We start from the raw sequence: 144,179 nt of genomic DNA on the forward strand, positions 1-144,179 counted from the left end.
TCACAGAAGCTCTCCTGCGAACCTTGCAGAACTAGCACTCCTGGAAGAAAGGATATTGCGGAGACATGGCTTAGCCACAGCCTGGGGGATGTTTCCAGAATGAGATTCTTACTCTGCAGCGGAGTGTGCACTGATATGAAACTTCCTGGCAGATTAAAACTGTGTGCCGGACAGAGACTCGAACTCGGGATCTTTGCCTTTTGCGGGCAAGTGCTCCACCATCTGAGCTACCCAAGCATGACTCACGACCCATCCTCACAGTTTTACTTCCGCCAGTACCTCGTCTCCTACAACAGGTTAAGGACCTGTCAATCAAAAGGAAGGACCTGTCAATCAAAGGAGAATAATAGGTTATTGACCTGTCAATCAAAGGAGAACAGTAGGTTTGCCCCTGAGTGCATACCTGCCCCTGATGTAGTCAACCCACCCTAACGAAATGCGCTCTCTCTTTGTTCCACTACTCACACCTCTACATGCAATACAGAGCTACTGCAAGAGTAGGGTAAGATCTGGAGTTTTATCATAGCATTGTTCGTTTTTCCAAAACACGCTATTCAGGAGTGGACTTTCCATGATACTGTATTCCATCTAGGACAGAGTGTATGACCATGGTAGTACACATATGCATAGTGTAGTTATTTTTTAGAAGTAAATCCAGTAACTAAGCACTCAACTGACTATAGGACGTTGAGAGCCAATTAACCAACAAGAACAAGCCAGACCAAATCAGTATCAGTATTTGCTCCAGCAACAGCAATGATCTTAATGCCTCCTACACTTCAGTCGGAATTTTAGTGCCATAGCGTCCAGGTGACAATCCAAGGGGAACTGCAGCCGGGTGGATTACACCCACCTAAAAATCCATGTAAATGAATTTGAGCTTGACATACTCTACTTTAGCTCACCAATCTGTCAGTCCGCAGTGTTTGGGTGCTTCCCTTAAGAATCCAGCAAATGAATTTGACCCTGACATATGCATTGTTCTTCAGCTCACAACGGATGCTTACTGCTAGGCATTTAACTGTGGTTAACACTTCTGATGACAGTGTATGGGATTTCTAGCCCAATTAACGTGCAGGTCGACTACCAATTCCACCACAAGTTTTCCTGCCTGCTTATAGACAACTCCATCACCTACAAACATCCCACATCTAAAACAAATACAACGCATGCAGCTGTAGATTGAATGGTGGAGGGTACATCGCACCAGTATTATCAGTTACCCTTCTGTCCCAATCTCATACACTGATCAAGGAAAAAATTGCCTATGTACTTCAATACGTACCCTAATCCACCCCTACGTTTCTGGGAGAAATTTGACATCTCTCCCAAAGATCCTTTTTCCGTCACATAGTCGAATGGAGGTCGTCGCCAACCTGCACGATCCTAGCAGCACCCAGACGATACTTTTGCCTCGCGGATCATTCACACAACACGAACACATGAGGGCTCACAGGACTGGTAGACAGCGACTATGTTGTGTCGAGCTATTGATTCCATATTACTGTTCACCAGAATGTGGAGCAGACGTGTTGCACTTTGTTTATTGTAAAAATCTGTGGTGATGGTGAAATGTCCCCTTAGAAAAATTTATGAATTGATGACTCTTACATTATTTGATTTTCAAACAGCTGAGCAAAACTGAACATACTCAGACATTCCTCTCTTTACTTATTCTGATCATCACTAAACTGACACACAATATTTCTTTTAGCTCAACGCAATCTGACTTTCCATAATCCCTACATAAGAATGGCCTTGTCTAACAATAACCTATACCTTTCATGAATCACTTACCTCACAAAAATCGTCGTTACTCGAACTACTGCAATACAGCAAGCGCCAATACTGCCAGCTAAATAAAAGATTCTAACTACTGATAGGCATAGTTAGCAAATGAAAGATTTTGGTAAAGAACAAACAATGTATTTACCTTAATAGTGTTCAAAAGTCATTATATATACACTCCTGGAAATTGAAATAAGAACACCGTGAATTCATTGTCCCAGGAAGGGGAAACTTTATTGACACATTCCTGGGGTCAGATACATCACATGATCACACTGACAGAACCACAGGCACATAGACACAGGCAACAGAGCATGCACAATGTCGGCACTAGTACAGCGTATATCCACCTTTCGCAACAATGCAGGCTGCTATTCTCCCATGGAGACGATCGTAGAGATGCTGGATGTAGTCCTGTGGAACGGCTTGCCATGCCATTTCCACGTGGCGCCTCAGTTGGACCAGCGTTCGTGCTGGACGTGCAGACCGCGTGAGACGACGCTTCATCCAGTCCCAAACATGCTCAATGGGGGACAGATCCGGAGATCTTGCTGGCCAGGGTAGTTGACTTACACCTTCTAGAGGACGTTGGGTGGCACGAGATACATGGGGACCTGCATTGTCCTGTTGGAACAGCAAGTTCCCTTGCCGGTCTAGGAATGGTAGAACGATGGGTTCGATGACGGTTTGGATGTACCATGCACTATTCAGTGTCCCCTCGACGATCACCAGTGGTGTACGGCCAGTGTAGGAGATCGCTCCCCACACCATGATGCCGGGTGTTGGCCCTGTGTGCCTCGGTCGTATGCAGTCCTGATTGTGGCGCTCACCTGCACGGCGCCAAACACGCATACGACCATCATTGGCACCAAGGCAGAAGCGACTCTCATCGCTGAAGACGACACGTCTCCATTCGTCCCTCCATTCACGCCTGTCGCGACACCACTGGAGGCGGGCTGCGCGATGTTGGGGCGTGAGCGGAAGACAGCCTAACGGTGTGCGGGACCGTAGCCTAGCTTCATGGAGACGGTTGCGAATGGTCCTCGCCGATATCCCAGGAGCAACAGTGTCCCTAATTTGCTGGGAAGCGGCGGTGCGGTCCCCTACGGCACTGCGTAGGATCCTACGGTCTTGGCGTGCATCCGTGCGTCGCTGCGGTCCGGTCCCAGGTCGACGGGCACGTGCACCTTCCGCCGACCACTGGCGACAACATCGATGTACTGTGGAGACCTCACGCCCCACGTGTTGAGCAATTCGGCGGTACGTCCACCCGGCCTCCCGCATGCCCACTATACGCCCTCGCTCAAAGTCCGTCAACTGCACATACGGTTCACGTCCACGCTGTCGCGGCATGCTACCAGTGTTAAAGACTGCGATGGAGCTCCGTATGCCACGGCCAACTGGCTGACACTGACGGCGGCGGTGCACAAATGCTGCGCAGCTAGCGCCATTCGATGGCCAACACCGCGTTTCCTGGTGTGTCCGCTGTGCCGTGCGTGTGATTATTGCTTGTACAGCCCTCTCGCAGTGTCCGGAGCAAGTATGGTGGGTCTGACACACCGGTGTCAATGTGTTCTTATTTCCATTTCCAGGAGTGTATATATATATATATATATATATATATATATATATATATATATATATATATATCAGTTCATGACATCCAGTCTTACAAATTTACTGTCTCTGAGGGACACACGTCCAGGTCATCTGCCCTCAAAACTCCGCCATCTCTCTTCCCACATCCACCACTGCTGGCGGCTCATCTGCAACTGCGCAACGCTACGCGCTGTTCACATCCAACTGCCCAACTCTACAATAGCGAATATTACAACAATGCTAACCAGCCACAGACTGCACAGTGATTTTCATACAGAGCACTACGTGGCGTTACCAATATAAAAACCTAAACAGCCTACTTACATAGCCCCATGCTCACCACAAAAAAATTTACAAATTGTTTTGGGCAGTGGCCAATACAATTTGAAGAAATTTTTCATAATTACAATAACAAAGATATTCAATGCACACACTTATTGATACACTGTTGGTCAAAAGCAAAGATTTTCTCACAGTCCATAAAGACAGTCCTGATCACAGTATTAATTACAATTTTATGCACAAAGTCTGAGCAGTAAAAGAAAATGCACACAGAAGTAGTGGATTTCCATGCAGTCTTGAAGAAGTAGTGTTGTCCTTCCAATGGAATGACAGTGCTGACTCTTGATATGCAGACAGGTAATGGGCCGCAACAGAGCAAACCCACAGCAGAGTCAGTCGAAGTTTTGAAGAACATTGGTAGGTAGGTCATCACAGAGCAGACCTACTGTAGTCCTGGTAGAGAGTATGGTATTGGTGGGCCACCAGAGGTGCAGACCCACTGCAGTCCTTGTAGACATAATGGTATTGGTGGGTCATCAAAGGTGACCCACTGTAGTCCTTGTAGAGATGGCCAGCAGCCATCTGTTGCGACTGTGCAGGTGCACAATCACCATCGAAGTCTTGTGGACTTTTTGGAATTGTCCTTAGAACCAGCAATGCTGTTAACCAGTCCCTTGCTGAATTATTAACACACGTGCAAGCATTAACAGTCCCAACTTCTCACATACTGTGCATATATTATGACCAACAGAAACGTGTGCACTGAAATGAAACTTAATTTGAAGAACTGGTGTCTATACAATTATAAATTTACAACATAAGAATACAATTACAAAGGTACATAATACATCATTAAAGAACATATCAGTACAGATAACATTTTTAGTAACACAGGCTTTACAAAAGAATAGAAATAGATATATACATCAGTGTTACAGGAATTATGACATAAGTAAATATATGAAAGATCAGAATAGCTTTCGAAAATAATGTCTAAACATCTTTTCAATTACTTTGGAGCCTAGTGTTACGTCTTTCACACGCCATAATTATCACGTATTCCACACGATAGCAAGAAAAGCACAATTTTAAGAGCAAAAATAAGAAAATACATTAACATAGCACTGAAAATAATATCTAGTTAATTGCAAGCGCAGCAGCGAAATACTTGGTGCAAATCTACATGCATGCACAACTGTTTTACTGTACAACAATGAAAAACGACAACTACAAAGGAAATGCTCTCTATAATTACGAGCCAGCAATTAACAATAGCTACACTAATTACACAAACTACAAGAAAAAATCAGAAGATTCCTTGTGGTGATGGCTTCAAACGGAAAAAGGTGGTCGTTTCAATGGAAGAAAAACTTAAGACTTTAAAAAGAATAGACAATGGTGAAACTTTATTAAAAGTGGCGCAAGATTATAACGTCGGGAAAACAACAGTTGGAGGCTGGAAAAGGAACCGCAATGAAATTGAGAAGTGGTGTTCTCAGCGAGCAACCTCGGCTGTTTTGGAAGATCGGAAAATCATTAAAAAATGTGATTATGAAAAAGTAAGTGAAGCTTTGTTCCTATCGTTTACTCAACATAAGAGATAAAGGTGTACCCATGTCGGGACCTATTTTGCTGGAAAAAGCCTTAAAGTTTCGTAACGAACTAAACGAAGGTGAACCTGATTTCACAGATAGTGTAGGCTGGCTCGATAGATGGAAGAAAAGATACGGAATTCGGCAGCTTAATGTCTGTGGTGAAAAGCTTTCAGCAAATTTTGAAGCTGTTCAATTATAGGGCAAGGAAAACTTAACAGGCGATGAAATTTTTAAATGCGACAAGACTGGTCTCAATTACAAAATGTTACCGGAAAAAAGATTTGCTTCAAAGACCGAAAAGGCAGCGCCAGGCTACAAAGGTAGCAGAGAAAGAGTGACAATTCTTGCATGCAGTAATGCCACAGAAAAATTGAAAATGAAACTGTCTATGATAGGTAAGCCAAAAAAACCGAGAGGATTTGAAAATGTGTCTAAAAATGCTTTACCAGTGAAATATTACAACCAAAAAATGCTTGGATGAGCTCAGACATTTTTAAAGAATGGGTTTTTAACGAGTTCGTGCCACAAACTGAAAAGATTTTGGGAGCCAACAACTTGCCCCGCAAAGCACTGTTGCTTCTAGACAATGCCACTTGTCATCCTAATGAACATGAACTTCAAGGTCAAGATATAAAGGCCATGTTTTTGCCTCCAAATGTCACATCCTTATGTCAGCCTATGGACCAAGGGACCTTAGAGACACTGAAGAGAAACTACCGCTTAAGTCAGGGGAGTGCATTAAGTGGTATAGCACTTAGCCGCCCAATCAGTCAAACAAATCAGCTGTCAGGAGGAGCACGTTCCATTCTCTCCCTATTTAGGTGAATGATCTTGTATTTTAAGTTACTTTTGTATCACTTACATTTACTATAATTATATAGGAGTTAATTACGAGTTTTAAAGTGTAGCATGATGAGTATACCCCAAGATTTTCAAAACTCGGCGCCTATGACCCTGATACTTCGCAAAAAACTTCTTTGTCTTTCCCTTTGGCTTGGGCAAAGTTGATAGTATCACCCACTGGACAACTTTACACTGCGGCATTCTTGCCGTACGGCCCTCTTGATTCTTCCTGTTTCGCCAGTGCTCGTGTATTTGCCCTCCGTTCTCTACTCCAGATTTCCCTCATTACTCTGGCAAATTCTTCAGCAGTCTCCAGTCTTCCCTTTCAGTATATCGATGACGGCATTTTACGACCATATACTACTTCGTATGGCGATAATCCTCTATTCGTATGCTGCTCTGAGCTGCAGGCAGAGACGAAGTACTTCAAATAGACATCCCAGTTGGTGTGATATAAGTCAATGTAGTATCAAGGCATCTTCCAGATTGTCTTATGCATTCTTTCAGTTCTTCCATTGGCTTGTTGATGGAGAGGACTCGTCCTTAACTTTTTCACATTTAATAGCTTTCACAGTGGGCGTTCAAAAAGTTTTAGACAGTCATCTCTAATTTTTTTTATTTTTTGCAGGAGGAGAATGAAATTTTTTGTGGACATACTTGGAACATTTAGCTATAAGTAGGTATTTAAAAGTATTTTCTTTTATTTACAGGTGAGCCATAATGGACCGTGGCGACTATGGTTGGTGATGGAGTTCCTCTTCAAGACCAGCGATGCCTCTGCCACATTGATGCACAGGAAGTTGCTCCCTGTTTATGGGGAGGACACAGTGGATCACAGCAGTATCCAGTGGTGGCTGCAGATGTTTAAAGATGATTTCTCCCTACTCGACAATCCACAATGCGGTAGACCATCAACAGCAGTGAGTGATGTGAATAAGGAGACTATTGAGCAAATCATCCAAAATAACAGATGTATGACGACACGACAGCTTCCTGAAGTGACTCTTTTCTCATTGGGTAGTGTGGTATCACTGGTACAGTCATTAGGATACAGAACATTTGTGCACTTTGGGTGCCTATTATTATTATTATTATTGACAAGAGAAATGAAAACGATGAGGAAGAACGTGTGAGGGTCTCATGAAGACATTTACTGAATATTGGAAACAGTGTTTTGGCGGCGTTATTACCCAGAATGGAACATGGTTGTTTCTGTCTGAACCTGAGAGCAAAGCCCAATCCCAGGAGTGGTGTCATTCGGATTCCCCTCAGAAGAAACGGCAGGCTGAAAGGTGATGGCCTCTTTCTTCTGGGATCGGTGTGGCGTCATTTTCATTGACTTTCTGGAACCTGGCTCCACAATTAACTGAGACTGTTAGTGTTTGTCAATGGACATGCCGTGACATGCCATCAAGACCCACAGATCACAGCTTCAGAGTCAGCTCATCAGACTGCACCATGACAATGCTAAACCTCATACAGCCCTTACGATGCAGGAGAGAATCAGGAAAATGTGTTGGAAAATTGTTCCTCATCCTCCCTACAGTCCGGACTTGGCTCTGTCTGATATTTACCGCTTTGGTCGTCTGAAGGCCCACCAGCACGGTAAAACATTTGATAGTGAGAAAGACCTTATTCCCCGCATGAAGCGATGGTGTAAAAGTCAATCCCCAGAATTTTACAAAAGTGCATTTACATCACAGAAAGAACGTTGGGCCAAATAAGTCACAGCTGATGGAGGCTACACTGAGTACACCCAATGTATAGCTAAATGTTCCAAGTATGTTCACAAAAAATTTCGTTCTCCTCCTGCAAAAAATAAAAAAATTAGAGAAGACTGTGCAAAACTTTTTGAACACGCTTTGTACAATTCCGTGAATAGATCTGACATGAAGCCCCGTTCCCTGTTCTCCAAACTTCAATACCCAATCAATCACAAGTGCTTGTTCCACTGTTGCTGCCTGTTGTTTTGGATTTGCTACAGTTTCTATGTATCATGAAAAATGACCTATGATTGTATGTACTTATTCCCTGAAGGTGTTTTATTGAATGCACCTAAAACATAAGTCCCCAAAAATTCTAATGGTGCTAATGCTTCAGGTAATCTCTGCAATGGTACTCTTGTTCAACACAAATCCATTCTCTGTACACACTGTATGCAATTCCACACAAACTGGTTCACATCTGTCTGCCTTTTCCTCCACCAATACCTTTCCGCCACTCTTCTGTTGGCAGATCTGCAACCTCCATGACCGACTAATATGTGATCATGAGCTACTTGTAGCACTCTATTCCTTAGCTCCAATTGTACCACTACCAACAGTCCCCACTTGATTTCTCTGCATAGCGACCCATTCTGCTTACAAAACTGTGATTGCATAAAGTACTGCTTACATTCCAGATCAGCTCTTTGTGCAGCTTGCCATTCCTTACACTCATTACTCCAATATGTAATACTACTATTTTCCTACTTCAGCCATCCGTATTTCCGTGCTTCTTCCCAGGTTTATGCATAACTTCTAAATCAAATTCACTTAGGCTTACTGGCCATGTTGTCAACCTACAGGAAGGATTCCTTAACCACAACAAACATTTTAATACCACATTATCTATTATTACTCTACACTTTTTATCATACTGATAGTATTTATAGTATGTGATTCCATAATAAGGCCTCACATAATCTCTTTCTCCAATTTAGTTGCCTTGATGTGTAAGCTACTGGATGTTCTATGCCTTCTACCTGTTCTGACAAAACACAGCCAAGTGCATCGTTTGATGAATCATGTATACCAATACCAAACTTTATGTTAAAGTTCCTCTTAACTCCTCAAAATCATGCTGGATTTCTGCTGAACACACAAATTTAGTAATGTTTTTTAACAGCTATGTCAGCAGTCTGACGTCTGCAAATCCTCTTACAAACCAGCAGGATGGATAATTGCAACTCCTTTACAGATTATTGTACAAGAAATTCATGTGCATTCAAATTAATCTTGTGTCTTTCTCAACCCTCTCTTTACTTATATGACCTAGGTATGCTACGTCTTGCATCACAAAATTACACTTTTCCATACTCATTGTTAACTTCACTGCTTTTACCCTTATGAACAGTTTCCTTAATCACTGTATATGCTGTTCCATGTCACTCCCATAGATGATTATATCATGGAGATATACTAAGCATTGCCATTATTTCAAACATCTGAGTACTCTGTCCAACAATATTTGCAATGCTGCAGATGCATTTTTAATACAAATTGCATGCTTCTGAATTGATAGTGTCCAAATGGTACCAAAAATGCTGTTTTGTGTCAGTCCTGCAGTGAAACTTCTGTCTGGTGATAACCACTCTTCAAATCCATTGTTGAAAAATATTTGCAATGTGATCCAAGGTCTCTGTGATGTTTGGCACAGCGTAGGTGGGCGATTTTACCTCAAATCATACAGGTCAAGAGTGAATGTCACACATCATTATTTCAAAGCATGCTGAAAAAAAATTATCTTGAAGTTCCACATGAAACCCCTCCAAAACTACAAGATTTTTACTTTCTGATGATTTGTTAAACACTACAGACCTCTCTAGACGAGAGTATTTGGGAAAATGTCATAGCAAAAAGGGAAAATTGAAAAATTGTAATAAAGAAACCAAAAGTGATAGAGATCTGCATTTATTTTCTATAAATACTTTGTTCCCAATACTATGAACTACATCTGAGCACTTAAAAAAATAAACTATGAAAATTTGTAAACTTTTCATAAATTTCAAAATTATGTTTTGAAAATAAGAATAGTCATAGGATGTTAACTGTCTTGGAAAATGATAAAGTGGAAGGACTGCTGAATGTCAGCTATGACATCAATGTATGAAATTCTTAAATTGTCAAAATATTTGTACACAAAGATGAAAAAATCTGAAATTGTTTGGTTAGTTAGAACCTAAATCTTCTAAAAATTTTATGGTACATTAATTGGTCATTGTACTTTGGGAACGTACAATAAGAGTGGGCAGTACTTGTCTGTACAAAATGCGAGGAATTTTTAGGTACACCTAGCTCTACTCTCAAGTTCAAAAAACCATGGACAGTTAAATATTTAAATTGAGCACCAATTTTACGTAAATGTCATGCAAAACTGGCATTTATGAATCAAAATAACTACTTGACAGTAGTATAAGTGAGTGGGAAAACAATTCATAGTTTTGTTTGGAAGCATTTTATAGCAAAACTGAAATACATGATATCTATCCCCAGTTTTCTTTTAATGGTATTATTCACAAATTGTTATTGTCTTCTGTCATGATTTTACTTCTTCATGAATTTCCATGAATTAAAATTGCCTGCAATGTGACTGTTGAAAAGACCTCATTTTCATTTCTTTTTCTTCTGCTCCTCATTGAAATTGTATAGCCTTGCTGAATCTCCACATGGACAAGGATGATCTAACAAGAGAACTACTTGGGAAATTAGAATTGCAGTGATCTTTTGATGATGGGTCATTTGAAAGCATTAGCAGGACCATGAGGTATCATAAAGGAGTTGGTTATATCTGGCATCTCATGAGAGACACTTATTATCTGTCCCAACCACCACTGATTGTCATACACACAAGAAATGAACTGACTTACTACAAAGTCTTCTAACATACAATGTGGTCTCTCCATTTCACACTCAGTAACAGGCTGCATTTCATCAAGAACCGTTCTTGCAATGTAGTGAATTGATTGAATTCCTACCGCAGGCTTCATAGCAGATCACTCTTCTCTCTTTTTTAAATGGAATTCTCTTAATGTACTTTCATTTAGAATGAAGAGTTTTTTGTTTGTTACTAATGTTGATATGGTGTGTACAAATCCAGTAGCATCTCTCATAGCACCAACAGCTTCATACTGGAGATTAATCTTGTTGCAAGATGTTCACAGAGACCTCATACCCTATCACATGCACTTTTTCCATGACCTTCTGCTGAAAATATCCATTTTTTGTCTTAATTCCTGTACTACAGCATTGACCAAGCTCATAAAGCTGAAAGCGTTTTTTGAAATGAGGAGCTGCACCATCAGTCACAAACACATGTTTAGGAAACGCATGGCCTCTAGATGCTATGTCATCAATTACCATGCTGACAGCATAGCATGCATGTGCACTGTCATGAATAAAACCATCACTGACAATAGCAGAACAGTGTCCTGTTCCAAGGAAGTGAGCAACACATATATATTGATACCTGTGATGTGTGCCCGTGGTAACTTTGAATTTCGTTCTGCAAAGCAAGAGACCAGTTCTCATCAAAGTCAAAATGAAGAACTAATGTGTCAGTATTCTAGGACGTGGCTGATTTTACTTCTGCTATAGCCTGTTTCCGAATCTTTTGGATATGATGCCTAACCTCTGTAACAAACTTCTTCACCAACTCTCCTTCCTTCCATAACGCATAGGTTATGTCACTGTCAGTAACGCTTCAATGGTCATCACTTCAGCACCAGGACACATTGCACACTCCTGCAACCGACACTTATCTTGTGGCTCTTGACATATATACAAAAGCAGCTCATCCATCTCTATGTACTTCTTTCCTGTGACATGTTTCAAATTAATGCAGTAAATACAGGTGCGCCCTTCCTTCATTGGCTGGGATTTTACCCATTTTGGTCGTAAGAAGTAGAATTTAGTGAGGGCAAGTTTTAAATTCGGGTTCTTCTTTTTCAATAGGAGATATGCTTCTCTTATTGATCTTGTCATATATCTTTTTACCTTTTTAATCATTTTGACTGACAAGAGATACCATCGGCCTACTTACGACTTCGTAATGACAAAGACTGCAGCAGGCTCAGTTAATATTCCAGAGCAACAGATGTCCATAGTAAGAATCTGAGCATGCCCAAGTACCTTTCCCATTCTTTATTGTATGACCTTTCGAAATCAAATATTGTGAGGAAGTGGATATGTATTCTGTATTGCTGCTTAGAGTAGCTAACAGGTATCAGTGTCTGTAACTGTATCTTCCCAGTAAAAGTGGTTGTGAGATAGCAGTATTTAGATTTTGAAACCACACGTCACAATTTGAGCACATATCACCATCTTCACATTCAGCACAAAGTGCATTTATATTATACAATTCACAAAATTTTGAAGATCTTGCTTGTGTAAAACTTTTTCAATTTCTTCCACTTTTCTTTTTACAAAGTCTTTTCTTTAGTGCTTCTTGCCTTCCCTGGACAGTTAAGGGGGGATATAGTACAGCAAAAAAGCTAACATTCAACACATCAACAACTTCACACTCAGGAATATAAACATCTGCAACTGTCTTCTTCAGTTTCACATTTGGGTGATGGTGATCATTCAGGTGGATTGTCTCTAAGATTCTTCTTGTAGTGGGTGCAGCAGATGCTAATACACTTACTCAAGGACCAAAATATTTCTGCAATACCTCTTGACAAATTTCCAAAAACTGTGAATTGTTTTTCACTTTTCATAAACACCACCTTTTTGTGTCTTTTTCATAGTCCATACATCTCATCCTTTCACTACTGTATCTAACGAAACGTTAAAACCAAACACAAAACTCGATGCACAATGATTTATATGCAAGTTCTCAATCGTTTATTACAAACAGACGAGCACTGGAAATAGTGTTGCCAAAATGCATATTTTACACTAGAAATTCAGCGATGTGAAATATGCAGAACTTTCAAAAATTTTTAACACTTTGCACAAAAAAATATTGCCCACTGTGTTTGCACCGACTACTAATATATTAACCAAACAATATTTTGTGTAATGCCCAGAAGTTTTCAGCTGGGTGTTTTGGAGTAAATGATTTGCAAAAACTTCTAAAAATGGAATTTTTTACATTTTTAGTAATAAATATTCAAGTAATACAGATAGCTGGAGCAGGTAAGATACTGTTTATAATTTCATCAGTAATCCGGTAATATGACAGAAAAGATAACATTCTACGACTTTCCAAATTAGAAAGAAAAATTTCATTACATAGAAAAATTAACTTAACTTTCGTATTAAATTTGAAAGTTAAAGGAAGCTTATAAGAGTGGCAGGTCTCCAGTACTTTTGGTTCCCTCCCTTCCCCCCTTTACTGTCATAAGAGTTATTTACAAAATATATATTTGTCAAAAGGTCATACCATTTACAAAAATTACAATAAAAAGAAAATACATTATTTCTTTACACTTATGATATAGCAGTCTAATATATACTTTTCCCAGACAAATTCATGAACACAAGTTGACACGATCTGTATGATTTGAGATGAAATCACCCAGTCGTCCGTAATGGCTTCCACATTTAGGTACCTGTAGTCACAACAAAATCTTCATTTTCTATCCACTGAATTTTTTGGATCAATGACAATTCCTGTCTCCCCCCCCCCCCCCCCCCAAATCAATGGACTATTATTTTCTTCAGTTATTCCATTTTTCAGCTGTTTATCCATAAATTCCTCCAAAATTTGCTCCAAAGACATAGGTATTTTGTATGGTTTACAGTAGACTGGTTTCCTGTTGATATGTGGTGCTGTGTAATAGCCTAGCTGGTAATGGTCCTTTTGGAAAATATAAATCCTTAAATTACAAAACTAATTTTTCCATCTGTCCCCTATTGCTTGCCTTTAGATGATTCACTTTTTCTCATAATGCAGTTTCAATGGCATCCAGTAATTGTTTGTGGCCGACAACCCTCGTGTTCCATTCTTCTTCCTCCAGGGCATCCTTATCAGCAAGGAACAATCAGTTTGTTAATCCTATGTCCACTGCACTAAAAATATCTATAGAAACAGGTACCTTCTTTTCACCCTTTATTTCTTGTATGTGTATAATACCTCCTAACTAAGCAAACCACCTGATCTAATTCTTCATTCTCTTCAAATGGTTCCACACACACAAAATTCCTAGTGGCAAGCTAGACTCAACACTGACCCAAAATGACTTCCCAGTACCCTTAGGAACACACTTGAGCAAATCAAGTCTTAGAGTGGTCATTCACGGTTTAATCGTTTCGTATGTCATGACAGACTCCCCTCATGACACCATTACACTGGCAATGGCTTCACCTAACAGACTTTTTTTCCATCGTATGTCGCCGAAAATAGATTATGGCACGATCCTGACATAAGAAATCTAATCCCACAATCATGCAATAGCCCTCACTCACATGTGGCACAATCTCTATACATTTTTTAAATTGAACCGCGTCCAGGAGAAAGTCTATGTCCACCGGGCCTAAAGGTGTGACATCTTTATCCCCCACTCCATGCAATATGTACCCTAGTGCATCCCATTGCTTACATTTCACAATATCACTAACGGCAACCAACACATGCGCCCCTGTGTCCAATATTATCTTGCAGGCCTTTTTTCCTAGTACTGCTCTTATCACATAATCCACCCCTGCATCTGATTTTGCAGCATCCTATTTTCCTAGGAATGACCATAAGTGAACCTGGGATTCACGTTCGTGTTTGACACCTTATTCTTCCCCGTTCCTCTACTGTAACAATTACTTCCTTTTACTTCACTCACATCACCCTGAAGTTGGTGACACCGCTTCCTTAAGTGCCTCGTTCATCCACACCTGAAACATTTTATATGAGCTGCAAACACTGTCCGTTTACGCTGTATTCTAGTCGACAAATCAATCTCCTCGCACTGTATACTTAATCGCACTGTTCTGTGCAAATTTGTCGGCCCCTGTCCACAAGTCTTGACATTTCTGCATCCAACCCTCTTAAAAGGCATCAAGCGCCCTCTGTTCAGATTTTTGCAAAATAGTTTCATTAACTGCAGTATCTCATCCTAATTCATAGATAAAACCATTATTTTCTTTATCTTATCATCATATCATTCCACAGTTTCCACATTTTTCTTAGTTGTTACCCCTAACTGTTCCCTATCATGTCTAGCACTATTTAGTTTTGCATGTCTCTAAATTAACCCTTCTTTAAATTCTTCAAATGTTGTGGCTCCCTTAAGAGCTTCTGCATACCCTACATAAGTTTTCACTTCCCCTGTTAGTCTTCCAGCTGAGCCAGATTTCCAAGGTCTCTCATAAAGGTCTCCACATCCTCAGTTGCCGTAACAGAAAAAGAAGCAATTAAACTCAAAACTGACAAATGTACACCCTGTTGCGACAATCCTGATTCTACCAACCCACACTATTCTGTATTATTCACTGGTAATTGTTTTTTAACAGTATGTGTACTGGTTCTGGTTCTGACACACTTTGCGTCTCTGGTTCTGTCAAAGCTATGTTCTCGAAAGCACTCATTTTGAGATCTAACATTCACAAGACAAGAAAATAAAATACATTAACTTCATTTTTACATCTAATCACAAGTCATCTCAACTCACAGCATTGCCTAGCCATATGCCCCAATGATTACACGTATAACATTTCATTGGAACTGCTTTCGTACATGGTGCTGAGACCACCCTCAAGGTGACACTGTGCACACCTAACACTAACCAATCACGACTTCCTTTACATGTAAAACTAGAAAAATCTGTTGATTCCCTACTTGCAACAAAATGTATTTTACAAAATGTCAATGTTCTGACACCAGTGTTAAATGACACTTGGATTGTCACCCATGGAGAGCAAAATGAGACATCAGGACAAAAGAAGATTTGTTCAATTAATTTCCTTACTGAGGCCCTCGGCCGTAGTTCATCAGGAACAGCTTGCTGGAGGTGTCCAGTTGCCTCTCATGACAAGCAATAGACATTTAACATTGCTGACAGCACAAAGAGCAGACCCGAATGTGGCAACACACGCATGCCACTGTCAGCAACATCTCCAGCTTAGACAGCGTGCAGCTGGTGACGGCTATAAGCTTACTCCAGTGAGTGGGTGGCTCCCATATGACTCAGAGCAGGCGGCCCTGCCATGTCATCAAACAGCAGACCCCGAGCTGCATTCTAGAATGTTGCTCCGGGTGTCACAGGCTCGTGGTGTAAGCTGTGATGCTGACATGAGAATCATTTACAACATGAATGGTTGAGTAATTATACATTCCACACTATGTTTGTTTAGTGTTTAAGGAACGTACTCTAAAACACTTCCACAATGGAAAGTGAGGAAGAGCTTCCACCCTTCCACTAACATGCAGTGTCAGTTTTTGCTATACCGCTTCCAGCTGGCACCACTTCACAATGCCAGTCGGCTATGTTTTTCTTTGCAAATGCATAAAGTTCTCACCCACATGTGGTTGGCTCTGCAGCGACTCACTTCCACTTTGACATTTTCTTTTCACTGAATATGGTCAATACATTACATCTATGAAAATGCTATCTTTTCTTAAGTGGAAATACACAGCATTTTTACATTTAACATTTGAAAACAAAGAGACGTGGAAGTCAGAATCAAACTGTAATTTGACGAATGTTCAGATCAACTTTTCAATGAAGTGTAGCATTGGTTTTGTAGATCATTCAGCATGCCGCCTGACTTTTGACCATTCTTTCTAGCACCAAACTCAAGCATCACTTCTGTTATAGTCCAACTCTGAGGTGAAAGTGGAGTTTTTCTGATTGCTTTGAAAATTGCAACTTTTCTTTCAGTTACTGAATCAGCAGCCCACGATCTAAGCATTCAGAACATGCCCTGCTTACAGGAAGAGCTTGAAAATCTGTTGCATCAAAGCCTCCAGTAGCGATGTTATGTGCAGTTGTTACTTGAGTTTCACTTTTCTTTTTGCATAACCTACTCAAATTTCAGAGGAGAGTTCCCAATAGCAGTTACACTTGGGTTGAGTTATTTCGATTGATGTACTACTTCTACTTCATCTTCTGACTGATGAAGCGGATTTCTATTGCAATGCCTTTTTTCCTCTTGCAAACTATTTTCGACATGTGGAACACATTTCATGACCAGGTTAAATATTCCTCTTTGCCTTAACTTTCAATTGACCAGCTGTTTCCAAAGCAGCAATTCGTAAGTCATTTTTCATGAATGGGCACTTAAACTGAAAGGATTGCAACAAAACGTCTACAGAAGTTTGTATTGTGACGAAGACATATTTGGGCCTTTTCAGCAAGATTTAATTCACATCTTGGATTCAGTAATTGTTGCTGTCATGCTGAAAATTATTTTATTCTTTGAAACCCTTTTGAGATGCAAAACTCAAGTGATAAGCAGTGTTATCTGCAAAAACCAATGGTACACTGCTTTGCTTTGAACTGTTAAATGCAAATAGAAACAACCTAAAAGAAAAGATAAACATTTTTAAAATCAAAGTCTGAGCAAACTAATTTTTATTTTAAGAAAAACAAATGCAGTACTAACAGTTTCCACAGATATTTACATAATTTCCAAATGTATATATTCAAAAAAATCCACACAGTCTTCGCTCTTCATAGCAGTCAAAGCATATTTTTGTACTTCTTAATTACCTCTGAAATGGTTTGTTTAAAATATGAAACAGACTTAACCAGCCTAAACAAAATGAGCTCTTTTCAATGGTCCAAAGAGAAATCAAATCCGAGATGACCCTTTTAGCCTTTTTAAACCTGACAAACTTAATGAATAAATTTTTTGCATCAATTTTAATCTTAGGCAACTCAACAATTACTTGAGTAATCAAGATGCTACTTATACAGCCTTGACATGCTGGCTGGCTGTAAGTGAGGAAAAAATAAGCATCACGATACAAGCTGCCAAAAAATGAACCAAAATTGTTGTGACAATCTTTATGAGCTACTTTGACACCAAACTGTGATAACTCGCCTGTACACTGACCATATGTGCAGCAACTAGGCTGTAGTACCTACAAGTTGAGCAGAATCACCAAGCTTCTGCATGGGATGCCCCCTTAGATCATGAGTAAATGTGGTGATTTAGTCTGTCATTAATTGGAATGTCAAGCATTTTTTCTTCCCTTGCAAGTACACACAGTAGGCATATGTATGGCTGGTGTAGACACCATTTGATGCCCTCTGTATTTAGCATGACATGGAAACATGTATTTAGGCCCTGATGCAAAAATGTAGCGGGTGTTCCGTGTCTGGAAGCCTCGTGGAGTAGAGCTGGGCTTCATGGTCTCTGAATTGATGGACAAGGTAGAGTTGATCTTGATCCAGCAGTGGTAGGGTGTGTGTCCACAAATTCACCTGGTAGATGCAACAGCTTGTGGTACACTGTTTCAGCCAATGAAGTATCTGAGTCGAGATAATACATGTTCCAGAGGCCCAGTAACAATATAGGAAGGGCCTTCGTCTGCTCAATGTCAAGGCACATCAGTACTGCTTTAAGTGAATGGTGCCATCTGTACAGGTTGTAGCACATTGTTTTGTGGTGGACTGTGCCACAAAATTTAGTTAGTAGAGCAAACAGATAGGACTCAAACTGCCGCCCACCATCCATTGTGATGGGCAGCGGAGAGCCAAACTGCGATAGCCAGAGTGACACAAAAGCAAAGGCTAACGTTTCCGCTGAAATGCTGTCTACCACTGCAGCTTCTGGCCAGTGTGTGAAACGATGCATCATCACGAGTAGATAGCATTGGCCATTAGATGGTGATAATGACCCACTGACGTCAACGTGAACATTGGCGGTCTTGTTTGGAAAGTTCCCTACAGGTACATGAACTTGTCAAGTTAATCTTGCTGCGCTGACATTTAACACAACTCCTCACATATTCACAACCGTTTTTTTACATCCCCTATCACGTAACAATGTGTCCCCAGACGGGTCATTAATCATATGCCATGGGGACTCAGTTCATGCAAAGTCACAAATACATCTCTTCTGGACGTGTCATAGGAAAGGATGCAGCTTTGAGGTGGGCATGTCACAATATAGTTTTTCAGTTATAGGATTTACAATTAGCTGCAGGTCTAATGCTGCTGATACAGCTATTAGTAGTTCATCTATTTGTTCTGTTTCGGCAAGCTTAGTGTAAGCAATCGCACTGGAGGTGTTGCAAACCCAAGAGAGAATCAGACACCACAGTGTTAATACCAGAGATGTGCTGAACACTGGTGCTAAACTGTGAGAAGAATACTAGTGGTCACCGCACATCATCACACCACTGCTGTAGCACTTTACCAATTGCCGATTGATTAGCATCAACCAGCAGTGTCAAAGGCGCATTAGGTTTATGGTGCACGAGCAATGCAGTGTCTGCAGTGCCCTTTTTAGCAGCTCGAAATGCCGAGTTCATCCTATCAGTCCACATAACGAGCGAGTTGATCTCACTCTTCAGTCCAGAGAGGGCTGCTGTTAACAGCTCTTGTAGCTCAGCCAAATGTAGCAGGTGGCAGCAGTAGAAATTCAACATGTCCAGAAATCTGTCCAATTCCTTGGCAGCACTCAGCCACATGATGTGTGAGATAGTCCCACCTTTTCCAGTAGTCCTCCTTGATGCAATAATTTACCAACAGCCATATGTATTGTAGAAATTTATTTTATTTTATGAACTTCTATGCGCTACCAGTTTCGGCATTATATTGATGCCGTCTTCAGGGCCCCACTCACCATATTCGTAAAATCGCTATACACGGAAGGAGCCATATAACTGGATCCGTGAATCAATTCGTCCTGCAACAGCTCTGAGCTGTGGTTTGTGTGGCACACTTCCAAACAGTCCAAAAGGAGTAATTGTGGTCATAGTAGTCTGCGATATTCAGTGCCCACACAGTATCTGCATATATGCTTCTGCATAGTCTAGTACACTGAAGATATTGGCACCACTCAATGAATAACTGTAATCATATAACAATGTCACAGGGTACCCAACTGCCTGCCCGCCCGCCCTCCCCCCCCCCCCCCCTCCTCCTACACACACACACACACACACAAAACACACACACAAAACACACACACACACACACACACACACACACACACACACACACACACTCTCTCTCTCTCTCTCTCTCTTTCATTTTCATCTTACTTTATTCTCATAAAGGAACCTCTTCATTGCAGCCCCCTCAGATTTAGTGGTAAGAGAGCCCAGTGGACAACCTGTCAAAAACTGAACACAGATCAAGCATGAAAACAAGGTGGTGTACTGAACAGTGGAACCTCTTCATTGCAGCCCCCTCAGATTTAGTGGTAAGAGAGCCCAGTGGACAACCTGTCAAAAACTGAACACAGATCAAGCATGAAAACAAGGTGGTGTACTGAACAGTGGGGGAAAAAACCACCAGTAAATGGTCCAAGCTTAAGAAGTACAACATCAAGGAAAGTGGAAGAGCCATGGCATTGTGGTTAAGTAGTGATGGACTACAATGCAGCCAAGCTTTGATGAAAGCTCCCTCAAGCCATATGTATGTATAGTTTTCTTCACAAAATTATGACCTAACTTGTACACCTGGAAGAGATACCTCCTTGCCCAAGTTAGGTGCTTGTATGGATGAGAATGTGATCACTCCCAAAGAAATGATGAAAATTTAATAGTTTGACATATAAGATGAAACAATTAAATGCAAAAATTTCACAATCTCACAACTTTCCATGTGCTCTATTAAAACATGTTTTTAATGCTGTGTTCCGTTTTGGAAGTTGTGGCTAAAATTTCTTTGTTGTAAGATAGTTCTCAATTGTTCATTTGTTCTTTTCATTTTTGTAACATATCTATGTGGCCTGCTCTCACTATCACATTTTCTCATGACAGTAATGTATTCTTGCCATATAATTAATATTCTATAACCAATGTATAGTACAGGGTGAGAAAGGATGAACAGTTTTCAAATGCTCAATGAATCGTTAGGAGTGCTTCAAAAAATTTTTAATTACAGAACAACACTCAAATAATGCTGCCATTCAACAAAATTAATGCTTGGAAACAACATCTCCCAGATGACTGCCGTTTTCAGCTATGCACTTCTCAAGGCGCTCTCTAAAGTTGGCTTCAACTCTCTGCAACATGCCTCTGTCTATTTGGGCAATTTCCACAAAAACAGCTTCATACAGTTCTTGTGTACATGGTTTATGCATGTACACACGTGAATTGCGGTAACCCCACAAAAAGTAGTCACACATGGATAGGTCAGGGGAATGAGGCGGCCAATCAATGTCCCCGAGCTGGGAAATAACTCTACCACAAAAAAACAGTCTTAATTGTTCCATAGTCAATCTTGCCGTGTGAGCTGTAGCTCCATCCTGCTGAAACTACATTTCTTCTTACTTCAGGTAGGAAAAATTCAGTGATCATCTCTCTATACCGTTCAGAGCTTACAGTTACAGTGTTCCCGTTCTCGTCTTGGAAAAACTATGGACCAATAACATCTGTACCTGTCACAGCACATCAAACAGTCACCTTGGGACTATACAATTGTTTCTCATGCAGTAGTTTTGGGTTTTCACTGGCCCAATAACAACAGTTCTGCAGATTTACCATTCCATTCAAATGGACATGAGCTTAATCACTCATAAGCAAAATAATTTTGTCATTTTGTTCAAATATGGCCTCCATTTCTTGGGCAAAATGTAGCCACTGTTCATAATCTCTTGCGTTTAATTTCTGCACAATGGCCATTTTGTAGGGATGAAATTCTAGGTTAGTATCCAAAATATGCCTTGACAAAATGGAAATGAAGTCCCATGCTTCTTTACAGAGCGTAGGGGAACGATGCGGGAGACCCGCACCGCCTTACTAGGCAAGGTCGTAATGGAGGTGGTTTGCCGTTGCCTTCCTCCGACCGTAATGGGGATGAATGATGATGATGATGATGATGAAGACGACACAACAACACCCAGTCATCTTGAGGTAGGAAAAATCCCTGACCCCGCAGGGAATCGAACCCGGGACCCCGCGCTCGGGAAGTGAGAACGCTACCGCGAGACCACGAGGGGCGGACAAAATATGCCTTACTGAGCGATTACTGAGGCGCAGCTCAGTCCAGTGTCTTCTAGCAGATCAACCAGGACTACCGAGTATGGCATGCCGAACTCTTTCCACATTCTCTTGTGTCCGAACTGAGTGAGGAGCTCCTGGTGGTTTTTTGTTCATAACTGTTCCTCGTGTTCGAAATGATTCTACCCAACGTAAAATGGCGTTACGAGTGGGGACACTATCATGTGTGTTTTACCCCCCAAGACACTGACTGGCAAGCATACTGAGTACTGTCCAAGTTCTACCCTTCACTGCCGGTAACCCTGTGTCGCCCTCATTTGGATCTTTCTCCCACGAGCGACAATTAATTCCACACCTCGTTTCAGAAAAATCAGTTGTGTGCCAGTGAATACCCTGGGACAAGGTAGCAACTTTGTTCGGTGTCCACTCTTCTTGCTGGGTCACTCTTTCGCCAAGTACCATCGTACCTGTAAGTGACTTTCTCTTGTAACTTAATTTTGCCTATAGTAGTTTAAGTCACTTTAATAACTGTGTTTTCTTAACCACAAGTGGACATTGATCTTTGTGTGTTACCAATCATGTCTTATTTTGCAATTATTTCATATGTTAGGTAGGGAAACTTACAGTATGACGAAGCCTGCATGCTGCCTGATGCTTAGAGCACTGAGAGCATTATTTCAACTAATCTTGATAGCCCCTATGGTTGTTAATACTGAAAAACTGTGCACTTCTGGCAAAGAATAACTAACAGGAAATATTAAGAATTCCCATTAAAATTACAAAAAGTTTCAGTCATTGTCAACAGAAATCACAGTTGTCTGGACAGTCTCCTGTCCCATTCGACACGCATTACATCTCTTCCATACAAGTTGCTTTTCCCTTGTCAAATGGTTCCTGTTTTGCACAATGTGGGTTTTCTTCCAAGTCAATCATGTGTCTAAATTTTCATTTATGGTAAATTTTCCTCTATTATTTTTATTCTACATTCACACAATACCATTTTACTACAGAACCACTTCCTGTACACAATGAGAATTAAAAGGTAGCAACTTATATGAAAGAATAGTTTATGCTAGTAGACATTCTTCCTTTCACACAAATAATATGACAGCATCTAGACTTGCCTATCACATGCAGACATATTTGCATTCTATTTCACAAATGGTGGTTGTTTCAAGATTTTCTGGCATAGATTTGGCATTTTCACTGTTATAAATTCTGTCAAAATTTAACTAATGTCTCACCTGCCCTTACATTTACTGTGTAGTGTATCAGGATGTTTTAGCAAGGATCATGGTCCACTACGAAGAATCATCCCAGCAAAAGTTGATCACAATAGAGGAAATAGTAAGGCAAAATTAAAGAGACTGATATGCTTTATTCTGGCATAGACACCATAGGACGGACTAGATATGATGGCAGTGAATGCACGGCATCTACTGACTGGGCACACGTGTTTACACTGTGATGCCTCTAGTTGATAAGTGTCAATGTCATCAAGACGAATTATCTTTTAATATACCACTAACTGCCTGTGCAACCTTTTGTTTTAACAACTGATGTCATGTCATTGATTAGCCTAGCTGAGAAGCTGTAATATATGTTAATCAGAAGTAATGAACTTTAAAGTATAGTAGAAGTTGCACTCTCTTATTTAGCATTCCTTGCAAGATAGAAGAAAGTCCAAAACAGTTGGCTGTTTGGTTTGAGCACAACGGTGGCAGGGAGGAATCGGACCACCAGAATGAAGTGGCAAGAGAATAATTCATCAAGGAGTGATATTTGAGGTAACTGACGGCATTGTGCAGACAATACATCTCAATGTCATACTTTTGTTTCCATGTATATAGTTTAAATGACAATATCACCCCAAATACAGGGTGTACATCAAGTCTGAGAACACTTTCAATTATTTATTGCACAAGACCCAAACATTCTACAGATATAATACAAGTGTCATTTTGAAGAGAAACCCTGAAAGTTTTTTTCATGTATACTGCCACAGCATCGATGGATTGGCCTTGCTACAGAAAGGAACAGCTGTTTCATGAAATGGCCTCCCCAATCATCAGATCTCATTCCGTGTGACTTTCTTCTGCGGGGACACATTAAAGATCTTGTGTATGTACCGCCTCTACCACGTGATGTGGCAGAGCTCCAGGAGAAAATATGGAAAGAGACTGCCACAGCTGACAATGCCATGCTGGCAAGAATTCGATTACCATAATGATGTCTGCCGGGTCACTCGTGGTTCGCATACTGAATGCTTGTAAAAGACTTTCCGAGTTTCTCTTCAAAATATGTATGACATCTGTACAATTTTTAGTTCTTGTGCAATAAATAATTGAAAGTGTTTTTGGACTTTATACACACCCTGTAGTTAATCTAATAGCCCTCTTTCTGGAAAATATAATGAGCACAAGATACCTGCGTACCTCTCTCTACTCACACTGAAACTATTTATCAATTCTAAGATCAGAAGATCTTTCTTCCAGAAGTCTCAGTTTCGAAATAAGTGGTTCATGTAATGTTAAAACAACAGCTGATTCCTCAAACTGGGGGGCTATCAAGTACGGGGTCCCACAGGGTTCGGTCTTAGGTCCTTTACTGTTCTTGATGTACATTAATGACTTACCATTCCGCATTGATGAAGATGCAAAGTTAGTTCTTTTTGCTGATGATACAAGTATAGTAATAACATCCAAAAACGAAGAACTAAGTGATGTAATTGTAAATGATGTTTTTCACAAAATTATTAATAGGTTCTCAGCAAACGGACTCTCTTTAAATTTTGATAAAACACAGTATATACAGTTCCGTACAGTAAATGGCACAACTCCAGTAATAAATATAAACTTTGAACAGAAGTCTGTAGCTAAGGTAGAATTTTCAAAATTTTTAGGTGTCTCCATTGATGAGAGGTTAAACTGGAAGCAACACACTGATGGTCTGCTGAAACGTCTGAGTTCAGCTACGTATGCTATTAGGGTTATTGCAAATTTTGGCGATAACAATCTCAGTAAATTAGCTTACTATGCCTACTTTCATTCACTGCTTTCGTATGGCATCATATTCTGGGGTAATTCATCGTTGAGTAGAAAAGTATTCATTGCTCAAAAACATGTAATCAAAATAACTGCTGGAACCCACCCACAGTCATCCTGCGGACATCTATTTAAGGATCTAGGGATCCTCACAGTAACCTCACAGTATATATATTCACTTATGAAATTTGTTGTTAATAATCCAACCCAGTTCAAAAGTAATAGCAGTGTGCATAGCTATAACACCAGGAGAAAGGATGATCTTCACTATGCAGGGTTAAATCTGGCTTTGGCACAGAAAGGGGTAAATTATGCTGCCACAAAAGTCTTTGGTCACCTACCAAACAGCACCAAAAGCCTGACAGATAGTCAACCAACATTTAAAAATAAATTAAAAGAATTTCTAGATGACAACTCCTTCTACTCATTGGCTGAATTTTTAAAACCAACTAACTTAAACATTAGTGTCATGCAATATTTTGTGTAATGTAATATCTTGTACAGACATCTTTTATTAACCTGACACGTTCCACATCATTACGAAGTGTCATGACCTATGGAACAAGTATTAATCTAATCTAATCATTAAGCATATACAGGGTGTTACAAAAAGGTACGGCCAAACTTTCAGGAAACATTCCTCACACACAAATAAAGAAAAGATGTTATGTGTACATGTGTCCGAAAACGCTTAATTTCCATGTTAAGAGCTCATTTTAGTTTCGTCAGTATGTACTGTAGTTCCTCGATTCACTGCCAGTTGGCCCAATTGAAGGAAGGTAATGTTGACTTCGGTGCTTGTGTTGACATGCGACTCATTGCTCTACAGTACTAGCATCAAGCACATCAGTACGTAGCATCAACAGGTTAGTGTTCATCACGAACATGATTTTGCAGTCAGTCCAATGTTTACAAATGCGGAGTTGGCAGATGCCCATTTGATGTATGGATTAGCACAGGGCAATAGCCGTGGCACGGTACGTTTGTATCGAGACAGATTTCCAGAACGAAGATGTCCTGACAGGAAGATGTTCGAAGCAATTGATCGACGTCTTAGGAAGCATGGAACATTCCAGCCTATGACTCGCGACTGGAGAAGACCTAGAACGACGAGGACACCTGCAATGGACGAGGCAATTCTTCGCGCAGTTGACGATAACCCTAATGTCAGCGTCAGAAGTTGCTCCTGTACAAGGTAACATTGACCACGTCACTGTATCGAGAGTGCTACGGGAGAACCAGTTGTTTCCGTACTATGTACAGAGTGTGCAGGCACTATCAGCAGCTGATTGGCCTCCACGGGTACACTTGTGCGAATGGTTCATCCAACAATGTGTCAATCCTCATTTCAGTGCAAATGTTCTCTTTACGGATGAGGCTTCATCCCAACGTGATCAAATTGTAAATTTTCACAATCAACATGTGTGGGCTGACGAGAATCTGCACACAATTGTGCAATCACGTCATCAACACAGATTTTCTGTGAACGTTTGGGCAGGCATTGTTGGTGATGTCTTGATCAGGCCCCATGTACTTCCACCTACCCTCAATGGAGCACGTTATGATTTCATACGGGATACTCTACCTGTGCCGCTATAACACGTGACTTTACAAGTACGACACAACATATGGTTCATGCAAGATGGAGCTCCTGCACATTTCAGTCAAAGTGTTCGTATGCTTCTCAACAGATTCGGTGACCGATGGATTGGTAGAGGCGGACCAATTCCATGGCCTCCAAGCTCTCCTGACCTCAACCCTCTTGACTCATTTATGGGGGCATTTGAAAGCTCTTGTCTATGCAACCCCGGTACCAAATGTAGAGACTTTTCGTGCTCATATTGTGGATGGCTGTGATACAAGACGCCACGCTCCAGGGCTGCATCAGCGCATCAGGGATTCCATGCAGCGGAGGGTGGATGCATGTATCCTCGCTAATGGAGAATATTTTGAACATTTCCTGTGACAAAGTGTTTGAAGTCATGCTGGTACGTTCTGTTGCTGTGTGTTTCCATTCCATGATAAATGTGATCTGAAGTAATAAAATGAGCTCTAACATGGAAAGTAAGCGTTTCCAGACACATGTCCACATAACATTTTCTGTTTTTGTGTGTGAGGAATGTTTCCTGAAAGTTTGGCCGTACCTTTTTGTAACACCCTGTATAATGAAATTCTCAAAAAGTAAAGTATTTTTTGCATTAAATAGGAAACATTATGTCCTATAAATATTTGCTTATATTTTCTGCAGTCCTGGATCATCCATCAACTGTAGAGCCATTGGTGTATGCCCCGCTGAGCCTGGAAATGTGTCAAAGGCATCAAGGAACAGGTGGCGAAAAATCATAGGGTCTTTAGAGCCTTTTGGGCCTAAGAACAGGTTGTGGCAGATCTGAGGAGGGGGTACACACCATGGGGTGCGTGCGATTGCTCCCCGACGAGGAGACAGCGGGGAAAGATGGAGACAATGTATGTGAACTGTGATCACAACTCCAGACCTTTGCCTCTGTTTTGGGGGGTAGACCTGCCTACCAGAAGAATACATGATAGTATTGCATAACAGAACAGCAGTTATTGGTGTCCGATTTGTAAGGGAGGGACGCCAATCTCTGCAAACAGGCTGGTTACAGTGCTGGTCCGAAAGGCACCTGTTTCATACTGGACCCTACAATGGTATAACGGGTCCAACATCTGCAATGATGAAGGCTATGCTGAGCAATACACCAGGCTGCCATAATCAAGATGAGACAGGATCAGAGCTTTGCAGAGCAGCAATGTAGAGCTTTTGTGTAGGGATGGTCAAGGGAACCTACACGACATCCTCGTCCATCCCTGCAAAATGCCTACTCCCTGTGTGTGTGTGTGTGTGTGTGTGTGTGTGTGTGTGTGTGTGTTTTTCTAAGGCCTTATTGGCTGAAAGCTCACTTTCTGACAGACTTTTTGTTGTGCCTAACTGCAACTCAGCATCTCTGCTATATGGTGAGTAGCAACTATCCTTCCATAACATCATTACATTTCATCCTGCATCTTCCATCGTTTGAGAGGAAAAAATTATTTTATTGCCAATTTCGGCACTGCTACTCATCAGTTTCAGTTTAATTTTTTGACCAAATTTTTTGTTTTCGATGTACGGTACATTCCTTCTTTTTGCCTTATTACATTGTTTTTCAATTTTGTGTTGAAAATTAAAATGTACTTCTCAATTACATCATAATTATTGACATCAAAGATCACATACATTATTAAAAGAGAAATAATCTATACAAAATTTAATCAATTAAAAATGAATAACAGCCACCTACTGCTGCAAGTTTTTCAGAACACACTGTCATAATTTTAATGTTCTCTTCTGAAACAGTATGATGCTGCTACATCGACAGTTCACTTTAGCATGAAAACAGCACAAGACACTGAACAATCTAAATGTTGCTGTTCTACTAAATAACGATGGAATGCGCATCTCTCTAGAATATCTACATGGCTGAAACCAGCCATTCCAGGTGCTCTTGATGGTCTCTTTACCATGTTGGCATTACCAAGAGTTCATCATTACTGTAGCATGCGAGTAAAGGTAAGTGCTCATTGCCATAATTGCGTTGCTCATTGCTGTAATTGCATTGCTTCCATAAGCATCTGACAGTCTTTCGCCATCCAATCTGTCTTAGGACACTAGTACAAACCCTCAATCAATGATTAACGGTATTACTGTAACCCAAGACACTTCGGCAACATTGTGGCATGTGGTATATGTAAAAACTGGAGTGTCTGTTAAATGACCATGTCCAGGAATTGGCCATCCAGCTTCGAACTGGCTTCAAGTCAGCATCTGCTGCACTGTCGTCCTGACAGGACCACTAGCATGGGATTCCAACCACAGCACTGATAGACTGAGGACCAACTGAGGTTTTCTCGGACACCAATATTATTATTGTTGTGGTCTTCAGTCCTGAGACTAGTTTGATGCAGCTCTGCATGCTACTCTATCCTGTGCAAGCTGCTTCATCTCCCAGTACCTACTGCAGCCTACATTCTTCTGAATCTGCTTAGTGTATTCATCTCTTGGCCTCCCTTTATGATTTTTACCCTCCACCCTGCCCTCCAATACTAAATTGGTGATCCCTCCATGTCTCAGAACATGTCCTACCAACCGATCCCTTCTTCTAGTCAAGTTGTGCAACAAGCTCCTCTTCTCCCCAATTCTATTCAACACCTCATTAGTTATGTGATCTACCCATCTAATCTTCAGCATTCTTCTGTAGCACCACATTTCGAAAGCTTCTCTTCTCTTCTTGTCCAAACTATTTATCGTCCATGTTTCACTTCCATACATGGCTACACTCCATACAAATACTTTCAGAAACGACTTCCTGATATCTAAATCTATACTCTATGTTAAAAAATTTTTCTTCTTCAGAAACGCTTTCCTCGCCATTGCCAGCTTACATTTTATATCCTCTCTACTTCGACCATCATCAGTTATTTTGCTCCCGAAATAGCAAAACTCCTTTACTACTTTAAGTGTGTCATTTCCTAATCTAATTCCTTCAGCATCACCCAACTTAATTCAACTACATTCCATTATCCTCGTTTTGCTTTTGTTGATGTTCATCTTATATCATCCTTTCAAGACACTGTCCGTTCCGTTCAACTGCTCTTCCAAGTCCTTGGCTGTCTGACAGAATGACAATGTCATCGGCGAACCCTTAAAGTTTTAATTTCTTCTCCATGGATTTTAATACCTTTTCTTTTGTTTCCTTTACTGCTTGCTCAATATACAGATTGAATAACATCGGAGACCAATACACTACTGGGAAAAAAAAGGATTCAACTGCCTTCGAACTGCCCAGTACCTGCACTGCTACCAGCCGAACATTAGCAATGTGAGAAACTTGCATGGGATCTATGGCCATAGGTAGGGTAAATCTGACTGGTTGGGTAAACCCGACGACCCCCCATTTGTGAGAAACGGCAAAGCGGAGTGATTTCGCATTAGTGTTGCATTAATGTTTTACAGAGCATTCGGTATAACGAAAATGTCACCTTGACAGCTTTGCCACATTTAGATACTCAAAACACAAGCGTGTTTTCAATTGTTTCAATTTAATTTCTGTGCAAATTGCATCACTTGATTTGCCTTATTAAATAAAACTATCACAAAACAAATAGTACGCAATTTGTGTAGTGCATTTAGTAATCTATTCAGTGTATGTAGGTTTCTGTTAGAAATTTGGAGCAAATTGTTTCTGTGTGTGTTAAATGAAAAATGACATGGTGGGGTAAATCCAACCACTAAATGGTGGGGGTCTGACCGCATATTTACCATTTATTTGTATGGAATTATTTATTTATTTATGTAAACAAAGTGAATTTTTGTTTATTTTTGGGAAAATGGTACGAAATTACAAACAAAAAATAACAACATGCAACCAAAACGATATTTGCCGAGCAGTTGCTGCAATGTAAATGGGAATGGGAATGTCTTTACGAGCTGTCGCTCGTGATTTTAACATTCCGAGATCGAAATTGCTGAAGTCAATTTGCATGATATTGCTGTTGCTTCTGCAGGCCGTAGCACAGTAAGATTGAAAAAAAAAATTCGACTTTAGTCTTATTGGTAAAACCAAGCAAATTTTTTACCTTTTTTATTGCATTCTTCTTTACTTTTTGAACTTCTTTTTACATAGGTGCTCACCACAGAACAAGAAAATGCTTAAGAAGACTATTTGAAGCATGCTTCTGATGTTTTCCTTGGTTTGACTAACCACCAGTCAAGATATTAGCAGTCAAATTCATCACACAAGTAAAAGCCAATGTCCGCGATTCATAGAAAAGAGAATCTAAAGCGGGACAAGATTGGTTCCGCAGATTTATACAATGGCATCCAACACTTTCACTGCGAAAGCCAGAAGCAACCAGTTTGGTAAGAGAAAGTGCGTTCAATCGACATACTGTCGTCAAATTTTTTGAAAGCTACATACATGTAATGAACACACAATTTGGTCCACACAATATTTGGAATGTCGATGAAACAGGCGTCACAAAAGCCCATCGATCTGTCTGAGTGATTGCTCATTGTAGCAACTGACATGTTGGACAAATTACTTCAGCCGAGAAAGTGAAACGTGACAGTGCTTTTACCTGTCTCAGCTATCGGAATGAGGATGCCACCAATTTCGTGTTTCCCAGAACCCGCTTCCAACTGCACTTTTTAAATGGCGGCCCAACAAGTTGCATTGGTGGGGCACATCCATCAGGACATATAACGAACGAACTATTTCTGGACTTCTTAAGGCGTTTCCATGCCTTCACGCATTGCTCTCCAGACCAGCCAGTGTTGCTATTCATGGGTAACTGTGAAAGCCACCAGTCATTAGCAGCGTTGCAATACTGCCAAACAAATGGGATTCATTCGGTGTTTTTTCTGCCCCACTGCTTGTGTTGATTGCAACCACTTGATGTTGCAGTATTTGGTCCATTCAAAACAGCGATGCACCCCGGCCCGCCGATCCAAATTTTTTATTTACCTGCAATGGTGAACCGAGTGCTGGAAATCGGTGCCACGGAAACCAATATTAAAGCTGGATTCCGTGCAAGTGGCATTTGGCTGATTGACCCACAAATTTTCCAGGACATTGTTATGCCTAGCGAAACAACTGATCGTGTGCTGGAAAAAGGCGCTATGGATGTCGATGATGGCGATGGTAATCAAGATGAGGAGGACATTCCATTGAATCCACCACTCGCCGCTTCAACAACAACAACATTGACATCCAGTTTAAATGAGACGTTGCAATCAATTCGTCCGTTCCTGCGCGTGCTGCCTGGTCAAGGAACAAAACATGGCCGTAAGCCTGGCCAAACATCCATCCTTACCTCAGATGAAACCATTTCTGAAGTGGCAGAAGCTGAGCGAAACAAAGAAAGCCAGATATAAAGCCAAGAAAGCCAGATATAAAGCCAAGAAAGCCAGATATAAAGCCAAGAAAGCCAGATATAAAGCCAAGAAAGCCAGATATAAAGCCAAGAAAGCCAGATATAAAGCCAAGAAAGCCAGATATAAAGCCAAGAAAGCCAGATATAAAGCCAAGAAAGCCAGATATAAAGCCAAGAAAGCCAGATATAAAGCCAAGAAAGCCAGATATAAAGCCAAGAAAGCCAGATATAAAGCCAAGAAAGCCAGATATAAAGCCAAGAAAGCCAGATATAAAGCCAAGAAAGCCAGATATAAAGCCAAGAAAGCAAAAAAGGTTACAAAAAAAAATCCAACAATCTAACAAATGCTGAACAACCATCAACATTGCAGCCAATCAGACATTCAAACTGAATCAAATGCTAGCAAATCAAGCTACTTTGATAGCCAATCAGACTCAGATTGATTAATTAATTAATTAATTCTTCTCTTTCAATGTAATAATCTTTTTCCAATTAAAATTTATATTAACTTTGAGCACATTTAGTACTCCACACTTATTTTTTAATAAATTTTCTTCATTTATGTAAGACACATACTTGCTTATAATTATTTCCCAAAAAACCTTTCATTCAGAACTATTTCTGTGCAAAATCAGCCAAACGAATAGGGGGTTGGATTTTCCCCACGATTTTTGCAAATGGCAAAAATGAAAGTTTCTTAAAATACGGATATCTGAAAAACTATTGATGGCATAAAAAAAATATTTTGCAAAAAGTTGCTCCTGTATATTACCCGTAATTTAACATATATTGTTAAGATCCGACCTCTGTTAAGAGTTTTACAGCCACAAGAAATTACTAAGTCAGATTTACCCCACCTTACCCTATTGTTAGCCCACTTTGAATATGCAATCCACTGTGTGTTTCCTTTACCAACGCCTGCTGTATCTGTCCCTTCATGTTTTCCAGAATCATTCCGATTGCATCGCCAGAAATTCCTTTTCCCATAATGTTGTTGTTGTTGTTGTTGTCTTCAGTGCTGAGACTGGTTTGATGCAGCTCTCCATGCTACTCTATCCTGTGCAAGCTTCTTCATCTCCCAATACCTACTGCAACCTACATCCTTCTGAATCTGCTTAGTGTATTCATCTCTTGGTCTCCCCCAACGATTTTTACCCTCCACGCTGCCCTCCAATACTAAATTGGTGATCCCTTGATGCCTCAGAACCTGTCCTACCAACCGATCCCTTCTTCTAGTCAAGTTGTGCCACAAACTCCCCTTCTCCCCAATTCTGTTCAATACCTCCTCATTAGTTATGTGATCTATCCACCTAATCTTCAGCATTCTTCTGTAGCACCACATTTCGAAAGCTTCTATTCTCTTCTTATCCAAACTATTTATCGTCCATGTTTCACTTCCATGCTCGATGTTAAAATTTCTCTTCTTCAGAAACACTTTCCTTGCCATTCCCAGTTTACATTTTATATCCTCTCTACTTCAACCATCATCAGTTATTTTGCTCCCCAAATAGCAAAACTCATTTACTACTATAAGTGTCTCATTTCCTAATCTAATTCCTCAGCATGACCCAACTTAATTCAACTACATTCCATTATCCTCGTTTTGCTTTTGTTGATGTTCATCTTATATCCTCCCTTCAAGACACCATCCATTCCGTTCAACTGCTCTTCCAAGTCCTTTGCTGTCTCTGACAGAATTACAATGTCATTCTGACAGAATTACAATTCCCATAATGAAGGAATCTTAATTTGGACTAGTTTCATTCAGCAACAACGCATTTCCAATAGTTGTGCACAACAAATCTTACCAAAAACAACACAGTTTGTAGAAATTAATCTAATGCATTAACTAAACTGCAAATTTTCATAGCACCCAAGTACAAATACTAAAAAATGTGGCACTTTAGTTACACAAAAATGTAAATCAACATGGCACCTACTCAACTTGCTTTTATCAGCAAATCACAGCATAGAATGTGTCATAAAAACATTTCTGGTCGTAAACCATCACAGAGAATGTTTATTTCAATATTCGACGTCATTTCATGAGAAGCTATCAGTTGTACTATTTCTGCAACATGATTTAAATTCTTCCGTCTGACATATGCATGACTATGTATCCTGTGTTTGGATGATGGAAGGAAACTGAATAGACATACAAAATTTCAGGTATGAATATCAAGAAGTAGGAAAAGGACAGATTGCTACTTACCATAAAGCAGACATATTAAGTTGCACACAGGCACAATTAAAACACACTTACATAAAGCTTCTGGTCAGTCTTCATCAATGTGAGAGAGAGAGAGAGAGAGAGAGAGAGAGAGAGAGAGAGAGAGAGAGAGAGAGAGAGAGAGAGAGAGAGAGAGAGAGAATACACACACACAGCCAACCAAGCATACTTCATGCGCACGACGGCCAACTCCAGCAGCTCGGGCCCCGAGATGTTTGAACTGGTGCCATGTGTGCATGAGGTGTACTTGCTTGTGCATGTGGATTGGCTGAGCAGTTCTAGGCACTACAGTCTGGAACTGCGCGACCCCTAGAGGCGCAGGTTCGAATCCTGCCTCGGGCATGGATGTGTGTTATGTCCTTAGGTTAGTTACGTTTAAGTAGTTCTAAGTTCTAGGGGACTGATGACCTCAGAAGTTAAGTCCCATAGTGCTCAGAGCCATTTGAACCGTTTTGTGTGTGTTTTACTGATGAAATCTGTGGCTGAAAGCTTTATGTAAGTGTCCTAATTGTATCTGTCTGCAACTTAAAATGTCTTCTTTACGGTAAGTAGCAATCTGTCTCTTCTCTACATTGCTGAATAGACAATGTTGATTTACACGCTTACAAAACGTCTGACAGTTTTCTTACTTGTACTTAAGAACTACGAAAGTATGAAGTATAATTCATGCACCGTACTAAAGTTATCAACAAAATGTGCCATTTTCTTAACAACCTGGTGTGCAAAAGCCTCAAGAAATGTGACACTCTTGGTTAAAATTGTTACTGGAGTGGTGTCAGCCTGGAGTAGAGTGACTGAGGATCACGTTTGCCCATATTCGCTTCCAAATATATAATTATGTAGCGGGTGTTAGAAAGCTTAGTTTTACAAACCATGAAAAGGGTAAAAAAAGTGAAAAGAAGAAAGGGAGCAGAATATCATCCATACCGCAAATATTAAGACAGCCACATAAACATCACATGTCACTAATAAAAGAGCTTACGGACAGCACAAACTTCACTGAAACATGCGAGCCATGCTGACACCAGCTTATGCGTTGCTTTAAAACTTGACTGTTACTCTGCGTTTGGTTTCCTGCGGTTATTGCAGTTATGCCGTGGTTCTTCCTCTTTCTATGTGTGGCAGCAACGATGTGTATCGATTTTGCACCGTATACCATCTTTGGTCTGGTGTTTATAGTTCCGGCTTGGTGGTGTGCAGCCAGTCAGTCGGTTGGAGCAAATCAGCAAGCAAGTCTCCGCTCAGCACTGTCGGCCAGGGCTGCTGGCGGTATCTACACTGTGTCAAGAGCGTGTGGGGGCTGTTCCGAGTGCTACGAGGTTTGTGGCTCACCGACCCAGGACACGAAAGTTGAGTGGTGATTTTATTACCTAAGCCCCATCTGTTCATGTGGTCCCATTGGTAGGTGGTTCGCAGTCGGCGGTATTCCTGGGAGCAACAGCGAGTGTTCGAGTTGGTTAAGATTTAGCCACCGTGTGGTGGAATTAACTGTATTTGTCAGTTTGAAATGCAAGTGCACCAGCGGAATTTTCTGCCTTGTGGCCATTAGTGTTCCGGTCACCTGCCCTGGTCGCTAATAAATTCAAGCAGTGTCCTTTCCTCACCTGTTGTTGCTGTCCAACATAGTGGGTAGTTTTTGACAGCTTAATGTATTTTTGGTTGTGGGCGGCTATGTCTAACGTTTTGGCTTTGGAATTCTCACATACTGGTCGGTGGTTAGCAAGTCGTCTTGTTGGTGGGTCCCTGACTGTCTCTTGGTTGTGTTGCCTGCAGATCGAGTATAGTTGGGCCAACTTCTTGTCTCACCTAAACGGACGTTATGATTTCAAGGGCAGACTGAGCCCACTGAAACCTTCTGAGCACCGTTGCCTATACTGCCTTCTTATTAGCGTTTAATTGTGTATTTTTAATTGCTCATAGCCGATGGTTGGAGTTTGTATGCTTGTAATTGTGTTTTTAAAAACAATAGCCTTCAGCCATTTTGAAAGTAAGTCTTTCTAAATTGGACACGTCTTACGTCTGAAGATAAAGCTTGAGCCTTCTGCCTATTGAAAATTTATTGTAGTTGTACTGATCTAAAAATGATGGGCCTTCGGCCGCTTTAAAATTTTGGATTCTTACTTATTAACTTGGGCTTAAATATTATTTAAGTTTAAAAGATTTGGGCCTTCTGCCTTGGAAAATTGGTTTCTTAATGGTCATGAAGCTTGGGACTTCTGTCTATTGAAAGGTTATTGAAGTTACATTGTTTTAAATTTATCGGCTTTCAGCAGCTTTTAAAAACTTTATCTGACTAGTCAAGTCTTACATGGCTTGGCCTTATTGTCGACAGTCAAGTTTAGAAGTTGCTGTACTGTTGTCATTTTTGGAGTGTAACTGACAGCCGCCCATTCTGGCCCCCTTCCACAATTCCTACTACTTGTCCTGTACTGCGCGTTAAGCATGGCATCTCAACATGTTTGGGTGTTAATAAGAAAAATATGTTTGCTGAAGACACGACTATACTCTTGTGACTGTAGAGCACTTTTTTGTTTGACATCAGAGACTGACATTTTAATGCTGTCATCAGATTTATAACATTTTTGTACCGAAAATGCCTACTTCTGTGACATTTCGAAAAATACCCGATTTCGTGTTATTTCACTTAAAACTGCTGACTTCCCATTACTGTTATCACAAAAATTTCCTGTCCTTTTTTGTAGCATTTTCAGACTTGGAGAAAGCCTTCAACAATGTTTACTGGAGTACATTCACCGAAATTCCGAAAGAAGCATGGACAAAGGCCATCTACACTATATATAGAAACTAGACTGCAGTTAACAGTGTAAGGAAATGAAAGGGAAGCAATAAAGGGCAGAGAGGTCTATTTCTCTTGTTATTCAGTCTATACAGTGAGCACAGTGAAGGAAAACAAAGGAGAAATTTGGAAAGTAATTTAAATGCAGAGAGGAGAACTAAAGCAATTTTGTCAGTGACACTAATTCCGTCAGACATCAAAGGACTTGGAAGAGCAGTTTAATGGGATGGATAGCGTCTTGAAAAAAGACTAAGGTGAGCAGGAATTACAGTAAAACATAATGGAATGTGGTCAAACTAAATACGGCACTAGCGAGGGAAATAGACTACGTAATAATGTACTAATAGAAGACGAGCTTTTGATTTGAACAGTAAAATAATTAACGATGGCCAGAAGAGAGATGGGATAGAAGGTGGACTGGCAATAATAAAAGAGAAATTTGTAAACAGAGAATCCATATTTAAGAGACTGGAAGTCTTATGTCAACTTATGGGGACAACAAGAAACATATGCATAAGGATAATTGAATAAAAAATTTAATACCTTTAGAAAAATATATAAATAGTCTAGAGAAAAAGTTGTTATGAAAAAGTAACTAATAAATACAAGTAATAACGTCGTCATGTGTTCAGTTCTCTGTTGTGTTTGTCATTGAAAATCAGGTTCCGTATCTCAAAATATACACATATGCACACATACCTAAATAACTTTACAGTGGTATTATACATCAGTTCCAAAAACATCATAAAAGCTTCTTGGCTATGTACACACTTCTCTAAATTTATAACCAAACATAGTTTAGTTTTCCCAAATCATCATTTGGGGGATGCAGCAAGGAAATGTACCTCGGGCAAAACTGTGGTAAATATCTTCCTTGGTTTCACAGTCTTATCACTTGAAAGATGGTGCATCTGGATGCCTTTCCACAATCATGGCGACACCCTGCGAACAGTGCGCAATATTTGTCATGTATTGCATGGAAATACAACAAATGGAAAGAAAAGAAAACTATATATAAATGGTTAAAAATTCAAAGGCTGCTCCTGGACATAAATTCCATTAAGAGCAGACAAAAATCTGTGTAAAATAAAATTAGAATGTCAGAGACTTATACTACCAAACAGCCAATCCTTATAGGCTGCTGGCCCTGTTGTCTCTATTTAATCTGGCACACTGCCTGGAGCCATTCCATGACAGGGTTGGTTAAGGTAGGATCTTGGGCCGAGGGATGAGGGGTGCGCGACGCGGATGCATCCCTTGAACTGATGAGATGCACAGAATGACTACACGCCGTCCTTCCAGACATCTGGGTAACCAGTTACAGACAGTGTGCGTATATTTATAACACTAATATTTATAACACTAATATTTATAACACTAATATTTATAACACTAATATTTATAACACTAATATTTATAACACTAATATTTATAACACTAATATTTATAACACTATTATTTATAACACTATTATTTATAACACTAATATTTATAATAATTTAAATAATAAAAATAACATTCATAGGTAAATTTTTAAATGCACATAGGCACTATTAAAGGTCTGACAATAGGAGTAGCTTTTAAGCAACAAGTCTCTTTTCAGCATTAGGTTATTTACACTTTCACACAAACAATTATAGCAAAACACAAAATGTTTATCTTCTTTCCCATGAAGCACACTTCAAGGAACAATAATAATTACCTGACCACCAGCTGCACAGGCTGTTATCAAGGCAAACTGACCATCTTCACGAATTAAGCGGTTTGCAGCATGAGAAGTCAACCGCACACCTAGAGCAAAATTGACAATTTTCAAGTATATAAGGACTTTGCAGAACTGTACATGTCACTAGACTGTTCCATCAGAGGTTTTACCTGTTGCTGCAAATGGATGCCCAATGCTTAAGGAACCACCCCACAAATTGAAACGATCCATTGGAGGAGCACCAACTTTGCTTGAACGGCCCATGTAAGTTTGAGCAAACCAATCTGAATCCATTGCCTTCAAGTTGGCAAGAATCTGTCCCTGTTACACAATATGTTCGATTAGATTTCAATTATATTGTCCGATGCACAGAGAGAGAGAGAGAGAGAGAGAGAGAGAGAGAGAGAGAGAGAGAGAGAGAGAAATGCATGTGATTACATCTCACATGATATGGTAATATAAGGAAATTGGAATGTCCAAATGAAAAGGTACGAAACGTCATAACAACCAAACTAGTTGAAATCTGCATATTCTGCTATGGAATAACATAGGGAGACATCTAGGGACTCCAGTGCATTTAAAATTAGTTGTGACTTTTGACATTTGGCTTACCAGAGGGGACGTGACCCCGTTGCCTTTTTAACACCAGTGGCAAGCGAGCTTTCCCTACCATACCTCCAACAGTTCGGTTGGTAAAGTGTCCCTGTTGCCATGCCATGGATAAACAGTACCACACCGGTGCTGTGAATAAGATGTTTCTGTCTTCATCAGCTCTTTGTGAGGTGTTATATTTTTTTGTCATTTAAGTGAGCTGCAGCAGGCAGGTGATCTGAATTAAAGTTTTTGTGTTAGCATTGTGTTATAACAACAGTGCACCAGATCTGAACATTATATTCACAATAAAAAGAGATCGTCTAAGAACAGATTCACCGGCTGCAAAGATATCGTGCATTGGAAGCTGAATTCCAGTCTGTGGCCAAGGTCGCGAATGAATGTGCTCTACGTGCAGTGATTTTGAACTCTAGTGCAGTGACAGCAGTCCAATTTTAGATGTTACAATAGTAGTGGATAGAACATCGAGAGATGGCAATCGTCGTCGAAAAATGTGTGTGCATTTGGAAGTACATGATCTATGAAGCATATGTTACAAGTTTGAAGACGCCAAATTGTATAGTATTCGTTGGGCAACCATCAATAGTGAATGTTGTGAGTGAACTTGAGAAAATGGAGAAAATTGGTCATTGTTATCTGATACAATTTTTTTTAAAGGCTTCAGCGCAACCAATATTAAAGCTGAGCTAGATTCTACTTTGGGAGAGTCTGCTCCTTCATTGACAACAGTAAAATATTGAGTAGCCGAGTTTAAATGAGGCCATACATGCTGCAAAGACGAGCATCGCAGTTGTCGAGCAAGTGAGGTGACGACTCCAGAAATGGTGAAGAAAATCCACAAAGCGGTACTGGATGATCATCGACTGAATGTGTGCGAGATAGCAGATATACACAAGGCATTTAAAAAGTGCAGTACATCGCATATTATCTGAAAATTTGGACATGAGAAAACTGTGTGCAAGGTCTGTGCCGTGTTGGCTCACACTCTAGCAAAAACAGTGTCGTGAAGATGTTTCAATTGAGTGTGTAGCGAAGTTTCGCAGCACCAAAGCTGATTTTTTGTGCCACTTCACTCCCACGACAAAACATCAATCAGAACAATGGACACAACTGGACAAGCAAATCCAAAGAAGGCGAAGACTGTTTCATTTGCAGGCAAAGTCATTGTGTCAGTTTTTGGGGTGTGCATGGGATAATTTTCATCGACTACAATGAAAGAGGTAAAACTATCAACGGCGAGTATTATGCAAACTTATTGCAACATTCGGGCAAAGAAATCAAGCAAAAATGGCCACATTTGGCCAAAAAGAAAATTTTGTTTCTTCAGGACATGAAACCAACTCACAAGTCCGTTATTGCAATGGCCAAAATTAATGAATTAAAGTTTCAATTGCTATCTCATGCACCCTATTTACCAGATTTAGCCTCCTTGGATTATTTTCTGTTCCCAAATTTGAAAAAAATGGCTCGGTGGTTGAATATTTTCAACAAATGAAGACATAATGTCAGTAGTTAGTGGCTATCTTGAGGAAATCTCATAAAAAAGGTATCAAATTTATTAAACATTGCTGAGAAAAGTGTATAGAGCTGAAAGGAGATTATGTTGCAAAATAAGTAAATTTTTACCAAAATCTGTGTTTTCTTTGTTGGGTCAGGTACTTATGGAACCACCCTCTCATACCCTTACCAGTGCAAGGTATACCCTACTTCAAATAAGCTGCTTTTCAGCCTCAAAGAAGCAGAACTGTTCAATGGCATTAGATCATCACTTTGAAATTGTCTATACAAGCTTGGCTTCTGGCAAAGTTTTCGTCTCTGACATTTAGCATAGAGATAAATGACAAGAGGCCTGGAGAAGCCAGTAGCTGCAAACAGTGGAAGACATTGTGCGATTGGGCGAGACGTGGGTTAATGGATTTCGCACATTGACAAAGGTGTAGACTGATTGCACAGCACAAGACACTACAGAAACACCGATGGAAAGGGTGGCAGGGTAAGTGTCATCCACATTGGCTCTGCTCATGGCTTCATTCCATTACTTTTTCATTTCAGCAAGCATGGCAACTACCATAAGGATATGAACGCCAAAGTTCTCACAGGCCACTAACTGTCGCAACCTAAGGTAGGCGCATCATTACTGTCACCTGCTGATGTGCTCAATGCACGCTGGTAACTATGCTCCAGACTACTCGCCCTGTACAGAACTGTCTAAAGTCTCAGTTTAAGCACACTATAGGGGCATGTGTCGTCACCCCTCCCTAAATAAATTCCAAGCTGTATCCTCAGCAGGCAAGGTGATGCTTGCCATTTTTTTTCCCCCAAGTCGAAGGTCCAATACTCGTCGAATTCCTTGAGCGAGGAAAACCCATTAACAGTGACGTCTACTATGAGATACACTGTAGCTTACTGCATGTCCATCAAAAGCAAACAGCCTTGGCTGCTTACACAGGGAGTGATTTTTCACTCCACAATAACACACATCCACACATCTCCAATGCCACACGAAGTGTAATGGCCAAGTTGAAATGGGAGCAGCCCAGACATATCGTCCTGCAATTTTCACATGTTCAGTACACTAAAAAAACATCTCAAAGGAAAGCACATCAACTCTAATGAACTGAAGAATGCAATGGAGGACTGGCTTCTATCACAACTACATGAATTCTGGGGAACAGGACTCCTTCAAGCTCATGAAACATTAGGTTAGTTATGCTCAAGCCTGTGAAGATTACTTTTGAATAGAGACTTCAATTATACCCTGAGTGCTGCTTTGTACCTTTTCTTTTGAACACCCATCACAGCAAGAAACACAGTCAGAAATATTTTTGGTACCACATCCCAGTCTTTTCCCTGGTAAAAACTGCTTAATGGTACTTACTGCAAAAGCCTCATGAACTTCCCAAACATCAATATCACTAGCCTGAAGTCCTGCTCGCTCCAAAACCTTTGGAACTGCGTATGAGGGACTGGAAAAACAAATTAATAAAATGTGACACATGCACTTTACTAATACAAAACACAACAAAAAGTTATTACTATTCTCCTGTTTTATTAATCATTGAGAATGAAGTATGCTGCTTAAATGAGGCAGTTCTCTTTCCCACAGTTATAAATTAACTTTTTGTCATTTTAGTTAAGTCTAATAAGACACCTTGGTAGTTTATTCTTCAGGGGAGGACAGTGGGTGCACAATCAGGCAACAGTTCCCTTCAGTCCAGGAACTTATTTGACCAGCTCTCCACATTGGTATATCCTGCTGAAGTCTCTTCATATCTGTATAATTACAACTTACAACCACTTTAACCTGCTTAGAGTAGACCACACATGGACAACCAGAAGTGCTCCTAGTGCACACAGTCCAAATTGCAGCATCCATGACGACGATGGCTTAATGAACCGGTATGAACCCCGTAACACCACACCAATTAACTGTACTTCAAAACACACGTTCTTGAGAGTACATTAATTTTATATTGACTGAGAATTTCTTACGCAGTTTATTAGATTACAATTTGTTACACTTTTTTACTTTTTTCGATGTTTTTGATGTGAAACTGCAGTCTGGTTTCTATACAAGTGTTAGTCAGTCCTTTCCTTCTTCTATTTTATCCCAGGTACCTAAATAATTCAAGAGTATTCCAGTTAATGTCTTAAAAAGTTTTTCTGAAGCCCAATATGAGGTCTGGTCAAAAAATTCTGGAACTTTGTCCACTAAATTTTTCTACCTTACCTTTTATTTATTGGGCATGTTTCCTTCAATATAATCTTCCCCACAATTGATGTACTGCTCCCAATACCATTCCCACTTCCGGAAGCAGTCTGTGAATTTTCTTTTATGCTCTCTATCATTGAAAATCTTCATCCCTTCAAAGAGGTTTTCAACTTTCGAAATATAAAAAAAGTACGCAGTCTGGAGATTACAGAAAATAGAGGCATCAAAGTTATTTCATTTTTTGTGCAATAGTTGCGCACCAACAGGAATGACGGTGCTGGTGAGTTATAGTGACAAGAGAGTTATGAATTGTATTTCCATATTTCAGGCTGTTTCCTTCTCACATTTTCCCGCAGATGTCGCAACACATCCATATAGTACCATCTATTAACAATATGTTCTTGTGGCACGTGAATTCATGATTAACAAATCCTTCAAAGTCAAAGAAAACAATCAGCATGGGTTTGGCATTTGACCTGATCTGACAAGCTTGCTTTGTCTTTGAGAACCTTCCTTGACCCACTATGAAGACTGAACCTTGGTTCAACATCGTAACTGCAGACCCACATCTCACCACCAGTTATGCTTCTCTTAAGGAACATCTCATTCTCATCCAAAAGCTCTTCACACATAGCGAAGCAAAGGTCTTTCTGGTCCTGACTCCTGGGCCATGGGACAAACTTGGCAGCAACACGATGCATTCCAAGATGCTGTGTCAGAATTTCACGGCGTGATCCAACTGAAAGGTTACATTCTTCTGCAATCTCTTTGACAGTCAGTCTTCGATTGCCATGCACAATTTCATCGATGTTCCTGTCCTGAGCGTCACTGGTGGATGTCAAAGGGTGCCCTGAATGAGTGTCATGTGTCATCTTTAACTTCTGTCGAGCCATTTTTTATCCATGCGAACCTTTCGTAATGCTAAGTACAGCTTAAGTACTCATCACCATAGGCTTTCTGCATCATTTGATGTGCGCCTGTAAAGGTTTCTAGAGTTTCACGTAATATTTAATGCAGACACATTGCTTCTCTAACCCTGCCATCCCAAAATTCATAAATAGTGCAACCCAATGTCATACTCAATACACAACTGAACAATAACAGACATACAACAATGAAAATTCTGGCAGCTACATATTAAACACAGGCATGTGCAGGAACACCAACTGCCGTTCACTCCAACACACCTGGCCCAAAATTACGAATGTTCTGGAATTTTTTGAACAGACCTCGTATGATATAAATTTTGGTTTGGTTGTCTTGAAGCTATATGCAGAGATAAGTATTAAGGTCAACACAACTTCAAGTGTTTCTCCAGAAAATAAAAGTCTTCCCCAGATAGGCTTCTACAAATCCATTACCTCTCCTCCCCTCCCTCCCACCAATTAATTCACATTTTCTGTGTTAGTTAAATTAAGGCTTGGGAAAAAAAACATACTTACAAAGCAGAACAATGAAAGATAGGCAAATCCTGGGAAGCCCATCTGTAAAAAAGTTAAGGACACAGATAAAAGGAGAGAAATGGGGAGAATAGGAGCCAGACTGGGCCACCGAGCAAGGACTGCCGGGGGTCCCTGGGCCAGAGCAGGCAAGGTAGATTAAAACTGTGTGCCAGACTGTGACCCAAACTTGAGACCTTTGCCTTTCATGGGTAAATGCTCCACGAAGTGATCTATCCAAACACAACTCATGATCAGTCCTTACAGCTTTAAACTAACAAGTTTCTCCTGAAAGTTTCGCAGGAGAGCTTCTGTGAAGTTTGGGAGGTAAGAGACGAGGTATTGGCGGAATTAGAGCTGTGAGTACAAGTCATGAGTAGCTCAGCCCAAAGAGCATTTGCCCACGAAAGGCAAAGGTCGGAAGTTGGAGTCTTGGCCCCGCACCTGGTTTTAATTTGTCAGAAAGTTTCATATCACTGCACACTCGGCTGTAGAGTGAAAATTTCGGCAGCAAGGAACGCTCTTCGAATCCCCAGGCAGTCAATGAAGCCAAATTGTGCCACCTAAAAGACAAGCAGAAACCACTTTCACCAGTGAAATGTTAAAACAAGATTGTGGTGTCATTCACTAGCATCAGAGGTAACATGTCAGAAATTTTAATATTTTGCCATAAAACAGCTGTATTTGGGCAGTCTAGTAGAATTTGGGCCACTGTCAGGGAGGCACCACATCAACAGTACAGTGGCCATGGGTCAACCAAGTGTGGCCAATGCACAACCGTCAAAGGACAGCTGATTCCCTGCAAGAAGGGAAGACTCTCACATGGTCATAGTCTCCATTATTGCCTTAGGGAGTCCAGGGCAGACCAGTCAGAGTTGCAGGCCTCCAACAACTGACGGCAGGCATAGAGTCCAACAAGATACAGTTCTGGGAACCCAATTTCCAAAATTTGCATCCTAGTAGCCAACTTTGCCAACCAGCCAGCATTTTCATTCCCTAAGATCTCAACATGTCCACACAGATGAATAGCCATCCAGCTTGATGGTGGCCAGAAAGATGATTCTGGATAGTATTGACTAATGTATGAAGAGAGTAGCACAAGCCTATAGCCTGAAGGCTGCACAAGGATTCGATGCAGATTAGAGGCATCTTGCTGGAGCAAGAACAAGCACAATTAAGAGCTCATTTGATGGCTAACTGTTCAGCAGTGAAGACACTGTATCCTACATCCCAACCTGGGAATGCATCAAGGAACACGTGACAAAAAACCATAAAGTCACAGAGTCTTTTGGTTGAAAGGATGAATTGAGACAGGAGGAGGAGAAGGATGCAAGACTTGTCCCATACACCACCACCACCACCACCACCACCACCACCTACCCCAGTCCAGTCACAATCATCTATCCCATCAAAGGCAGGCTGGAACCACTGTGCTGCATTCTACATGAGCATGACAACCAACAAGCTGTTTATCCATATGAATGGCCCCCGACAAACCACCCTGCTGCTGAGCATGCCACCTAACAGGAAATTCTTCATTTCAGTGACTGCATAACAGTGAATGCCATCCGGACTCTTTCCACCACCGAAAGCTTTTCTAAATTGTGCAGATGAGAACTCTCCCTGCAATATATCCTACATTTCCGTAATCATCCTGGCCTCAACCTTTGTTAGTCGTCCTTCACCATCTAGCCACTTCTCTGTTCCCATTTCAGCAATCCACAGCCCTCTGTTCCACCAACACACACAGTCTTTTTACTTTATTTCTGCTCCCCCTTCCCACCTTCCATCTAACCTCCCAACTGTACCTAGCTGCTCTCCTTCCTCCCTCTCTCCACCTTATCCATGCACACTTCCACATTTTACCATCCCCCTCCTCACCCCAGTTTCCTCCTTACCCCCACCCAGTTAACTATCCTATCATGAACTTCACAGTCTGGTTTCAGCTGCCAGAGACTGTAGTTGTGTGTGTGTGTGTGTGTGTGTGTGTGTGTGTGTGTGTGTGTGGCGTCTATTTTTGACAAAGGCCTTGCTGGCCAAGAGCTTGTTTGACAAGTATTTTTGTTGTGCCTATCTGTTACTCAGCACCTATGCTATATGATGAGCAGCAGCTAATTTTTTGTAATAATTATTCATTAAACTGACAGTTTGGTAACACCCCATCAACAATGGCACACTTTCAAGTTATGTGCAATTTATTTACATGGATTTGAATCCTTTTCAGTAGAAAACAATATATCAAGTTTTCAAAACTACCTGATAACCTGCTTACACTTGTTCCATGGATGTCAGTCACTTTGAAGATGGGTTGATTAAGCATTTAATTAAATTTTATGTGCTTGCAATACTCATTTTAATGTTCCCCGAATAGTGATCTCAAAACATGAACACTAAGTATATACCAGTATACAGTTTTATTGCAGCACTATGCAGGGTGACAGCTGTTGTATCTAAAGATTTACAAGTTTTTCCAAATTGAAATTCCAGATTTCCCTGATGCAACATGAGAGCACTTGGTATTTTTTGTTCAACAAATGCAGCACCTGTGTTATTCTAAATTACAATGTAATGGTCCTGTCTACATACATGCATGCATGCACACATGCAGACACATGGTTGACAACATATGGAAGTTTGGGTCAGGCTAAACCTCTTTGGAGTTATCTAACAATTCTTTTCACATCCCAAAAGAACAATCTCATAAGCTTTCCTTTTTTGCAGTTGCAGAACCAGCTGCTGTCCATCGACTGAATTGTTGCTTTGATTCTGCTGTGTAGAACACTGTTCACAATTTGTGAGAAGTTCATTTCTGATCTGCCATGAGCCGGTGCAGAACCCATAAGGTGCCAAGCTTTCTCTTATGTAATTCTTCACGCAAAAGGTAGAGCACATGTTCTTTTGAAACCATTACAACAGTTTGACAATTTCACAACCTCTCAATATTGATCTTTCCAGATCCTATCATTCTACTATTTCAGGTGTGTTTGCATTTTTCATACAGTCTCCACTTCTATAGCTTCATTTAAAGCTGACAGCAATTTCTTCGGAGTGGAAATTTAAGGAGAGCTACCATGCACATTTATGAACCTTAAATTAATTTGAGCTAGTCTCTAGCCATGTTAAAAATCATGTACCTGCCTTGTTCAGACAACTGACTACACCAAATTACTGGATACAATGATTCAATTTTACATAGAGACTTAAAAGTTTGGGGGAGGAGGCGGACGGGGGGGTGGGGGAGATGCACACGTACTGCCGCTACCTATCAGTGAGGCTAACTACTCCTCTGACCACCCTTTTAGTAAAAATTAACTGAAGCCTAAATATTTCTTGCTAACCTGCAAGTCCAAATATGCATCAGTTTTTGTATCTTTCACAATAAAATAAACCACCTTATCTTGTGCAAATGAAATTCACTGCTATGTTACAGATTCTTACATTCACTATGTTATTTTTAACAGAATTACTAAGCACATTTCTTTCCATCAAAAAACACTTGTCAATTCAATTTCAATCATCAGTTTCCCTGATAAGTCATAACCATGATTACAGTGATGTTCTCTCTACAATGTGTCACATTTTGTTTAATTTGCTGTGCCAGTGTAAGGAAATGTGACACAAGTGACTATATTGGAATCAGACTAGTGTTGAAAATAGTGTACTTTCATGTAATATCACATCTAAGTCATCAGTTGTTTGTGGGGGTCTGAATGGCCATTTTAAGATTATATGTGAACCTGAGCCTTGAGGAATAAAGGGCAAGATCCAGTTTCGACAATAAACAAACACAGTAGCTAATATTAGTAAACTGCTAGCCTCAACTTTACAAATTTTGAAGAGGCATGGCAAAATTGCTAACTTTCATGGTGTTCGCCAAAAGCAAGGATTTTGTATGACATTGCTCGATTCTAATTCCCATCATTTACACGAAATTTTCACATGCCTAGTGACGATAACCTGGCACAAAGAAATATCCAAAAACGAAAATACAATTAAAATAAGTTTTTTTAAACAAAGGCAAAAAATCTGTAGCTTTCAGAACATTGTTTTTGTTTTATTTATGAAACAATTTATTACAGTTATGTTAGTGATGTGCTGCACCGTGGAACAGATATTCATGTTCTATGTGTATTTACTGACTATGAAGTTAACTTTTAGATTAGATTAGTTTTTCGTTCCATAGATCCGTGCTGAGGAGATCCTCGTGGATGTGGAACATGTCAATTTATTTTTTTTTAAGCTGAAATAACAATACTAATAGTATGAATAAATACATCATTTGTTTCTATTAAAAAATTCGCCAATGGAGTAGAAGGAGTTGGCCACTAGTAAGTCTTTCAGGCTCCTTTTAAACTGATCTTTATTTGTAACTAAATTTTTTATGTTTACTGGCAAATTATTGAAGATGTGTGTTCCTGAGTAGTGGACCCCTTTTTGAACTAAAGTAAGTGCTTTTAAGTCCTTGTGTAGATCATTTTTGTTCCTGGTATTGTATGTATGAACTGAGCTGTTTGTTGGAAAGAGAGATATTATTTAGGACAAATTTCATTAATGAGTAAATACACAGAGGCAGTAGTTAGTATACCCAGTTCTTTGAAGAGGTTTCTGCAGGACGTCCCTCAATTTACTCCACAAATAATACGTATTACATGCTTTTGGACTGTGAAAACTTTTGTTTGACTTGAAGAGTTACCCCAAAATATTATACCATATGACATTATGGAATGAAAGTAGGCAAAGTATGCAAGCTTTTTCATTTTTATGTCGCCTATGTCTGCTAACACTCGAATTGCAAATACAGATTTGTTAAGGCATTTCTGCAGTTCTGTGGTGTGCTCTTCCCAACTGAATTTATTATCAAGTTGTAATCCCAGGAATTTAAGACTGTCAACCTCTTCTATCTGTTCTTCTTCATATTTTATGCATATGCTGGGTGGAAACCTCTTACAGGTTCTGAATTGCATATAGTGAGTCTTTTCAAAGTTTAATGTCAGTGAGTTGGCTTTAAACCATTTACTAATATCCATGAAAATATCATTAGCAGATCTTTCTAGAACTACACTTGACATACTATTTATTGCAACACTTGTGTCACCTGCAAACAAAACGAACTCTGCTTCTGGCAGTGTAACTGATGAGAGATCATTAATGTACGCAAGAAAAAGCAATAGCCCTAAGATGGATCCTTGTGGGACACCACATGTAATTTCTTCCCATTCTGATGATGACTGATGACTTAATTCACTAGTCCCTTGCACCGACACACTTTGTTTCCTGTTAGTGAGGTACGACTTCAACCATTTTGCAGCACTGCCTGTGACACCATAGAATTCTAATTTACTTCAAAGGATGTTGTGGTTCACACAATCAAATGCCTTTGACAAATCACAGAAAATACCTGCTGCTTGTGATTTGTTATTTAATGAATTAAGTAGTTTGATGGTATCTCTTTATCCCCTTTCTTGAATAGAGGCTTAACATCTGCACTTTAAACAGCTTCAATAGAAATCCGTAACAGTCCTTACGGTGATCCTGGTTACACAGGCTGCATATCAGATGCTATGAGACCAGACCTCCTCTTAACTTTTTAACACTTTTCACTGACTGAATTTAAGCATTTTTACCTTCACTTTTCTGAAAAATTTGAACACACACTTGATACTTCATAAGATGAACAGAGAGTTGGTAAATACTTACAAGACTTTCAACAGTGGAACAATTTCAATGATAAAACAATTGTGACATCTAATTTACACCTCCATTACATATGACCAGGAAACTTCTCCAAAGTAAATTATGCCTCTGAATTGGATGATCAATTACAACAGAAGAATTTCAGTTGTTAAAAGATTAGTGCAGCACTGTGAATGTAACGGCATCACAAACTGAATTATACACAATATGTAATGTTAAATTCATATACCTTAAAAGCAGCTGATCTACAGGGTCCTGAGACACATAAACAAAGTCTCGTAAGTAAGCCTTTGGTTTTAATCCAAGCAATTTTGCCTTTTCTTCAGGCATTATCAGGCATGCTGAGGCACCATCAGTCTGTTGGGAAGAAAAGGGGATGTAGAAATGTCAATGTTTTTACTACACTTACAATAAAAATTCAACATTGAATTCACACATATTAAAGGCGTATTTTGTTAATTTTTAAACCATATCGCATACCCAGACCCATCCCTTCCCTGACACCACAGCTTAACTGCCAGACAGAATGTGTGCATATATCTGGTGTGGCAAAGGGAAGTAGGGGAGGAGGCGACGAGGGGGGGGGGGAGACTGGCTGGGGGAGGTGACGGGGGGGGGGGGGGGGGGGGGGGACTGGCTGGGGGAGATAGGTTGCTTGCATAAGCAGCAGTTTCCTCTACTTGCAGAAGTGGCTTCTGCAAGTTATTGGAATCAGTTTCTTGGATCTTGCTGCAAGGGAGTAAAAAAAAAGCAAGACACAAAAAACAAAGCTGTACTGTTCAGCAGAAAGTATGTTTCTCATGGATTTTGAGCACCATTCTGCACACAAAATTATCCTTTGAAGCAGTTCTTGAAAGATTATGCTATTTTAGACAGAATCAAATGGTTGAACTTGTCATGCACTAACAAATAATGACACAATAAAGCAAACTTCCACACAAACGTGGTAGACTTATGGAACAAACTGCCAAAGTACAACAGCAGGATTTTAATGAGGGCTTTTAATGCAAAAATAGAAAAAAGGTGTTTTTAAACCTACTATTGGAAACGAAAGTTTACATGAGAAAAGTAATGACAATGCCATTCGACTGAAATTTTGCTGCATAATGGACATGATTATTAGCAGCACAACATTCTCTCAAACTTTTACATAAAGAAACCTGGAATTCAAGCGATGAAACAGCAAATGAAGTTGACCGTACTGCCATAGTTAACAGACACAGAAAGGCAATTTAGTGATTTATGATCCTTCCGAGGATCAGACCACAATCTAATAATAACAATCAGAATCAGGTTGAAGGCAGCACACACAACAAGTATCTGATCTAGAAACATGGCCAAATTTGATCTGGAAAATGTAATCGTGACAGAGGAGATGCTAAAATACAAAGCTGAGATTTCCTATTGATATGTGGTTTCAAGTAGTATCAGAGTAAGTTATGAAATGACGAGTAATGAGTGCTGGAATTGAATAAAAAGAGTCATTCACACAGCTGCAAGTAATAATATACAGAGAGGAAAGAAATGCAGGAAGTAGTAGTCTGATGAATCTGAGAAGCTGAAGAAAAGGTTATAAAATGACAAGAAATGGCTACAAGCAAAGAAGAATCCTGAAATATCTTATCAGCAGGAACAAAGGCACATAATAAAACAAATAGGAAAAAAAAACCTAAAACAGACACAATATTCAGAACTATCACCCACATAATATTCAGAAAATTTACAGGCAGACACACACAAAATTAAAAGATGTTTTAATTACAAATCTAGGCTGATGAAGGGTACATATGGCAAATGATTACTGAACCATACAAAATCTGGACAGTCCAATCATGGAATATTTTGACATCTACTGAAATGTTGTGATCCAGAACAACAACTTACGAATTCCATCAGCAGCCCTAATAATGACCAAATACCGTAACTGACATATGAACATAAGCTGGGAAGTATCAAACACCTAAAAAAAAATTGCAAGGCAACAGAGTGACAGAATTATAGCTGAGATGCTAAAACATGTAAAAGCACTGCAGAAATGTTTCTTTCAGCTGATAAGGGTAATTTGGAAAACAGGCTATACCAAAAGAACAGAATTAATAATAGTCCAGATACATAAAAATTGAGATGAAGATTTCAGGAACTACTGGGGGAACTTCACTAGTTAACAAAAAATATAGGATTTTGAATTTTTATTACTAAACCAATTGAAATCATAACAGTAAATACAATATGGGATTATCAAAACGGCTTTCACAGGAATAGATCCACTACTGTCAGTGTAATTGTAATCAGAACATAAAGTGTGGGAATGTAAACAAAAAATACATAACTTGTTCACCAAGTCTATGAAAACTTATGACTCCATTCACTGTCAAAGGCTATGGCATTAAATGACTGACTTGGGACTTCTAATTAAACTTTTAAATCTCTGTAAAATATGCATAGGTGATTATATAAGTACAGTTTTGCTATAAGGAATAAAATCTGACCTTCTAAAAATAAAACTATACCAAGACAGGGAGATACTCTATCCCTCCTCCTTTCATGTAACTTGGAGAGAGCTGTGGGGAAACAAATTAGTACCTGCTGGTATCCTCCAAACAAAGTTAATGTTTGAATTTATGCAGATGATATAGCACACATTAGAGAAAGTGAAAGAAATAAGGCAGTTGTTTGTGAAGCTCTTAGAAGAACCACCCAAATTTGGCCTAAAAGTAGAAGATCAGTAAACAATAAACGATAGTTCAAATGTGTCATGACGAAAGAGACAACCACTCACATCCAATAATAGGCACACGAAGTCAGCACATCAAACAGTTCAAATTTCTGGGTGCAACACTGGCCAAACAAATTGAGGCAAAAGTAGAAACAAAAATGACTAAAATGCTAACAGACTACTACCCACTACGAAACCTTCTATGGTCTTAACTCTGACAAGGAAAACTAAACAAACTATATCACACTCTCATCAGACCAGTCCTAACATGAAGTTTAACTAAAAAGATAGAATATTAAATACAGATATTTGAAAACAAAGTTCACAGAAAAAATCTCTTGTCCGTATTATCTACATTTACATACATCTCCACAAGCCACTGTATGGTGCATAGCAGAAGGTGCCGTGTACCACTGCTACCAATTTTCCACTCGCAAATAGGGCAAAGGAAAAACTGCTATCCATATGAACCATAATCTCTCTAATCTTATCTTCATGATCCTTGGCAGCAGTAGAATCTCTCAGCAGTTAGCCTCAAATGTCACTTCTCTGAATTTTCTCAATAGTGTTTCTCAAAAATAATGTCTCCTTTCCTCCAGTGATTGCCATTTGAGTTCCCAACGCTTCTCGATAGTACTTGCGTGTTGTTCGAACCTACTGGTAACAACTCTAGCAGCATGCCTCTGAGCTGCTTTGATGTCTTCCTTTAATCCAGCCTGGTGCAGACCCTTAGCACTAACTGCACTCAACAATAGGTTCGGCTAATGCCCTATATGCAGTCCCCTTTACAAATGAACTATCCTTTCCTAAAATTCTCCCAATAAACTGAAAACTACCATTCACCTTCCCTACGACACACCTTACATCATAAGTACCAACTATAGCATGCAGAAAAAATCCGGAAGACTTACGGGCGGGCCATCTGACGGGAATGAACAAGGATCAGGTGATTTCAAGAACGTACATGATGAGGTAAGGAAGAGATCCAGGAGTACATGAGCAAATAAAATTAAAATAATATGTAACATAACAGGCATAAATAATCAGCAGGAAATAGCATAAGACAGAAGCATTTAGGAGGAATTGTGTGCTCGGCATGGGAGCTTAGAGTCCCTTAGAAGTCAAGAAGAAGAAGAAGAAGAATTCTATACTGTTGATTTGTGACTAGCTCATTAGCTTAGTTACCATCTGAGTAAGAAATGAATACTCATTTCTTCTGTGTTGAAAAGATCCATATTTTTGTGGCCTAAGCCACTGCTATACATGTCATCGACCTCAAAGCCAATAGGAAGTCCCGCTGTGCACTAACACACCAAATCCACAACTTTTCAAACAGATTAAATGTCATTCCCAGTTAGAGAAACACTGAGCATTTACACACCATAAAATAATTTGGTAAACCAGTAACCTACAAGCATTACTTAGATGATGCAACACTATCCACATTTACTGGAAAATACTATAGTCAACATGGCAAGCCACTGCCATATGCTCATAGATAAAAATTATACTGAATAAGGAGTAACACTATTAAATATAAACAACAAGCAAAATAACATTAACAATAAACAGTTACTTCTGCACAAAGTATTATCTATCCATATAATACATAGTAAATTAACATATTAACACTAAATGGAATCAGTTGTCTAAAATCTCACCAAGAAAGATGCATTTGCTGCAGTTACAGTCCCATGTGGCTTTACAAAAGCAGGCTTCAGTTTAGCCAGTTGTTCAGGGGTTGAAACACGGATACCATTGTCTTTTTCCACAAACCCATCAACTCCAGGCACTAAAAATCAAGAACATACTGTAGTTAAAAGTAATTTCAGTGCCATACCAAGTTAAACAACTGACAAATGAGTTAACTTCTCAAGCACTCTAATAGGCAGCCGGCCCACTTTCAAGTTCCTTTTCCTATAGTACACTGATCGGTTAAATGATTTACGAGAAAACACCTTTCGGCATGCCACACAATTTCTTTTTCCCTTCAGTTCAAAATGTGTTTCACTTTTTCTGACAAGTGCATGTCCCAAAGTATTTCAGATTGTTCATTTTCACACATTGGTTTTTTAAGACTTAAACAGTTCATAGCAATACTTTATCATAAAATTTGTTTTGTCATACAATGTATTTCCATTAACTGTTTTAAACCAAAAATCAATACATGACAAAAAAAATTGTGTAATACTCCAGGACATCCACAGTAAGTGCGTTGTTAAAAAGCATTGTATACGTAAAATGTCCCCATGAACCATGGACCTTGCCGTTGGTGGGGAGGCTTGCGTGCCTCAATCAGTAGTTGCAGGGGCAACAGTCTGGATGATTGACTGATCTAGGCCTGTAACACGAACCAAAACGGCCTTGCTGTTGTGGTACTGCGAACGGCTGAAAGCAAGGGGAAACTACACCTGTAATTTTTCCCGAGGGCACGCAGCTATACTGTATGATGAAATATGATCGAGTCCTCTTGGGTAAAATATTCCGGAGGTAAAATAGTCCCCCCATTCGGATCTCCGGGCGGGGACTACTCACGAGGACGTCGTCATCAGGAGAAAGAAAACTGGCATTCTACGGATCGGAGCGTGGAATGTCAGATCCCTTAATCGAGTAGGTAGGTTAGAAAATTTAGAAAGGGAAATGGATAGGTTAAAGTTAGATATAGTGGGAATTACTGAAGTTTGGTGGCAGGAGGAACAAGACTTTTGGTCAGGTGAATACAGGGTTATAAATACAAAATCAAATAGGGGTAATGCAGGAGTAGGTTTAAAAATGAATAAAAAAATAGGAGTGCGGGTAAGCTACTATAAACAGCACAGTGAACGCATTATTGTGGCCAAGATATACACGAAGCCCACGCCTACTACAGTAGTACAAGTTTATATGCCAACTAGCTCTGCAGATGAAGAAATTGAAGAAATGTATGACGAGATAAAAGAAATTATTCAGGTAGTGAAGGAAGACAAAAATACAATAGTCATGGGTGACTGGAATTCGAGAGTAGGAAAAGGAAGATAAGGAAACTTAGTAGGTGAATATGGATTGGGGCTAAGAAATGAAAGAGGAAGCTGCCTGGTAAAATTTTGCACAGAACATAACTTAATCATAGCTAACACTTGGTTTAAGAATCATGAAAAGGTTGTGTACATGGAAGAACCCTAGATATACTAAAAGGTATCAGTTAGATTATATAATGGTAAGACAAGAGATTCAGGAACCAGGTTTTAAGTTGTAAGACATTTCCAGGGGCAGATGTGGACTCAGGTTATGAACTGCAGATTAAAAATAAAGAAACTGCAAAAAGGTGGGAATTTAAGGAGATGGGACCTGGATAAACTGAAAGAAACAGAAGTTTTACAGAGATTCAGAGAGAGCGTAAGGGAACCATTGACAGGAATGGGGGAAAGAAATACAGGACAAGAAGAATGGGTAGCTTTCAGGAATGAAACAGTGAAGGCAGCAGAGGATCAAGTAGGTAAAAAGACGAGGGCTAGTAGAAATCCGTGGGTAACAGACGAGATACTGAATTTAATTGATGAAAGGAGAAAATAAAAAAAATGCAGTAAGTGAAGCAGGCAGAAAGGAATACAAACGTCTCAAAAAATGAGATCGACAGGAAGTGCAAAATGGGTAAGCAGGGATGGCTAGAGGACAAATGTAAGGATGTAGAGGCTTATCTCATGAGTGGTAAGATAGATACTGCCTACAGGAAAACTGAAGAGACCTTTGGAGAAAAGAGAACAACTTGTATGAATATCAAGAGCTCAGATGGAAACCCAGTTCTAAGCAAAGAAGGGAAAGCAGAAAGGTGGAAGAAATATATAGTGTGTCTATACAATGGCGATGTACTCGAGGACAATATTATGGAAATGGAAGAAGAGGTAGATGAAGATGAAATGGGAGATGTGATACTGCATGAAGAGTTTGACAGAGCACTGAAAGACCCAAGTCGAAACCAGGTCCCGGGAGTAGACAACATTCCATTAGAACTATTGACAGCCTTGGGAGAGCCAGGCCTAACAAAACTCTACCATCTAGGGAGCAAGATATATGAGACCTGCAAAATTCCCTCAGACTTCAAGAAGAATATAATAATTCCAATCCCAAATAAAGCAGGTGTTGACAGATGTGAAAATTACTGAACTATCAGTTTCATAAGTCATGGCTGCAAAATACTAATGTGAATTCTTTACAGACGAATGGAAGAACTGGTAGAAGCCGACCTCGGGGAAGATCAGTTTGGATTCCGTAAAAATATTGGAACACGTGAGGCAATACTGACCCTATGACTTATCTTAGAAGCAAGATTAAGGAAAGGCAAACCTACGTTTCTAGAATTTGTAGACTTAGAGAAAGCTTTTGACAATGTTGACTGGAATACTCTCTTTCAAATTCTGAAGGTGGCAGGGGTAAAATACAGGGAGCAAAAGGCTATTCACAATTTGTACAGAAAGCAGATGGCAGTTATCAGAGTCGAGGGCCATGAAAGGGAAGCAGTGGTTGGGAAAGGAGTGAGACAGGGTTGCAGCCTATCCCCAATGTTATTCAATCTGTATATTGAGCAAGCCGTAAAAGAAACAAAAGAAAAGTTCGGAGTCGGTATTAAAATCCATGGAGAAGAAATAAAAACTTTGAGGTTCGCCGATGACATTCTAATTCTGTCAGAGACAGCAAAGGACTTGGAAGAGCAATTGAACTGAATGGACAGTGTCTTGAAAGGAGGGTATAAGATGAACATCAACAAAAGCAAAACAAGGATAATGGAATGTAGTCGAATTAAGTCAGGTGATGCTGAGGGAATTAGATTAGGGAATGAAACACTTATAGTAGTAAATGAGTTTTGCTATTTGGGGAGCAAAATAACTGATGATGGTTGAAGTAGAGAGGATATAAAATGTAAACTGGGAATGGCAAGGAAAGTGTTTCTGAAGAAGAGAAATTTTAACATCGAGCATGGAAGTGAAACATGGACGATAAATAGTTTGGATAAGAAGAGAATAGAAGCTTTCGAAATGTGGTGCTACAGAAGAATGCTGAAGATTAGGTGGATAGATCACATAACTAATGAGGAGGTATTGAACAGAATTGGGGAGAAGGGGAGTTTGTGGCATAACTTGACTAGAAGAAGGGATCGGTTGGTAGGACAGGTTCTGAGGCATCAAGGAATTACCAATTTAGTACTGGAGGGCAGCGTGGAGGGTAAAAATCGTAGAGGGAGACCAAGAGATGAATACACTAAGCAGATTCAGAAGGATATAGGTTGCAGTAAATACTGGGAGATGAAGAAGCTTGCACAGGATGGAGTAGCATGTAGAGCTGCAGCAAACCAGTGTCAGGACTGAAGACCACAACAACAACATGTAAAATGAATTCATGTGCAGCATGCAAACATGCATTTTCTGGTTAACTACTGCAGAAAGTGTTGAGGAGTACACCACACAGTTGCATGAAGTGACTAGCTTGGAGATAAATGCTTAACAAATTTAATTCTGCAGTAGCAAATAATAGTACATTTACATGATCCTTCTCTGTAAGTTAACTTTTGCCTTTGAAATGGAATCTTAAATTTAGTGACTAAATTAAGTTTCGATGAATTTTTCATACACTGGGAATTAAACTGAAGCACATTACACCTAACTGCCTGCAACCTTTACACTGCTTCAAAGAACTTTCTGGAGGGCTACATTAAGGAAAGCAACTTTAAAATATTATTAAGGGGAATGTGGGTAACAGACTGGACATCTTACTATGACATACTGAATCAAATCTGACAGGCAAAAATGTATGGCACAATTTGAGTAAAAGAAATATTACACTGTTAGTACACATTCTGTCACTATGGCACAGTTGACCCCTTGACTGCTACATATGTGCTCTGTGAATTCCGTGCTGAAGTGGCTTTTATTATAGCTGTACTGCTTCTCAAATGCTGGAGCCTGTGCTGAGAGATGGTATCCTGCACAATATCAAATGCTGTCATCCAATGTTTCATGAATTATCAGGTACAAAAATTTTGGTTTTAGCACATTCTGCAGTGTTATGTCTTCTCTCAAAGAATATCAAAATTTCATTTACAACTATGAGCATAATGATATACCTTTGAGTTACTGGGTTATCGGGGTTTCTATCTGAAGGAATATCCGGAATGACAATCCCATTTCTGTCCGAGTGGACTTGCTGACTGCTATGAAACACAAACATCCGTTTTTAAGAAAACTACTAGGGTAGAAACTAGTTTTATGCATTTTACTGTCTGGTATCTTCACTCGAAGGGCTAAATTTCTTTTCATTACATGCCACAGTTACTATATCGCATCAAATTAAATAAAACATTGTGCAAAAGTTTGAAGATTTTGGAAAGGTAAAAAGCGTCACATTAACTTTGCATACCGTTTTTTTAGCTCATGTATTGCAGTGAATGAGATATAGATAAGATATTGAAATTTTATTTAAAATTGAGAGCAGAAGGATATCATTTCATTCTTGAATTATTGAGTTTTTGTCCGAAGCACGACCGCTTAACACACCCACTCATGTTCTTGCACACTGCAAAATGTGTCATCATAACCACTATGTCTCTATAATAGATCTGAGATATTGAAAAAAGGTTTTTGCAAATGTTGGCATGCAGAGAGAGGCATATGCCAAACGATAAATACTCTGAACTTTACTCAGAGGCATACAGAAGTAGCTCGTCCACAGCAGGGAGATGTTGGCGCCTCAGGACGCTTTCAGACATGTAAAAAACCCAAGAGGCGCGCGTATACGTGTCCACTGCACCTGGGGAACAGTGTAGCAGGTGGTGTATACATGTCCACAGTAGTGAAAGGGTTAATTTGGTAATGGAGGGAAGTGTGGGGGCTCAAAACTGCAAAGGCAGCCCAAGACTTGACTACAGTAAGCATGTTCAAATGAGTCTGGATTGCATCAAGCCCCTTGTCACTCAAGAACATTGCAAGTATGCTTGTAAATTGATGAGAGCAGGAAATATAGACACATATGGACACAAAGCCCCACAATCTCTGAAGTCGTTGAATGTCGGCTGCCGCAATGTGAGTACAAGCATTTGGGAATTCATGAAGTTCAGCTCTTTAGTATTGTGATCAAAACTGAATGTGTATAGACAAACTATTTCTGAATGGAAACTGATAGCAGTGCTGGTAAAACAGCTTATCCAGAATAAAAGTTTTGTAATATTATGTGCATGTTTCATAGGAATTCATGTCAGTAGCTGACATCCAACAAACTGCAACTGGATTTAATTCTGAAGGCCTTATTTCTACAACCTATTATGTAACAGGTACAGCTCCATACTAACTATTACAGTATGCGTGCCAGCAGCACAGCCAGCCATTAAGACAATAAGATTGCTTTCAAGAGCCTCACTTTAAGCTAAAGCATTGATACTGGAGTAAAGGTTTGAAACTTACATTGAGTCTTCTGTCACTTATTTGTTGAACAACTTCACAATTATAAATGAAAAGCACAATAATGTATACACTTACACTCACAGTATTAATTTATCTCATCAATTGAACTTGGACTTACATATTTTTGCTAGTGTTGTCTAAAGTAGTAGTCGAATATTGCACCCCGACAACTATAGTCTAAGTCTAATCAAGGCAACTTAAGCCAAAAACCGATTGACAAAATGATAAAAAAGAAGGACATACGTAATATTCTGCTCCTCATTTGTATCTTTGAAACTTCTGAAACTTAATTGGTTGGTAGATACTCTTTCTACAAACAGAAATAATGCCTCTAACCAGAAGTAGTTAAGAACAAAGGGAAAATAATAAAAAAGAAGAATCAATATAATTCCTAAAAATATAGAAATTGCTTGTAGGCTGCTCAAGGGGTCAGTACACAGAAGAAATAACTCGTCACGACATGAGCGGACATGTTGAAGGGCACGAGATATGGCTGCCAGCTCTGCAGTGAAAACACCGCAGCCATCTGGCAAGTAGTGTTGCTCAGTATGTCCTCCATCAACATATGAAAAGCCTACATGACCCACCAGTCATCCAGCTGTCGGTGTAAATCACCTCATGGCCCCAGTAGACGTCAAGAAACCAGAGAAAGTGATAGCGGAGAGCAGCAGGGTTAACGGAGTCCTTACAGCCATGCGAAAGGTCCAGAAGAATCTGCAGACAAGGTGCACACTAAGAAGGTGTATGTGAATGGACCTCAAGGAGAGGGACTCCAGCCTCCACCAGTACACAGGTTACCCGACTTGTTCTAAAAGCTCCAGTCGCTACACGAACATCACAGTGGTGCACTAAGTTCAGTAAATGCAAGGCTGAGGGCGCCACCGAACCATAAACCAGACTCCCATAGTCAAGGTAAGATAAAACAAGGGCTATGTACAGCTGCTGCAGTGTACAGCGATCTGCACCCTTTGGTGTAGCTCAGGCAGTGGAAGGCATTGAGGTGCTGCCAGCATTTCCCCTTAAGCTGACGAAGGTGAGGAAGCCAAGTCAATCGTGTATGGAAAACCAGTCTTAAGAATCGATATGCCCGCACTACAGTGAATGGATCATCATTAAGGTAATGTTCTGTTCTGGATGAATGGCGTGATGCCAACAGAAATGCAGGACACAAGACTTCGTGGCTGAAAATAAAGCCATGGGATAGAGCCCATGACAGCCTCGTGAATGACTCTCTGTAGGCAGTGTGAAATGCTGAAGTCTTGGACATGGAAAGTACGGGGCAACAGGAAATCTTGGATAAAAATTGGGAGCGGGCCCCACAGACCCCACTCATACAATGTGGCAATGATATGATGTCACCAGGTCGTGTCACATGCTTTAAGTAAGTCAAAAAAGAAGGCAACCAAATTTTGTCACCTGGAAAAAAACTGCTCAGACGGCAGACTCGATGGACACAAGATTATCAGTGGTAGAGCAACCTTGGCGGAAGCCACCCTGACTTGGAAACAGTAGGCCACGTGACACCAGGACACAACCCAACTGCCGACACACCATACGTTCCAGCAGCAAAGAAACTTGGTGAGGCTGATGTGCCAGTAGCTACACACATGAAGTGGTTTCTGACCAGGTTTGAGTACCGGAATGATAGTGTCCTATCGCCACTGCGATGGGGGGTGTGCCATTGCACCAGATCCAGTTGAAGATGACAAGGAGATGTCACTTGTAGTCAGATAAGAGATGGTTAATCATATTCAATGTTACACACTGAAATGTGTGAGGGCATCTGCATTTACGAGGCAGAGGTTGAGGTTCAGTTGTGACAGTAAATTTTCAACCTCCCTAACTCAGCCAAACTCCGAAAGTATGAAATGTTTAGGGTGTTTAATCTGTGGAGCCAATACGTTCAGGAGTACTGCACCTTCTGGAGGAAGACATACATTGCAGACAGTTATTTCCTGCGTCACCCTTATCCTGACAGCCACAGCTTCAAGAGGGGTTTGAAGGGGCACAGGTTCACTACATACTGAGTTCAGGACAGACACAAACTCCTCCTGACACTATTATAGTCACTACGGTTCCCGTAATATTCCTTATAGCTGGGCAGGGCAGGGCAGGGGCCCGCATTGCCGGGAACCAGGTTTCCTGGAAGGCAATACTGAAAGCAAGTGTATAGCTTAACAGTTGCCATAGCACAGCCAAGTGGTGGAAAAACTGCCACAATTCCACTGGAGGATTACGTGATTGTGAGACTGGGAAGGCATGAAACATTCAATGAGGCTGTCTACGCCTCAGGGTCACCTTCTGTCGCCAGATGAGTACCTGTGCGATCGACATCCATTGTGTCTGAGGGCCCAGCAAGATCTAGTTCTTCAATGGATGCTAGAATCTCCACCTCATCCTCAGACACAGAGCTTGTAGGTAGTGGTGTGGGTGTCACCGCAGTGCCTTGGTTCTTGGGGGTATTTTCTTTTTCAGTTTCTCTCGCTGCTCGTTAGGTAGATCTGGCTGGGAGGGCATCACTGATTCAGTCTTAGCAACTGAGGAAGACTGTGAAGCTCTACAACCAGCTACTTGTGGTTGCTTCAGCCACTGATGAGTCAGCTTTGGCACTGGTAGGAACCTGGGAAGGGAGTGACCCCATGGGATCCCTTCCTGGCGAAAGGAGCCGAAGAAGACTTACGCTTCTCTGGATCAGAAGTGGGGACTGACATTCCCGATGGTTGGGGGTTGGGGGTGGGGTGGGAGGTGGGGGGAGGGGGGTGTTCCTCCTGAAGAAAGTTGTGCAGGAGCAACAAGGAGGGAAGTGCCCTCCCATCATCAAGAGGGCAGGTGGAGTCTGACAGCTCTGAGAGCCAACTGTATGAGGCGGAACAAAAGTAGTCGTCATAGCGGCGGCATAGGTTGACATCATATGTCCAGGATGTAGCCTCATTTTCTCTCAGTCTCAATGCAGGTCGGTCGGTCCATGGTCTTGTAGTATCTTGCAGTTTGGTGAGCAAGGTGAATGGCACTCTCCGCAAGTGGAAAAAAGTGGGAGGCGGGGCACAGGGAGTATTGGGATGTGAAGAATGTCCTCAATACAGATACGTGATGCTGGAAGTACAGAGGGAAGACACATGGCCGAACTTCCAGCACTTAAAGCACCACATCGGGGGTGGAATACATGGCTTTACGTCACCTCGAGTAATGTGTCACTCTCAAAGGCCAAGATGAAGGCACTGGTGGCAACCTGATCATCCTTCGGACTCCAGTGGACGTGCCAGATGAGTTGGATATCTCACAGCTCTAAATTGGCATGCGGTTCATTGTCAGACTGCAAAAGAAGGTCCCTGTGAAATATGATACCCTGGACCATATTTAAGCTCATATGAGGGTGTGATAGATACAGAAACATCCCCCAGCTTGTCACAAGCGAGTAATGCCCCTGACTGGGCAAAGGATGCTGTTTTGATCAAGACCAGACCAGATCTCATTTTGGACAAGCCCTCCACCTCCCCAAAACTCGTCATCTAAATGCTCCACAAAAAACTGAGGTCTCATTGACAAGAAAGATTCCCCGTCAACTCTTGCATATGAAGTACAGGGGTGAATAAGCTTCACTGTCATCCTTAGCCTGGCGTTCCTCCCGTGGTATTGCCGGAGGGGGGAGGGGGACGGGGTGGGGGACGATTTTGTGTCATATTTCCTAACATTAAGGTTAAGACCCTGATCGCTTACAGACTGCTGGTGTTTGACCACCACCAGGAAGAGATCACGTACTATGCTTCAATACATGTCATCTGCCCCGACACCACCCACTCTGACCAGGGGCCCTCCCCACGGGCGCCACCTAGCCGCAGCAGAGGCCACCTGGGAGGATGGCCATTGCCGGAAGTCCCAATGCCACAGGGTGATGGGCATCTACTCCTTGGTATACGTGGGGAGTCAATGGCGCAGGCATCAGCAGAGCAATCCCTGTGTGGTCAGGGGGCTACAACCAACAGGGTACACGGCCGCCCCACCACAACAGACTGGCTACCGTGCTGGATATCTGGTGGAAACAGGCTAAGAAGTTCATTATCGTCAACAGTGCAGAACATGATACTGCACAAAGGATGGAGGAAAATGCACCCAGGAGGGTGACCTCACCCAACAGCTGGAGAGTGAGTGGCAGTGCAGATCCACGTCAATGAAGGATGCAAGAGGTCTCCCCAATTGGCTTGCAGTTGGGGAAAATTTTGAAAAATGGAGATGAAACCCAACAGGGGACCATCACAAAGGCCGAAACATGCGAGACTCTTTTTTAGTTGCCTCTTACAACAGGCAGGAATACCTTGGGCCTATTCTAACCCCCGGACCTGCAAGGGGAGAATGATTTTAAACGCTGACTTTGTGCCAGGCCTCACCGACCGACATTGGGAAGAATGGGCTGCCATTCCCAAGAAACCTTATAGCACCTGATTGAACGTATGCCTGAAAGAGTGGAAGCTGTCATAAAGGCTACCATTACCAATGGAGAGAGCTATGAACTTTTAAATCTTTTTCAGCCAGGTGTCCACATACTTTTGATCACATAGTGTATTGCACTTCTTGAGACAATGAAGACAAGATTAGATTAACTACCATGGACAAAGAGGCATCCTAGGATTCATTCTTCCTGTCCTGAGAATTAAACATGAAGATATCCCAACGAATGCTACAATGGGAATTACCTTCTACAGTACACACACTTTATAGTTGTATGTAGGGCAGTAGTCATGTGACAGAGCACACAATGTGAATAAACTTATGGAACTCTAAGCAACATCAATCCATATCTGGACAACCTAAGTGGGCAACAACAAAACAAAGAAAATCACTGGGTGACAAATCACCTACAGGACTACTTGAGGGTTAACATCTGTTTGCTGTAGAATTCTCGAACACATTGCGAGTTCGAATGTAATAAATTTCCTCTAAAAGCTTCTGTCCACAAACCAGCACAGATTTAGAAAGCATCGCTTACACAAAACTCAGCTTGCCCTTTTCTCACATGATATCCTACAAACCATGGATAGAAGGCAACAAGCAGATTCCATGCTCCTGGATTTCCAGAAAGCATTTGATGCAGCATCCCACTACAAACTACTGACAAAGGTCCACACACATGAAGAGGGCTCCCAGATATGTTAGTGGCTCAAAAACTAAGTAATAGAATGCAGCACAATGTCCTCGACAGTGAGAGTTGACCAGGGACAAGGGTATTGTCAACAAAGCCCCATGGAAATGCGACACAACCTCTTTATCTATATACATAAATGATCCAGGAGACATTGAGAGATGTGTCTATGTACTTTGGCAGATTTATATTGGAGTTCTGAACTTCAAATACCACAAAAATAAAACCATAAAAATATCTGATGCTGTGTGGTTTCCTAATGAGTTGACTAAGAGGCTTGAACCAGAAACTTCAATGTTCTGTGACGAATTTTGCTGTCTTTTCTAGGTGCATCACAGGCCTGTTGACTGTAGGGTCCCCCCTAAATGGGTTAAGGATGCACTACAGATCAGAGGCGGTTATCCAGGCAGCTGACTGTACAGGGTGCATGCACTTTTCCCCCCCTTGGATTAGGCAACTGTTCAATCAGCTGTACGAATATTAACCTAGGACCCAGAGAAGGTCGCTCCTCCAAAACACACACAAAACTACTAAAATCCTAGTGATCAATTGGTAATAGAAAATTAAGGTGATGCATCTGTCTCGGTAGAAAGAAGCTCAAATGCACTAAGAGGGGAAAATGAAGCTGCAAGGAAGATCACTAAGATGGGCATAAACTTATAATTGGGTCCTTCTATTGACCACCACAATCATTCCCAGATGTAACTTTTAGAGAAAACCTCAACTTACTGACATGTGTATTCCCAATCATAACATCATTGAGGTTGTTTGATTATTAGACTATCTATTCTGATGTGCACAGTTTTTTTAAGTGACGCGAGTGGCAAGACATCTTGCAAAACAATACTAAACACTTTCTTTGAAAACTACTTAGAACAGATATACATTTTAAGAAACAATTTGTAATCAAGTTAGCACGTTACATCATTACTAAAAGACCGTATTCGCTGCTATGGTAGTTTTAGGAGCTGTCTATCTCCCTATATATTTACACGGAGCATGCTTTAATTTTATCCTCAAGTAACATATTGAGGTTTTTGTGTTTGTAATGTTTTTTCTATTGTTGTTCTGCTGTAGGCCTCAAAGGCCCATTAATGCGATAAATGATGACGATAAGTAACATAATTTACCTTCTCTATTTGCAAAAGAACAAGTCAAACCACAGAAGTAAATATTTCCCACAGGTTATTTTCACTGACTTCACGTTTGCATTCATTCCATTTTGTAGACTTCAGGTATATTCATAAAAATAAAAATTATTAAGGGTGTCAATACACAAGAAATATTTTCATCTTTTTTATGTTCATTACAAAGGAAGAAATTATTTAGCAAAGGTATTTAAACAGCAAAATTTGTTACAGTTACACAGAAGAAGAAAAAAATCAGAACTAGAGCAAGAAGGTGTTTCAAGCTAAGTAAAACAATAACTTGCATAATTATTTACAGTAGGTTTTCAGAGGAAGCCAGTTCCCCCCCAAAACAAGAACAATGCTAAAATTGTTTTGCTACACAAAAAGGAGGTAGGCAAGATATACAGCACTATAAACTACAGAGTCTGCTGACCATAGCGTAAACATATTCACAAGAATCATAACTAGCCATTCAGATGGAGGGAAAAGGGGGGGGGGGGGGGGGCGGCGCACATACATTGGATTTTACTTAAGTAAAGTAACAGATGCCTTTACGCATGGAATCAGTGTAAAAGACTACTCGCAAGCCACGAATCAAATTATGGAACATGACAATGGGTATGTATTACCAATTTGTTTGGGATTCATACATTTTTTATAGAGTGTCTCAGTATCACCCTTCACGAACAGGGCATTGTTTCAATTAATGTTAGTACAGTGAAGAATACATCATATATCAATGCTGCAGATTTCATTAGGTTTCATCAGGACTGAAAGAAATTCATATCTGAAAGACGTGTCAATTAAGGAAATCCAATCTCATCAAAACTATTCTTAGCCGTCTAAGAACAAGTTTTCAGATTATTAAGCTGGAAAACAGCAATTTAGTGCTGTTTGCAGATGGCGCTCTCATGAATAGCAAACTGTCATCCTTGAGCACATGGAGGGGAACACGAGATGACAGACAAAATTTCTAGTTGGTGTGGTGAATGGCAGCTTGATCTAAATGTAGATAAATGTAAATTAATGCAGATGAGTAGGAAAAACCATCTTATAATGTTTGAATACAGCATTAGTAATGTGCATTGTGACTCACATCAATTAAATATCTAGGCGTAGCAAAGCGATACAAAATAGGATAAGCACATCAGGTAAAATGCAAATTCTTGACTCCGTTTTGCAGGGAGAATTTGTGTAAGCATGTTGTTGTTGTTGTTGTTGTTGTTGTGGTCTTCAGTCCCGAGACTGGTTTGATGCAGCTCTCCATGCTACTCTATCCTGTGCAAGCTGCTTCATCTCCCAGTACCTACTGCAACCTACACCATCCTGAATCTGCTTAGTGTATTCGTCTCTTGGTCTCCCTCTACGATTTTTACCCTTCACACTGCCCTCCAATACTAAACTGGTGATCCCTTGATGCCTCAGAACATGTCCTACCAACCGATCCCTTACTCTAGTCAAGTTGTGCCACAAACACCTCTTCTCCCGAATTCTGTTCAATACCTCTTGATTAGTTATGTGATCTACCCATCTAATCTTCAGCATTCTTCCGTAGCACCACATTTCGAAAGATTCTATTCTCTTCTTGTCCAAAATATCAAAATATTTATCGTTCATGTTTCACTTCCATACATGGCTACACTCCATACAAATACTCTCAGAAACAACTTCCTGTCACTTAAATCTATACTCAATGTTAAATTTCTCTTCTTCAGAAATGCTTTCCTTGCTATTGCCAGTCTACATTTTATATCCTCTCTACTTCGACCATCATCAGTTATTTTGCTCTCCAAATAGCAAAACTCATTTACTACTTTAAGCATCTCATTTCCTAATCTAATACTCTCATCACCACCCGATTTAATTCGACTGCATTCCATTATCCTCATTTTGGTTTTGTTGATGTTCATCTTATACCCTCCTTTCAAGACACTGTCCATTCAGTTCAATTGCTCTTCCAAGTCCTTTGCTGTCTCTGACAGAATTACAATGTCATCGGCGAACCTCAAAGTTTTTATTTCTTCTCCATGGATTTTAATACCGACTCCGAACTTTTCTTTTGTTTCCTTTACTGCTTGCTCAATATACAGATTGAACAACATTGGGGAGAGGCTACAACCCTGTCTCACTCCCTTCCCAACCACTGCTTCCCTTTCATGGCCCTCGACTCTGATAACTGCCATCTGCTTTCTGTACAAATTGTAAATAGCCTTTCGCTCCCTGTATTTTACCCCTGCCACCTTCAGAATTTGAAAGAGTATTCCAGTCAACATTGTCAAAAGCTTTCTCTAAGTCTACAAATGCTAGAAACGTAGGTTTGCCTTTCCTTAATCTAGCTTCTAAGATAAGTCGTAGGGTCAGTATTGCCTCACGTGTTCCAATATTTTTACGGAATCCGGACTGATCTTTCCCGAGGTCGGCTTCTACTAGTTTTTCCATTCGTCTGTAAAGAATTCACATTAGTATTTTGCAGCCATGACTTATTAAACTGATAGTTCAGTAATTTTCACATCTGTCAACACCTGCTTTCTTTGGGATTGAAATTATTAAATTCTTCTTGAAGTCTGAGGGTATTTCCCCTGTCTCATACATCTTGCTCACCAGATGGTAGAGTTTTGTCAGGACTGGCTCTCCCAAGGCTGTCAATAGTTCTAATGGAATGTTGTCTACTCCCGGGGCCTTGTTTCGACTTGGGTCTTTCAGTGCTCTGTCGAACTCTTCACGCAGTATCATATCGCGTATTTCATCTTCATCTACATCCTCTTCCATTCCCATAATCCATAATATTGTCCTCGAGTACATCGCCATTGTATAGACACACTATATATTTCTTCCACCTTTCTGCTTTCCCTTCTTTGCTTAGAACTGGGTTTCCATCTGAGCTCTTGATATTCATACAAGTGGTTCTCTTTTATCCAAAGGTCTCTCTAATTTTCCTGTAGGCAGTATCTATCTCACCCCTAGTGAGATAAGCGTCTACATCCTTACATTTGTCCTCTAGCCATCCCTTCTTAGCCATTTTGCACTTCCTGTTTTTCTCATTTTTTTGAGACGTTTGTATTCCTTTTTGCCTGCTTCATTTACTGCATTTTTATATTTTCTCCTTTCATCTCCATCTCCTGTAAGCATAGCTCCTCTATGAAGCAGACAGGGGTATAGCAAGCTAGTGCAAGCCATTCTTGAGTACTGCACCTGCGTTTGGGATACCAGCAAATGTGATTAGAGGAGGACATCATAGCAATCCAGACGCATGCTGATAGATTTGTTACTGCTAGATTCGGTCAGCTCGCAAATATTGTGGAAATGCTATGTGAACACAAATGGGAATACCTGGAGGTATTATTGCAGAATTTCAGAGAACCGATATTTGAGGCTTACTGCAGATCAATTCTACTCCCAACAATTATGCCGGAAATTAGGGCTCATACAGAAGCTTATAGCCAGTCTTTCTTCTCCTCTCTATTTGCAAGTGGAATGGGAAAGGAAGCGACTAGTAGTGGTATGTGGTACACACAGCCATGTACTATGCGGTGTGCGGTGGCTTGCGGAATAAGTATGTAGCTGTAGATGGGGGGCAGAATGATGGAAAAGGCAGCTGCAAGTAGTATTGGCAACCTCCACATATGAAGCAGTAATTAATTCGGCATGTGAATGGACCAAAGAAACCATTTGGTTACAATATCTACTACAGAAATTAGTTAATATGCCAGTACTCCTTACAGTCAAAATGCTGGAGCAGCAGAAAGAGGCCTAAAACTAAGTTTATGAAGGATTTATGAATGATGTAACTTAAAAGCTATACTGATCTTTTGACAAAATCACAGGAACAAGTTTGATTGAAGTTGATGAACTGCAGATACTGGTATGTTTGAAGTCAAGTAGTAAATTTTAATTTATATAATGGAAGGAAACATTCCACGTGGGAAAAATTATATATAAATACAAAGATGAGGTGACTTACCGAACAAAAACGCTGGCAGGTCGATAGACACACAAACAAACACAAACATACACACAAAATTCAAGCTTTCGCAACAAATTGTTGCCTCATCAGGAAAGAGGGAAGGAGAGGGGAAAACGAAAGGAAGTGGGTTTTAAAGGAGAGGGTAAGGAGTCATTCCAATCCCGGGAGCGGAAAGACTTACCTTAGGTGGAAAAAAGGACAGGTATACACTCGCACACACGCACATATCCATCCACACATACAGACACAAGCAGACTCTTTCCGCTCCCGGGATTGGAATGACTCCTTACCCTCTCCTTTAAAACCCACTTCCTTTCGTTTTCCCCTCTCCTTCCCTCTTTCCTGATGAGGCAACAATTTGTTGCGAAAGCTTGAATTTTGTGTGTATGTTTGTGTTTGTTTGTGTGTCTATCGACCTGCCAGCGTTTTTGTTCGGTAAGTCACCTCATCTTTGTATTTATATAAAATTTTAATTTATTATTTTTATGAATTTTACCTTCTCGAAAGTAGTGTATTAAATTGAAAAAATTGAGAATTCACCATATTAGTCCAAATGATAGTTTTATCTCCTGAAATATCATTGCTCTTACAAAAATTGAAAGTTTCTGTTACTGAATTTATTGTGTCCCACAAATAAATCAATATAAAATAAAAAATATGTTAGGAAAATTCAGTACCTTTTATACAAACATTCTGTGTAAGCAGTAGTTTTTCTGTACAACAAATTGGGGACAACTTAACATATTTGAAAGTTCCATATCTGCAATGGGGATGAGGCCAAAAAGCTTCATTAACTTTAACAGAGCCCATAATTTACCTTTAACTGGCACTACATCTGTAAAGTAACCCTTCTGCTGAGCTTCATGAGCAAGTTTGTGTGACCGGAGAGCGTAATCATCCTGTTCTTTCCTCGTAACTCCAAATGCAGCTGCCAGCCTGTCACCAGAATGACCCATAGTTTCACCTGATGAGAATTCGGATACAGCTGGCAACTAAGGGAAATTGAATTAAAATCATTTTTCATCATCAGTATTCACACTATACTAACATATATTGAACATAGTAGAATGCATAGAGGAAACAAGATACTCTATTTAGTAAAACAACTGTTTGTGTAACCTGATTAAGACACCCTGAAAAAATGTACCTTTCTGAATTAACAGATTTGAACCCTGAACTATATACATTACTGCATAACAATCAGGAATCACTTTATAACAATACACCATCCACCACACAATGTAAAAATATTTAACTAATTTCAGTAAGTATTAAGATAGTTTTCATTACAGTGTAGGTAAAGTATAAGTTCAGAGTCGTGCTGCTAACAGTTTTAATGAAACTATATGCCTACACTTAAATAACCTATTTAAGACTTACCTCAGGCACAAAGTGACCTGGTCTGATGGATGCCAGAAGCTGTAATTTCTGCGCTAAAGTTTTGGCTTTGTTGGCCCTCAGCATCAGGCTACGCATTTTGCGTGAATGCCTAATGGGTACATCAGACATTGTTTCTACACCACCAGCAACTATTATTTCAAAGGCTCCAGATGCAATTAAACCAATCCCTAAGAGAAAATTCATGCATTTTATTCTGGATGTCCGTTACATTAAGCCTTCAAGTGACAATGCATTTTCCAGCATAACAAATTTATGTCAGCATGCACACTTACAGAATCTTAATGAGTAGAACTACTCAATGTATTATTTATTTCTAAGGCCATCATAAAAAATGGATCATTAATAAATATTTAAACCAGTGAAACAAAATCAAAAAAGTTATACATGTTCGATACATAAAAAGTTACGGGCGTGTGTGGGCGAGCGCGCGCTCGCGCACCACTTGTAGGGGTATAACTGAACAGTATACATTAAATTTATACTTTGACAAAAAACTAACTTCAGTACACAGAAGAAAATATTTGGTTAATTATTAAGTCTAATTAATTTAATTACCCTAAAAGGTTAAAAATAAGTAGGGTTATCAATTGTTAAATTCAGATTAACCTACAAGAGAAAACCAAATACACAAAGCAGGACAGATGTTGCTCATAATTTGGATAAAACAAAATTCTATTCTAATTATGTGTAATAATTTATCTTTCAGAGGGTTTAATACAAATACTATAGGCTAGGTACAGTAAGCTAATCTCCCCCCCCCCCCCCCCCCATGGAACACAATAATATAAATCAGCTTACAAATGTCCACTAAACATTCTCTTTTTGGTATCCATCAACATGAATAAGAATCCCAGAGTGTTCTACACAGAGTGCACCAAGACTATCTGCTTGCTGAACCTTCCCATGTAATCACTGACCCCTGATATAATATCACCAACTTCTTAACCACCAACCTCTCATGATACAAATCTACGTACCATCCATTAATGTGAGCACCTTTCAGAAGCCTGAATAACCACCTTTTGCCACGTAGACTATTACGGGACATGCAGGAAGAGTGTCAGTAAGTTTGTGGAAGGTACACAGGGATGTAGACCTGTGCCAATTCTAGTGCTGTGGCCAGCTGCGCAAGGTTTCTCGGTTTGTGTGAATAGCCAGATCAAGGTGGCCCCAGATTCTAAATTTGGTTTAAATCTGGGGAGTTTGGTGGCCAGGAGCACAGGGTAAACTCATTCTGGTGCTCTTTGAACCACGCATGTATGCTGCGAGCAGTGCAACATGTTGCATTGTCCTGCTGGTAGGTGCCATCGTACTGAGGAAAAAACTGCACGGTCCCCAAGGACATACACATACTTTTGTTGATCCACTGTGCCTTCCAGTATGATGAGGTCACCCAAGACATGCCTCCTAGCCTCGACTCCTCCAATGATTGTTGCTGGGTGTTTGCTGTCAGACATTTCACACTGTAAACATCAAAGACCATCTGTCAGATGGACCATAAAAAGTGATTAACCTGAAAAGGATATTTACCCAGCCACTCAGTGGATGTCCACATGCAGTATTGGTGTGAAATTCTAGCCTTTGTCACCAATGAACAGCAGTCAGCATGGGTGCATGCAGCGATGTTCACTGGACAATGGTTGAGGAGACACTATCAATAGCCACTTTGCTCACCTGGGTCGTCAGCTGTTCAAACAGTTGCATGTCTATTTGCCCAATACATCTCTATAGCCATCATTCACCCCTGTCATCTATGGCCTGTAGTGCACCACAGTTGCTTCAGTGCTGGATTTGGATAGTGCCTTTTGTCACACACAGTATATTTTAACCACAATGACATGCAAACAGTTCGCACTTCAGATACCCTCCACTGCTGGTGCTGCCTCAAGCCACCTGTGAGTGGTTATTGCACACTGATGTCTAACAAAAAAGGTGATAAATACACATGGTCCAGTTGCATTATCTTATTTTCAAAATACATGACTTTTCCCTTTTACACAGAGTATCTGTAATGTAACATTACAAAAACAGAAAGATGCTGGTTACACTGAACAATTGTATACAAAAATCTGCAACAGTGAAAATGATATTTCGTGCTTACTTTTGTACACACTGTTAAGGTTTCTTGTCTCAGTTGTTAGTGTTTTCTTCAGTGTCTCTTAGGATTATATACAAGTAGAAAAATAATCAGTAGTCTTGAAATGCAAGCAATTTTGAATGTAGAGGAGGAATTAAGATAACTATTATCTGATGGCAAGATTGAGGTTATTATTTCTGAAGGCAGGTAAGTACAAACACAAAACGCAATGTTGTTCACTAACTAGCTTCTTAAATCGCCATTTCAGATAAAGATTTGAATAGCAAAACTAAATTCTCTTTGTTAAAATGTAAACATTTCTCAGCTGCCCCTCATTTACATTAATTACACTCAAAAAGCATAGCTCTGCTACTGCACTTGCACCTGCAGAAAACTCATTCCCGTAAGAGTTTGGGCAACCTGTCTTCATATATATAGTTAAAGGCTACCCAGCCATTAACCTTCGTCTGTGCGAATGCGCACAGGTTGCCCAAACTCTTACGGGAATCGCCAAAGCGTGCGCGAGTAATGAGTGAATCGGCAAATGTCTGTAAGGTACATTACATATGTAGAATTGTGGACAGTTGGGAATGTGAGTCTCACGGGAAGCGTGCAAGGGATAAGTCCCTGCAGTCGCACTATTCATCTGTGTCCTCGGTGGCTCAGATGGATAGAGCGTCTGCCATGTAAGCTGGAGATCCCGAGTTCGAGTCCCGGTCGGGGCACACATTTTCAGCTGTCCACCTGTTGGCAGCTGAGGGTTTCAGTTAGTCATCATTCATTCCATGGAAATTTTGGAATTTTTTTAAAAAAATGCTGTTTCTCTGTAACAGTTCGACATATTTTGTCAAGAGTTTTTTATTTGAAAGATAATTGCTTTACAATTGCAATGGAATCCTCCGTTTGGACACAACTGTCAAAGTTCTTTTACTGTCCAGCCTTTAATTTTTTTATAATTTACAATTTTTTTCTTCAAAACTGCCAATCCAGGAAAGTTAGATTTTTCTATTGATTAGTACCACATACAGTATTCTCTGTAAAGGAGAGCTTCCACTTGTAATTAAGTTGGACAGGTTTTATTTTAAAAAAGCATTTTTTTTAATTTTTTCACTGAAATTGTTTCTTACTAGTGTCTTTGTTACAATGTTTACTTCTACTGTCATTGTTGCAGTTCTTTCTTTTCACTTTCATTGTTGCAGTTCTTTCTTTTCACTTTCATTGTTGCAGTTCTTTCTTTTCACTTTCATTGTAGCTTCTTGTCAGTTTCTTTGTCGTAGTTGTTCATCGCAGGTTTCTGAAATTGTATTTGTTCAGTGCTAATTTGTTCACTGAAGAGGCTTCCAACAAATCCAAGACCATCCAGTGAGTTCTGTGTTTTGTGGGGAATTTGCCAGTTGACACAGTTGCAGTGTGTTTTTTTGAAAAGGACTGTTTGAAATGTCTTCTGATGGGGCCACAGCTGACTATCTGCACGTCCATGAACGAGTGATTATGTATAAACACAGACTTTGTTCAAGTTGGGAATAAGTTCTCATTTGAAGACTGTTTCAAAGTGAAGAGGTTTCCAGTGATGACATTTTGTGTTCTAAAAGTTTTGACATAATTACAACAATGATAGTATCTGAACAAGGTGAAGCCTCCCATGGTGCAGATGATGCAGATTTTTAATCAGTAGAGGAAGAATTAAATACTCTGAATCAGTCAACTACAGAGGTAGGTGTTAGTCCTGTTAAGAAACCGTTGTCCTAAGATACGTAAAACAAGAAAGTGCTTAGAAATTACTAAAGCTATGGATAAACACATTACAGCAAAACTGACCACACTCTCTGAAATAGAAATTCCATCTTCAGAAGAAAATGAATCAAAGCAATCTTGCACCTTTTGCCAGGAATTTTTCACAAATATCAATTCAGCTGTTGAATATTGTTCATCCTACAGTAAAAATGTGCAAGCAAGAAATGTGAGGCCTGTAAAAGAAGTCTTTGGAAGACCAGATTCCTATTATGGTAATCCTGTAGAAGCAGCTCAAGTTCAAACAGTGCAGTCATTTTATCTGGAAGATATTTGGAACTGTTCTCACCAGAGTGGCAACAAAGAAGACACTTCAACTGAAACAGTTGGAGGTCAAAAAGTTGTGAAAGTGAAGAGGTACATGACACAGTATTAAGGAAATTTTTGCAATTTCTAAGAGCAACTATACAACTTCACACATTGTAAGATCAAAATTTTATTCCCTACAGCCTAAGTGGACAGTTCCACACCCACCTAGAGATGTCTATGTGTGTACTGCGCTAATTTTGAACTTTGTGTGGTAACTTTGAAGAACTTATTGGAGCATGTGACATGACACCTTGGTTGGGTGTGTGAAGTCATCAGTAGTTTGTGATGTAAAGCGAGAGACTTATTTGTTTCAAGAATGTGGTGACTGCCCTGGAAAGGGAGGACTGTCTTTGCAAACACTTGGCCTGGAAGATGTAGCAGATAACTCTGCAGAAATTACATATGTGACATGGAAGGAAGATAAACTAATTAAGAAAACTGTTGCTTTTGACAGTTCCATTGATGAACTTGGTAAATGGTCAGTGAAAGCAATAACACACTGGCATCTGAAGAAATTGCAACAACACATTGCAGAAGTCAAAGGGTGTGTAAGGGCTGAAGCATTATGTTTAGTGCTTCACTGTGATGTTGCTGAGAACTAGTTTGTAATTCTCCTAGAAGTAGTACAAAGGTATCATTGGGGCAATGACCAGATTTCAATTTTTACAGGAGTAACACATTTTGAAAACAAGACCCCAAGTGTTGCAATTATAAATGATGACACGGGACATGACTCGGCACATGCTTTGCTAGCACTGCGCAAAATCCTACAAATGCAAACAGGTGCAGAAAATATGATGATTATTTGTGATGGTGCTTCTAATCATTTTAAAAATTGTTATCAGCTGTTTGAATTCAGTAAGTCACTTGTGCCAACTGACAGAGTACACAGTGCCACTGATCACGGGAAGAGGCCTTTTGAAGACGTAAGATGCCTGCTGAAGCACCATGTTACAAAACAATCTTTCCAGACCAAATACGGCTGTGATTCAGAATGCTGAGGGTTGTATGAGAGTCGTGAAATCTTACACATCCACAGCTCTCATTCTTTTGTCCAAAGAGGAAATTGAATTCTGTGAGCAGTAAAAAGAAGAATGGTCCAAACAAACTACTCCAGTGAAAGGAATTCAGAAGACATTTTTGGACTCAAATTGATGGGCAAACTGGTATTGCACACACTTTAAAGAACAAGAAAGAAGAAATATTGTTCATTTGGTCAACACCTCAGAAACAGCAGGATAATATTCAGATTCACAACCTGAGAAGGGGGAGGTCTGTGATGCGTGTATCACTGTGCCTGGTGGATTGCAGAGATTATAGACACCAGTTATGAGTTAAACAAAACTGCAGTGAACTTTACACTACCACATGGACCAGCTGCTGGACATAGGTTTCCAGCTGAAGGCCAGCAACAACACCATCAGTGATCACTTCCTATTCACAATGTTTTGAAGATTGTAAGTGCTCCAGTTGGTATTGGTTCAACAGGAAGGTATCACTATATCAAGTAAGATACTAAAGCAATGGAACACATGTTTAGTTCTGGCTAAAATTTGAATTGTTTATAAAACCTGTTCAACCTATAATTGGAAGCTCTCCTTTTGAGGGAATGTAGAACTATCTGGTACTAACCAACAGGAAAAAAAATAAAATAAAATAAATAAAAATGAAATAAAATTCAAAATTTTATGGATTGGCATTTTTGAAAAAAAAATCCATAAACTATAAAAAGCTTTAGAACATTATAGTAAAAGAACTGACAGATAAGTCCAAATGGAGGATTTCTTTGTAATCACAAAGCAATTATCTTTCAAATAAAAGAAACCCCCAACAAAATATCTACAACTGTTCCAGAGATACAGCATTTTAAAATTTTTTCCAAAATTTGCATCTTCAGAATGGTATGCGCAGTGTCATCTTTCGAGGACTGTACCCCTGAGCAGATTTTTTTTTTTTTGGAGAAAACAACAAATACTAGCTCCTTACTTAATTCTTCATTTTAACATCCGAGATTATGAAGGTAAGATTTTTTACTAGCCTGCCTGAATTGATATGGACTAAGCCTACTAAAACTATATAGACACTTTCAGTATTGTGTTAGTGGCATTAGCAGATGCCAATTACCAGTTTCGTATGCAGATGGAGTGCGAGGACATTTTGAATGGGTGTATATTTAGTGTACAATCTTCACAAAGCCCTTCAAGCAGGTGAGCTGCACATACCAGGAAGAGCAATGCCCACCCTCTATGAAACTGCTGGTGTGATGCCTATACACTTCAAGAACATTTCCTGTATTCTACCCTGGGGTCATCCCATGTCAAATCAACTAATTCTACTACATGATTTGAACCGTCACCTCTCAAGATTTGGATGAATAATTTTTTTTTTTTTTTGGGCAATGTACCCACTAACAATAGTTTAAATTTGAAATTTCAAATTCTTCTGACATTTGGTTTTTGAGTTTCAAGGGTATAAAAATAAAATCTGTTTTTGATCAAGCAATGATAGTTTTAAAATGCTTTAGCTCAAAAACTATACAACCTAGAGCGCTCAAACTTGCACCATTGTTTTCCTCTAAAATTTGCCTTCAATTTGATATGTAACATGACTATGCTACCTAAATCTGAAATTTTTAAACTATTCCAAAAAACATTTTTTGAAATTTCCAAAATACGTACCCTCAGATTTTTTTATAAATTACATGTGTTGTCCAGTCTGACTACATGCATGCAAAATTTCAAGATGGGATCTCAATGGGTTCTTGTATAAAATAATATCTTGTTGATATAATGGAAGGAAACATTCCACGTGGGAAAAATTATATATAAATACAAAGATGAGGTGACTTACCGAACAAAAACGCTGGCAGGTCGATAGACACACAAACAAACACAAACATACACACAAAATTCAAGCTTTCGCAACAAATTGTTGCCTCATCAGGAAAGAGGGAAGGAGAGGGGAAGACGAAAGGAAGTGGGTTTTAAAGGAGAGGGTAAGGAGTCATTCCAATCCCGGGAGCGGAAAGACTTACCTTAGGGGGAAAAAAGGACAGGTATACACTCGCACACACGCACATATCCATCCACACATACAGACACAAGCAGACATATTTAAAGACCAATAATATCTTGTTGCCTCAATACACACTAGTGAGGTGAAAAGCAGACTATTTCTAGGCTATGGATACTGAGGTAGGCCTATGCAATTCTAACAAACTTCAATTATTATGTTAGCCTTTTTATGCAACATTATTACCCTCTTATTGTTTGTCCATTCATTCATTAAATGATATAGTGTTCTTTTAATTTAATGTTCATGATTCTTTTGACTATGCATCTGAATGAAGTGAACACATTTTAATTGGTAATATATGTGCTACAAGTTAAAATTTTGAATAAAGCCACTCACCTTCATCCTTAGTTGTAAATGGCAGAGATTATCTTTTTCTGGTTTTCCAGTGTTGTTTGTAATCATTTACAACAAGTTCCTTATATTAGAAATTGGCATATAATTAATTTCACTTGGGAAAAAGATTAACTTGTTGATATTTGCATGGATAGAACTTTATTTCTAATACTAATTGGTATTTATAAAGTTAATACACATGGTATTTATACAACTAAAATGAAAGCAGTGCTTTTTGCCGATGACCTGATGTTATGGGGAAATTACGAGGAGGTGGTGCAAGAGCAGTTAGATGCATGGGAGGCAACAGCAGCACAATATGGAATGCATTTCTCTGCAAAGAAAAGTGAAATAATTGTCGCAACAAGGAAGAAGAATAGGCCAAATGTGGATATAACTTGTGGAGGGGAGAAACTACAAGTGGTAGAGAACTTCAAGTACCTGGGAAGCGTGATTGAAAGTAAGGGGGGAAATGCAATGGAAATAAATGAAAGGTGCAGAAAAGCAGGGCAGTTCTACAAATGCATTAGGGGGCTTATTTGGAGCAAGGAGGTGCCACAGAAATCCAAGGGAATTATATACCGAACCTACTTTGTCCCCATATTGGCATACGGAAGTGAGACATGGGTAATGCACAAAAGCGACAAAAGTAGAATACAGGCTAGTGAAATGAAGTTCCAGAGGAGCAGGTTGGGTGTAACAAGACGAGACAGATTGCGAAATGTGTATGTGAGGGAAAGACTAAAGGAGGAACCAGTACAGGACAGGATAGAAAAATCAAGACTGCAGTGGTATGGACACGTGAAGAGAATGGATGAAGGAAGAATTCCAAAGAGGATGTTTGATCTGCAACTGGAGGGGAAGAGGCCCAGAGGAAGACCAAGAGATAGATGGGTGAAGGGAGTGAAGGAATGTGTGATGAGAAGAGGAGAGAACTGGATGAAGGTGGAAGAGGGGGAATGGTGGAAAGACAGAACACGATGGAGAGGCTTGTGTTCCCGACAGACCCAGCCAGTGGCTGGAAACTGTCCAAGATGATGATGGTATTTATACAACATAGTGTTTAGTGAGGGTAGGTGTAACAATTTAAATGTGCTTCTTTTATGATCTTTTAAGATATTTTTCCAAAGCAAAAGATGACAACTTCATTTCTTTAGCACTTAAAGTGTAGGTTCTTCCCGTAGCTGTTGTTGAATTCGCTGTTTGTAAAATAGTATTTCCTGGGACATCTAATATATCTCTTGGTTGTGGATAGTAAAAAGACTGGGCTGGACCCTTTGGGTGTAAAAAATTTATTTGGTACATGTCATGGTACTTTTCTTCATTGCATCCTAGCCACCAAGAGTCATCATAAGCTACTGTCACAAAACCAGCAGCAGTATTTTCCACATGTGATGGTGTTATTTGGTTCAGTGTTGTCACATAGTCAAGAGACTCACCCAGACTAAAATGATAAGGCTTGACAGTAATTTGACACACTGTGCAGGGATTATATGAGTGAAACTTTTCTGTTCCCACAATCGCTTTTGATTCACTAAACCGAGGAAGTAAGTATTCTTTGGTCAGCTCATAGTCCTCTGTTGTGCAATATTCAAAGTCAATGTTTTTTTATGTTTTCCATGGCAGATACATAAAGTGATTTGGGTGTGTTAAGATTTGTTGGTCATATGGCCTTTGTAAGCTGGCTTTAGCAGCTAGCCGCTTAACAGTTCTGCCCAGGCCGTCGCATGCACTCTTGCCATGGGATGTTGCAAAGAACTCCCACTCTGCCTCAACTTCAAAATCAGTTTTATGCAAACACAAATTAAGGAAGTTTTCTTATGTTTATATTGTGCAGCACTGCCATAAGAAAAGTAAGTAATCTTTTTAAGTGCAAACGGCAAGGTTTGCTTTAAGATTTCTAGCAGTTTTTTCTGGAATACATAGAAAGAGACTGTTTTATGTTTCAGGCAATTTGGTATGAAGACATACTGCAGATGTTTTAGTTTTCCCTCCCATTTATATTATATGATGAAAGGATGCAGTGTAGCTTGGGTGGTAGTCCAGTGGAATGATTGTATTTCATCTTGTACTACGAAAGAGTAGTTTTCTGCAAAATCACAATTTACTACTACATGGCCTTCAGTTAAAGTGTCCTTGATTTCGCTGTAGTATTCTTTCTGCTGACTAGCTATAAATGAATGAGTTATTACCTTCATTAGAGTGTCCAAAAGCTCATCCATGAAGTTATCAGTACTTTTTACTACTGTTTCCATCAAACACCTATCTACAGTTACCCACTTTTTGTAGGTAACTTCATCAATCATATCAGCGAACTTTGCATTCAATAGATATTTAAGTCTAGAGACACCAGGACATTCTTTACAAATATCCATAAAACATTGCTGCAATGGTGGATTGCACATCATCTTGACTAGGCAGGAATGATACGATTTTTAAGCAGTTTTATCTCCATCCAAAACAAGATTTTGCATCTTAGCACCAATCATCATTAGCTTAATGTTTTGGTGTAAGGTACACACACAAACAGTATGTGTGCCACTTCTTCCAGCCAGGATACAGTTCCTTGGTCTAAATTTGCAAAACTTGGAAAACCCAATTTTGTTTGCAGGGGTCTTTTCCTTAAATAATTGGTATATTTCTTGCAAATTTGCCAACACTAGACTCTTTTGAACATGGATCTTTCCAGCTTTATTTCTTATGATCTCACAATCTTTTTTTCCTGACAACATTCTACTAACGCCATCAGAATTGTAGAAGTCTTACACAGTCAACAATATTCTCATTTAGAGTTCCTCCAGGTTTAGGATTAGGATTTGACAAAATTCCTTTTTCTTTTACTAACAGTTTCACTGCATGAGCCATGTAGTTTGTCACTCCAAATTATTCTTCTAGTTTCTGACCACTCCAAATAATAGGTAAGAGACAAAAATCATCATGTTTTCACTTCTTTTTGTTGTTTGAGCAAACTTTTAACTGTTGAATAATCTCTGATTCATCTTCGGAATGTTCAGTAGTAACTTCTTCAGGGCTTGATAGTCTACAGAAGATTGAGGATCAATAAAAGAATCTTTTACACTTTCGCTACTGCAAAACTTACTCTTCTGTTTTGTGTTTGTCACTAACCTTTTTCCTACATACATCACATATTTTCATGCCACTAATGATTCCTAAGTCTAGAGAGCACATCCAGTCTGTTACCGTTCTTAGTGATTGTACCCTAAGGTAAGTCTTTCCGCTCCCTTAAAACCCACAACTTAAATAGCTACAGTTCTATTATTTGGAACATTCTAGAAAAAATAAATATAGTAAATAATCTTATTTTATGATGTTTGATATATTACCACATACATGGCACGGCGTACACTAAGACTACACCGCTCTATACTCGATAACCTGGACAACTTAACACTAAAACACAGTACAATATAGAGCACTCATAAGTTTTTTTCTATGATTATTTCATACACATTTCAATGTAGGATCAAGGGTCCACTTACGGCCACATTAACCACATGTTTTTAGGTTTTATCATGTTTTATCATGTTTAACGTGCAGGAAATGAAAATATAATACTTAATACTTAATCATACCTCTCAATAGATTAAGTTTCTTCTGATGCTTTGTACAACATGTAGAATACAAAAAAAACAGACTGTGTGTTGCTTAAAGAAGAAGACTACATAACTCAACTTCTGCAACACAAATCTTTTCATTAAATGGTGACTTCAAACAAGACCAAACAAAGAAATGTTTCTATAGACAATTGAACAGCACATTTCATATTGCTTATTATAATCTATCGTAGGACTGGCTGGTATTCCAAAGGAGCTTAAAATTGCACCTGTTACATCAAGGTGGCCATAAGTGGGGTAGTGGCCAAAACTAGAGCCTTGACTATATGAAAATCTTGCGTTTTTTATAATAAATATATGAAAATCTTGCGTTTTTATAATAAAAAGTGAGTGTTGTATAAAATCGTAATATTCTTAAGTTTTTTTTTTTTTATAAATTTTAAGCTCGCATTAAAATATCATTTAATGAATTAACATACAATAAGAGGGTAATAATGTTGCATAAAAAGGCTAACACAATAATTTAAGTTTGTTAGAATTACATAGGCCTACCTTAGTATTCATAGCCTAGAAATAGTCTGCTTTTCACTTCACTGGTGTGTATTGCGGTAGTAAAATATTTTATGCAAGAACCTATTGAGATCCCATCTTGAAATTTTGCATGCATGTAGTCAGAATGGACAACACATACAATTTTTATAAAAAATACGAGGGTACATATTTTGGAAATTTCAAAAAATGTTTTTTGGAATAGTTTACTAGTGTTAGTGGTACATTACCTGAAAAAAAAGCATAAAAAAATTCATCCAAATCTGAGCTATCAAGGTTCAGACTGTTAGTTGATTTGAGATGGAATGACCCCCAGGCAATCATAAAGGCAGCAAAGAAAGAAATAACATTTCATTACAGGCTCAGTGGAGCCCGAAGACTCGTTGGAAATGCCTTTGGAATACTACTGTCTGTTTGTCACGTTCTACGAAAACATATTCATCTTTCCATAAAAATTATCGTGACTGTGTTACATTTATCTTCACAACTTTCTAAGAAGAAATCTACGAGCTCAAGTAATTTATTCACCACCAGCCAGTTTCAGTTCTGAAAACCTAGAAAGAGGGACTATAGAGCCTGGGAGATGATATGAATAGTGTAAATAAGCACTTAATCCTGTCCTGTGTAGCTGTTCAAAGAAAGTACTTGCCACTAAAGGAAAAAGAAAAAAGTCCATACTAACGAGCACTAGTGAAGTCAAATGTTCAATATTACAACACCTTCTGATGTCGCCACTGAGATTAAGTACAGGCTCCACCCCATGTTATTCCACTTTGATTACAGAGTAATTGATTTCATCAGCTAATGTATGTTTGATTTAAACAAGCGTAAAGATGAGTATGTGCGAAAGCCGTAAGAGCCAACATGGCAGTCTCTCACCAGAAAGGGATATCCATTGCTAGAAGCATGAGCTGAGGAATACTGCCACCCGTTCAAGTTAACAGAGATAACCTCAGAGAGTGCACCTTTCCTGCAATTTTCCCATGCACAAGTGAGACTCCAAGTCAGGAAAAGCTTTTTTAGACCCAACAACCACTCTTTTCTTAGTAGGAGAGCATGACTTGAGGTACAGCACCCTATGTACTGATAGGAGGAGATGTAGTGAAACTAATATTTCACTGAACCAAGGTTACAAGTGGAGAACGTGTCGAGACCACTCAAGACAAAGTTATGCGAATGCTTTAAAAAACACATAACTGCAAAATTATTGTTAACAAAAATAATTTTTTAAAAGCACTGTAATTGGATCGATAAAAAATCTGCTCACCAGTGATGGCAGGAAAATTTAGACATAAAAGGTATTACATATGCCACCTTTCAGAGCCGGTGGCTCCTCCTCCGGGCAGAAGGGTTGAAGGTGACGGAAGAATGGTGAAGGAAAAGGTCTGGTAAGGTTTAGGAGAAGGGGTAGAATTCGGAAAAGTCACCCAAAAGCCCACGTCTGGGGAACCTTACCAGACAGGATGAGAAAGAAAGACTGACTTTTGGGGATTGCACCAGATGAGATTGGGAAACCTGATAGGTTAGAGGTGGACAATATGCGAGACAGAATACTGCTAAAACATCATCCATGAGTTAATAAGAGTAAAAAGGTAAGTGCATTGTATGTAACAGAGGCGGGAGGGGGACAGTGAAAAATTGAAAGCCAAAAAATGAAAGATGAAGAAAACTAAAAGCAACAGTTACTGTAAAGAAATGCTGAGACAGAAGAAATTACATAAATTAAAGCAAAGTGGGTGGTGAAAAACAAGGACATGTTATAGCGTTAGTTCCCACCTGCGGGGTTCTGAGAAACTCTTGTCTGAGGGAAGCATCCAGATGGTGCGTGTTTGAAACAAGAACAGAGATCATGACTCATGTTGTAAAGGATGCCCTGCAACACGATATTGTGTGTTGCTGGTAAACCTAGTCCTATTCATCCTAATAGGTGATCTGGTAGTAGTAATGCTGATATGAAAGGCCAAACAGTGTTTACATAACAGCTGGTACACGACTTGTCATTTCACAGGTGGCTCTCCATTTGATAGAGTATGCTTTGCCAGTTACAGGGCTGGTATACAGGGTGGTAAAAATGTGCACAGAGCAAGTCTTGCAGTGGGGACGGTCACAGGTGTATGGGCCATAGGGTAGGGTGATGAGTGCAGAAGGAGCATAGTACTTGACAAGGACATTGCAGAGATTGGGAGGGCAAAGAAAAGTTATTCAATCCTCAGAATGGATCTCATTTCCGCACAATTTTAGGAAGTCATGGCCTTGTCGAAGTAGCTGATTAATAGCTGATTAATACATTCCAGACCAGGATAATATTGAGCACCCAGTGGTGCACTATGAAGTTGTATTTTGGAGGGATTGGCAGTACCAGGATTGGATGTGATGACCTGGGAAATCCTGCTTTTGAACTGGGCTGTTGGGATAATTATGTCCAGTGAACACTAAGGTGAGAGTGGTGGTGCATTGCTGAGAAGAGTCTGCACCCGAGCGAATACATTTGCCTCGAATGCCAAGGATGTATGTATGGAACGGAACATTTGACATGGAAATGATGGCAACTCTCAAAATCTTAACTACTGTTGCTAGTAGGTTTAATGCGGACAGAAGTGTGGAGCTGCCCTTCAGTGAAGATGAAATCAACATCAAGGAAAGTGGCAAGTGATTGGGAATAAGATCATATGAAATTCAATTGCTCCAAATGTGTTCAGAGACACCAGGAATTTTAACAGATCAACCTCACCATGAGTCCATATGGCAAATACGTCATTACTGTAGAACAGACCGTGGGGGATTATGGTTTACAGGGAGGTGGCACGAATGGCAACAAGCAAGTTGTGTGGTGGCAGTGAGACAGGCAAGGATTTAGGATGCTCTAGGAAATGCTTGGTATCTTTAATATGGGAGGGAAGCCTTAGTACTATGGGTTGCATGTGTTTATCAACTAAGGCAGATATATGTTAGGTTGATGCTTTGACGCCAACAACTAAAGGACGGATGAAAACACTTCTTCCACGATGAAAACACGAGGGCATTTGGAAAAGTAAAGACACAATGGCTCTCAGTTCTTAAATAGAACATTTATTTACAAAACGTCAGTTACATCTTATTAACTGGATTATTTGTTATTTTTTGACAATCACCCCCGTTATACAAACATTTGTCAAGTCGGTGCACAAGCTTTTGTATCCCAGTCATAGAAGGTTGCCGCCTGTTGTCGGAACCACATTTCAACTTCATCTTTGATCTCTTCGTCATCATGGAATGATTTTCCACCAAGATGTGACTTCAGGTAGCAGAAGACATTGAAGTCTATGGGCGCAAGGTCCGTGCTGAATGGCGGATGATCCAATACGTTCCATTTGAATTGTTTGAGTAGTGCTTTGGTTACGAGCGCTGTGTGAGGCCGAGCGTTGTCACGAAGCAAGCGGACTTCACTTGTCAGCATTCCCCTGCATTAGTTTTGAATTGCCCTTCAAAGACGTTTCAAAGCCTGGCAACATGCAGCAGCATTGTCGTTCCAGGAGGCATAAATTCCAACAGAAGAATGCCTTGTCTGTGCCACATTTTCTTCGCTGAAATCAACGTTTTGCATTTCTTGGCTTTTGGTGAATTTGAATGGCGCCATTGCATTGATTGTTGCTTGGATTCAGGTGTATGGTGATAAACCCACGTCTCGTCACCTGTCACAATGTGATCAAGGAACTCATCACCTGCTTCAGCATAGCGTGTGAGGAAGTCAAGTGCAAAGCCCATCCTTTTCTTTGTGTGTTGTTCTGTTAACAGTTTTGGAACCCAGTACGCACACTATTTCCTGTACCCTAACTTGACAGTCACGACGTCATAAAGAGTTGTCATTGACACATCCAGTATGATCTGATGCAATCCTTTCAATGTGACACGTTTATTCACACGAATTGCTTCCTCTATTCTCCAAAGAAGGGCATCAGAGATCACAGATGGCCGACCTGTTCTTTATTTGTCTTTAACATCAGTCCTACCTTCAGAGAAATGACGACACCATTTCGTTACATTTTGTCGATTCATAATGTTCCCATAAACAGAAACAATTTCTTTGTGAATATCCCCTTGTCGCTGACCTTTTGCATGAAGAAAACGTACGGCAGAATACACTTCGCATTTGGCGGGATCCTGAATCGGCGCAGCCATTTTAAACACTACCTACTCCAACCAGAAGCAACGTTCAACCGCCGAATGACCGCGAGGAGAAAGCTAACGGTTCAAGGTTAACACCAGTGTTGCCAACTTGCTCATCAAAACTCTTCTGTTCCTCTGGCGTACGGTGTATCTTTACTTTCCGAAATACCCTTATATACTTCTTCCATGATGAAAATACACTTCTTCCATAATGAAAACACACTTCTTCCATGATAAGTGACAGTATACTTTTCCTTCGAGCTCAAATGTGGATGTGAACAGTGAAGGTTTATAAACCAGCATGGAACTTCACAGAACGAAGAAACTAAAAAAAGTTTTGGAAAGATCTGTGATGTGCAGCAACATTTCCACTGCATATTTTCATATTACAATAAACTGCATATTTTTGTATTCATGTTCCGAAAGTATTGATTCAAAACAGCAAGTTAGTCTCCGAAGCACTGAAATCTAGATTGAAATGCGCTTTTGTAAGCCAATCATTTCATGACACATGACCTCGCCAGCCAATGACAGCAAATATTCACAGCATAGGACATGTGACATACTCAGCCAATTGCAACATCACTGTTAAGTAGTGTTAACACACGAATAGGAGAAGTTAATGGTTTAAATTAATGAACACAGTATAACTACAAGAAAAGTTAAGGTTTCACATATAACATTGGTCTTCAAGATCAATAAGCCACACTTTCACATATAATAGTGGTCTTTTTGCATGCGTTACACTTTAAGATATATTACGAAAATGTGCCAGTAAAATTGTAAATAATGACAATGTCTGGTTTTCTGGGCTCAGAGTTCTTCGAAGTGGCTAGTTTTAAATGAGAGTCAAACACTGATTTAAGAAATTCATTGCACATTCACACATGCAACATAATTCATCTTGTGCAAATGAAAATTTACTTTGAAACTAAAATTTTACAAAGCACCATTTGCAATATTTTCCCCCAACCTGTTACAAAAAACTGTTTCAGCAGTTGCCAGAGTGCCAAAAAACAGGCATTACTGTGTTTGGGCAGCTATGATGTAGGAAGCCCATAGTATTAAGAGATCTTACATAACGTCACAAAAGAAATATGATACTACAAGAGCATTGGAATTTCGTAGATCACACTAAAATGCACAATTAGGCTTAAAGTGCACATTCGTATGTCCAGATTCACAATGAAGTAAGCCCCAACCTGATATTAAGCTTTTCAGTGCTGTTTTCGAGATGCAAATTTTCTTTGAGTACCGGTATCGTATTGTCTCTTGTTTGGTTCTTTATTGTGGCATAATGCCACACGTGCCAGAAGATGAAATGTGCACTTGAAACACGCCAATAGTGCAGAATGAAACACTCCATGTCTAATAAACTGACTGCCTCTATGGAAACGATTAATAAAAGCCACATTTATTTAGCAAATTGACAAAGATGAAGTTATCTTTGTCAATTTGCTAAATAAATGTGTTCTGCAAGGCAACTGACTGCCAAAAACGTGGAAATAAAGTAAAATCTGAAAACTAAAATTTATAACATGTTAGCCATTTGTAATTATGTGAAGATATTTTAATTAACTTGATAGCTCCCAACCACAGAAATCCGTTTTGTTTTCATTTGATGTGAAGTGTAAATAAAGAGGGAACAGTAAAATCACTAATCGTAAATACAGTTTGCGTGGAGACTAACCCCTCTCTCCAACCCAGACCGCACCCCTCAGTGTGCTAGAAAAATTATTCCAGGTAGCATATGGCTGCTTGTTGCCACTGCCGATACAGTTTATTGCCACACTTCAAGTAGCTGGAAGCGGGCACAAAAGCACTGCCCATACACAACTCAATTCTGCAAGTGCGTGGGCCCGTGCTCAAACAAACTTAATGTAATAAGTTGTGATGTCATGCTCTTTGACAGCAGTTTATCGTTATGAAGTATTCTACAGTTTTCATCCTAAAGTCTGATTTATTCTGCTATTTATCATTTCTTACCAGTCAAAATTAAAAAAATTTAACTGAAGACTAAAACAATGAAAAATTCCAGGATTTTTCCTAGTTTTCTCCTGGATGAAAAAGGCCCGGATCTTTCCCGGAGCATATACACCCTGCATAAGGACTCGTGGTGAGGCTGACCTGTTAAAATTCCTACTATCTCTAAATATTCTTCCCAATTAAATTTCAGAGGTTCCTGTTCCAAATCCCTGCCTATTTCCTTGATGTTGATCTCATCCTCACTGAAAGCCAACTACACACTTCTGTGCACATTAAACCTAACAAACAACGGTACTTACATTTTGACAGATGCCATCTCTTTCAAATCAATGTTCCCTCCCACACAGCCTTGGTATTCTAAGCAAACATTTGTTCAGATGCCGACACTTTACAGCATACACCACCACTCTCACCTCAGTTGGCACTGGACATAATTACACCACCAACCATGCTCAAATGCAGTTTCTTGGGCCATCACATCCAATCCTCATGCTGCTGATCCCTCCAAGAAACAACTTAGGAGTTCACCACTTTCGTTCAGTATTATCCCGATCTTGAATGTATTGATCAGATACTTCGACAAGGCCATGACTTTCTAAAATTGTGCCCCAATGTGATTGAGTGGGGTTATGAGACTAAATGGCTAGGTCATCAATCCCGCAATTCGAAAGTTATTTGCATAAGATAGAGGGTCCACTAAAAGTGGGCGGATCCAGTCAGACGTGTCTAACTATTAAGTGAAGACGATAAAAAGCACACAGAAGGCTTAAAAAGGTAGGCCAAATCTAAAAGCTGGAAAAACAGAGGGATAAAAGAACTAATTTTGCACAGGGGAATGGTCATTGGTCCCAAACCTAGAATACATGAAGAAAGGCCCCAACCACAACCACCCTCCTCCTGCTGCTTCAGGAGTAAATCAAAGCCTTGTCACTGGAAATGAAACTATTTCCAAATAGGAAACTGAGGACCAGTTCAACCATCTGCAAATTGTCTGCCAATATTATAGACAAGGAATCTGGAAGGCTGTACTTGGTACGAAGGGCCAAAAGAAGGGGACATTCCACCGATATATGGAACACCATCAGTCTGGCTCCATAGCCACACTGTGTGATTGACTTGTTACACAAGAAAAAACAATGGGTGAGCCTATTATGAGCGATGCATACATGGCATAAGACACTACTCCTTCCAAGAGGAGCAGAAGGAAGAGGGCCAAACTGCAGTAGTCTCCTTGATTGGACAGAGTTTATTACTGAGAGCAATAGCACACCAGATGGCATTCCACTTTTGGGCAGAGAGAGATTTGTGTGTATCCATATATCCACACCTAGAACCATGAAAAGGAATGGGGCCAAGAATCTGCCCCTCTAGCTTTCTGGTGACAGTAGACGGAAATCCTGACGTGGGGAAGCGAGACGCATTCCAACTGCCAGTCCCACCTGCGGGAGGGTATCAGAAGGGAGACATCCCTCATTTGCAAAGTGGATGGAGTACGTGGGTTGGTCAGGGAATTGTCAAATGGTGATTGCATAAGATACCAGGAGTTGGCTCAGTTACATTTGGGGAGGGGGAATCCCTGCTTATTTGAGGAGACTGTCTATGTGTCTCGTGTGAAAAGCACCAATAGCCAGACACACCCCATAATGATGAACAGGATCAAGTAGTTTCAGAGTGGAAGGAGGTGCAGAGCAATAAACCTGGCAACCATAATCTAGTCTGAACAAAACCAGAGCATGGGAAAGGTGGAGAAGAGTAGCACAGTCTACACCCAAGATGTGTGGGCCAGGTGGTGGAGAGCATTAAGCAGTATTTATGTGGCAAATATGGGACAGCCGTATCTTTTTTTTCCAAAAAGAAGGCCTAAGAAACTGGACTATGCTACAACATGTAGGTGCTGGGTGCCTAATTAAAGTTCTAGATCGGGGTGCATAACCCGCCTTTTGGAGGGAGAGAACTTGAAGCCACGGGAGAGCGCCAGAAACAAAAATCAATTTACCATGCCGGGGTAACCAGAGGCCAAACAGAGGTTACAAGCCCATTGATGGCAATGAGGAAGTGAGTGACACTTAACTTAGAACCATGGATTCAAGGGGTGCCGAATGAAATGCCAACTCGGACACACAAGACCAGGTGGGACAAAAACTCTCAGATAAAAATCTGATGGTGGTACGAAAACCTCAGTCATGGAGGGTAACTAAAATGTAACGATGCTGAGCCGCATTGTATGCCGTATGTAGGTCAAAGAGGACCGCAACAAGGTGCCAGCAGTTAGTAAAAGCCTGTCAGATTGCTGCTTCCAATCTGAGCAAATGATCAGTTGAAGATCATCCTTCCTAGAAGCCACACTGATAAGGGCACAAAAGGCCCTGAGATTCAAATACGCAACAATCTGAACCTAACCATCCTCCTGAGCAGTTTACAAAGTACACTGGACAGGCTAATCAGGTGGTACCTGTTGGGTTCTTCCTGGGCTTGAGGATGGGAATAACTATGCTGTCTTGCCATTGTGAGTGGAAGGCACCCATGAGCCAAATGCAGTTGAAGACCCTATGCAGAAGTTGCCTCTGGGCAAGGTCCAAGTGTTTTATCATCTGGCTGTGGATGGAATCCAGGCCTGGGGCTGTGCCATGTGAAGAGGTAAGGGCCTGCAAGAATTCCCATTCAGTGGAGGAGGGGTTTCTTCAACTCCGTTTCTGCCAGAGAAATGTAGCAGGATAGAAAAGAGGGTGCTGATGCTGTCTCTAAGTGCTTTATGAGGTGTCCTACAAGGACCAATGGATCAGTACACAGAGCACCCTGTATGACAAAACCCTGGACAGTGGCCCAGGAGGCTACAGAGCTTGCATCAAACTTGCGATGAAGAGGCATATATCCCCAGGGAGGAAATACAATGCTCCCAGCATTCTTTCTTACTCTGCTTAATAAGGCAGCAAAACCTTAGCACAGAGAAGCTTAAAAGTGATAAGACTGGTTTGTGAAGGGTGTCGTTTAAATTGTTGCCGTGCCCACTGGAGGTCCTGGATAGTGACTACAACATCCTCAGTCCACCACGGTATTGGTCAACGATGAGGGTGACCTGTGGATAGAGTGATAGTGTCAATGACATAAGGACAATGGCAAAGATGTCTTGCACGACCACATCAATGCAGTCCAAGAGAAAGGTGTCAAAATGCACAGCAAACGTATATAAAGGCCAACTGTGTGTGGAATGCCCAACATGCGGGCCTATCTACCTGGCGGCAGCAGCAGGGGAACAACAGAATTGCCGGAAAGTAGTCACTGTCACAAGATCATTATGGGGTGACCAATGTAGAGAAGCCACGAGGGCAGATGAGTAGATCGTGAGATCGATAGCAGAAAAGGTGAGATGAGCAGAACTGAAATGGGTAGGGGAACCATCACTGAGATCACATACTAGTCAAATGTCTCCATTCTGGATCTTATTTCCATTTCACAATCAACTACTAAGTAACATTAAAAGCTAACACCAAAATAAAATCTACAAGTAGCTTATTTATTCTCTGACATCTTGTTACCCCAACGTTTACTACAACAAACCATATTAAAAGATGTGTTTTGGTGAGATCATTAATGTGGTATATGTTAGATTTGTTGCACGCTTAAGGTTCCCGGTGTTTTAATTTCTAAACTTAAGACATCTAATGTTGTGAGTGTTCAGACCGTGCCGTTTGAGTTTGCGTGACTAAACAGCAATGTTTATGTGACAACGGGGCTCTTTTGATTGACTGGCTGACATGAGCAACTGCCATGTGATTTTACATACCATGTTTGTCATACTATATATATTTATGTATTACAAATTATGCATTTCAAATGATCTAGCACATGATAGATCTCTCCCAAATGTGTAGTGTTTGGTACATTTTGTTGTGCTAAAGTGTTGACAAATTTGACTCTACCCTTTTTATCCACTTAATTTCCTAAGCTAAACTGATAGTTACAACAAAGGAATTGCTTCTGATCATTTATTAATGCACTTTTGCTTACCTTAACTCATTTGTAACCTATCTCCCCTTCAGCACCACAAAATGGTCTACGACCATTTCAGTGAAATTTGGCCGATTCAATAGTCCTTTTTCGAGGGAACACATCACACGTGCACATCTGTCCTCAAACAACAAGGGGTTAAAAAGAGTTGCGCAACCGACAAGTAATCACTAAAATTGAATCGATCCCTGATCTGAGCCCACACACTATTCTTGATTCAGTGAAACATCCTTGTCTTACAGCTGACTCTCCTGCACCCACTGACCATCAGTGTCTAGTGAGGTCCTAACATGCTGGACAGAAGCTGCAAACTGAGATACATATTCAACAGTTTTATTGTATCACTACTTTGCTGAGCTGGTTGAACAGAATGTGATGATGAGGCACGACTTTATTAAGAAAAATGTAGCCAGAAGAGGAAACCTTCGTCTTGCAGGAAACCCTCAAGTCCAATAGCCTTGTTTATTGTTTTGTAATAATTACTATCATCAATGAGTTTTCAATGCACTCAGTATCCCTCTGGTATTTGAGTACACTTGTTACGCTCCGCAATTTGAAATTCCATCTGATGGGCTGAGGACAAGTAGGAATACATTTTTTCACTAGCTCATCAAAAATGGCTGTACATTTAGGGGACTGGAAATAAAAGTACAAATTCCTTCCAAGTTGCTCAAGAAGATCTGCACTTGCTTATTGCCTGTCACACAATGTTAACTTTAACAGATGGTGCATAACAATGAATGAAGTGAGCATTTTTATACATCTCTAATTCTGATTTGTATTTCAATTTTGGGGCCACTCACTCACTCATGAAAGGAGCACCATTGTTGCACTGAGCTATCAGTTTCTCAGGTGTTTAAGATTTAGGTATCTCAAACTGATTGAAACAGTTCACTTCGAATTGTTTTGGAAAACCTACAAAACCCAGTTTTCTGACTTTTCAATACACTGCTTCTAGACACCTTCAAGTTCTGCCATCAGATAAACTAGTCCTCTAAAAATTCCTGTGTTCTTAGAATTTTCTGTTTCGTCATGGCCCCTTAAGACCAGCTCAGATTTGCTGCAAAATTTAATGCAATCTATCAATTTACTGAAGACATACCAGCTTTTTGAGAAATTTTCAGTGTATGTCTTAATGTATGTCCCGAGCACTGAAAATTCAATAAAACGACTTAAATATATTTCACTAGAATTGTGTTTCTTCGCCTCTCTGCAAAAATTTTTAAGTAGTGATACCACCCCCAGTCCAAGAGCTATCATTGCTGTGTCACAAAGCATGTAAAACAGAAAAATACTTTTTTCCACTTCACAACCACTCAGTTACATTCTAAATTGTTCTGTTAAAATTTAGTGTATACTCTTGCCAGGAATTTCAATGCTTGTACATGTCCTGCAATAATGAGGTCCATTCTGTCCAATTATGCCCACCACACCTAGAATAGCTTTCTATTGTCCTCCCAATATCTGCAATATGCTCGTCAGACCCTGCACTCCTCGTGCACCCATCTCCCTACCCTATGGCTCCTACCCCTACGATGTTCCCACTGCAAAACTTCACCTATGAATCTATACCAGCCCTGTAATGGGCAAACTATCAAAGGGAGAGCGTCAGCTTGAAACAACATGTCCTATGCCAGTTATGTAAACAATGTTTGGCCTTTTATATCAGCATGCCCAATACAAAGTTATCAGTTACGATGAATGGACACAAGCAGAGGGTGTATACTGGCATCACACAATATCGTGTTGCAGAACGTGCTCTATAACATGACAATCATGACCTTTGTGACAGTTTCACCACACACATATCTGGATCCTTCCACCAACCAAGTTTCTCAGAACTCCGCAGGTGCGAACTGGTGCTACAAAGTGTCCTTGATTCTCACCACCCACTTGGCCTTAATTTACATTAATTTCTTCTATCTCGGCATTTCTTCATGTAACTATCCCTTCTTCGCGCCGTCAAATCTTTCATTTTCTGACCTGTCTATGTTTCGCTGTCACCCTCCCACCTCTATCACATACAATACACTTACCTTTTCACTCTTATTAACTCCTGCTGATGTTCTGGCAACATTCTCTGTCATGCATATTACCCTACCTTCCACTTTCAAGCTCTCAGGTTTTCAAATCGCACATGGTGCAGTGCCAAACTATCAGTTTTTCCTTCTCATCCTGTCTGGCAAGTCTCTCCGACACAGGCTCTGGGTGACTTTTCCGAGGTCTACCCCTTTCACCCCATTTCCTAAATCTCACCAGTCCTTTTCCTTTATCCCTCTTCCCTTCCTTCAGTCAGGAGAAGCTGTCACTGTCTTCAAAAGCTTGCCTAAGTAATACCTTTTATATGTGTGTTCAACCGCCAACATTTGGTGAGCAGATTTTTATTTATCCATATTTCAAAAACTGATTATTTTCATTGAGATATCAGTACCTAGTGTTGTATGACTTCTGCATTCCACCCAGCACTCACTATCTGAATTTCACAACCCATTCCTTGTTTCCTTCACCTAAATTTCACCCTAACTATTTGAAGGATGACTGTTGCCCCCCCTAATTATTGTGAATTGGTTGGTTGGTTCAGAGTGAAAGGTACTGAACTGCAAGGTCATCTACCCATTCCTCTGTTTAGTGGCAAACCAGGAGTGGTCAACAAGGAAGGAAGCAAAATCCTGGAAAAGCTGAGTGTAATAAAAATAAAAGACAAAAACCCAGAAAAAAGACAGCACACAGAATTCATTAGAAGCTCAGTCACGACGAGGCATTAATACCAAAAAATGAAAAAAGAAAGTACAAAGGTGGAAAGGGTAGAGGCCAGGCTTGGCTAACGAGCCCGGGCCAACAAGGGACTCCAGAGTAGGTGGAGTGGGAGTGAGGGAGCAGCACAGGGCGCCCCACCAACCCATCAGGCAGTCAATCACTGCAAAAAGCCCTACGATACACTGTGGAGTAGAAACCACCTTCACGGGCAAAACGTAACACCAGAGCAGCAGCTTTGGTTTTGTCTCGTAGCACCAGAGGTAGCATGTCACGAGGATTAAGATGCCACCTTAAAGCAGCCAAATTAGGGCAGTCTACGGGTAAGGCTGCCATCAGGTGGGCTCCGCATCAGCAGTGAAGGGCCAAGGTCGATTCAACATAGGACAGTGGATTCCCTGCCAGAAGCATGCGGGTAAGACTGCCACATAGTCATCATCTCCTTTATTGTCCTCAGTATGTGAGCAGAGATCAGGGCAGACCATTCTGAGTGCCACCAGCAATATACGTATAAATCACCGAAGATCCATTTCCAGAATTGACATCTGGTGACCAGCTTGGGCAACCGGTCAGCTCATTCATTTCCCAAAATCCCGACATGACCAGGCGTCCAAATGAAAATAACTGACCATCCAGCTTGATGGAGGTAAGAGACTAGATCCTGGCTAGCTGTAACCAGTGTGAGGAGAGTAGCGCTGGCCTACAGCCTGAAGGTTGCTAAGGGAGTAATTTTAGATTAGGATACTATTGTCAGCGCAAGAACAAACATGGCTAAGGCCTAGTGAAGATACTGCAGCCACTCAGCAGAGTGGGGTTCAATGCATCATGCATATGTGTACCCAAAGCCTGTTGATCGATTGACTGTTGAGCCACTGGTGAATACCACTTCAAAACTCAGATTCATCTAAGGGCAGCTAAGAACAAATGACAAAAAATGTAGAGTCATCGGAATTTTTTGAACCAAAGGAGAGTTTGAGACAAGTCCAAGGTCAGTGCACAAAACATGGGGGCAGATGCGATGTCTCCCTGACCAGACACGACAGTGGAGGAAGTTGCAGTTCAAAACAGACACTGGAGGCGTACAGCAATTGTAAACCCAGTTCTGGACGCTGTTGTGGGAGGTGGAGCTCCCTTCCATGGGAAATGACACGGCAGTTGGGTAATTGAGAGAAGCTACAAATGCGTATAGCGCAATTCGGCAGCTGTTGTATGTTGCGTCTGATAGGTAAGGAAGGGACTTGAGCCTTGACTAGTAGTAGTTTAGGTTTCTGTCGCAAGTCTGACGCCACAATGATGAATGGTATCCAGTATCCACAATGCTAAGAGTGATGCTGAACCATATACAAGACAACCATAATAAAGACAGTAAAGAATCAGGGCTTAGTATAGCCGCAAGAGGATAGAGTGATCTGCACCCAAGCTAGTGTTAATGAGGCAGCTAAGTGTACTGTGTCACCGGCACTTTAGTTAAGTTCCTGAAGTTGGGGAAGCCGTATCTTGAATTGAAAACCAGTCCCAAAAAGCAGTGTGTCTCAACTACAAGATGTAACTGATTATCTAGGTAAAGCTCTGGGTGTTGTCGGGCAGTATGACAGCGACAGAAGTGCACGACCAGAGTCTTGGTGGCTGAAAACAAGAAGTCTGGGTGAGATCCCATGATTGTGGTTTTCGTATGCTACCCTGTGGGCGATACTCAGCAACAATCACATAAGAGGAGCAATAATAAAAGCAAAAACTGTCAGCATATGAGGAGGGCGACACCACTGGGCCATTGATGTCCACCAAAAAGAGGACGATGCTCAGTACAGAGCCCTGTGGAATCCCATTCTCTTTGATATTTGAGGGTGGGGGTTGTAACTGAATTAAATACCAACTTGAACCCAAATTGTATAGTGCAACAGGAAGTTCATGACAAAAATCTGAAGACTCCGGATATAACACTGTTGTAAAGTATTAAGGATGTGGTAGCACAATGTCATGACAATCAGCCTTCTGTAGATTGCAAAACAGCAGGGTTTGACGATGTGCAAATGCAGTCCAGATGCTAGATTCTAAGTGGACCAAATTACCAGCAGTGCAGTAGCCTGAGAGAATATCACCATGAAATATAGCCAAAAGGCCCCGAGAGACAGAGCCAACACAGCCACTTGCTCACTATTTGTTCCAGCAACTTACGGAGGACATCGGTAAGGCTGACTGGGTGATAACTATTCATGTCATCTCAGTACCGGAACTATCATGCTTTCTCGCCATTGATACACGAACTCACCCTCATTCCAGACCCAATTGAAGAGGGCAAGAATGTGACGCTGACAATGAACTGAGAGATACTTCAGCATTTGGTTGTGGACACTGTCTGCTCTGGGGCCATATAAGGGCAATGGGCTAGAGAGGATGAGGAGGAGTGTTGAACATCCCACCAATGAGGTCATTAGAGATGGAGCACAAGCTCGGATTAGGGGAGGACGGGGAAGGAAACCAGCTGTTCCCATTCAAAGAAACCTAAGACACGATCTCAAGAGGCAATTTAGGGAAATCACTGGAAACCTAAATTAGGATGGCTGGATGCAGATTTGAGCCGTCGTCGTCCTAAATGCAAGTCCAGTGTGCTAACCACTGCACCACCTCACTCTGTCAATGGGCTGGGGCACTGGAGAGGTCCCTATCACTGAATGGAGCATTATAGCTCCAGGTGGTGGTTATTAAAAGATAAGAGCATTCACTTCACCCGCTGTTTTCCAAGCCAAATGGAGGGGTGTTAGTTCTCAGACGCAGGTGCATGAGCTTAATGCTCAACAAAATGTTCGACAAAAGCATCTGAAACAGTATAAACGTCACCATCTAGGGAAATACTTGCCACACCTACAGGGGACTGGAAGCCATAGAGGCATCTGATATTCGCCCATATCTGTGATTGAAAAGTACACGACCCAATTGTGGAAACATACCATTCCTTTGCTTTCATTGCTTTCATTGTTTTATGAGGTAGTGGACATGGGCAGGGAACCATATAAAGGCAATGAGAAGCTCAAGTGAAGGGTGGTGGTTATGGTATTGCAGAGCCCGCCATTGATTTCTTGTTTTGCAGCCCTGGTCTTCTCCCGTCTATCCACTGGAGATGGTCCACGATTACCGGTGCAGTACTTAGCACTTCCTGATCTTCCTGTCCCTCCCTCACTATTGCTCCCCTGGATCCTGGATACCTGCCCAGATGGGTTCTGTGTAATGCTGACAGGGATGGGTTCTCACTGTATATAGAGTCCCACACATACATACAAACTCTTCAAATAACTACAGTGGCCACGTAGGGCAGGGGTTCGAGTTGCTGGAAACCAGCATTCCTGGATGTCATTACAGAATGCAGGGTAGGTGCTTAAAAACTGCCATAGTTAGCCAGTGGTGGAAAAATTGCTACAATTCCACTGGAAGATCAGACTGTCTGAATACTGTGAGGCCACAAAACAATAGAAACAACAGATGGGGGGGGGGGGGGGGGGGGGGGGATTTGGGAGGGGTTATGAGCCAGGGTCATGTGCTGCCACTGGTTGAGACATCAGGGGATCCACTAACATGTTCTGCGGCACATTGCCTGGGGAGATCTGGTGCCTCAGGGGCCGCCAGGAGCTCTGATAAGTTTTTCCGGGATTGGTTTCAGAGACAGAGGAAGACCCGAAGACCAACAATCCAGCAGTCTGTAACTCCTTCAGCTGACAGCTGGTGTCTGGCTGTTTAGCAGCAGAAACCATGGAAGTAAGTCCCAAAGAACCTCTTCCTAGCTAGTGAAACAAGAGGAGGATAAGGCACCCTGGCAGGTGGGGAGCCAATGCTACCAAAGTGGGTACAGTGCAAGCACCAGAATGGGCCCCGACTGTCTGGCAGGGCAGGTATCAGCGGGTGCCTCTAAGAGCCCACATTAAGAGGCACAACAAAGGAATGCACTGTCAATAGAAGACAATGACATTGCAGCTGCAGCTTAAGATCTTTATCTGATCTCTTGATACCTGAACTTGTCCAGGGTCTTTTATTCTTGGATTTTCTTGCACAAAAAAAGCAGTCTTGTGAGCAGGGAGAGTGGAGCTCACCGCAGTTTACACAGAAGGGAGAGGGCACAAGAAACGTTTGCATACAGTGGACGTCCACGATTCCTGCAGACAGGGTAGCTGGGCAATGAAAAAACAAGTCTGAACTTAATACACCTGAAGCATCCATACAACGGGGAATATAGGGTTTCATATCACGCTGGTAGACTATTACCTTGACCTCCTCCGGCAATGTATGATCCTCTAAAGCCAAGATGAAGACCTTGGTAGCAGCTTCTTTTCCCATCGTCTCCTATGGGCACAACAGATTAAGTGCACACTCCATTGCTGTAAGCTGGCCCACAGCTGACTGCTTTTCTTAGAGGTGGCTACAACTTCCCTGTAATTGTCTTCAACTTGTTCAAAAAAAGGCTTTCTGGCCTAATGTGTGTCCTTGTCAGTTGTGGTATAAACCAGGTAGAGAAGGGGAGGAGGATTTTGGATTTTGCTCCTTGTCTTGTCCTGTGTTCCTCCTAAGGCTCTCCCCATGGGTGCCACCCAACCACAGCCACTGGGCTGCATTGCCTGCTGCTAACGAAGTGAGGTCTTGTTGACATGACGGCACTATCTCATTCGGGATACCATGGAAGACACACACTCATCCGCCATTAAGACTTTTTGAGCCCTCGCCTGTGAGAGACAATCAGAAGTACTGTTGATCAAGCGCACATGCATGAAGGGAAAAGAAGCTGAGGCTCCTCTGAGTGTACAACAATGGAGTTATAGTGTCCATCGTTTCTGTAGTGTAGTAATCCGTTGCCGGGAGTTCCCGTGTCCAAGTCACGATGAGCGCATACTCCATGTCATAAATGAGGAGTGTGCAGTGCAGGCATCAACAGTGTGATCTGTGCATGATCAGGGAGCTACCATCCTACAGGTACTTAACCCCTCCCCTGCTGCCCCCCCCCCCCCACACACACACACACACACACACACAAAATGGGATAGCTATCTTGCTGGGGTTTGGATGTACTGTCAAAAAGGAAGGAAGGGTGCAGGGTGGAAGGGCACAGACATGGAGCATACACCACAGTGGGCAACCTTTCCTGCACAACATGCACTTTTGGAAAATATCACAGTTCAAACACAATAATGGGGACCATATACCCCAACAGAAGAAAGATAGCATCAGGAGGGAAGCCAGAAATCAAGATCAAGATAGTGAACCAAGTCCATGCAGACTTCGCACCAGAAGGACCATCCAATGGAAAGTCAGAGGAGATTCACCAAAGATTGATGAGCCCCCAGGGTGAGGTGCATGAATTTTTCTATCACCTATACAAACTTCACCGCTGAAAGAAGACCAGTCAGTCACCGTACACAGACAACCGGAAATTTGTGAGAAGTATCACCATATTTGGATAACACATGTACGCCCATATGCAACAGATGTCAGATTGTTTGTGATGTCATTTGTGAATTACTGAATCAAGTACTGAGCCACACACACCAACAACGTGCACTGCATATTCACCATACACCCACCCATCTTCCCCTTCAATCAGTGCCAACTATGGGATGAATTCTCATTAGGCTAGAAGTTAGCAAGAGGATGGCACTTAGTGTAACCCCTGATGTCTGGCAAAACAGGCCACCACCCATAAACATGATGCGGCATCACTCATTCTACAGAAAGTCACTTCTTCACTGGACAACTACTCCAATCCATTTTCAGCACTGAGCTAGGAATAAGCAAACAACACTGGCTTTCAAACCAGCTCAAAATGACATAACTCCACCATCGTGATGAACACTATTGACACTGACTGAACAATAACTCAACATCTGACTCAGGCAGTGTGAGCTCATGGGATATGGACCAACGCATGAACCTTCCACAACAAGCAACAACTGTGTTTACAATCTGACATTTGTGAAACTGGAAATTTATAATCTTAGTTGTGACGAATATCTGGCTGCACCAACTGAAATTTTACTCCTAGGCCCCAACCTAACCACGCACACAGAAATTGTAAATATTAGGGAAAATGGATGAATGTTCACAACAGGATTATACATTTCACTGCTGTGTGCTAAGCTACAAACCTTGTCTGTCATCACAGTCAGTATTTTTGCTTCTACATGTGTTGGCTTCACCAACTCCCAACCAAATTCATTTACCAACCTAGCCTGGACCTTGAGCAAACCTAAAGATTAGTGTCACCACAACCAGGATTTTGTAGCAATTCTATTGTCTTCCAGTCTAAACAAGCCCTTGCCAATTGCAACATATGGGGTGCAGGAGGGGAGTGGAGGGTGGGTGGTGGTGAGGGGGGGTGGGGGGTGGAACAGTCAAACAGAGCCTAATCACACTCCTGGAGACACAAAAATCACAACACATTCGGCGGACGAAACAACCAAATATTTGGGACAGAAATTAAGAGCTGTGCTACTGCATCCAAGCACAACCACACCCTCTCACACAACGAAGAATAGAAATGGGACTGCAATTTAAGCTGTGCTCTTCCATCCCAGTTAATTCACATCCATGGAGGAAAAATAGAAGCTACACACGACGTTGTTACATATTTGTGACAAAAAAAATTATAATCGAAGGAATAGCTTTTCTTATTCCTATGCTGTATGTATGCACGTGACAAAGGCAATGTTGCAATTGGCTGACTAGATCATGTGTCTCGTGCTTGCTATGAATAGCAGCCACCATCTCCTTTTCCACAATTTTGAAGCTGACATACTGTTTGGTGACTTGTATATTATAAAAATCTGCAGTTTTATTGATACAGCACAAGAAGTACCTCTTCAAAATGTGGTTGATTGTAGTACAGTTTGTAATATAGCTGCAGGAAGTCCCAAAACAAAATATAAAAATTTTACTAGAATGAGAACAAATGTAACCTGAAATTTAAGCACACAAACAAGAAGAAATTTGTTTTGGTAAATTAAGCTCAATGAAGTACCTGTTGTTATGGCAACATTTGAACTAATGCATGCCATTGTCACAGTGTGGGCAGGTGTGTTTAATGGATATCCAGCACAGAGAGCAGCATCACGTGCAATATTACTAGTCTTCACTTCCTGTATAACCGTACCATATATTATATACTCCACTAAGTCCTGTGGTATTCCAGTCTTTCTTGTAATTTCTCTGGAAACAACAACATGACCTATAACTCCAAACACATTTTTCACTTTTTCTCAAAGCAAAATACTAGAGCTAGTCAACACACCTAAAGTCAGTGCTAGTAACAGAAAAATCTATATAATGGTTAGGTCAAATGATATATACTACACACAGATGTATTACTAACCAAACAATGACCTGGTGACACAGAAATCTTGTTTTCTTCTATTAGTGTTTGGAATGACATTCTATCAGCCAACAGGTACATAAACATGCTTAACCTAATAAACTTTGGAAAAACATTAACTTATACTCTGGACTTGGCAAGCAATGAAAGACACATGAGCACACTTCACATTTACTTCGTAGACATTAACTCACAGTCATTGATCCACATTCAAATATTTAAGCTTCAGTTTGCCAGACAGTTTCATTCTACATATTTGTAGTACCCTCCCCAGGGGACACTGCACTGTCAAAGGTACCTTCTGTGCCATACAGGTAGGCTTCTTTGTTCTGAGGAAGTGGCAGTTATGCCAGCGACAGCATAAATAATGGCAGGTTCACTTAAGCTTGATTCGCCTTGACAAAGAAGGTAGATAACATGTGTTTCACACCAGGGAAAGGTGAGGGCAGCTCTACAGTCTAGGTTGTCAATCTCCTGAAATGGAAGCCTGGTCCTTCTAATCGAGCTGAGTGCAGGGTCGGTACCCCCCGCTCTCTGAATCATCATCATGAATAACTTAACACGGCACAGCAGATTGCCTCACAAAAATGAATTGCACCAAGGAAAAGAAGTATGGATACACAGGTGCTGTGTGTGGGGAGGGGGGGGGGGGGGGGGAGATAGGATGCCAAACTGGCTGACTTCGAGAAGGAGAGGCACCACAGCACATTTTAATTTACACTGTCTATACTTTTACAAATAAATTCATAAAACTTTGTCAGTATGACCAGGAAGGATTCAGGATTCACACTCATAGCAGCGGAAAAAAAAAATATTTTTTTAATGTGAAATTTGACTATTTTTTTCACTTACTGTTGGCTGCATTTGTTCCTGTAAGTACACTTTTCTTCATAAGTAAGAGAGATTCTTCGATGAATTTTGCACAGCCTACAAACCACATTTACAGGTGTATGAAAATCTAGAATTTATTTAATCTATGGAAAAATGAATGGGCTGTTACGTTTTAAACTTCGTGTTTAGAGAAAACTTGAATTTTATAGTTAATTATCTCAATTTTTACCACAGTTTTTAAGAGATTTGGGAAATTCTAGAGTACTTACACCAGCCTACGTCCTTCTGAATCTGCTTACTGTATTCATCTCTTGGTCTCCCTCTACAATTTTTACCCTCCACGCTGCCCTCCAGTACTAAATTGGTGATCCCTTGATGCCTCAGAACATGTCCTACCAACCAATCCCTTCTTCTAGTCAAGTTGTGCCACAAATTTCTCTTCTCTCCAATCCTATTCAATACCTCCTCGTTAGTTATGTGATCTACCCACCTCATCTTCAGCATTCTTCTGTAGCACCACATTTCAACAGCTTCTATTCTCTTCTTATCCAAACTATTTATCGTCCATGTACCACTTCCAAACACGGCAACACTCCATACAAATACTTGCAGAAACAACTTCCTCACACTTAAATCTATACTCGATGTTAACAAATTTCTCTTCTTCAGAAACGCTTTCCTTGCTATTGCCAGTCTACATTTTATATCCTCTCTACTTCGACCATCATCAGTTATTTTGCTCCACAAATAGCAAAACTCCTTTACTACTTTAAGTGTCTCATTTCCTAATCTAATTCCCTCAGCATCACCCGACGTAATTCGACTACATTCCATTATCCTCGTTTTGCTTTTGTTGATGTTCATCTTATATCCTCCTTTCAAGACACTATCCATTCCGTTCAACTGCTCTTCCAAGTCCTTTGCTGTCTGACAGAATTACAATGTCATCGGCGAACCTTAAAGGTTTTATTTATTCTCCATGGACTTTAATACCTACTCCGAATTTTTCTTTTGTTTCCTTTACTGCTTGCTCAAGATACAGATTGAATAACATTGGGGATAGGCTGCAACCCTGTCTCACTCCCTTCCCAACCACTGCTTCCCTTTCATGCCCCTCGACTCATAACTGCCATCTGCTTTTTGTACAAATTGTAAATAGCCTTATGCTCCCTGTATTTACCCCTGCCACCTTCAGAATTTGAAAGAGTATTCCAGTCAACATTGTCAAAAGCTTTCTCTAAGTCTACAAATGCTAGAAACGTAGGTTTGCCTTTTCTTAATCTACCTTCTAAGTTAAGTCGTAGGGTCAGTATTGCCTCACGTGTTCCAACATTTCTACGGATTCGAAACTGATCTTCCCAGAGGTCAGCTTCTACCAGTTTTTCCATTCGTCTGTAAAGAGTTCGCGTTAGTATTTTGCAGCTGTGACTTATTAAACTGATAGTTCGGTAATTTTCACATCTGTCAACACCTGCTTTCTTTGGGATTGGAATTATTATATTCTTCCTGAAGTCTGAGGGAATTTCACCTGTCTCATACATCTTGCTCACCAGATGGTAGAGTTTTGTCAGCACTGGCTCTCCCAAGGCTGTCAGTAGTTCTAATGGAATGTTGTCTACTCCCGGGGCCTTGTTTCGACTCAGGTCTTTCAGTGCTCTGTCAAACTCTTTATGCAGTATCACATCTCCCATTTCATCTTCATCTACCTCCTCTTCCATTTCCATTATACTGTCCTCAAGAATGTCGCCCCTGTATAGATCCTCTATATATTCCTTCCAGCTTTCTGCTTTCCCTTCTTTGCTTAGAACTGGGTTTCCATCTGAGCTCTTGATATTCATGCAAGTGGTTCTCTTTTCTCCAAAGGTCTCTAATTTTCCTGTAGGCAGTTCTATCTTACCACTCGTGAGATAAGCCTCTACATCCATACATTTGTCCTCTAGGCATCCGTGCTTAGCCATTTTGCACTTCTTGTCGATCTCATTTTTGAGAAGTTTGTATTCCTTTTTGCCTGCTTCACTTTCTGCATTTTTTTTTATTTTCTCCTTTCATCAATTTAATTCAGTATCTCTTCTGTAACCCACGGATTTCTACTAGCCCTCATCTTTTTACCTACTTGATCCTCTGCTGCCTTCACTGTTTCATTCATCAAAGCTACCCATTCTTCTTCTACTGTATTTCTTTCCCCATTCCTGTCAATGGTTCACTTATGCTCTCCCCGAATCTCTGTACAACCTCTGGCTCTTTCAGTTTATCCAGGTCCCATCTCCTTAAATTCCCAACTTTTTGCAGTTTCTTCCTTCAGTTTTAACCTACAGTTCATAACCAACAGATTGTGGTCAGAGTCCACATACGCCCCTGGAAATGTCTTCCTGAATCTCTGTTTTACCATTGTATAATCTGACACCTTCCAACATCTCCAGACTTCTTCCATGTATACAACCTTCTTTCATGATTCTTGAACTAAGTGTTAGCTATGATTAAGTTATGCTCTGTGTAAAATTCTACCAGGCGGCTTCCTCTTACATTCCTCACCCCCATTCCATATTCACCTACTAAGTTTCCTTCTCTTCCTTTTCCTACTGTCAAATTCCAGTCACCCATGACTTAAATTTTTGTCTTCCTTCACTACCTGAATAATTTCTTTTATCTCATCATACATTTCTTCAATTTCTTCATCATCTGCAGAGCTAGTTGGCATATAAACTTTTACTACTATAGTAGGCGTGGGCTTCGTGTCTATCTTGGCCACAATAATGCGTCCACTATGCTGTTTGTAGTAGCTTACCCGCACTCCTATTTTTTTATTCCTTATTAAACCTACTCCTGCGTTACCCCTATTTGATTTTGTATCTATAACCCTGTATTCACCTGACCAAAAGTCTTGTTCCTCCTGCCACCGAACTTCACTAATTCTCACTATATCCAACTTTAACCTATCCATTTCCCTTTTTAAATTTTCTAACCTACCTGCCCGATTAAGGGATCGGGCATTCCACGCTCTGATCCATAGAACGCCAGTTTTCTTTCTCCTGATAACGACGTCGTCCCGAGTAGTCCCCGCTCGGAGATCCGAATGGGGGCCTATTTTACCTCCGGAATATTTTACCCAAGAGGACGCCATCATCATCTCATCATACAGTAAAGCTTCATGCCCTCGGGAAAAATTACGGCTGTAGTTTCCCCTTGCTTTCAGCTGTTCGCAATACCACAACAGCAAGGCCATTTTGGTTAGCGTTACAGGGCCAGACCAGTCAATCATCCAGACTGTTGCCCCTGCCTACTGCCCGTCTTCAGGAACCACACGTTTGTCTGGCCTAGCAACAGATATCCCTCCGTTGTCGTTGCACCTACAGTACGGCTATCTGTCATCGAGGCACGCAAGCCTTCCCACCAACGACAAGGTCCATGGTTCATGGGGGGGGGGACGACACACACACACCTTAAATTTAGAAAATGAAACGTGTACACTGTTTTGGATAGGAACACTGAGGTACGGAATGGGACTTGTTGCACTCCAGGAACCAGGTGAAAGAAGGGGTCAGGTTCAAACTATCCCTTTATTCTAAGGAAAAGGTGATACAACTTAAGAGTATGGCATTGTAATGATAGTCGATAGGTAAAAAATAATGCCCCAAGCAGCAACAGAAGAGGAAGAAGAAAAATGTTGGGGAAATTTGTAAGCTTTCGGAGCCAGTGGCTGTTCCTGGCAGAAGGGAAAGGAAAAGGAATGAAGAAAAAGTTCTGAGAAGGTTTAGTAAATGGGGAGAGTTCCAAAAAACAGCAAGGATCAACAGGTCTGGGAAGACTTGCCAGATGGGATGAGAAGGAAAGACAAGTCTGCCCTGACTCGCGGCAACTTTTCTGATCTCTCCCAGTTTCCTAAACGTCACCAGTCCATTTGTTTCATCCTCTTCCTTCCCCTTCACCTGTTCTACCAAAGGAGGAGCCACTGGCTCCAAAAGCTTGCAAATTTCCTTAATCTAATATGGAAAATGCGTGGACTTACCAAGCAGCTTATTCCGATTCTGGCAATTATCTAATAGGAGAAATAATGAGGCAGAAATAGCTGACGAAAGAAATATAACTACAGTGAAATGGAATACAGAACAACTGAAGGTTGATCTACTGTTCAAGAGTATCATGACAGACATAAGTTATATACAAAAGATGGTGTGACTATACAGATAAAGTATGGGATGCTATGAAAAATGCCTTTTGAGAACAGCATGTGAAGTATTGTGGGAATCAAGGAGATTTAGAAAAGAACAGTGGCATAATGGCAAAAATAGACAGAAATACAACAGAAAAATGAAGTAAGACTGAAATGTTTAAAACAAAATACACAATCAACTCAGGCATTATATAATTAAGACAACAGAGGCAGCAAGGATACATAGAAAGAAGGAGAGAGATGCCACAAGAGAAAGATAAGAGGAAATAGACAATTTTAAAGAGAAATTAAAGTAGTAACTAACAAGGGAACCTCCCCATCACACCCCCCTCAGATTTAGTTATAAGTTGTCACAGTGGATAGGCCTTGAAAAACTGAACACAGATCAATTGAGAAAACAGGAAGAAGTTGTGTGGAACTGTGGAAAAATAAGCAAAATATACAAACTGAGTAGTTCATCGGAAGATAGCCAACATCAAGGACACTGAAAACGTAGGAGCGCCATGGTCTCGTGGTAACGTGAGCAGCTGCGGAACGAAAGGTCGTTGGTTCAAATCTTCCATCGAGTGAAAAGTTTAATTTTTTATTTTCAGTTTATGTGACAAACTCTTATGTTTTCATCACTTTTTTGGGAGTGATTATCACATCCACAAGAAAACATAAATCGGGCAAGGTAGAAGAATCTTTTTACTCATTCGCCAAGTGTACAAGTTAGGTGGGTCGACAACATATTCCTGTCATGTGACGCACATGCCGTCACCAGTGTCGTATAGAATATATCAGATGTGTTTTCCTGTGGAGGAATCGGTTGACCTATGACCTTGCGATCAAATGTTTTCGGTTCCCATCGGAGAGGCACGTCCTTTCGTCTACTAATCGCACGGTTTTGCGATGCGGTCGCAAAACACAGACACTAAACTTATTACAGTGAACAGGGACGTCAATGAACGAACAGACAGATAATAACTATGCAAAAATAAAGAAAGTAAAATTTCCACTCGAGGGAAGGCTTGAACCAAGAACCTCTCGTTCTGCAGCTGCTCACGCTACCACGGCGCTTCTGAGCTCACACTCTCCATGATGTCTATGTGGCCCATGGACTAATCAGTTTGTATATTTTGCTTATTTTTTCACAGTTCCACACAATTTCTTCCTGTTTTCTCAATTGATCTGTGTTCAGTTTATCAAGGCCAACTTATAACTAAATCTGAGGGGGGGGGTGCGATGAGGAGGTTCCCTTGTAAGAACAATAGCATGTAAGGACAAAGAGGAAAATTTGCCAACAGGTAAACCAAATGTCCTGAATGTACGAAGCAAGTACTTCAAGGGAATTTTCAAAGGCAATACTACAGCCAGATGTAAGCAGCTACACTCTTACTCCGTAGATCTGAAACATGAAACAGCTCATATTAAGAGGAAGGACAGAAGATATTACACTGTCTAAAGAATTACAAAGCACGAGGCACTGATGTAATTATCACAGAACTGGTCTCTATACACAAATCCACAAAATAGTTAAGATGGAATCGGGAAAGAATGGCAGAAGAGTGCACTTTAGGTATAATTAAACCTATGAATAGGAAAAGAGACAGGACCAGTTTTAATTATTACTAAGCAATTACACTGCTGAATGTAACCTATAATGTTTTCTAACACTGGAAAATCCAGGATGGAATGTAGCAATAGGGTGAAAAGGAAAGTTGCTACTCACCATATAATGGAGATATCGAGTCCCAGATCGGCGACAAAAAGACTGTCTCAAATAAAGCTTTCAGCCAGTAAGGCCTTCGTCGGGTGTGCGCCCCTACACACACACACACACACACACACACACACACACACACACACACACACACACACCAATGCAGTGTGGCTTCAGTTAGCCGAGACTGCAGTCACGTGTGTATCAGTCTATTTTTGACGAAGGCCTTGCTGGCTGAAATCTATATGACAGTCTTTTTGTTGTGTCTATCTGTGACTCAGCACCTCCACTATATGTTGAGTAGCAACTTTCCTTTTCATAATATTACTATACTCTATCTCTTGCAGCGACAGCTCACTGTGTCCATACTGGGGAAGTCTGCGACATTTTACGATCGGAACTAACCCAGACCTTGCACTACACTACAGAGCATTCAATTATCACAACCCAGATTTTAGGAGGGGCTCACTATCACACTAGTCAATAGTTTACATACTCAATCTTCTCTCTGTTTCATAACGAACTATGATTAAGATCAAAAGCTAGCTACAAGTTAAAATCTATATGTAGGCCTAGCATATTTATCAACCATCATATTTCCTCACACTGTGTGTGTGTGTGTGTGTGTGTGTGTGTGTGTGTGTGTGTGTGTGTGAGAGTGAGTGAGAGAGAGAGAGAGAGAGAGAGAGAGAGAGAATAGCTCTTTCAAGCTCTTGTTCCAAATCATTGTGGACTGAATTCATATAGTGCTGTTTCCAGACACTCAATATGCTGCAGTTATAAACAAGAAAATTGAAACTAAATAATATTCGGGTACAACACAATCAAAAAACTTGCTAATAACAGTATCAGAATATTTTTCACACTCTTATTTTCTCCATTACTTTTCACACATTTTCTCCATTCATTCGTGAAACTCTCAGTAGGTGATATTTGTTTCATATTCGAGAGCACTCTAGCAAGACATTTACAAACTTATTCGTATGTAAGATGAAATTGCCAAAGCTAGAAACAAAAAAGTTTCTAAACCACTAGGACAACAATACTAAATGTTGATTATAGGGATGTACAGCAACAACGATTCAGTAGCGAAGGTTCAGCAGCTCTGCCGATTCCCGTTGTATGCAGCGCAATGTGAAAATTATGGGGATATTGGTAGGGCTGGACAGATAGCCTTCTGAGACCCCCAAAGTACTACTCCATAGAAGCCACACTCAAAGACTTAACAGAGCTAACCAGCATTTCAGGCTGCAACCCCCCAAGAAACATCACTCCACATCAACATGTCCAGAAATTTTTACCCTTATTCATGTAGGAAATACCGTAAATGAGCCCCCGATACATTTAGTAAATACATTAGAAAGAAACACACTTTAAAGGATTGTACGCAATATGCCAGCAGCATTTGCAAAAGAGATTCCGGTAGAATATATGGATTTCAGTGTATGAGATCAACAACAAATCATATTTGCTGTCAGGAAAATACATGAGAATAATATGGAGCTTCCTAAGCTCTATGCAGACTTTAGGCCTTTGATAGTCTTTACAGAGCTGAAATACTAAAAAATTTGTTGGTGCTTAGCATAGCATCGAAGTATGTTGCTCTTTGCAACATTTGCTGGTTCCAAGGCTGCAGTGCAAGTGTTGGACAAAGGAACCCACTCTCAACAATGCTTTTCGGCCAGACTCTTGCAGCAGTCATTCAGAAGCTTCAAATATTTGGTGCATGGGCTGAAAGTCAGTTCATATGAGCATATGCTGATGTGACAAATGGGCTTACCAGAATAAGAGTTTCACTGGACAGAACAATATGTGAGCTAAAGAATCCACATAACATAGAAACGTAATCGTCGATGGAATGAAGGGATCACAAGGAAGGAAAATAATAATTCAGGTAAACTATCAGCATCAAGTCTCAACTTTGAAAATGTGCAGAATATCGGGATCCAATATTAACAGGACAAATTCAATTTTGCCTTAAAATATGTACCTTAAGTAGTAACAGATGCTTCCACAAATTCAACAAATTGTTGGCCTCTAGGTTTTAAATAGTGAAATTGCAAAATTATAGGGTCACAATAAGTGCAGCTTTAACTACAGATGTTACTCATGAGCAGCAGCAAAGGACATTTCAATAAAAAGTTCCGCAAAAGACCTATGGGGCAGTTCATAGTAACAATGGTTTCTGGAAATCTAGACGAATGCCACACTGGACCATTCCATAAAAGGAGCTGACAATCTAAGATAAATAAAAAGTAGAATAGCCTGCCTTGGTCATGTCCTTAGGGCAGATACGGGAAGAATGGAAAAAGAAAAGGTTTTTGAATAGTAGCTGGTTTGAACACAATAGAGAGGTAGATCATGTAGGCAGCAACTACACAGAATGGGAGAAACTTTAAGAGGCCAAGAACAATTAAGTGTTGTAAGGCCATAAGAACTGTATATCCTGCATCTAGTATTTTCTTAAGTATACCGTATTCACCTATTCTTGTCCATTCACACAATCACTGAGAAGCAATTTGTAATAACTGTACTGCATGCGATCTATTAATATTTGATTAAAAAACAAGATTTGATGGAGGCCTAATTCATTGTCAAAATCTTAAGTTATGGAAAGTTCCAAATACATAAACTGCACCTTGCTCTTCTTAGCCCAGATTTATGAGACTCATGTCATCACGACATACTTTACTAATTATTGAAGAAACTTTGTATCCCATAAAAACAGGATTTACTGTCGGCTGATGGTGATTTACACAGTTCCCCTAACGAACAGCTTATCAAACTACAATTTATACCACGATTACAGAGCCTGAATAGAAATCATTATTTACTTCTTTCGCAACTACAAGCTCTCACAAATTCTGCACAACAGCAACATGTAGAAGTTACAGTGCACCTCCCAAAAAATTATCTATGCTAAAATGATATCAACATTCTTGTAGCAAAACCGAAGTAATCAAATTGTTACATCAGTGAGGGTGTGTATACTTACAATAATGCATTTTTTGCCAACTCATGTGGCATTAACTTGGCATAATCTGTTCCGGACAGCAGAAATGGTGTCCGGACCCCATCTACGAAAACTACATTCTTCCCAGTCTTGTCCACAACTGATTTCTTTCCAGGTGCGGCAGAGGTAACACTTAAACATCTTGCCGAGCCTGTAAATTTTTGTTACATTTATGATTATTGGTGCTATGGCACCAACAAATTTTCAAAAAAAAATCTTAGAGAGAAATTAGTTGGGCAATAGCAACAGCCCAGGTACTATAAATAATAGGTGTGAACAGGCGAATTATTGCTACAGTCGGTCAAAGGTTAACGACCAACTGAGTGAACCTTGTACCACAATACTGCGAACGCATACAGGAATAATATACCTAAAATTAACTAGCAACTATTAATCTGTGTATAATTATGAAACTTACCCGAAATAACAGGGGAAACTTTAAGCGTACTCCTCAGCAAGCCATTTCCAACAGCCATGCACGCCATCATCCCTACACCAACGGCCGAAACTGAAGTCTCGGCCTCTTTCCTGCAATACAGAGTTCGAGTTAAAGACCATTAATGTCTTCTAAACTATTGTAAATAAAAACAACTAAACATATCTAATTAAGATTTAGATTAGTCAAAAACTTGAATAAATGGCCTACACTTCGTGACAACAGCTACAAAACACAACTCTACTGGATGATTTAGGAATCTCGAATGACTGCTGTGCTCCACTGGGTCATATCGCACGCCGAAGTTCGATATCCCTGCGCTAACGCATGCGCACGCGGTTCTCGTCACAAAAAATTACATTTTTACTACAGATTTTGTATATATCACAATTAAAAGTGTGAAATTCAAAATCTTGCTGATACCCCACAGGAATGATTTACATCTGTGAATAATGTCTCAACTACCCATCTGAATATGTATCTAGATCGATTCACACTTGACGGAATGGAACTCAAAGCTAATGCTCAAAATGGATTCACAAAGAACAGATCCACAGAAACGCAAGTCTTCTAATTTATGAAAACGGTCCAAAATGCCTAGGACAAGAATGAATTAAGCTATGGGATATTCTTAGATTTATTTAAAGCGTTTGATCTAATCAGCCATGACTTATTGCTTATGAAACTAGAATTTTTATGTGGGCCCGGGACTTGGTTCAAGTCGCATCCATCTGATAGACAACAGAAAGTACAAATATCTCATGAAGGAAAAGACTAAATTTCAGATTTCAAAAAAACTAGCTATGGAGTGTCCCACATTTCCGTGTTAGGCCCTCTGTTGTTCTTGGTGTATATAAGTAATTTGCCAAACCATCTATCAGTTGCAGAAACGGTGATGCTCGCTGATGACACTACTATTTTTATAGAAGCATACAGGGAGGATAATCTGCAGCAGAGTGTTTCTAGGACAATAAATGAGCCAGGAAAATGGTTTAGCGACAATGCTTTGATAATGAAGAAGGATAAAATAGTATTGATGAATTTCAGTAATATTAAAAGTGAAATTAGAAGAAGAGTAAAAACTGAGTTGGGGAGCTATGTTATTGCACAAGCTCCATACACAAAATTCCTAGGTATATGGGTGGATGAGCACTTGAGATGGGAACAGCATCTACAAGTTTTGAGTAAAAAAGTAAATAATGTTGCTATGTGCTAAGAATGCTTCAGCAATGTTGCAATACTGAATCATTGTTGTGTTCGCATTATGCTTATATGAACAGTTAGGTTAGATACGGTGTGATCTTCTGAGGAAATACAGGTATGCCAAAACAAGCTTTCAAACTTCAAAGAAGGGCTATTAGAATATTGAAGGGTTATTAGAATATTGAGAGTTGGTACATGGAATGTTCAAAGCCTGACAAATAAACACACTGAAATTGAGAATGAAATTAGTCAATTGAAGGTGGACATAATTATTCTGTCAGAAACAAAAAAGAAGGAAGAAAGGAATGCGAAATTTGGAAATTTCATCCATTTTTGGACTGGAGTTGATAAACATAAAATGAGCATTTATATGCAAAATAATTGTCATTATTACCATCAAGTTACATGGCATTGAAACAGTTATAATAAGGATGTATGCACCAAAGGACGATGTGGTACAGCAAACCAAAGTCCATTTCTACCAGAAATTAGACCATCTACTGAACCAAGTCAAAAAACACCAAGAAGTAATAATAGCAGGAGATTTTAATGCGAGGATTGGCTCACAAGTAAATGATGGAGTAGTAGGAAGATGCGGAGAAAATGTTATTAATAGTTCTGGAGTTAATGTTGTAGAATTCTGTAACCAATATGGCTTGAAAATTCTGAACACACACTATTCATATAAAGATATCCATAGATATACATTGGAGAGACCATCATTACAGCAGAAATCAATAATTGATTACGTCATTACCAAGCATGATTGTAGAGTCATGCAGAGAGCCAATTGTGGGCTGATCACTACTTTGTTTTAGCAAAGTTAACATACCCATTTAGGAGAAAACCGCCAACAGCTGGACAAGTGGCTGACCACAGCAATCATGAGAAATTAGAGCAGGCAAGGTATAAGCTCTTTCTCCTGAATCAGTTCAGCATCGAGGATTTATTTCAACATAGATTAGAAAATGAACTAAAAGCGATTCCAGAAGATGACAATGTTGAAGTACAATATGAAAATATTGAAAAAGCAGTTACAAAAAATTTTCTAGAGCAGTAGTCGTCAAACTTTTTTGCCCGAGGGCCAAAACTAACAATATGATGTGGCACCTCGGGCTGCAGATGTCCAGGTCTTTTTATTAACTAATAAACCACGTAAATGATGTGTTATGAACCTCTAATAGACTAGCTATAGTAAAGAAGCGAGAGGTTTACTACTGACTTTCTAGCACTTATCATTGTAGTCGATATCATTCAGACCATTACATGTAGAATGTTCTCTGTTGCCACCCTCAGTGACTCATATATTGTAACACTTTAATTGCCCGATGAAATGTTGCTGCATTGACTTTGTGAACAGATTGTTAATAACAGAAAATTGACTTATACTTAAACGTATTATGTAACATGAGACATGATCACAGCTGTTTTCTACATGTTTTGAAAGTCATTTTTCTTCAAGTCAATTTTATTTCCTACTAGATGAGGTACCTGGCATTGGCTAGATATCTATTTATTCCAATCTTCTATTATTCCCTCACTCTCTGTTGTGCATCTCGACTTTACCCTAACTCACCATCTCTTCACCCCTTTATTATTTGCACGTGTTATATTTGTTTTGGGGAATTTTTGCTGTAACTTCGCTGCAATACTTGAAAATGCTCGTTTACATAGTTTGCTAGTTATTGTGGATCATTTATTACCTTATCACCCTCCCTTAGCAGAGCGTTTTTCTGCATTTGTTTACCTCTCCCAATTTCCATTTTTATAACATCGCAGACTGCTTTCCTTTTATTCTCTGCATTATATATTATTATGTCATTAAATGACAGATAAGCACCTTGTCATAGATCTTGTTGTATCTATGACAGAAATTTAAGAATTCCGTATCATTGCGACTTTTTCAGTGTTTTGGAGGACTTCTTAATACCTACTGTTACCCATCCATTTTTGTGAGATGTTGATAAAGACATGCATTCTTTTGGAAATGCCTTTTCAATGATCAATTTAAATAATGTGGAGAATTTAGAGAATTTCATATTTACATTTTTTTCCTTATACACTTCATCCCAGTTCTGTTTTACTATTTGTTTTGATAAACCTTTTATTTTGATTACTGTTAGATGTCCTTTGTAGGCTTGTAGTTTAGGGAATGATTCGCTGCCTGGTTTTACTTTTGTTATTTGACAGAGATGGTCTGATAGTCTGAGATATTTTACAGTTACATCACATTTTTCCCTGTCCATATTTGTGGCCACATGGTCAGTTACTGATGCAGACTTTGTAGTAACTCTTGTTGCACTATTGACCAATAGGATGTCCTTTTGGTGTGACATCACGTATGCTGCACTGCTGTTGAAATTGCTCGTTAATATTTTATAAAATTTTAGACTTCATTTACGTATTTTAAAGTTTTATTTGTGTTAATATTTGCCATAAAAGTAAGTTATTAGTGGATTTTCATTAATCTCAGTCTTTCTTCCTGTGTTATTGACTCAGGTGGTCTATTATTCGTGAGTGTGGTTGCGTCGTTTGTCCAAGCCTCACGCTTCAGGAGTGTGTTTACATTTTGTAGCGTGCACTGCAGCTTTAGCGGTTATAAAGCTAAGTACTGACAAACTTATTTGTGCTCTGTAATACAGTTATTAAATTTAATAGTTTTTAGCGGTGTTGCGTGCCGTTTGTGGCGAAATAACGATTTAATAAACTTTTGTAGTCGTTCGCTCGCTGTGTTTTTTTAGAGTTTCTGTTTGTCAAAGTCGTTTAATAAATTTCGTAATTTAGTTTTCAACTGACGTTTATTATTGTTTCTAGTGAAACATTTCAGTAACATTTTCATTCAGTGTTTTAACTTCGCTTAGTGTTCCAGTGGCGATTTGAATTTTTTGGTTTTAGCAAATAATTTTGTGAAATTTTGTTGGTACTGCTATTAGCTGTGGTGTCGTAGTTGCTTTCTTAATAGGCAGAAACTTTCGAGACCATTATTGATAGTTCTTAAATAGTTCTACTGGTGTAACTGTACTTTTCTAACGTAGACATATAGTTTTTTCAGTAACTGTAAAATTTTACCATGAGTGAGACGTGTGGGCTCTGTCATAGGTTTGTGAGTAGTGGGTTACGGTGTGGGATTTGTTCAAAGTATTTTCATTAGGGGGAACGCAGTGAGGAAGCCAGTGGTCATTTTAGTGAGATCGTCTCCTGGGAATGCAGAATCTGTAGTAGTAATAAGTTGATAGAGGAGCAGGAGCATAAGATATGTGCCCTTCAGGCGCAGTTACAATGCGCAAAGGAGGAACTAGAGGTAGGTTCAGGAGGGTAAAGTGTGGTGGGGAATGGGAACTGGCAGTTGGCAAGAAGGCAGCTAGGGATAGGAGGTATTCATACACTGTTACTTTGTGCACATGCAATAGATATGACCACTGTCAGAGTTGAGTGGAGAGGAGCCTCGTGTAGCTGTGGATGTAGGGAACATGCAGCAGTCCTCAGTAAATAGGAGGGCTAGTTAGTCGCAAAGTCTAGCAGAAAGCAGAAGGTTCTGCTGCTAGGTAGTTCTCACAGTAGAGGTGTGGGCCAGCAGTTGCAGGAAGTGTTGGTGAGTACCAGGTCACCAGCATTGTGAAGCCTAGTGCAGTGTTGGCTCAGGTGACTGACAGCATAGGGGAGTTATGTAGGAATTTTACGAAGGAGGGTCAGGTGGTGATAGTGGGTGGAGCAGGGAACAGTCTCGATAGGGACGGGGAATATGATGTAGGTGGTCACCTGGTAAAGACAGATACTCAAACTGGTGGCACTAATGTGCATTTCGTGCAACTGTTTCAGGGTCATGATCGACCTCACCTTAATGCGGCTGTTAGGCGCGTTAACATGGGGCTGGAGAGGGCGCAGATGGCAGAGGGCATGGGTCACATCTCTGTGGTGCCAGTTGGGTCTATCAGTAGATCGGGTTTCACTAGGCATGGCCTGCACCTCAAAAGGTATGGGAATGGGATGCTGACTAAGCTTATAGGTGACAGTGTAGTGGGTGGTGGTCGTGGCGGTGGTGGTGGTGGTGGTGGTGGTGGTGGTGGTGGTGGTGTCACTCATGGAAAAATTCCTGTAGTAGTTGGTGTTAGAGGTGCACCTTTTTTAGATTGAAGTCAGCTGATAAGTATACCTGCTTAAAGGAAGTCCCTCTGACTAAGGGCTCACCTTCAGAGGATGTAATGTTTCCAAGTAGAGAAGGAATTAGCATATTTCATCAGAATATAAAAGGTATTAGAGATAAAGTTAGTGAACTGCTTATAGATGTGGACTATGAAATTATTGGTAATGACAGCACCACTTAAATAATTTGACAATTCAGAGGCTTCCTTTACCAGGCTACAGATTAGCTGGCTGTTTTTCAAGGAGTTCCCTGTGGGGTGGGTGAGTGGCTCTGTACGTAAAAACAGTATTCCATTTGAGTCCGTAGATGTTTCACGACACTGCACTGAGCAAGTATTTGAATGTTGTGTAGTGGTAGTTGAATTTGGTGAAACTAAACTTCTAATTGTTATTTTTTGTAGGTACCCTAACTCTAACTTCAGAGCATTTCTGCTCAAGGTGCAGAGGGTTATTGATTCACTTTGTAGGAAGTACCAGAAACTAGTTACATTCGGCGACTTCAATAAAAAATTTTTATATGATGGTGCAACAAAAAGGATATTGGTAGATCTCCTAAATTCAAATGATCTGATGCAAAATGTTTTTTTTCAACAAGGGGACAGTAGCACAGCCATTTACAATATTTTTATTCATTCTTCATTACTAGATGGGCATTCTGTAAGTAAAAGCGTGAATGACCTTTCAAACCATGATGCAAAAATTTTAACACTAAAAGGCTTTTGTACTCAAACCAAGGTCATATTTAAATACAAACTATGTAGGAAAGTTAATCCAACAGCAATAAAGAGTTTTTAAACCTTGTCAAGGAACAAGAGTGGCAGGATGTTTATAGTGCCGATAACATCAATGATAAATACAATACATTCCTTAACACATTTCTCATGCTCTTTGAGAGTTAATTTCCATTAGAACATTCTAAATGGGGTACTAGCAGTAATGGGCAGCACGGGTGGCTGACTAATGAGTTAAGGATATCATGTAGAACAAAGCGGGAATTATATCAAAATGCTAGAAGTACTCACAATCAAGCAACAGTAACCCATTACAAAAAGTATTGTAAGGTGCTTAAAAATGTTATCAGGAAGGCAAAGAGTATGTGGTATGCAAATAGAATAGCTAATTCACAGGATAAAATTCAAACCATATGGTCTGTTGTGAAGGAAGCGTCTGGTCAGCAACACAAGGTCAATGATATAAAGTCAGTTCCCAGTAAAAATATTTCTGTTACTGATAAATCAGATTTATGTACAGTATTTAACAATCATTTTCTGAGCATTGCTGGTGAATAAAATAAAAATTTAGTTTCTACAGAAAATCATATAACTTTCTTGGCAAATGCCTTTCCGAGATTGATGTCTGAATTACTCCTCTGTGATACAGACAAGAGGGAGATCGAGTCAATAATTAAGTCACTGAAGACTAAGGACTCTCAAGGTTATGATGGAGTGTCTAGCAGAATATTAAAGTATTGTGCTGCACATGTCAGCCCTGTATTTAGCCATATTTGTAATTTTTCCTTTAGTAATGGTCAGTTTCCTGAGCGATTAAAGTATTCAGTAGTAAAGCCGCTTTATAAAAAGGGAGAAAGGGATAATGTAGATAATTTGAGACCTATTTCTATGCTATCAGTGTTTGCAAAAGTTATTGAAAAGGCTATGTATTTAAGGATAATTGATTATTTTATATCACACTATTTTCTATCAAATGTACAGTTCGGGTTTAGAAATCGTTTAACCACTGAAAATGCTATATTCTCTTTTCTCTGTGAGGTACTGGATGGGTTAAACAAAAGGTTTCGAACGCTTGGCATACTTTTTGATTTATCTAAGGCACTTGATTGGGTTGATCACACAATATTGCTCCAGAAGTTGGACCATTACGGAACACAGGGAGTAGCTCACAATTGGTTTACCTCTTACTTCAGCAACAGGCAGCAAAAGGTCATTATTCACAATGTTGATAATGGCTGTGATGTGGGGTCTGAGTGGGGTACTGTCAAGTGGGGGGGGGGGGGGCAGGGATCAGTCTTGGGGCCACTCCTGTTCCTTATTTATATAAATGATATGTCCTCTAGTACTATCGGTAACTCATAAATATTTATGTTTGCTGATGACACTTGCTTGGTAGTAAAGGATGTTGTATGCAACATTGGCTCGGTTTCAAACAGTGCAGTACATGACCTCAGTTCACGGCTTGTACAAAATAAACTAACTCTAAATCACAGTAAGACTCAGTATTTACAGTTTCTAACACACAATTCAACAAAACCTGACATTTTAATTTCACAGAACGCGCATACGATTAATGAAACTGAACATTTCAAATTTCTAGGTGTTCAGATAGATAGTAAGCTGTCGTGGAAAGCCCACGTTCAGGATCTTGTTCAAACACTTAATACTGCCATTTTTGCTATTCAAACGGTATCAGAAGTGAGTGATCGTTCAACACGAAAATTAGTCTACTTTGCTTACTTTAATTCGCTATTGTCATGTGGTATTGTATTCTGGGGTAACTCTCCCCATTCTAAAAGGATATTTTTGGCTCAGAAATGGGTGGTTCGGGCAATAAGTGGTGTAAGTTCATGAACCCCTTGTCGACCTCTGTTCACGAGTCTGGGTATTTTGACATTGGCTTCTCAATACATATATTCCTTATTATCGCTTCTTGTTACCAATATTAGTTTCATTCGGTAAATACTGCTGCATCCATTTTCAATAAGCTGCCACTCGAATTCAAAAATCTTAGCATTAATTCACGTGCATTCAAATCGAAACTGAAGAGTTCCCTCATGGGTCACCCCTTCTATTCTGTCAATGAGTTCCTTGAAAATTAAGCTGATTTTTATTGTATTGCTGATAGCATTTACTTAAACTTATGGACTGACTTTTTTAAGGTTCATGAACATTTATTTTTATCTCTTATTACTTTGATGTTGCAATTTCATGTACTGAAATGTTCCACGACCTTGGAGATTTGCTCCTCAATAAATAAATAAATAAATAATAAATAAATAAATAATGCCAAAACTTTATTGAAAAAAGTGCCCACGCTACCACTGGAAGATATATATACACAAACAAGGTGATTAATTTCTTGGTGATATCGAGCCCTTGTGTACGTACATGGTAAAAGACCCCCAGGCTTTCGTAAAGTCAAAATTTGTTACAAACAAAAAATTAAACACCGATCGACCATAATCGTTGGCAAAGATATTAATTATGAATGCGCAGTAAGCGGCGGACAAATGGAAAAGAAATCATCATTTATTTTTCTTTGTACACGATTTGTTTCTCACTTTCTCATATGGAAAAGTTTCCGTTAAGAAGTGCAGCTCGGAGTATGACAGGCCATGGGTGTTTTGTATCATATATGTTTCGAAATAAGAAAAGTTTTGATATCAGTATTAAGTACTTTTACTGAAGTGAAGGGGAACCAAGTAAGGAGGATTTTCTTATTTTTGATATGCACTGGTGTCCTTGAAGTCTGAGAGGAAGTCTGATTAGCCAAAAATCATACAAGCACAACATTCCTAATAATGCGATTGTAATATGCTTCAAATAATTTTTTCCATTCATACATGTATTATATGCAACCTGTATGCAAGGACTTCAGGGCACCAATTGTGAGCAGTGTTTATTAACTATTGTTAAAGTAAGAAATTTCTATGGTGTTATTATGAATCATGAAAAATAATTGCCTGTATGAATCACGACGGGGAGTAAGTATTACAAAAAGTCAAAAACTGAGGAGAAAATTTTGGAAAGGAATGAGAATTGGACCCAGGTCTCATAAAATATTCCACAGTAAGCTGTTTTGTTCATTGCAGCAAAGGTATGACAGCTGTGCAAGTAGCTTGCATGGCTAAGCTTGGTACTGCCTCTTTTGATGTAGATAGAAACCTTTTTCTCATTATCCCCTTCCTTGAATTTTATTGTGAAAAACTTACAGGACTTTTCCAGTGTGTTACACATTATCAGTAAAAACGTAAAGAATTGCAATACAATTGTTTGCGTATCATCATAGATGTAAAACAGGCTTTGACATCGTGTAAATTACGATTATCAAGTTTAATAGTTAGCATATGAAATTTTAAGGTTTTTTGTGAAATTTTATTTATTTGCATATTCGTAGAGCGTGGCAGATAAATATATGTCCATTATTGACAGCAATAGCGAAAGCAAAACCAGCCAAGAGGGCATAGAATTGCGACATCGAACGACTGATGTTCAGGCGCCTTGCATGCCTACTGCAGAAGGTTTAAGTAGGTCAGAGATGCGTGTCACAGGCGTGACAAACGATAGCGATGCTCCACAGCAGAATAACTTTGATGACACAAGGTTTATAATTGATGAGACAATTTCATGCACCTCTGAGAGTGAGATACCACTTACAAATGAAACATTGGAGAGCGATTCCAACATGAATTTTGACAATACGTTACAAACACCACTTGGTCACAATACAAACATTAATTTGGAAAGTACAGCTGACAGCAACTGCGTGTGGCAGTACAACTGCCACACAGCTATGGTAGTTATTATCTGCCATAAACATGAAATTAGATAGTATCAATACAAATTTCAGTGATATGGAAGAAGATATGAACATGGTAAAACAGCAACAAAACACTATTACAGGAGATCTAAATACAAGGAAACAAGAACAAAAACAAGTATTCAAGGATTTGCAAGACACGGTCTCACAGAAATTCGATGACTTAGCGAAAAATTTTCGCACTGAAATCGACGAAAAATTGAATGATGTGAAAAAACAAGTAAAGCATGAAGTACTTTCTGAAGTTAACGGTAACATTATGGAGATAAGACAGAAGTTAGATTCTTTTAACGAGCATCATGATCTAGTAGAGCAACAGAGAAAGAAAATCACAGTCACAAACACAAATATTGAAGCCACACAAAACCAGTTGCTTTCGACAGTAGAAAAGGTAACCACCGTCGTTAACAAACGAAATAAAGACTATGAAGAGTACCTCTAGCTGTAGAAGAGCTTACTCTAAGGGTAGCAACATTATAAGTTGACTCAGCATGTCTAAGAAGTAGAGAGAGATCAATGAAAATTTGAGTGATATCATTAGTCAAACTGAAGCAGGTACATTAGATAAGGGTAATACCATTTCAGAGATGTTAGTAACAGATTGTAAGTTATACACAGATGTTGTAGAAAAGTCTATTCAGAAAAAAGAAAATGAAAGATTGAACAAGGTATACATTAACCTACAAGTTGCCGAAAATAGGATCCGCAATCTTTTAAAAGAAAATATTACGGGATCTCGAAATATCCATGTAAATAATCCACAGGCTACAGTGAACAAACCACAACCTGTCGGTATTTATCCACAAATTGTCACGAGTCCCACAGCAGGTACCAGTGACAGTTGTAGAGTGAAAAATGTAAACATACCCATAAATCGGATACCTGAACAATTACCAATCGGAATTACAGGTAACTACAATAACAACATAAATACGACTTAAAATGCCCTGTGTATAGCAACTATTTTTGTACATGAAGGTTTGTTGAGACATGGACAGTTTCCCACATTCACTACCAAAGGTAAAAGAATGAATTCAGTAGCATTTATCAGTGCTTTTCGTCATGTATTTCCACGCAACTGGACGGAAGCACAGAAAATCAGATTTTGCGTGGGATATACGCAAGGTGACGTTCTTTTATGGGCAACTGAAGTGGCCGATTGTTGCAGCACTTATATCCAATTTGAAAGAGCTTTTCTCGACAAGTACTGGTCTGAGGCAGTGCAAGAGAGACTCAGACGTGAGTTTTTGAATCCCGCATCTTAACACAGTTATGTAAATTAGTCAGTAAACTGTAATCTAAACACACAGCAAGGATGGTACACACAACAACAAAGTTACATTTCCACAGGTAATGAGTACAGAAATGGGAATGGAAAAAACAAATGATTTAAAAAAAAATTTCAAGACGACAGGAGTAATTTCAACACACGAGTGAATTACAATCCACCATCACAAGGCCCTATGCTGAACATAAACAGAAACAGTCAGCCGCATCAGTGGCCAATGCGCAGCAACAATGACATGCCTTACGCTGCAGCACAGCTGACCTTTGGGCAGAAAAATAACGGCACAGCAACTAACAACACAAATTGGCGAAGTACCCACACAGTGTATCTAACTCAAATTACTCCAAGTAATGTATTAAGTCACACTTCCCCATCGGAAAACACCAACCAGTCGTAGTTAAACTCCACATTACTGAGCTCTCTGGGCATGGGGGCAAAGCAAAGCTATAAATATGTTTCATAAGGTTTGACAAACAGAGTGACATCAAGGATGATCTGTATCAGCATGAGTTAGATAAAACAAATAATATCCAGGAAGAACAAGTACAACCAATCATTAAGGTGGAAATATTTAATATTCACACACAGTTAATTTTAGATTCACGTTCAACTACCAACCTAATGTCAAATCCATTTTTCTGTGAACTGAAGAAGAGAGGGAAATTCCTAACATCTCCTGTCCAAAGTCGCAAGGTGCAAACTGCTACAGGCAGTAAGACTATACTGATTAAACATCAGACATTTATTCCACTACAAATTGAACATTTTACAGTGAAGTGAAATTTTCTTATAATTGACAAACTTATAGTTAATTGTCTTACTGGCATGGGCAAGCTTAGAACATACAAAACACAGATTGACATAGGTAATGGTAAATGCCACTTTTATGTAAAGGTTCAGGTTTTTTCTGTTGATTCAGTCAAAACACGTGATGAAAGTAACAGAAACAAACCAGAGTCAAATGTAATAGTACAGTATTCCTCTCCAACCATATGTTCCACAAACAGATTTGATACTAAGCAAGAAGCAAACACTGAGGTTAGTTACGAAATGGTAGAGCAGAAACTAAGTGAATCAGACATATTAAATGATATGCAACAACAAGAACTTTCTAACTTGTTATTAAAGTATGCAAGTGTTTTCAGTAAGGAGCCAGGAGTAATCAAAGACTAGGAATATAAATTTGAAGTATATCCACATAAAACATTTTGTGTAATGTCATATCCTATTCCATGGGCGAAACGACAGGCGGTAAGGGAAAAGATCAAGCATATGATTAAACAGGGAATTATACAACCTTCATTTTCACCCTATTGTAGTCCTGTATTACCAGTAAGTAAACTTTAAGATTAGTTCTCGATACCAGACTTTCCCTAAGATTACAGTACCAGTAAGCATAAGACCAGACAACTTGGACAAACAGCTTCTAAAGTTTTACAACATAAAATATTTCAGCATACTCGATCTCAAGAATCCTACTGGCAAATAAAGCTCCACGAAGAAAGTCGAAAATATACAGGTGGTGATAGAAGTTACGAATTCCGTGTTCTACCTTTTGGACTGAACATTAGCGCAGGCGTGTTTATATCTGCATTGGACAAGGTTTTAGGACCAGGATTGCTTCTCAAAGTTACTGTTTGTGTAGATGACATGTTAATAGCCACAACCACTTGGTTAGAACATATCGAACACTCTGAACAGTTACGTCAGTGATTTGCAGATTATGCAGCAACAGCCAATTTAAAAAAGTTTGGTTTTGGTAGGGAGCAAGTCAACTTTTTACGACATGTTGTGTCAGAACAAGGTATATTATCTGATCCGAAAAAAACTTGATGCCATACGCAATTGTCCAACTCCAATTAATAAAAAACAACTAAAAGCTTTTTTAGGGATAGCATCTTTTTTTCGTAAATTCGTACCACAGCAGCTTATGAACAGTGAAGCATTGCTGAACTTGTTACGAAAAAATAGGCCTTGGTTGTGGAATGATAAGTGTCAGGAGGACTTAAATGATATTAAGCAGGCATTAGTCAATGCAGACATTCTTGGCCATCCTGACATGTCCAAAGATTTTTGTCTATGCACAGATGCCTGATCTCAAGGGCTGAGGGCATGCTTGTTCCAGAAGCAAGAAGAAGGTAAAGAAGTACCCAAGGTCATCAGTTTTGCTAGTATTCTGTGTCAGCATTGGAAAGATTAGCTGTAATACGGGCATTTAAAAAGTTTGAATATTTTTTGAGGGGCAAGAATACCAAAGTTTACTGTGACCATCAGTCAGTGTAATTTCTTTTACCATGTAAACTATTGCACCACAGATTAGCTAGGTGGTGTCTATATTTACAAGAATTCAATTTCGAGATCATTTATATTAATGGGAGTCAGATTACTTGTCTAGGTTACCACAAGGTTTAGAGGTATTTGGTGAATTAACAGAGCAAGGTGCAGAAATCAAAACGTTATTAATGCAAGGTACAATGCAACAGTCTGATTATCATACGTTCTGTGAGCGAATGAAAATTATACAACAGCAAGATCACAGATGGAGTAAAGTTATGCAAGATGAAGGTGGAAAAGTAAGTAAATGGTTTCAGGAAGACAGGGGCGTTATGTTTCATAGGAAACATGAAAAATCTGACCAATGGTGATCATGTATTGCTGAAGATTATATCGACGAATTTATAAGACACACACATGAAGTGTGGGCACATTATGAAGTAGGCAAATGGACTGAAAAAATTGCAACGCTTTGATATTCTTCAGATTTAAGAAGGCGAGTCATACCAGTATTAAGAAAATGTGCAATATGTCAAAAATCAAAACAGTGCAATGTGTCAAAGTATAGTGAGCTACACCCAGTACTCACAAAAAACCCTTTAGATATAGTATCCTTGGACATAGCTGGTCCATACCCAAGAATTAAAGGAGAAGTAACATATGTAGTAGCACTATACGACATTTTCTAGAAACATATCAAAATGTATGCCATTAAAAATGCAACAGACAGAAATATCAGAAGAGGAACTGAGGGAGGCTATTTGTGAAGAGTAGGTAAACCAAAGGTACTACTAACTGATAGCACTCCATCTTTAGGCCATGGGTGGCCTACCAGGAACATCCGACCGCTGTGTCATCCTCAGAGGAGGATGCAGATAGGAGGGGTGTGGGGTCAGCACATCGCTCTCCTAGCCGTTATGATGGTATTCTTGACCGAAGCCGCTACTATTCGGTCGAGTAGCTCCTCAATTGGCATCACGAGGCTGAGTGCACCCCGAAAAATGGCAACAGCACATGGCGGCCTGGATGTTCACCCATCCAAGTGCCAACCATGCCCGACAGCGCTTAACTTTAGTGATCTCATGGGAACTGGTGTAACCACTGTGGCCAGGCCGTACTACTAGCTGGTAATGTTTCATATTTCGTTGGGCAAAAATGGAAAGAATTTATGACCTCACAGGGCATAAAGCACATACTAGTAAGCTTTTTCACCAAAAAGCAAGCCCAGCAGAGCGAGTCTTTAAAGAATATAACCGGTTTATTAGGCCATACACCCCTCACAAACAATCCTGATGGGTAGGATATTTAACTCCCTCCATACAAGTTGTCAATAACCCTCCACATTCTTAATAGGTTTCACACCTAACGAATTGATATTCCAGACAAAAAAAACGAATGAGTGGAAGCCGCCCATATCAAACACACCCACTAGAGAAATGATACTACATGACAAAATCAAACAAGCTATGGTTACACTAGAAAACAGAGCCAAGTAAAGAAAGAAAGTTTATAATAAGAAACTGAAATGTGTTATGCTATTTTTTAAGGGCAATGAGCCCTTTTACAGACACACCTTAAATCGACAAAATTTGGCAAACTGAGTAAGAAGTGGCAATTACTCTATTCAGGCCCATATGTAATTTCGAAATACAATGCCCTGGAACATGCAGATTAGTCTATGAGAAAACGGGCAGAGACAAGCGTTCCACCCTCACAAAGGTATAAAAGCTTTTATAGAATGATGAAGCTAGGTAGCAATTTTTCTTTCTGTCACAAGATAATTGTTCATAGTGTACATAACTCTAAGTGTAATTTTTGTTCTGGAATGTATTTTATGATAAAGTAATGTGTACAAGCTCAAGTAATTCTTTTGATTTGTACATGTAATCATAAAATTAACACAATAAGAAATAATGCACCACTTCATGTGAAGCGAAAGTATAAGCAAAAGTAGCTTATGGTTCATCTGTCTGTGCTCAACAATATAAGCTGAGGTCAGGAGTAGGAGAGGAGGCATTGACCTGTGTGCAAGTACAATACACTGGCAGAATGTGCAACGAAATACTAATGTATTATGTACAAGCACTTAACTTAAATACAAAGTAAACGGAAATACTTAGCAATTGCATCTACTATCTAAGAACTAAAGAACCTATTGATATATGTACACAGAGCTTCAATTAAATACTGAGCTATATACAACATATTTACAAGCAAAAGGAAGCATTATGAAAAATTATATGAGACGTGGAAGTTAGGAGGAAATGACAAAATACCATAAGTAATAATTTTCTTGGCATGGTAAATAATCATGAACGAATGTCTATGAATTTAAGCAAAGTCTGGAAATATCTGTGGATGGATGTAATGGTCAAATGTATCAGTGGCCACTGAGCTACTTAATGCAATTAGTTTTAGTTTAGTTTTACATTTTTTTCTTTCAGTGACCAGTGCATCATCACAGTACAGAAGAAGAGAATTACGTCGGGAGTAGCAGGTACAAAATAAAGAAACAGGCCACACCTCGAGTAAACAATTTAGTTCGAAGGAGATGACAGTGAAAAATAAAAATATGCATCATCACAGTCTATCTCCATGACATTTATCAGAACCTATCTCACTGCAGAGTACACATAAACATTTAAGCATGTGATTCTTCAAACACCAATAAATTTCTATCAATGTCACATGAAAGCTTGAGTAATGACATGTCCATGTATTCGAGAAAGATAAGTCTACGATGGTTAAAACGTCATATTTCACACTATGATATGGGTGAATTGAAGTAAATAGCACTAGCACGTGAAGAAACAACATGATACTATGTGAGTGATTAGTCAGTACACATTATTTCCAAGAAACAAAAGTTCCTTGACAACCAGTCCATGACTGTACAAGTAACATTTCCTCATAAATCCTTGAACTATTAGATGAGTATTTCCTTTCTTCCCTCCCAAACAAAGGAGGCGGCGCCAAGTGTAGTTAGGCCAACAATGCATAATGTTTTAGTCCTATTTCCAATGGTTTTCTCCCTCTTCTAGCTAAGGAAGAAATGAGCTCCCATAAGTGATAAAAGCCTATCTATAAAATAAAGCATAAATGTATCATATGCTTATATTGCATCATAATAATGTGTATGTACTTAATTTGTACATGTGATGTGAATGAAGATAAGTTAAAACTAACAAACAAACTTTGGTAACAGAACCCAGTTTACCTACGGTTGAAATGAGCTCCCATAAGTGAGAAAAGCCTGTTTATTATAAAATGAAGTATAAATTATCATATGCTGGTATTCTATCACAATAATGTGTTATGTAATCAATTTGTATATTTGATGTGAACAGGAATAAGTTAAAACTAACGAATAAACTGTAGTAACAGAACCCAGTTAATGAAAATTTTATGAAGCCTTAAAACTTAAGAAATTTATGTTTGCAATGTAAGTGATGGGTGGAATGTCAACCATAGGTTTAAGCTATCATGTTAAGTATGTTGTTGTAACCCAACACTTTTTATGAATTTATATTTGAAACTAAACTCCATGTGAAGAAATGAACTTTAGATACAAGCAATTTGTCCAATGTTTTGGCCCACTATATGTGTCTTTCAACAAGTGGCTGGTCAAGTGTGGTGACATTAACATGTGTGTGCAACGAAATAATTTCTGAGTATCGTGGCTCACAACGCTTGACACATTAATAAGTGAACTATAGTCGTTCGAGGCAGTACTTCTCATTGACAGATGCTGTTGCCCAGGGTTCTTTCCGCTGAAAATGCGAGTACAATGGGTAATAATGAAGCTGAGGCCGTAAAAATGGAGATCTTCGGATTATGAACAATAATCACACACCCGCTGCACCCAGAATGAAGACAAACGCCACAGCAATTCTTAAATGTGAGGTACTCAAGTGAATGTGTGACACTCAGTATGAAATCAACACTAAGAAAAAAGAGTGCATGCACATGTGATGGTAGCAGCTAACATGTTGACCATTAGCGACTAGTTCTTAGTCGCCAAATCTGCCAGTGCGTATGCGGAAAACCTATAGTGAGGCTGAAGCAAATATAACATCCTGTTAATTCAATAGCTGATATTTCATAATGTTTATCATCACTTGCTGTACTGAGGATAGGTCTTCACTTGAACTGTGTTCCTTTTCTGATATTAATGCACGATCCTCCACCCTTTGAAACAGTTCTGAAGTAAGAGTTCGCCCTTTCATACAATCATAATACCACATGTTGAATTTCTGTGGCTCTACACCAGTGCTCAGTAACAAACTACTGTGCAGTTCAAAGATTGGAGCACAACTTATAATAGCTGTATTTTATTTTTTATTGATTGCATGTTTTATGGAGGATTGTTGAGTCTGTGAAATGTCCCATGTTACTCTTTCCAATGGTTTGTATTTCTTTGTGACATCTGGTATGTGTGATATTTGGAGTGTTAAAATCTGTCTTGTGAGTGATTGTTTCAGTATTTTTTAAACTTCCAGAGATACTCTTTAGGTAGTGGAACCTGTTGTCTGGATTTATACTAAGAAAGACTTACATTTCCTACTCATGACAACAGGTATTTGACCATGTGTGGCCTGAGATCCACTCCCTATACTTTCATGAATCAGCTGTACCAATCTTCCCTTCCCACTCCTGTTTAGGTGTAGGCCATGCCTTAGTGAAACCCCATCTGTTCAAAATGGTTCAAATGGTTCTAAGCACTATGAGACACAACATCTGAGATCATCAGTCCCCAAGACTCAGAACGACTTAAACCTAATTAACATAAGGACATCACACACATCCATGCCTGAGGCAGGATTCGAACCTTTGACCATAGCAGCCACGCAGTTACTATACTGAGGCGCCTAGAACTGCCCGGCCACAGCGGCCGGCCCCCACCTGTTGATAGTCCCAACAGGCACCAGAGAAACTTGAGCAAAGTTGGCTGCCCTCAGAGCCATCCCTAGCCCCATATTGATTCGCCTCACAGCTCCATCAAGGTGTGGTCTATTATGATGGCGGAACAGCTCAACAAAGTGTGCGTTGGTGCCATGAATCAGGGAAGCTATCTTGTCCAGGTCACCACCTATGTCATATGCCCCATCCCTGTCCAAACTGCTTTCCACCCCACCCACCATCACTGCACAGTCCTCTTTAGTAAAGTCCTTACATAAAGACTCTAAGTCCTCTATCACATTACTTAGCCCTGCATTTCGCTTGAAGATACTGGTGGCCTGATACGCTGCCCTTAAACCTTCCTGTAACTGAGGGCGCATACCTCGCCCACGGCTACTACCTAGCAGTAGCAATTTCATCTTCCTAACACTTAGTACGTTGCTAGGCTTCTCGGCCTCGGTTGAAGTGTGCTGCACATTTCTTGCTCCTCGTTCTACCTGAGGCTCTTCTCCACTTAACTCTGGCAGTGGTAGATACCTGTTTTTGGTGTTGATGATAAAATGTCAGATCACGTTCTCTTTCTTCCTATCCTCCTACCAGCTGCCAATTCCCAACCACCTTCCTCCCCCTATCTGCCTCGATCCTTATCAGTTCCTTCCTTTCTTCCTCAAATCCCTGTACTCACTACTCTATAACAGCTTCCACATTTCTCACTCATGGTCAGTTTCGAAAGAATTATTAAGTTTAAAGAATGTTTTAAATTTCTCAAGGACGCAAAGGTCTTATGTTCGGTAGTTGTTGCTTTTGTACTTATTTAGAGATATAATGACAGAAGAATTAATTAGTAATTACTTTGCCTTTAGGCAATTTACGTTATCGAGCGTGTTTGGCCAGGTTTTTAAACGTTAATAATTCGGAAAATTAGGTCTAGATCGCGTCTATCTTACTAGTAAAAAGGACGAAATGTATTAGTCAAATACGATTTAGAAATGTTTAATTACACTTTTATTGCGGCAACAGAAACTGATGAAACTAGTAGCTGTCTTTTTTAACTAATTTTGCACTATCAAGAAAACTTTAATAGAATCTTTTGTGTTTATATCACGGAAAATTGCGGGTTATGTCGCGATTATCGGGACTTCAGATAACACGAAGTTTTTTCAAGTACAAGCTCTACTGGGACGTTAATATTCAATTGTGTGACAAGAATGGACACTACAGCAAGTATACGAAAGAAAGAAAATTTAAATTTGACACTATTTCCTCTTAAATAAATTCTTTTAGCGGGTGAAGAAAATACCTGTGATCTCACTCGGCGGCCATCTTGTGCAGGTGCTGTGACGAAAAGTGTGAATTGGCCTTAATGCATTTCAAATGATGGCTAAATACTTGATTGTAAACTTCTTGATTCACAAATGCCATCAAACGTACAGGACATCACAAAGTTTCTTGCGAAAGAAATTTCGCCACTGAAATTGTATTGGAGGCCGGTCTCGCCTGCTAAAGGCCAGTTCACACTGACCGTCATGCCACGTTGTGTCCCGTCCCGTCGGATCATCCCGCAATGCACTTCAAATGGCGGCATACACACTGGTGGGACCGATGACCTTGGCAGTCTGGTCCCATAAGACATTACCACAATTTGCAAACTGGCTATCCCATCACATCATGTCACATCACGACATTATCAAGGTTTCTCAGCAAGAAAGTTTTGATGGCTGTGATCATTCGTCTGTTGTTGATCATGTGATCACCAAGCTCATTTTCTCCCAATACACGGTCATGTGAAGATCTCCATATTTTGTTTCGTTTCAATCCGCACAAGAATTAGTTATACTGTTCCCTTCCTCTGAAGTAACAATATCATTAGCAGTAACATTCTCAAATTAATCCACAATTTAAAACTTAATTGGTTTCTGTTCATTATTTATTATATAATTGTTTCGCTTCATTATTTATTTTGTTAAAATTTATAATAAATGATTAAAGATTAATTGAAGCAGTTAATCAACAGTCTGAATTGTATGACACTAAATTACTTGCTCTCTGCTACGTTTATAAAGTTTATTTTTATACTTGTCAGTACCATATTTGATATTTTTCTAATGAAATGGATTACTCCATGAAGTGAAAAAACCACAGTGGGTAGAATCAGACTGATTAGTAGGTGAAATTTATTTATATGTTGTCAGGAAATGGTTGAGTTACATAAAGAAATGCACAGAAACCTTCAAATGATGCAAGTTGTTTGGTTGAATAGATATTTGTGGCAGGCCTATTTATTGTTAAGTAGCTCTCTGAATTGTGAGTGAAACAGTTTTGTAATCATCAATGGTCACTATTTACATGGATTCACCAGCTAAATAAAGCACTTGAACTATTAAAAACCAAATACAACATTTGAAGAAAACCTGTATATTCTTGAAGGGAAAGGTATTAAGGGAGATATGACTATTGAACAAAAATTTGCACTGGACTAGGGACTAAAGTCAATTATAAATCTAACAAAATTTTAACAGAATATGGTGGCAACTCGGAACACTGTGTTCCTTTTAGTAATTCTGGCTGCAGTTTGACGTAACAAACGAAAGACACTGATACTTTGACTTTCCAAAATATAAAATGCAGATTCCTCTTCCTCCGTCTCCTTGTATAGTGTGTGAAATTCCCCTGCTGTACCAGGTAATGACATTTTTCCGGACCCACGCACTTGCTTTGTGTTGTTTTGCTCTTCTGTCTCCATTCTCTATCATACATGATATCCCTGCAAACTGCAAACCATTTGAGTCCAATAAATGTCATTTTGCGTATAAATTCGGACTCGAGCATACAGGTACATGAGCTACACATTGTGTATGAGCACTTCGCGTGTAAAAACAGTTGTAAATCATCTTGCGAAGATTGCAACTCCCGCGAAAATATCAGTTGAGGACAGCAATGCAAGTTGAGATCACATGACTTGAATCGACTCAATGTACCGTCACGTGGTGCATAGTGTGAATACACCTTGACATGGCTGTGCTATGACATGATAGTGCAATGATGAATAGTGTCAACTGGCCATAACATCTGAACTTGGACTACCTTATTTTCACCGGTTGTCGAATCATGGTTCTGGATCTTGTTAGTCTTTCTTCTATCATTTTGCTTTGTCTTCGTGACCTAATGCAAATGTTTCATGACGACTTAAGGTGGATTTGCTCTTGACAGAATGTCACTATCATGTCAAATGAGTAATCTCCATATTTCAAATGGTGGCACTCACACATGCCGTCAACGGAATGTCATCGAGATGTCACACCATGTGAAGGTTTCTCAGGAAGAATGTTTCAATGGACCGTAGTGTAGCCTATTTGGTTAACAACTGTTGCATTAAGAATGCAGTCTGAACTAATATAAGAGTCTTAGCCACTGACAGCTAGTGTGAAAAGGTTTAATATATACTGGAAGACAATGCTAAGCTCAAGTATCTTATTTTATATTCAGAAGGAAAACATAGCATAATAAATTATGCATATCTTGTCCAGTGTTCTCTACTCATGATTTTTCCAATTGAATAGAAAAAGGAAACCTGTAATACAGGTGATGCATCATGCAGAAGATTAAAATAGGGTTTATAATAAATTAACGACGAACAGTAGATTTCAGAAATATATGTAAACATAGCTCAAGTACGCTAAAATGGCTCATCTAGACACACTGCAGGCAGACCATCAGCTTCTGCCGAGGTGATATTGAACGCCTGAATCTTGAATTTCACTTGGTATTTTTTATTTGTATCTTGCTTAACAGGTAAAAAGACGTTCTGAAACTTTTGTAGAATGATGACTCCGCAAACTGGTTTAAACTAAATTTCGGCATTTTATGACGATCTACCATGAGCTAGGAACTAGTGCTCCTGGTGATTATTTACGAATTAGCTGTAACAACACGACATTCTTTCGACGTTGACGTGCTGTGTAGGGTGAATGATCAGGAATGCTTCTGACCGTTGATGTTCAAAAACGTGACAGTTATGTGACAGTGACCTCCTGGCAAGTGTGAATCCACCTTTAAAGCCAATTCATACTAGCTGTCACTGCACCGTCACCTCACAGAACTATCAGGTCAAGATGTATTCACACTTTCACACCACAGCACGTCAAGGGTGTCTTATTGCATGCTGGTCGAGTCACACGTGACGTCATTAGGACGTGTACATGCTGTATCAAAGAGGCATATCGACTTTTGTGATTATTCAAGAAGCTAAACTGCAGTAGCCACTGTAGACGAACTAAAGGAAAACCTTATTATCCTCAATTGATATATTTACTGCAATTTTGGAAGCTGTTGATGGATTTATTTTCTTTGAAAATATGAACCTGCAAACTTTTGAGAGAAAATATGAGTTCATAACACGCTTTCTAGACAGCTAAATGAAAACTATTTCCACTAATGTCACAGTGGTTCAGTCAGTTTCATGAAGATTCGCAGTGTCATAGGTCCTGTGTTCGAAACAATGTGTGGTCAATTTTTTTTATATGCGAAAAATACCTACAGAAGTGCAGCTTTGTATGGAGTTCATGTTAAACTTGACACAAGTAGGGAGTTACCTTCAGGAATCATTCAGCTGTCAGAAGTAAAGACTGAAATGTCCAATGTCAAACCATATCCTCCATACTGTCAACCAATTAAAAAGCACTAGTTTGCAGGTTCATATTATCAAAGAAAATAAACACATCAGTAACTTCCAAAATATCCTCAGTATATCAGTGGAGGATATAGTCAGCTGCTCCTTTCATTCGCCTGCAAAAATGGCTACTGTTACATAGCATCTCAAACGATCAAAAAGTCGACACACGGTTTCTTTTGTCTTCGATACAGTGTGTACACGTAATAATGACGTCACGCGTGACGCTACCAGTGTGCAATAAGAGTAACCCACACGTCACGTCAGTTCAAGTCACGTAATCTCAACTCGCAGGACTGTCCTCAACTGTCTTCCTAGCTGGAACTGCGCTCTTCGCAAAATAGTTTTCAACTGTTTTTACGTGCGAAGTGCACATACACAACGTGGTAGCTCATGTACATCGGTGCTTGAGTCCACATTCGTACGAAACTGACATTTATTCGACTCAAATGGTTTACAGCTTGTAAACATAACTCGTATTAGGGAAGGAAGACGGAATTGCAAAACAACACAAAAAAAGAGTGGGGGTCCAAAAAATGTCATGAAGTGGTATAGTAGGGATATTTCACACACTATGCAAGAAGCCTGAGGGTGAAGAATCTTCATTTTATATTTTAGGAAGTCGAAGCATCAGTTTTTTCATTTGTTATGTCAAAATTTTCCCTGGAATCACTATAAAGCCGGGTCCACACATGCAACGAAAGTATCGTCACAAGTCAAGTCATTCTGAAGTGGCGCTGTGAGCTACCGTTCACACAGGACGCCACAAATTCTTTGTAATTGCGCAGTTTGCAAAATGGCGTCACCTGTATCAGCTGATTAAACGGCTGTACATATTACTAAATAAGATGTTTTGGAAACATAATAAATGTAAAATATTACTAACCAAAATGTTTCTCGTCTCACTTGTCTCGACTCCATGTTTTAAGAACCGGTCTGCAACTTCAGACCAAGCAAGGCTGGGTTTATAAATACCGTCTGTAGACGCACCACTCTTAAGTGATTTCAGTACTTTTTTATGTTCATTCATGTAAGCATTTCGAATGCTTCGAATTTTTAACTTTGTTGTAGCTACATCAATTCCAGGTATATATTCACGCATACTGTTTACTATTTCAATTAATGCGGCATCTCTCAAATTTCTGTCTTTGTACGATTCGCTTTTGTGGTTCTAAAGGCATTCTCGTTCTTGATACACCTCCAAGAATCTCATAATTGTCGCTGTTGACCACTTTTTCGACATATTAATAGCAAACGCACAAACAAAAGCACCATCTGCGAAGGAATACGCACTAGAAAGGTTTGAATCCAGCCGCGAGGTAGCAATCGAATGACGTTATTCGATTGTGAAGAAGGCAAAATGGCGCAACGAAGTAGAAGCAAGTCCAGCTTTTTGTGGCGTGACAAAAGTTGCGCTTCTTAAATGGCGCCACCGAAAATTAGGAGTTCACACATGCAACTACAAAGCAACTGCAGTTCGCCATTCGCAGTGGCGATACTTTTGTTGCCTGTGTGAATCCGGCTTAAGGAACACAGTGTCACGAGTTGCCATCATATGACACTATTGGTTTGTCTTAGGTTTAGTTTAATTAGTGGTCTAGTGGAGATTTTTGTGCAATAGTTACAGCTCCCTCAGTACCTTTCTCTTCAAAATTTATAGGTTACTTTTTCGTATTTCATTTGGCTTTTAATAGTTCAAGTGTCTTATTTGTAAAAGGGTTAGGTAGTGAAACCATGTAAATATTGACCTCTGACACTTGCTAAGCTGTTTCACACACAATCTAGAGAACTACTTAACAGTAAATAATCCTGACAAAAACATATATTTAAAGAAACAACTAGGAGTGTTCAAATGTTTCAGTCCATTTCTTTATGAAACAGTACAACCAATGAAATTCAGTTTAAGAGAAGCCTAAAGGATTTATTGTTGGCCAACTCCTTCTACTCCATTCATGAATTTCTCAGTAGAACCAACTGAGTTTGTGTGTATATATAAAGTACACTCTAACTTTTGCACCATTTCAGCACAGTAATGTGTTAATTGCAAATAAGTATTGCACATGTTCTACTATATGTTTATTACCTTATAAATAAAAACATTTTTTAAATTCAGTGCATTAATGTAACCTCAGTAAATGAATGTTGTAAAATTATCCTTTCATATAGTGTTCATTAAGAATTATGATGATCATTCTACTTGGGACCTATGGAAGGTACATTAGCTTGTTTGTTTTAGTTGTAAATATTTGTCATTCTCTACATTCTGAAGGACCTCCTCACTGGAATGAAAGTAAATGTAATCTAATCTAAAACATATACCTGATAACATACAAGCGTATTCTACACACTAATGAATCTGATTCTAGCCACAGTACTTTTTCACTTCAAGTTGCTGTTATTTTGCTTACATTTCAATGTAAAATATTAAATACTGTACCGGTATGTATAAAAAACCACTTTACAAATGTAGTAGAAGGCAAGTAATTTAATATGCTCATGTTGTACGGTTCAGACTGCTATCTCCATGTAGTCTTTCGTCATTTATTATAAATTTTAACAAAATAAGTAGCGAAGTAAAACAATTTATGACATAACGAAAAAAACGACCTGATATTTACCACAAAAACCACTATGAAACGAAATACACATATCTGTGCATGGTCGTGTATCGAGAGGAAATAAGCTTGTAGGTCACGTGCTCAGCAACAGATGAATGACGCCAACCAGCAAAACTTTCTTCCCAGGAAACTTTGATGGTGCCATGATGCGATGTGACAGGACAGGATGGGACATCCAGTGTGTATGTCGCGTTTTGAAATGCACTGCAGAATCTTCTGACGTGATGTGACGTGACAGCGAGTGTGAATTAGTCTTTAGACAAGACTCAATGGACCATCATGTCGTATCAACATCAGGATGTATTCACACTGGACGCGACATCAGGTCAATTAGCTCAGTACAGCATGGTGAAAGTGAGGTTATGAGATACTATCAGTTGCGCAAAAAGTCGAAGGCTACGGTATTGAGATTGAGGAACTAACAACAATCAAGTTTATTAATGGCCAAAACAAACATCTTGATCTATTTTGTATGACAAATCACTGTGGAATGAAACAAGGTTTCGAAACATCGAATTTTGCTAGAAAAAATATATACATACAAATGCACAAAAGAATATTTAGAAGGGAATACATAACATTTGTTTACCTCATATTGTAGTGAGCTGGGGAAACTGAGCAATATTTTGCACTTTGTCTTGAGGCATTATAGCCCCTCTGCACTGATATGGTACCCTACAAACTTAATTTCCTTCAATCTGAAGATACATCTTTGCGATTTACTCACTAAACCATGTTCTTGTAGTCTAGTGAATAGTTGCTGTAGGTTGCAAGCTGCTCCGATTCAGTAGATGATATTGCAAACAGGTCACCAATGTAGATGTAACATAGATCTATATCTCTAGTTATTTCATCCATGGAGCACTGGAAAGTCTGGGAGGCACTGCACAGTCCTAATGGCATTTGTACAATTTTGTTAAGGTCGAATGGAATACAAACAGTGGTTTTGGGTACATCTTCTGGTGCAATTGGTTTATGGTAAAAACGTTAGACGAGGTCTATTGTGCGAAAAACAGCCTTACCGATAGTGTGTATAGGAAAGTCTTCAATATGTTGCACAGAATAACGACCAGGTATCGTTCTACTGTTTTGGTGATGATGGTCGCCATCTGGGTACCACCCATAATTTTATTAGGAACGATGTGGAGTGGAGACTCCCAGCTGCCATCAGATGTATGAGAAATCCCTTGTGCTACCATAATAGAGAACTCTTGCTTTACAAACTTTGATTTTTCTAGATTAGATTAGATTTACGATCATTCCAATTGATCCAAAGTGAGGAGGTCCTCCAGGATGTAAAACATGGCAGAAAAACAACAATCCATGACAAATATTTACAACTCAAACAAATAAGCTAATGTACAATTCTGCAGGTGCCAAGTGGAATGATCGTCATTTTTTAATGAACACTATATGAGAGAATCGTTTTACAAATACTAATGTACTGAATTTTAAAAAAGTTTTTTATTTATTTATAAGGTAATAAACGTGTAATACAACTAATATAATGCTTATTTACAATGAACACATTACTGCACTGAAATTGTGCAGAAGTTATATTGTACACACACACACACACACACACACACACACACACACACACACACACACACACACACACACACACACACACAAATCGGATTCTCTTATGGCTGCTGGCAAGTTATTGAAAATGTGTGTTCCTGAATAATGCACACCTTTTTGTACAAGACTAAGTGACTTTAAATCCTTGTGAGGATTATTCTTATTTCTAGTATTGATTCCATGAACTGAGCTGTTGGTTAGAAAAAGTGATATATTTTTAATGGCGAATTTCATTAAAGAATAAGTATATTGGGAAGCAGTAGTTAGTATCCCTAGTTCCCTAAACAGGCTTCTGCAGGATGAGTTCACACCGCGTATAATTACTGCACTTTTTGTGGCCGGAAAACTTTAGCTTGGCTTGATGAATTACCTTAAAAAAATACCACCATATGACGTTATGGAATGAAAGTAAGCTTCTTCATTTTTATATCCCCTAGGTCTGACACTATTCACATTGCAAATAGAGATTTGTTAAGACGTTTCAGCAGTTCTGTGGTGTCTTTTCCCAGTTGAATTTATCATCAGGCTGTAATCCCAAGAATTTAACACTGTCCACTTCTTCTATCTGCTTGTCATCATATGTTAGGCATATACTCTTGGGACACCTCTTACATGTTCTGAAATGCATGTAGTGTGTTTTTTCAAAGTTTAGTGACAAGGAATTGGCTAGGAACCAGTGATTAACGTCCAAAAATATTTTATTAGCTGATCTTTCTAAGACTACACTTGATTTGCTATTTATTGCAATGTTTGTATCATTGGCAAACAAAACGAACTTGGCATTTGGTAATGTTACTGATAAAAGGTCATTGATACACACAAGAAAAAGTAAGCGCCCTAAAATGGAACCTTGTGGGACCCCACATGTAATTAGTTCCCAGTTGGATGATGCCTGATAGCTTGATACATGTCTCTTTCCTAATAACAATCTTTGTTTCCTGCCAGAGATAATAGATTTGAACCATTTTGCAGCATTTCCTGTTATGCTATAATATTCTAATTTACTTAAAAGGATATTGTGATTTACACAGTCAAATGCCTTTGACATATCTCAAAATATACCAGTTGCCTGCAATTTTTTATCTAATGAATTAAGAACATTTTCACTGTAAGTGTAGATAGCCTCCTCAATATCAGAACCCCTTAGAAATCCGAACAGTGACGTTGACAGTATGGTATTTGAGATAAGATGGTTATAAAGCTGATTGTACATTACTTTTTCTAAAATTTTTGAGAATGCTGGTAGAAGTGAAATTGGACGGAAATTTGAAGCTATTTCTTTATCTCCCTTCTTAAACGGTGGCTTAACTTCAGCATATTTTAACCACTCAGGAAATATTCCACTGATAAACGACTGGTTGCACAGATAGCTTAATATGCTACTTAGCTCAGAATCACATTCTTTAATTAGCTTTGTTGATATTTCATCATACCCACTAGATGTTTTTGATTTTAAAGATTTCATGATGGACATTATTTCTGCCGGGGTAGTGAGGTTCAAATTCATATTATGGAAATTACTTGAAATGTCTGTTCTGAGGTATTCCATAGCAGCATCTACAGAACCTGACAACTCTATCTTTTCAGTAACAGTTATGAAATGTTTGTTAAAAAGTTCTGCAACACTATACACACCTGTCACCAATGTATCATTTACACTTAATGCTATTTGTCCCTCTTCATGTCTGGTTCTACTGGTCTCCTCCTTCACTATATCCCATGTTGTCTTTATTTTGTTATCTGATATGACTATCTTTTCCTTGTAATATATGTGGTTGAGAGTGTCTCATCAGCGCTGGTGTAGGCGGCAGACTGGTGATAACAGACAATTGATGAAGCAGATCGTTGCATGGTGAATCACTTGTAATCACTTTGATGCCAGCATGGTTGGTAGAATAGAGCAGCGCTGACTGTGAAGATCTTGGAGGAAAATATAAACAGATAAGAAGTCTTCTACAGCAATGGGGTACAGCACATTGGCAACAACGTTGAATATTGGACTTCAGGTGTAACCATAAGTGTTAATAGAAGATACATCCACAGTAATCACATAATTACCATCGGTTTCCGACCATAGAAGATGATAAGAAGGGTCAATGGAGAGGCCTGCACCAGTGTCAACAAGAAATTTTAGCTTAGTAGAGTGCAATGTTTGGCTCGAAATCAGTCAGCATCCATACTGTTTCCCGGCGGCGTTTCCCTTGTCATAGGGTGGTCGACAGTGCCGAGCTTCAACCTCCAGACTTTTTGTAATTCCAGCAGGTATTGTCCCTGGCGGGCGAACGCCTCTTCTTGCTGAAAGTACGTCACCATGTACGTGCGGAGCGCTGTATTTGTAGGGCCGAGACGTGCTTAGAGAGTTCAGCCACTTGCGCTTCTAGAGAAGTGTCTGTTTTGGCGGAGAGCGTCGGGATGCCCGTTGATGGATACATCTTGACTATTCAGTCAGCAGTCTGACAGAGAGCATCGAGATCACTAGCACAAACAGTAAGTATATTCTGTGCTTATGCAGGTAAGCGCAACGACCATATATTCCGCAGAATGTAGTCGTTAATTGCATTGCCTGCTAGCGTGTGAAGACAACGAAGTTAACTGAGATGATACACAGTCGCCAAGTTCTTCAGTATGGAACAGCTTACATTCTGATGCGACATGTGCGTTACAAGTGCATGCTTGATAGAAGCGTATTTTCAGTACTTCACGGCGAAGCTAGGATATCTTGAACTTCTGTAGCCATTTGCTCATTAATTGCAGCCACCATGTAACTGTATTTCGTTTCGTCCAAAGTGATGTGAACCGAGAGAAACTGGCTCTCAAGTTGGGCAATATGTTTCTCATGCCACCCAACCCGTGTTGGTCCGTTTTTCTTCATTTGCTATTGCTGTTGTGGATGCAAAAACAAATTTGCAGTTAAGAACTGCAAACGTCTTAGTAAGCAGCACTTTATATGCAGAAAAACATCGAGACTCGTTGTAATCAAGG

At 39.8% G+C, this 144,179-nt stretch overlaps 1 protein-coding gene across 1 annotated transcript; it reads right to left on the minus strand.

Moving 5' to 3' along the window:
- Positions 1-37,441: 37,441 nt before the first annotated feature.
- On the minus strand, positions 37,442-114,336 carry LOC124802539 (trifunctional enzyme subunit beta, mitochondrial). Its single transcript, XM_047263398.1, has 12 exons — positions 114,176-114,336; positions 113,948-114,057; positions 113,512-113,680; positions 103,462-103,649; positions 71,841-72,028; positions 71,278-71,452; positions 54,461-54,591; positions 50,313-50,440; positions 42,117-42,204; positions 38,797-38,947; positions 38,624-38,712; positions 37,442-37,863 (listed from the first exon to the last, which is right to left on the minus strand). The coding sequence occupies exons 2-12, from the start codon at positions 114,015-114,017 to the stop codon at positions 37,813-37,815; spliced, it is 1,428 nt and encodes a 475-aa protein (XP_047119354.1). The 5' UTR covers positions 114,018-114,057; positions 114,176-114,336; the 3' UTR covers positions 37,442-37,812.
- Positions 114,337-144,179: the final 29,843 nt, after the last annotated feature.

This window comes from Schistocerca piceifrons, chromosome 6 (assembly GCF_021461385.2).
Source record: "Schistocerca piceifrons isolate TAMUIC-IGC-003096 chromosome 6, iqSchPice1.1, whole genome shotgun sequence".
NCBI classification, from domain to species: Eukaryota; Metazoa; Arthropoda; class Insecta; order Orthoptera; family Acrididae; genus Schistocerca; species Schistocerca piceifrons.

Coding starts and splice junctions, on each gene's coding strand:
- LOC124802539 (XM_047263398.1), bottom strand. CDS start 114,017: ATGATGGCGTGCATGGCTGTTGGAAATGGCTTGCTGAGGAGTACGCTT. Junction 54,592..71,277: donor AGATGTAGTGCCAGTTAAAG/GTAAATTATGGG, acceptor CTTGATTTTTAG/TGCCTGGAGTTGATGGGTTT. Junction 42,205..50,312: donor GTAGATCAGCTGCTTTTAAG/GTATATGAATTT, acceptor TTGTTTTTCCAG/TCCCTCATACGCAGTTCCAA.